Raw genomic sequence first — 144,179 nt, forward strand, 5'->3', positions numbered from 1 at the left:
CTTGTATGACGATGTACTAAAACCAGGTGAGAGATTCTGGAAATATTGCAATTTTTACCCACATACTTTATCAAAGAGGATAAAGGAATGGCAAATAAGCACTAGAGAAGATGTTTAATACCATTAGCCATTAAGGAAATAGGAATTAAAGCTACTATGATATACCACTACACACTTACTGGGTATATTTTTTAAATATTGTCAATAACATGCATTGGCAAAGATGTGCAGCAAATGGATCTCTCTTACATTGCTGGTGAATATACAAAATGGTACAGCCACTTTGGAAGACAGGCAACTTCTTATAAAGTTAGACATATATTTAAAATAAGACTCAACAATCTGACTGCTGGATATTTATACTAGAGAATAAAAGCATACTTATATACAAACTTCTATATAAATGTCCATAGCATCTGTTTATCATAACCCAAAATTGGATGTATCTTAACTGTCCTTCAATAGGTGAATGGAGTTTTTAAAAAAAACTATAGTATATCCATACCATGGAATTCCACTCATCAATAAAAAGGCATGAACAAAGCATAGTAATTTGGATGGAGTTCAAGGGAATCAAACTAAGTAAAGAAATCTAACTTCAAAAGACTACATAATTTACAGTTCTATTTTTATGACTTTCTCAAAGTGATGAAATTATAGTGCTAGAGAATAGATCAGTGACATCCTGGTGTTAAAGTTGGTGGTGATGATGGGACAGTTTTGTACTCTGATTTTGCTGTTGGTTACATGAACCTACACACAATAAAGTTTCCCAGAACTATAATCACATCATACCCAACAAAACAAGTGTATGTAAAAACTGTGCAAATTCAAGTAATGCCTGTACTTGAGCTAAAAGTGTCTTGTTCCAATGTCAATTCCCTGCTTTTGGTAATGTACTGTGGTTATGTAAGATATCACTGGGAAAGCTTGGTGGAGGATTCTTTGTATTATTTTTGCACCTTCTTATAAGTTTGATACTATTTCCAAATAAAAATTATAAAATAGGATAGCCATTAAGTGTAGAAGAGGAAGAAGAATAAAAAAGTAGTACTTGCAGAATGTGTTCATAAATTGAGCAACGATCAAGTTAATATAGGCTGTTATATATTTAGGAAAGTATATCTGAACCTTGCGGTAACCACAAGCCTAAAGTTCTGTAATAGATATACAAAAAATTTAAAAAAGGAATCCATCAAATCACAAGGGTAAAAGAGAAGAAGAAGGGAACACAGAGGAACTCAAAAACAGCCAGAAAAGCAACTCATAAAATGGTAATGACATTATTCCTGGGAAAAATAAGAAGTATAAAAGCCTGCAAGATGAGGAAAACATGCGGCTTTTGTGAATTGCCAAAGAGTTTGATGTGGCCAGAGGTCAGTGTGCACAAAGTAAAATATAGATAATGAACAGAAAAGGTAGATTTGAGGATAGGTTCCAGGAAAATTGCAGTAAGATTATAGGATGAAAGGAAAGTGGTTACAGAAGTGAATAAACAAATGAGCTTGTCAGGTGATGGAAGTACTTCCTTTAAAGAGAAGGAAATACTAATATTTCCACCATCAGTTTAAAAATTAGGAATTGATTTCCAAGTAAACAGCAGATTATGAAGAGTGAGTGTATGTGTGTATGAAGGAAGAGTAGGGTTAAAGTATTTCAAATCCAAACAATTCCAGCAAAATTATTGATGTACAGAATTATATATGGTCTTCATAACAATTATTTCTAAGTGGTGCACATCTCACTAAATTTCTGCAAAATCTTGGACAAAGGAAATGACTTTATCTGACTTTATTCTCTGCAGAACTATTTGTGTCCTAGCCTGTAGCTGGTTCTAGCTTGTGTGTTTCTGGCCTGTAGTAGATTCACTAATGTATGTGTAGAAGGGAAGGGTATGGGCAGCAGTGGGGAATGGGATGTGAGATGTTGGAGTTATCTGCAATAGCTGCAGATAGCTATTGCAAACATCCTAATTCAATTGAATCAGCTGTACTTGAATAAATAACCAGATCAAGTCCAATACAGATGCTTTAGCAATAGAGTCATTTAATTCAAGATTTTCCACAAGGAAGAAATAACCAGAGAAACTATTGTATAATGAGCTTAATGTGGAGTTATTGCAATAAAAAGGAAGTGAAAAAAAACTATAAAGAAATACAGTCCCTGGTATTCAAGGCCTTTGGATGATGGTAAACATAATTGGCTGATGGATCCTGGTGTTACTTTGTTCTGACAATTCTTCCTTCCTCATAAAAAGAAGAGAACTAAAGTGAAGCATTCTATGAGAGACAGATTGGACTGTATTTAAAAAAGGAATCCAAGCATAACAATAAAGAAAGCCATCAAATCACAAGCAGTTACAATCACAAAAGGGGGCTATGGAAACAGTCTTCCACCAGTCCCATATTTATATGATTTTCTCTTAGGAAACAGAGGCAGGAGAGTTAAAAAATAAACAAAATAGACTGTGAGTGAAGAAGTAGGACATAGGTCTTCTTTAAATAGCCAAGGCCAAAATGTTTACCATCAAGTCAAATGAAAAATATGTACCTAAGATTTAATTCAAAGTTTAAAGAAGCAAACACAAAGGAAAACATTTATTAAAAATTTTTTTAAAGCATCTGCATTGTTTTACACATTTGTTGTAATTCTGATGCACAAATGTTGTAGGTGATTTTCTACTGCCTTGAATTAAAATTTCATTAATGTTCCAGATACATTTAATGGAAAGACTTTTCATCTTTCCTGAAAATAAAATCTGTCAAATCTCTCATTCTGTGACAAAACTATATGAATTTTTAAAAATCTCCAATTGTGTCTAGAAAGAGCTTAGACAAGCACATTTATCAATGTATTACATGGACTAGAGTGAACAAAGACACACACACACATTACTGACAGCAAGTCGGACACAGTTCTTTTAGTATATTTTAATTACTTCTAATGTGTTTGTTATACATGCTAAAGGGAGAGGCACTACGGTAAAACATGATTTTGTTGATTTCAGTTGTCAGTAATTGTATGTAATAATAGGTACAAATGGGAGACAACAGAAAAGGTCAGTTACAAGTGAGTTTGTTTCAAATGAGATTTATTTTATTGAGAGCCTTCAGATCTCTGGATAATTTTACTGCATCTCTGACACTGAATTCAGGGAAGTGTGAGGTAGTTCCTGGGTTGGACCTACACAGCTCAGCATTTCCCTAATGATCCCAAGCAACAACTGGCCAAAGATCACATAACCTTAGTGAAAGCATGAACCCTAAACTATTTTAAATGACTACTGAGATCATTTCTATTTATTTTTTTAAATGAAAGATTGTTTACTTACATGTAAATAAAATGAACTGCCTGCATTAGTTAAGTAAACAATATCACAGTATAAACTACTAATTATTAACATGGTATAGACTATTCCAGTTCATAAAAGTAATATAATGAAACAATATATTAGTGTTAAGCTATTTGAAATACTTTTCTGGAATAAATTATCAAACTCCTCTGTACTCTAGCATGCCAATATTGTTTTACAGTTTATACCCTGTTATTTATGGCTTTTTCTCTTGTTTCCCAGCAGCACAACTCTTCAGACACAGGTCTTTGCAGCAGTAGGATCTCACTGACAGTCTCTCTGAGATGAGCCCATTCAGAATAAGAAGGCAGTTCTCTGCCTCCATTCTACTCTCTTTTCTCAAACATATCTTTCCTCACTGCTCTTCTTTTTCATGATGCAAAGGTTCAGGCTCAGCAACCCATAACTGACAGGTCTGAAACACTATTTTCAACGTCTGGTTCATACCACAGGTGATCATATGTATATAACAGACTAAGTTGGAATGAAGTCAAAGTTCAACTTTGTTACAAATGACTTGCCTGTTGGTGTTTGGGAGAATGTCTGCATACAACTCATTCCTAGCTTTAATATCAAAATTTAATATCAAAGTGTGACTTTGGGCTCAAATATACAAACCCAACTTTATACTTCTGAGATATGTCAGGAAGAAGAGACTGTACATTATGAAGTGCTATGTAAATAAAAGAACAAAATTTAAATTTTAAAAGTTATAGGGAGAATTATATTAAGTACTCATATGTTTGCATTTTGTAGTAAATTTAACCAACAAACACTGGATTTACAAAGGCAAAGCGCTCACTGCTAGGCTATCTGTAGTTAGGAGAATTTTGAAGAAATACCATTTCTTCCATACAGATATTTATATTCTAGATTGGATAATAACATAATTCCAAACATAAAAGGATGCATTAAAAATATATATAACTGGTAAAACTTCACACTTTGAGGCCTCACTATCATCAGTCTCTCTGGTCCTGATCAATCAGCTATGACCAGGAGGGCAGATAAGAAAAACAGATGTGGCCACTGAGCAAAATCCTTTTAATATAGGCAACCATCACAAATCCTAATACAATGTCCTTTGTAATTGCAGCAGAACCTGAGTACAAAGTTTTATATAAATATGGTGTTCCTCACTTACTCATTAAACTACAGACAAAAATGTATGAGGCTAAAGAGAAACTTTAATGGAAAGCAGGTATTTCTGCAAAATGAGGCTTTGACAGAGGAAAACTAAAGGGGAAATGATGGTAACATTTCTCTGGTAGTTCTTTTCAGACTTAAAGACTTATTTTGCTTCCAAAAGTATTACGACTAGAATTATGTGTTCTACATGAGTCATTTAGGTTGAGATCGATGATGAAATCCACAAACCAGAGACAGGAAACATCATTAAAGAGAAATGGATTCAGGAAAAGAGGGTGGAAGTAGAAGAAAATGCTTCCATTCTAGAGCAGATCCAGATCACATGGTAAGATCTTTCAGGTCAATAATCAATGATTGGGAATTCTTGGGCTCCCAAAAGCTTCTATGTATACTAATGTTTTTGTTCGTATATTGGCCATTATCAGTTACAAAATACATTCAAAACATACCTTAAAAAAATACATAATTCTGATGAAAGAAATCAAAGAACTAAATAAGTGGAAACAGCTATATACCATATAATTCCAACTATATGGCATTCTGGAAAAGGCAAGACCATGGAAACAGTATAAAGATTATTGGTTGCTAGGGGGTTAGAGGAGATGGAGGGTTAAATAACAGGAGTGCAGAAGGATTGTAGGGCAGGAAACCACTCTCCATGACACTGTAATAGTGAATACATCACTATAAATTTGTCCACACCAACAGAACGTATATCAAGAGTGAACCCTAAAGTAACCTGTGAACTCTGGGTGATAATGATGTGTGTCAGTGTAGGTTCCTCAACTGTAACAAACATACTATTCTGGAGGGATATTGATAATGGGAGAGGTTATGCACTGTGAAGGGAGGGGGTGTATGGGCTATCTCTACCTGCTGCTCAATTGTGCTGTGAGTCTAAAATTGATCTGAAAAGTTAAGTCTACTATAGAAAAAACAATTTTTGTTAACTTAAGACATTCTGACACAAAACCATTCTATATAAATTTTATGAAGAATTTATTTTCTAGTTGAATTCTGTCTAACTTTGCCCCCTGGGTGGTATTTGGTCCCATTTCAACCATTTGGCCACCTTTCTAACAGCATTCCCTCTCCCAACCTGCTCCTCTCCTTACAGAAATTTTGTGATAACTAAATACGAAGCACACAGCCTACTTCTGGTGAAGCAGTTCCCAAAATAGTACACAGAAGTTTTAATGTTTATTCACATGCCAATATCTGTATTGTAACAAAATTTGGTTGTGGAAATATATTTTCATGAAATGAACATAAATGAGGATCAATTAAGTGATTGATAGGTGAAGAGAGGCAGAAATCCTTAAAACACATATATAAGTGATTGATAGTTCTTCATATATTCTAACACTGCCCCATCCTATGCCCTCAACCATCCAGATTCTCTGCTCCTTTAGGCTTATTATTTCTTTGTTGTTCCAAAAGCAGTTATTGAGCAAGCTACTAAATCATTACAATTGCACATGATTCCCCTGATGTAAAACTCCAATTTTGCATCCATTTTTATGAAGTGCTACAACTCAGTAACAGATTGTGTTAGAAAGGAGAAAAAAACATTCTCAGGCCTAAAATGTGAATCATGTTTTCAGTAAATTTGCAAGGAAACATAGTTATCACATTTCTGTTTGCTAAAATAATTTTGACTGATAGCTTTTCCCATATATTTGGTTATTTGTCCTTAGGATATACTGCTATGTTTGCCTTGCAGTTTCTTATTAATTTTTCACCATTATTCTCAACTATACTGCAATTCTTTTGACACATACAAACTCTATGATGTTCCTCTTCTCAATTGCTCATTTATTGAATTTGAATTAAAAGTCAGACACAGTGTTAAATGTTTTTGCATATGTGTCATTTTTTATTTTCAGTTTCCTAATTGTATTTATATGTTCTACTTGGTCTACTAAAACAAGTTTTCTCTCAGCTGTGATCAAATTCCCTCACATTGCAAATGGCAAACTAATCATCTGCCTAAAACAATCTGCCTTTTTTTCATCTTTATTCTCAAACACTAAAAGGAACTTTGAAGGCAAAAGTGATGAAACAAAACTTGTTAAATAATCAACTTCCACCAAGTATGCATACAGACACACACACACACACACACAGAAGATAGTGAATTAATGCTCATTACTGGGATTGACAAAATTCTTGTAGATTATCGTAAACCTTGGCAACTTTCATCTTTTAATATATTTTATTATTTCCCTGAAAATCAAAACCATATGTGAATTTTGAGAATTAACTCAAGCTCTTCAAGATATATCCTTTTAAATAATTCTGCTGAATATCACTTGCCAATATTTTATTTATGATTTTGTATTTCTCTATTTGTAAGCATACTCTATAATTATTTTATGATTTGTCAGGCTTTAAGTGACAATTATACTATATTTGTTAAAGAATTGAGGGACTTTGAATCATTTACTATTCTCTGGAGAGTTTAAATAAGAGATCATCTGATCCTCAAAAATTTGGACAACACTCTCTATCTAGATCTAGGGTATTTTGTGGATACTTTCCTGACGTGCTGGGTTGAATAGTATTCCCCAAGAGTTGATGTCCTTCCTGAACCTCAGAACACAACCTTACTTGGAAACAGGGTTATTGCAGATATAATTAGTTAACATGAGTTCATATTAGAGGGCAGGCTTTTAATTGAATATGAACTAGTGTCCTTATAAGAAGAAAAGAGATAGACACACACATACACACACACACACACACACACACACACACACACACACACACACACACACACACACACGAGAAGAGGAGGAGTCTCCCTCCAAGGCATCAGTGAGAGCATGGTGTGACCTACCAATATCTTGATTTCAGACTTCTAGCCTCCAGAGATGTAGAGAATAATTTTTGGTCATTTTAAGCCAACCATTTTGTGGTAATTTGTTATGGCAGCCTTAGGAAACTAATACACTTAGCAACATATATGTAATATCTTCTGTGGTTTTTGAGTACTTCCTGATCGTTTTTGTTTTATTCTATTTTTATTGGAATAAAGTGGATTCCTGATTCTTTTCTTTCATTAATTCATGTTTGGTCCTTTGTATTTTCTCAGAAAAAGTGTTAATGCTACCAATATTTTCCAGTTTATTAGCCAGGAATTGTAAAGAGCGGTCTTGTTTAATCAACTCTTCAACGGTGATAGTATAATGTACTCTTTCTTGTTTGTGTTTCCCCTTTTAATTAGTCTGCCAGATTTTGCCATTCTTCTCTGCAGGAAAACAGAAAGATGAACATTTGTATTTATTTATTGATCCCACTGTCAGTCTATTTTTGAAATATTAGTTTCAGTTTTTATCTTTCTTAATGCTTTTTTTCCCATTTTCTAGCTTCTTCAGCAAAATTAGTTTGTTGCTTTCATGCCTGTGTTATAATAAAAACACCTACAGTTATGAATTTTCATTGAGACTACTCAGCAGCTGACTTCCCTTCAAATTAGGGACAGAATAATCAGATAAAGCCAGTCTTCTGCCTTCCAAAGGAGTTGTCTGCCTGGGTTTCTTGGAGACTTCTTATTAAGTAGGGTCTCAGGTTTGCAGGTTTCTGGCAGTAATCCTTTGTCATTACTTAGGAGTCCGTTGATGTAGTGGTAAGGTGTGGAGAAAGGGGAAGCATTCCAGAGCCCTAGGATTAGCTCTCGGCCTTTTGTAAGTCTGTGTTCCTAGACTGGGACCTTTGCAAGTATTTCTCAGCTTCTTCTCCCTGCTCAATCTTAGGTAATACAGGAAGGCTAGAGGGGGGCTAGTTTTTGATATCTCCCCTTTAGTAAAAAGTCTAAGTCAACCCTAGTAAAATTTGGTTAGGCTCTGGTTACTTCAAGGTAACCCCTTGAAGGCAGGCCTAGTTAAGAACAGAAAGGTCTGGACACATTTCAAAATGGTTACTTTTCCCCTTCCCCTGCCAAAAACAGGAGAGACTTTTACTCTCATCTTCACAGTGTGAGTTCAGTCACAGTGAGAGTCTTAGTTTTATCTGGAGGTAAAATTCACTAGTAATTAATTACAATGACAAATTACTAAGAATGAAAATTACAGGGTACTATGAAACATATAATAAGGGAAACTGAGATAATCTGTGGGATCAGGGAAAGTTTTCCTAAGGAAAAAACTGAAGTGAAAGAACAGAGGAAAATATTTCAAGCAGAAGCAAGTGTAATCTTTGCTGGGCAGCTGCGTCTGGGGGAGCCTCTCCCGGCGCACTAGGTGAAGCACTGGGAGAAACCTCAGCCTGGGCGGACGAGGGGCTCTTGACTCTGAGTGAGAAATAATTCTCAAACAGGTCAGATGAGTGTAGGTAAGGAAGGAATTCATTAAAGCAAGAGCAGCAGGTAATGGCGGCTGCCTTGCAGGTAGCAGAGAACAGGAATGTGCAGAGGGAAAGTTCTTGGCCTAAGGCAGATTCCCTTGCCAACTCATGAAGCCAAGGTCACCTGGCATCCTGTGTCTGCTTGGATGGACACAGCACGGGGACTAGCTCCTACCACTCCAGGATTTAAGGGGAGCCATGGAGCACAGGATGGAGTGAGATTATGTTCTGAGAACTTCCCAAAAGCAAAGAAAGGAGATTTTCAGATAGGCTACTAAGAGCAGATTGCACAGCAGGAGTTCCGTCCAGATCACCCAGGCGATGGAAACATGCAGGCCCAAATCTGTGCTCTTAGTAGCCCCTTCCTACTTATTAGGAGTAAACAGAGACAGAGTGAAGACCTGGAAATAAAATGAAATAGCAAAGAGACAAACTGCAATAATTTGAGAAATGAGAAAGCTTTATTTGAAAGTATGCTTTTAAAGAAAGGAAAGTATGGGCATCCTCAGAAAGGAGGTACACTGAAAGCTTGGGGATTCTGTCTTTTAAGACTTTCAAGAATGGGGCAAAGGGCAGGGGGTGGGTTGTTGGGTGTAAGCTTGACATGGTCTCAAGATGCTCATCTCTGGCAAGACACCATGTCTCCTCTCCTCTATTATCAGTCCTCCAGCTGATTCTGCTAAATAAACCCAAACACCAGGGATTTATTTATACTGTTCTTCTCCAAGATAGTGGTTACCCTCAAGCAGTGGGGACACATCAGTTAGACTGCCTACCCTGCCTTAGGATAGGCTGTTGGGTTATTATCTGATTACCAGAGAATATGTTAGGAATCTTACTTCTCAACTCTGTTTTTGAAATGGAATCTTAGCCTTAAGACGGGGTCCCTCCTATTCATACTGTACTGTTTATATCTCAGCATTTTTCATCATAGGCAGGAAAAGTTAATCACGATGCTTGTCCCGTGTCCCTGCCCTACCTCACAATTGTTCTGAACTAGGAAGGCACATGGAACATATGAGTAAATGAAAGAAAAATCAGGGTGACTAGATTACAGAAAGAGAGAGGAGAGGGGCTTAAGATGAAGCTGTGAAGGTAAGTAGGCTGAAAGCTTTGATAATTATTCCAAAAACAATGAGAAGCAACTTTAGGATTAGTAGAGTCAAAGTCTAGATAGACTTTTGGGCTGAAAATGAAGAAGGAATAATAGATATTTTCTTACATTGCTCCTTTTAGTTGCTCTTCTCTCCTGAAGTGGAGAGATAAGCAAATGCTGAGTTTGTTCCTTCACCCTTCACTTTTCTTGGCTCTGCTACCCTGCTCTGCCTCTATCATATCTTGCCAGCTGCAAGGGAGGAGAGAAAAGGACCATGAAGGGGGCAATTTACTAATCTCTGCAACACTTGTATCAATCACAAAAAGTCCCCAATCGGTAATTCTAGTTAATCTTTCATTTTGGTTTTGAATCTATTCCAAGGTTTCCAATCTGGGAAATCTGACTTCAAGGAGTCCTTGAACCAGTAGAAATTATGTGCAACGTTTTGTGTGTGCATACCCCTGTATATTTGGGGAAAGGTAAAGGCCCACAGCTTTATCAAGTTACTGAAGGGTTCTCAAAATTCCAAATTGGGGATGGGGGAGAGGTATTAAGTTTTTCCATGAAGTGAGAATTTGTGACCAATGTCTTGATAATGGAAAATCTTAACAATGAAAAAAGGTAAAAGTTAAGTATCAATTAATGAAAAAGGGAGAGACACAAGATAATTTAACATAAAAGACTTTGTTTAATACTCCGTTTATAGTCAAGGCCAGATATGGTCCCATCCTCTATACCTTCTTCATGCTAGAAGATTGAATAAAATGAATAGTTATAGTCATGATCTTAAATATTGCAAAATTATTAAATTACATTTGTATTATTGCAAAAATATTATACTATGCCAGTACAGTTTTAGGTTACTTTAAATTTCAATTTTTAGAAAACAGCCCATGAACTATTTAAATAGAGTAAACTTCTGGATTGCCTTTTCCCTGAAGGTAATACTTTGCCTACTCACCTGGCAGATTCAGTAAGGGGGGGTGGGTACAAAAAATCAGGAATACCTTGTTTATTTTCCAAAAGCCCCCTGATTCTGGCTGGTCATTTCCTTCTAAATATGAGTCCTCATCTCTCCTGGTCTGTGCACTGGAGTCTCATTGTCATCTGCACCTCAAGAATCCCAAGGTCTCTCTCTCAATCCCTTCCGCCTTCCGTTCCTCTGCACAACCCCCTCGGCACGCACACACACACACACACACATGCAAGCACACATGCACGCACAACCTCTGTAAATGCATTGTGTCCCCACTAATGCAGGACTGTCAGACCCTGAAAATCCCGCGGCAGGGTAGCAGCTCCTCTTCCTTTGTGCTCTCAGCGCTGCCCGTTCTCGGGTTTCCAAGCAAGACTGCAGGTCGGATTGGCTGCGCTACGAAGAGGAGCAGAGGCTACACCAAATCACGAATCTAGGATTTTCATTTTTTTTGGTCTCCTCCCTTAGAATCCTGGCAACAGGTTTGTGTAGTTGCTCTGAGGAACCCTTGCCTGGGGTTGCCACGGAGATAGGACGCAACTAACATACAGAAATGGCTTAGCAGACCTTAACAAAGCAACTGCCCTGTGTTGCTTCCTTCTGTATTTGCATGTCCCCTTCAGCCAGAACTTTGTTTTTTCTTGACTCCTTCCATGGAAGAGTTGACCTCTTTGAATCAAGAAAAAGAAACCCAAGAACCAGGGGAAGCAGGGCAGCCACGGGAAGAAATGACAGCAGCTTCTTCCCAAGATCCTGAGCCTGGGTTATCTGAGCCCCCAGAATCCCAGACGGGTCCAGAGACTGAATCCCAGCCCAATAGCAGCCCTCCTCGGAGTCCCCAGACTAAAGCCAGCATGCCACTGGGCGACCTCACAAGACCAGGTGCATCATCTCCGGCTTTCCCTCCCCAGGAGGCCTCTTCTACTCCTTCTTCCCTGGCTCTTGCCAGACAGGACCTTGCAGCATCATGGCAGTCAGGCAAGACCACTAGTGTGATTTCTGAAGCTGGGACACCTTACGCTGACCACCTGGAACAATCACCTGATAAAGGAGAATCACCTCTTCATCAGACATGCCAATCAGAGGGAAATGCCTTTCAACAGTCTCAGAAAGCCAAACATCACGTTTTTGGAGCAAAGGATGTGAGCTATACCAACGCAAAACCAAAAGAGCTGGAATTTGATATTTTTCAGGAGGAAGATACAAACAGTAACTATGATCTGGATCAGACTGGGCCTAGGGCCTCTGAAATGGCCCCTGGCATGCTTGAGATTGCCATTCAGAATGCTAAGACTTACCTACTGAAGACCAGTAGCAAGTCCGGCTTAAATCTGTAAGTCTTGGAGGGAAAGAGAGAGAGAGAAAAGTTTGACAAGGAAAAGGGGTGTGAGTATCTCTGTGTGAGAGTGTGTTTCTGTGGATAAATGGAAATATATTTGAAAAGTATTAATAAGAAAGAGTTAGTGATTTAATAAATCTTTGTATCCAGGACTCAAAATAGGCCCTTCGTGGGGATTTTTCTAGCTTCTGTAAAGACTTCGGCACACAGAAATAAAACCTAGGAATTACATAATCTTGGGTTTGAAAGAGCCCATAGAGATAGTGAAATCTAAGCATCTCTCCAAGGTGCTTAGAAAAAGTAACTGTCTACCAGTGGTAGGGAACTCATGGCTCTACTCTCAGCATGCCTCTAACCTAGTGATTGTATGGTTGGTTTTGAGTTTCCCACTCAGCCCAGTACAGGGATGACCAACTATCTCAGTTATCTTGGTACTGTCCTGATTTGAGCACTGGAAGTTCTACATTCTGAGCAACCCCTCAGTCCTGGGCAAACCAGAAGAACTGGTCACTGTAATCTTAAGGTCTGATGAATCTTAAAAAATAGTATTTAATGTGAAAAATCCTTCACAAAAGCTGAAATTGACAATTTAAATACTAATTCTAAATTACAACTTTAAACTACCAGTTGATTAAGCTTCAAGGATGTGATTTGCTACTCAGTGGTAGACTCTACTTAAATTCTGGTATGAACTTTTGCCATAACACCCTAGGTAAAATAACAAGCATGAATGTATAAACTCTGTTAAAATTCCAAAAGAACTCATTATGAATTCTTGAGAGTTCACTAACAATTTAAAATTCAATTCAAAACATAAAAATGTGGAAATTTCCTTTAGTGAATTATTTTCCACTGGACCTTACTTAAATATCTAAATTTTATTTCCAAATGCTAAGTCTCTAAAGATAATAAGTGAGTATCTTCTATAACATTCACTATCATCTTCTAAGTACTTTAGATATACTGCAGTTAAACTGCTTAGCAAGTGATAATAACTTCAACTCCATCTCTTACATGCAGATCTTATTTGATGGCCATGAAAAGTATTTCTTTTGCTGTAATTAAAACAATTTTTGTTAAAATATAGGATCTGATATTGGTTTTTAATCGTTGAATAAAAAGCCCACAGAAAAGAATTACTTCCTCTTTTTCTGCCATTCTATTAAGATAAATTAGTCCTCCCAAACTGAAAAAGCTGTAATTATGAATTAAAATCTAATAAACATATCTCATAATTTGACACAAAGGTATTTTCAGGAGTGCACTTCTTAAAAAACATTGATAAAATATCTTGCCTGAAGAACTTTGAAAAAAGCACATGGTATTAAAACCTGAAAAATAAAATGAAAATTTGTACTTAAAGTCCTTGATTTGATGGCATACATGGCCCCTGTTGGAGCAAACCAAAGACTCCAGTTAAAACCCCAGGTACTGACTAGCAAGCAACAAACAATATCTTTAGTCTGGAGACTTCTCCATGACTTTCAGTACTGAGCTAATATTAAGGAAGCTCGACGAAGCTCTAACAAACTCCTAGTCATAACATTTCTGTTCATTTACAAGAACATCAGTATTTGGTAAAAGAATGATATATTCTTCATATATAATATTTTTAAATTGCCCTTCACATAAAATGTACATATTTTTCTTTGATGTTCCTAAGATCCATTTGATAAATGCAGATATTAAAGAAAAAATAATAGTAGCTATGATTAACAAAGGCAATTATGAGCATCTATTTGGTTTCACTATAACAAGGGAGGAGATGTTAAAACAACAACAAACAAAAACAAAAACCTAATCTGGGTCATGTGAAAACCTAATCAGTTGCTGAATGGGAAATATATAATGTACATGATCACACAGCTGCATATCAGTGATTGCAGAAAGGCCTACTCTAAACTGAAGAATGGTTAAAAAAATGACGAGTGGGTAAGGAAGACGATGAAGTAGGTTTTAAGTTATTTTTGAGATAAATGACATACATAGGACACACAAGCAAAGGATCTCAGGTAGAACTTAGCAAAGCAACCACATGAAAGTCATTTTTAGTAGATTTACCTCACTGGGGCAGAAGTTCCTATTGAACTAATGATCAAGAATGAAACTGTAGATACAGTGCTTATCTGACAGAGAACAATGTTCTACGAGCTTCCACATTGGACAGAAGTGTTTCTATTTCATCTAAGAGCACCTTGACAGGCATTTTTGGCTCTTAAAATACCATAAATTCACACTGTAAGTCTGGTATTTGAAAAAGCACACCCTAACAGTTATGTATAAAATGTAATGAATTAATGAAAGGTTAGAGACAATTTCCTTAATTCGGTTATGAAATAAAAAGCTAGTGTAACAGAGGAAAACTGGATTAAATCCCTGGGTTTAAAATTTAACACTAACATTAACTTGAATATGAATTAGGTACCCCCAAAACCTTGTAATAATTAACAGGTAACAGTTTCTTTTTGTTCTATTTTCTGAGTCTCAGGGTCAGAAATAATGCAGAAAGCTGACTTTGTAGAACCTAAGACATCCTGTTCCAGGATACTGAGGAGGAACCGATAAGAAAAAAAAGCAACTGAATCAGCACAAAAGTGTCTGCTCAGATCCTTGCAAATTCTACTTGTATGTCTGTGGTCAGGAACACAACAGCGTCTCTCCCATAATTTCCCCTTTAAAAGCCCTGCTTGTACTTCAAGGGGATGGTTCTTTAAGGCATGAGCCTGCCACTTCTTCATCTGCTAGCAGATTAATAAACCATTCCTTTCCTTATGTCAAAACTTTGTCATTAAGTTTTGTAATTTGATTTCGGTTAGGGCAGTGTTTTTAAGAGTAGAACAAAAATATTAGGGTGCATTCTCATTTTAATAAAGGTGAATGATATTTGATGATACTTTTCTTTCAGTTATGTTGGGCAGGGGCTGCTATAAGAAATGGTTTCTCATAGGTCTGAAAAACACTGAAGTAAATCACTGGCCTAGGAAATTGAAGAGCCAAAGGATTTAGCAATCAAGTTGGATTTGGTGAAGATAGGGGAAAGAGGATAGAAAAGTGTTAGGGTAAAAATATGAAAAGGTTAATCACTTAAATATATAACTAAGAGATTTCAGTCTCAAATAAAATATGAATGTGTACTTGATATAGAATATGTCTCTTAGTGTAATGTTTTTCTTAAATAACTCAAATGTTCATATCATACTGGAGGCATTTCCTAATGAAAATTTTAGGGCAGGTGCTTCCTGGTAGTGGTAGAAGTTACTTTATCACTTAAAATTTCTGAAGGCTGCAAGTTGCTGTAGTTTCATAAAAAAATCAACTAAGTCTACATGAAATGCTCCTTCAAATGCTTTCTACAATAGCATTACCTGGAATTTTCTCTTTTTGGGTAGATATGATCATCTTTCTAATATGCTGACCAAGATCTTAGATGAGCATCCTGAAAATGCTGTGGACATCATTGAAAATATTAGCCAAGATGTGAAGATGACACATTTTAGTAAAAAATTAGATACACTTCAAAATGAGAACGAGATGCTTCCAACATATGAAATAGCAGAGAAGCAAAAGGCTCTTTTTCTCCAGGGAAACTTGGAAGGAACTGACCAAGAACTGGAAGATGAAATAGTAAGTCACTGTTGTGGCTTGAGTAACTGGATCTTAGGGTTTCTTTGAGATGAATAGGGTATGGTTTTAAATTCTATCAACTGTCTTTTATAGCTTCCTAAATAGTATTTGCAACCTCATTCCACTCATCTCCTTATTCAGTTTTATTTTTTCACATTGTGTATTAGTATTTCAGTCTTGTGGAGTCGAGCTCCTTTTTCAATAGTACCCCTGTTTCCTATATGCCTGCATGCTTATAATTTATACTATTGAGTAATTCATACATCTACTGAGCTTCCATGTTCTGTTACCACTAGACTATTTAAAAATTTGCCTATGTATTTTCAAATCTGATGTTTGGAGTAAGATATTTTCAGAGAAGGGGCAGAGAATTCAATAAGGGAAAAGACAGGTACAGTAGGGATCTAGATAATAGGTATGGCTTGCCTCTGGAGCTTGGCAACCTTGGTGGGGATAGCCACCTGACACAGTGGGAACAGTGGGACTCAGAAGGATGTTAAGGAACTGACATCAGCTGTATTTTTTTTCTGAAAATATTTTATTCCAAACATTTGATTATATACCCACATACAATGAAGATGGGTCTGGGGGTAATCAGCATGTGGGAATCAAGCAGATAGGCAGACATTCTCATGGAAGAGTATCAAAGGTCAGAAGTCACCAAAGAAAGGTTAGACTCCAGGATAAAAATAGGACATTGGGCCATGTGTAAGCATATCATTACAAGGTAGGCATCTGTGTCCTAAAATTAGGGTGTGGGGTGAGAACACAAATAAGGTGTTTTAATCTTGCAACCTGAGGCCCTTGACTAAATTCCATAAATTCTTCCTAAGAGTAGGAATGGTTTTTAAAGCCAGGAAGAGCTGAATCATTAGATAAAGGTTAAAAGCTCTACCTCAAAGAATAGAAAGATGGAAGAACAGGAAGACAGGTAGGTCTTGAAGCAGTGAAATATGAAGTTTGGGACACATGTTTAGAGTAGTCATGTTTCTGTTCCTGTCTTGATCACAACAGAATTCCTGTTCTTAGTTTTCTGCATTCATTTATTCATTCACTCATTAATTCATAAACATTGTGACTATTTACTCCATACCAGATACTGAGATAGACTCATGTCAATGACTTCAAATTATGCACAGTGTAGTGAAAGAGGCAAAAAAAGACTATAAAGCTCTCTGTTAACTACAATAAGAGATAGCCTCATATGGTGGAAAACACAGGAACTTTGTAGTTAAATTGAAAAAAAAACAATCCTAGCTCAATTACTTACTTTGTGACTATGAGTGCCTAAACCTTTCCCAAGCCTCAGGGATCATCACATGGCAACAACTTACAGGGTAGAGGTACCGTATATAAAGGGTCTGGCACATGCCGAGAACCTAATGAATAGCAGCAATTATTATTATATTGTTTTGGCAAGTTATGAAACAGAACGGAGCAACTAGGCTATTGGGAATTGGGCAAGGCTTTGTAATGGAGATGGTATTCCATTTGGGGCATGAAGGATAAGTAAAAATTCACCAGATGAAGACTATAAGGAATAAAATCCTCAGCAAAAAGGAACAAGAAAAAGTTGGGAGGTGTTATTTAATATTTAGGGAAGTGAAGCACGGGCTGGAGGGAGGGAGTGATGGAAAGGAAATAAACAAGGTGCTTAGTGCCACACTGCTCTTTGCACATGAATAAGAAATTTCTTTCTTGCATACAATGGGAGGTCAACAGAAGCTTTTAATATAGAAGAGCATGGTCTGGCTTTTGATTTAGAAAGATAACTCTGGTAGTAATGTGGAGGAGAAAGAAGAAAGGTTAGAATAGAGGCAAGGAGGAGACCATTAGAATCATGTGATAGGAGGTGAAGTCATGGTAGAGACAAGTATGGTAGGAATGAGTTAAAGGGGAGGCGATAATACCAACACCTTTTCAGTTGGTGGAATCAATAGGACTCTAAGTAAGAAAGTCAAAAGAGTCAGAGCAAGCAAGGATGACTGACTTTTCTAGTTCAGGAAACTGAATGAATGATGTCATTGAGAAAGATAGGGTATACAGAAAAAAGAGAAGACTGACAGAAAAATGAATTCATTAACTTTAAGTATTTTAAACTTTTCACATATACAATTTCTGATAGCTGGTTAGAAATGCAAGTGTGAACATGGGAGAAAAGTCAGAGTAAAAGGGGTGGATTTTAAACAACCACATATCACTTGATGAGTGTGGGACAAGTCTTCCAAAACATAAAGTCCTGAGTGATTAGGTAACTGAAATTTTGAGGACAGCAATATTTATGAATCAGTTAAGAAAAAGGAACCAATTAGAGGCAAAGAAGAAATAGTTACAGAGGGCAGAGTGGAATCAAGAGTCAGTGGCATTTCCAATAGATGCCAAGGAGTCTCACAATCTGCCATCAAAACGATGAGGACTGAAAAAAAATCATTATTCTTATTTTGACATAAAGATTACACTGTAAATAAGAGATTATTTGTAACAGTAGCAATGTGCTCTCAATTCTCCAACTTAAAAGGTCTAAAATTGGTCTACTGCAAGTCATCCCTACCTCAGTTAATTTTCTACTTTCTAGAATCACCTTGAGACTTGCTTTTTCCTTTTTCTGTATTTCTCTTATAGAATTACTTCTGATTTCCTTATTTTAAATCCAAAATGATTTATTATAAGTAGGGACAAACATCTGACTAAATTGTTTTTAAATGTACTATGTACTTATTATCCTTTCATTTATACTGTATCTTACATACATATTACTCTCAAGTCTCATATTGGTATTTACCAAATATATTACAATATATAGATAATATTTAGAAAAAAATGTAATAATATAGATGAACATACATACAGGTTTTTTTCCCCTAAATATACATGTGCAGGTAGGCTATACTGTATTTTATTATTTCAGGATAGTAAAGGTGTCACTTAAGTATTTTTTATAAAAACAGGGTGTTGAATTTTTATTATTCATAGTGATTACTACATTATCTTTGCCTAAGGTACACACATATAACAAGATAACTATTATATTGATGAGTATATGATATAATACTAGAGCTACAGTTATAAGCCATAAAAGAAGAATTGAAATTCAGGAATTATCAGTTTGTCTTGAAAGAAATATCAAAAAAGTGATAAAGTAGAATATTAAGATGTTTAAAAAGGAAAAGGGAAGCAGGCAGTTCTCTTACACAGAAAATATTAACCATATTTCTATTCCCAGGCAGAAAATTCTCTTTCAAATGTAATGGAGTCAGCTTTTTATTTTGAACAAGCTGGAGTTGGTCTGGGTACAGATGAGACTTACCGCATATTTCTTGCCCTCAAACAGCTTACTGACACCCACCCAATCCAAAAATGCCATTTCTGGGGCAAAATCTTGGGTCTGGAAATGAATTATATTGTGGCTGAAGTAGAATTTCGTGAGGGAGATGAAGAGGACATGGAAGAGGAAGATATAACTGAAGAGAGGGACAATGGAGATAGTGAAGCTGATGAAGATGAAGATGAATTACCAAGGGCCTTTTACAAGGCCCCGCAGGCTATACCAAAAGAAGAAAGTAGAACTGGTACCAATAAATATGTCTATTTTGTTTGCAATGAACCAGGAAGACCATGGGTGAAGTTACCATCGGTTACACCTGCACAAATTGTTACTGCAAGAAAAATCAAGAAGTTTTTCACTGGGCGATTGGATACTCCCATCATAAGCTACCCACCTTTCCCAGGAAATGAGAGCAATTACTTACGAGCACAAATTGCCAGAATTTCAGCAGGGACCCAAGTCAGCCCTCTAGGATTCTATCAGTTTAATGAAGAGGAAGGAGAGGAGGAAGAAGAAGTAGAAGGCAGGCGAGATAACTTTGAAGAAAACCCGGATTTCGAAGGCATTCGAGTGATTGATCTAGTGGAATCCCTATCCAACTGGGTTCATCATGTACAACATATTCTCCCTCAGGTATGTGCTCTCCAATTCTCAATCTATCAGCCAGCTAGCAAGTGTTTATTAAATTCTCTCTACGATGTAAATATATAAACAAAGGCCTTCAGATTTTAGAGAAAGAGACTGTTACAAAAACCAAGTGAAAATACAGAGTGTTATATAACTGCCAAGTAGTATAGACCTGGAATCTTTATATTTTTATTTCCAAATGGATATAGAATAAATATTTCTATTGAGTATTTGAAAAATCATATAAGGATTTAGATTTATACATGTAATGAAATTATTTTTTATATATTAAATACAGATGACTAGATTTTGAGAATAGTTATTTTATTCTATTTCTATAATGGGGATTTTTGCCAAGAAAAAAATAAAAGGTTTTAACAAAAAACAAAACAAGCAGTGCTATATAGCAGTTATAGTACACCTATTCTGCCAGGTGCTCTGAATAGCATTTTATATGTATCATCTCATTTTAATTCTCACAACTGTATGAAAGACTAGTATTACACTTGTTTTAAAGATGAGGGAATTGTGGCAGAAAGTTTAGACAATGTGACAAAGGGAATATAGCTAATAAGCAACAGGGTCAGATGTTAACAGGCTGAATGGATCCAGAGTCCATCTTCTATTATGCTGCCTCATTTGCAGGTAGAAAATCTTCATTAGACTTTGATCCACATAAGAGAGTCATATACCTCTAGATAAGTTAATTAAATGAGAAATTACAACCCCAAACTTCCGTATCTATTATCACATTTAAATTTTTGTCAATAATAGTACTCTACCACTGTCATATATTTATTACAAATTAGTAAAATGCAGTATTACCTTTTTCACTAAGGTGCTGCCAATTTTAAAACATAAACTTTCTGTAACTTAAAGAAGTTGGCAAATTTCTAAAATAAATAGTACTATCTTTTGCTTGAAATAACTTAGATCAAAATAGTACTTGGTATGGTGAACAAATATTTATTGATTAAATTCCCACACAGTAGATCTTCATGCAGCTAAATGCTTCAATCCAAAAGAATATTCTAATATTTTAAGGTCCTCACTAGACTACTAAATCTTGCAATATCCAATCCTAGGGTCGCTGTAATTGGTTCAATCCCATACAAAAAAGTGAGGAGGAGGAGGAGGAAGATGAAGAAAAAGAAGAAAAAGAAGAACCTGACTACACAGAACAGGAAGTGGGGCCTCCTCTTTTGACACCAATTTCTGAAGATTTAGGTAATTCTACATACTATATACTATGTATATTATACATATGTACATATACTATGTATATAAATAACATATATCTAAATATACTATATACTACAGTATATTTTTATATATGCTATATGGTATATATATGGGAGCTGGAAACCTCTAAAAAATGGATAGGAATTAAGGTTTCATCCCCTTTCCCCTTTATGTGTTTTGGGATAGCAGGAGGTAAAGAATATAGCTGGCCACAACACCATCTTTTTTTGACGGGTTGGAGTGAGGCAGGGGTGCAACATAAGTCGACTGTAGCTCTTACTGGAAATGCTGACAGTTATCTTGTGCTCATTCTTGTCTTGAGTTCTGTAGACCATAAACACATCTCTATTACATAAATGGATACACACACACAAATATTAAAATTTCATTGTTCCACAATGTTCACAAAGTACCCACCTGACTTTGTTAGACTGTGTCTTTGTCAAATCTATGTTAACATTGATAAAAATAGCTTCTCTGTTACACAGTGGACTATTTGGGGTTTTTTTATTTCTCTTTGGTTTATTACAGAGTTCCAAAATACACCACCGTGGACAACACGGCTCTCCTCAAATCTCACTCCTCAATATGCTATTGCAGTCCTTAGATCCAACCTTTGGCCTGGAGCATACGCCTTTTCCAATGGCAAGTAAGTATCTGACAACTTACAAAGCCATTATTGTGATTATTTAAGTTCTGGAAATAGTAAGGTATCATTGGAATGTTAAGTTACATTACAGGGGTTTTTTTTCTTTTTTTTATTCTCCAAGGTGTAATACAAACCTGCATTCCTAAATCAGAGAAACCTGTAATCTGTTAGCTCTTCAAGGCAGCCAATCACAGTGACTTCGGGGGAAGAGTCCCCAGGCCAGGATGGGGTAGGGCAAAGGGTGTGGGGCACTCCACCCAAAGTGGAGGGTGACACCCTGGAGGTCTAGGCTATGAGCTAGATGCCAGGCTCGGCACTTCTATCTTCCCTGTGAGCTTTAACCGTAGCTCTGGGAAGGGAGATGCTCCATGTCAGAAATTAGGAAATTGGGTCTGGATGAAGTGAGAGCAGGAGACTGGCAGCAGATGATGAAGCCCTGACTCTATAGTGGGTAGGTAAAGTGCCACTTCTCAGGAGGAACTTTATCCTGTTGCCATGACACCATTTCCCAGAGTGAACCACTGCAATCTGTTGAGCTACTTTCTCACTGGCTTGTGTTTCTGGGGCTAAGCCTGGTGCCAGCAATGCTCAACAGGGAGGAGGGAGTTTACCACTGTTTTAACTTACTTGGCATGTCCAGTGTGTATACTGTTAAGACTTTTTCAAATAACATCTGTATTTCACCATAAAGCCTGAAATTTAGTATAATTCAAACTCTGCCCTTTTATTAGATTATCCAATTAATAAAAGTAAAATGTTTTTTTATGCTTGAGTATTTGATTTATTCATTTTCCAAATAGATTAATAGAGGTAATTCTAGGCCATATTTGGTTTAAACCTCACATGATTCTTATTGGACATACTGATAAAAAATGATTAAAAATATGTATTATTCAGGCTATCACTGTCAAAAGAATTAGGACCAAGAAGATACTGTCCTCTTATCCCTCACCCAGAACATACACTTCAGTTTGTCTTATCCTTCCATTTCTTACCTACTAACCCAATGTCAGAAACTCAGCTGAGGTGGAGAGAGCTGAGCTGCCAAATGTCAGAGTTGCTATTAAAGAAACAAGCCAATAATGAGAGCACTAAGCCTTTGATCACTCACTGTGAGGGTATAAGGAGAAAGCTGACTCCCCTGTCCCACTTTACCCCATGGAATGGCACACTAATGGAGGTTAGGTGGACAGTGCAGCTTTTGGGGTTTACCTCATGAGGAAGTCCCTGTGCATCAGACCCCTGTAGTTTTATGGACCTGGGGGCCACAGGGAATGAGAGGAGGGCTAGAAGTGGAGAAGTACGAAGTACTGAGTCAGAGTGGGGAGAACTATCACTAAGGTCCCTCTCTCCCCCATTAATCCCATAAGGAGGTCTCGGCAGAGGCACCTGAAGATCTCTGCTGAAGATAAGATTTAGGTAGATTAGGAATGAAATATATGAAGAGCATAACATGCCAGAGGAGCCAGAGTCCTTGTCCTCACCTCCCCTTAGAAACTGTACTTCACTGGCTCTAGGCCTAGTCTGGCATGGACAGGGCAGTTCTCCCGTGACGCCTTTGTGACAGCCTATGATCTGGCCTGAAATAACCCCAAATCCGAATCCTTTCCCAACCAAACATTTGCTGGGCTGGCAAATTTTTAATTCTAACTCTAAAGATCAACTTTTCTTGTTGAAAAATTATGTAATAGTCACCTACATCATTTTAACTTTATAGCAAGTTTGAAAATTTCTACATAGGCTGGGGTCATAAATATAGCCCAGAGAGCTATACACCCCCAGTTCTACCACCAGTTTACCAAGAATACCCCAGTGGAGCAGATGTTACAGAAATGGATGATCCTACTGTGGAAGAAGAACAGGCTTTCAAAGCTGCACAAGCAGCAGCTCTACTTCCAGCTGAGGAAAATGAAGTAATCGAGGAAGAGGAAGATGAGGATGATTATGACTGAGAATAAAATTAAGACTGATGTGAGACTAATACATAACTAAGGTGGGACCAATTTTACATGTTATATGTAATTTACATAATTATATGATCATGTGCAAACTATTCCTTGAAAATATCAAATTTGGAATTTCATATGTGTAGCTGATATGTGCTTATACAAAGATGCTTAATGGACTTTCCAGAGGCCAAATGACATGTTCTTACACCACAGTTCTGATGGCTACAATTCATGGAATATTTTGGTATTGTCAATTGGTACCACGACCAAAAATATTGCTAACCACCAAATTAAAGCATGTGCTCTTAACCAGTGTGTGATACTGTGTGCAAATACTATGCATATTTGTATGTTATTTTCACTTTTTGTTCTAGTTGCTGGGGGAGAGTTTATGACTCTACCACCTGCTCAGACTGTGGGAACACTTAAATTTTTAACTTACTACATCTTAAATAACTTTCCCAAAAACTTGTCATTCATCCTATAGAAATTGGTTTGACCTGATTGGATGAAAATTTGTAGACTGCTAGCTGGGATATCCAAAGACTTCAGACTGTTATTTTCTACCAGTGCTTCTCTAAAATTAGTTATTATTTTCTTTCAATAAATACGTATTTTTAAGTCCTCTATGTGCCAGGCACCCTGAGACTACCATTATAAACTAGACATTGTTTCTGAAATCTTAGAATTTACATTCAAAGTGGGGAATATTAAAAGGGTAATAGAAAACTAAAATAGATTGCAACTTAGCAGGTACTGTGATACAAACATTCCAAGGTACCATAGAACAGTGCTTCTCACTATGGAAAAGGACCAATTAAAAACAAATTCTAGTCTACCGCTATTATTTTTATAATATAAAGTAAAAATGTCACAGCAATTATAATTTCTGTATCTCATCACAGATAGGCAGTTTGCAGATCACTAATTTACACTTTGAGAAGCACTGCTATCAAACTCTTAGAAGGTGCATTTAACCCAGACTTGAGCAGTGCCAGAAGCACTTTTAGAAGGTGGAAAACTAAGTGGAGAAGGGTGCTAAGCACCACCTTCCATTCTGGCAAAGGACTTCAGGCTCAAAGTTGTGAAACTTTTGAGTGGTGAGAAATGAACCTGGTAGGGCTCAAATTGTGTGGAATGTCTAGAATTTATCCATGAGCAATGAAGAGGGCTAAACTAGGAAATCACAACTACTTTAGAATATTTTGGCTTCAGTGTGGAAGATGAACTGACAGAGGATCTAGGTTAAGGAGACTAGTTTGTAGGTTATCACATTACCTAGGTAAGAGAGAATGATGACATGAAAAGAGGAAAATTGCATGGCAGATATAAGTAAAACCTGGTTATGGTATGAATTACAGAATAACAGCAAGGATGGGATTTTATAATTGGCATTATTATTCATTCTCAGAGTACAACTTTAAGTATTTGATGTAGTAGCTAATGTTTATAAAACTTCAAATACGTTCTTTACATTTTTTCATGGACTAGATACTTGTTGCTTTTTGTTGTTGTCATTTAATATCCATTTTCTCACCTACTCTGATTTCCTTTTGCGAAACTGCCTCCATCCAATGGCATACAGTCTCATGATAATCAGATACACCCTTTATAGAATCTGAATTTTGAGCAGGGACATTCTACCTCGGCTCCTAACCTGACTGTCATGCTATAAATTAGACCATATTCCAGCCTCTTGAGTTGCCTTGGTTCCAGCATAGTTCTCTAGTTACCTGTAGATTCTGTGAATTTCTGATATTTCAGTGAGTTCCCTTCTGCTCAAATTGGCCAAAGGATTCTTGCTTGCAACCTTACATGACACATCTAACATGAATCTGACAGTTTCTTCCCTAAAGGACACATTAAACACAAGACTCTGAACTACGTAAATTATGTAAGAGAAAGTAAATGTTTAACAAAAGCAAATCCATCGCTAGTTATGCCTGTTAAATATTAAGGTTAGTCTATGAAGTAAGAAAGTAATTTCATTATACAGCTGACTCATGAACAATACTAGTGTACCAACCCCCTGCACAATCAAAACTCCACATATAACTTTTGACTACCCAAAAACATAATTACTAGTAGCCTTCTGTTGACTGGAAGTCACAAAGATAACATAAACAACACGTATTTTGTGTATTAAATACTGCAGTCATATAATAAATAAAGCTAGAGAAAAGAAAATGTTTTTTCAAATTGTCACAAATCTCCAAAAAATTTTCCAATATTTGTTGGAAAAAAAACTTTTTTTGTATAAATGGACTTGTGCAGTTTAAACCCATGTCATTAAAGGGTCAACTCTATGTTTTACAACAGAAAAAAACAGAATACTATAATGGTCAGAGCCTGGAAGTAAAACAGCCTAGGTTCATACACTGGATTATGATAATTTTCTTGGGCAAATTACTAATCTCCCAGAGCTTCAGCTTCCTGACAGAGCTAATAATAGTACTGTCTCATAGAACTATTCTGAAGATTAATTAATACATGAAAAATACTAATACCTAACAGAAGAACCCAGTAATACTACATATGACTATAATACAAAACCAGTTTCTGAAACATGAGTAAGACAGGAATTAACAAAACTCATTATGCAAATAAGGAATTTTATTGAAATAATTACTAAAAAATGAAGTACTAAAGATACAATTTAGAGATTTTAGGAATTAAATAATAAATTCAGTATTTAGAGAATTCACAAATTCATAAATTGTATTATGGAGTTTAATACCTGAATTTGGAAAATAAAGTAAGATTCCACAATAACTGAAATGCTTAATTCTTCAAGGAATCTTCTCGGCTGTAAAGACTTGAGATGCTTGTCTCCTGGCCTTGAAAAAGAATTTTTTAGAATTGTTAATTTTAAGCAACAAGTCAAATAATAAGAATATATATATTATATTCTAATATAAAAAAATAAAACCTGGCAATTTTTCCAAGACAATAAAAATTCCTTAAGGAAACATCAAACTTAGATAATTAAGACTAAACATTTTCAAAGCCAGGCCATAAAAAAATTAAAGTTTTCTTTACCAGATAAAGACAAAAAAGAAAGAAGTAAAAAGAAAACAGCACTTTGTTATGGAATGAGTTAAAAGTAAAAAAGGCTGGCTTAAAGTCAGAGAGAACAAGGAAAAACAGAGGAGAGAGAGAAAGAGACAGGGCTATGAACAGATAACCTGTAAGAAAATTATCTGCTCTATTACCACCTTATAAATGTCACTTTAAAAAACATTTAAACATCTGTGCTATTTTCTCAATTTGAGTTACAAACCAAGGCATATTATATCAAGCTAAGATAAAACAAAGTTAAATCAAGAGTACAAAAATTACACAGTGTAAAACAAAGAATGCAGTAATTTAACCACAGCATACCAAAATGTGAAAAGGATTGAAGGGAACATGGCTATTAACTAGATATGTATTTATTATTTAACTGAATTTCATTAGAAAGTGTTTTCTAAAATAAATCATTTCACTTAAGTGCTCCTACATCTAGAATAGTTTGGAAGTAGTAGAAATTCAAAACATACTTAGAGCAGAAATGTCTTATGATAATTATAAGACAGTTGCTAGGATGAAAAAAATTTCTTTGAAAACTAATCTCCTTTAAAAACAGCTGTATGATTAAAATGCAGTTAATTTAAGTGTAAATATGAAGAACAAAACATAAAATTCAGTTATAAATATATACATTTTGGAATACTTTCAAATACCAAATTTATTCTGAAATTCCTACAATTAAAACTGTTTTCACTAAGAAGGGAAAAGACATTTAAAAAAATGAATTATAATAAGAAACATGAAATAAAGCTGAACTTATTATTTTGCTCTTATTTAAACCTGCAGATTTCTGTCTGATGATACACAGATCAAGCAGTACATCAGTATTTGCTGAATTGCTATAATATACAATGCACCATAATTACTGTAAGAAGATATATTTTTTTAAAAGTCTTAAAAGTAACATGCAAAACCAATGTTATGTTAATATTGGTAAGATTTTTCATTTTTCAAAATATAACATCCTATCTTTTCAATAATAAATGTGAAACTGTTCATGCAAAAGCTTAGCAAACATGAAACTATGAAATTTTGTATCCTCACAGAAGCAACATAGGTCAGAGCTTTTAATGCAAATTGCCTGTTGGAATCTGGACTGTTACTTAGTAGTTGCGTGACTTGAGGAATAATACAACTTCTTTGAGCTTAGACATACTAATCTCTAAAATGGACTTATAATAGTGCCTACCTTTACAGAATGGATGTGTAGGTTAAATTAGTTAATATATACAAAATGCTTAGGATAGTACCTAAGACAAAGTAAGCATTATACAAGGTTTACTTTTATTAATATTACAATTGTAGTCATATATATTATACTCAGTATTATTCCTTCTTTATATGGCACTGTTTTACAGTCAGCCAAGTTCCAAGACACAGCTATTCTCCATGACTCCAAACAGAAAAAGGTCTTAGTTTCTAAAACCAGAAACAGCTAATTCATAGAGATTCCATGATAATATTTAACATCCTCCATATGCTCTCAAAAGTTATCTGTATATTGATAAACAAGCATCTTTGTATTTTATAATATTAAAATTAACCTCTAACTTTATCCAGCCAAATTGATGTTAGGGTGAAACAAACTAATGCCATTTTGGTATTTAAGTCATTGCAAAGAAACCTTTAATGTATTGCAATTAAATTGAAAAATCTCTCTTAAGCAGTTCTTGCCTTTATATACCAAGTTGTGAAGCTATAAAGATGACTCTACTTCTCTCATTGCAAACAATTTTTGTCCTTTCCCCCATGATCCTGTGATTCTCCATAAATGCTCTTCTTTGGTCCTTTCTCTAACTTTAGAAGGAAACAAATCAATGAGAAGTACTCTACTAGGGAATTTTTTTTCTTTCAGATTCTGGGCACTATGCCACCATACAGCTTCAGTTTATAACATGTGAAGGTTTTCAATTCCTAGAATTTTTTCTATAATATACCACTCATCACTCAACTGCAAGAGATGAAAAGCCAACTGTAACTGAAGTTATATTCTAAAACTGTACATAACTAGGACCCAGGTACATAAATGAGGACCTCAAGAATCATATTCAATAATAAGACAAATATGAGTTAAGTATCCTGGATTAAGTTACAGGTTTTCTTACCATATATGTTACCATTTTTCACCACTCACCTGACATTAAAAATTAAATTATATATTATAAGATTAAGTATTTTTATGAAGCTCTGAATAAAGTATTTGAAAGTCATTAGACACCATTTGAAATTTAAAGATGTCCAGTCCAGAAATTTAAATGCCATAAAAACAAAATATCTTTGTGATATAGAATGGCTGTAAAGAAATGCAAAAGGATATCACTGAATTTTTAACTAAAAAATTTTAACTCTGAAATTCACTTTGGTCAAGCTTCATATAATACATACTTACAACTTTCTCCTCTGAAGAAAGAACACCCTCTACTGCCACTATCTGGTATTGCTTATGTTTTAAATTTCCCACGAACTTTCGAAGTTGCTTGATACTGCTAGCCTCCATGTCTTGCTTTAATAGTTTCTGCATTTCTCGAGAAGGACATCCAGGATCAAATATTAGTAAACATAATGTTCGGTTTTTTCTCTCTTCAATTCCAACAACTGTTCGACTATGACCTAACAAAAATAAAATAACAGCTATAATGTGTGTGTGTGTGTGTGTGTGTGTGTGTGTGTGTGTGTCATATCTATAGCTATACAAATGTTATTACATATATATACCCACAATAAACCAATAAACTTTCTGTATATAGTGTTTGTGCACTGTGTTTAGAATATAAATAGTCATTCCCTCTGACATGTAAGTATCTGAATTCTCACTCACAAAACGCAATAGTTTTAGTTCTACTTCTTAACCCTTAGTTTTCTTTTTCAATTTTAGTTTCTAAAAGCTTCACATAAAAATTCTACATCTACTATGCCATATATTTTACTAATTTTTCTTTCCCTAATGCCTTGATCCTTCTTATTTAAATTATTTCAAATGAAAGGATTTGAAATTTATGTACCACAAAATAAAAATTCTTATGGTTCCAAAAGATAAACAAAAGTAAATTTTTATATAATAGAATTTCAGTGGAAGGCTTAACATTTATAGCTGGTATTCCTAAACAATGAAATTCATAACATTTACTTCTCCTTATTCCTGTCAATCCAAATCATCCATTCAATATAAGCATTCATTTGCCAAGCACTCTTCCAAGCAGTTAGTGATACAAACAAAACAAGCAAACAAAACAAACATTCCTGCCTTGATGGAGCTTATATTATAATAGGAAGAAGTACTCGATAAACAAGGTAAGTAAATGAAGTATATATTATGTTAGATAAAGAAAAATAAAGCAGGGACAAGAGACTGACAATGCCAGGGGTGGGGGATTAGGATAACAAGATGAAATTTTAAATAAGGTGGTCAGGGAAGACCTCACTGAAGTGACATATAGGTAAAGACCTGAAAAAAGTAGGGATGAACAATAAACAAAGTAAGAACCAGGCAGACATGAAGATGCCAGGGCTATCATACTTCATTACCCAGGAATATATTTTAATGACAATGTAGCTCTGAAAATCAGACAGACTAATGTCACAATTCTCCCCTCCTCCCCATTATCAGAATCTTAACCTATTCTAAAGCAAAAGTCAATTAGTTGCCTTATAAAGGTATTGTCTTATAAATTAATTACACTTACTATCTTTGACTTATACCAACCTTGGTGTTGAAGATAGATAGGAGGTTTAGAGGTACACACTACTTTTGGACTCCCTTCCATCTCTGAAGAGTAATAGTTCAATATCCATTCAAATAAGCGGGGGTGTGTACCCAAAGGACCAGTTGACTTATGAAAATCAACAATATGGCACCTATAAAAAGTTGACAAAATGGATTTAGAGATATTTTTAAAACTATTTTCACCAATGGAGTTATCAGATACAAAAATTTCTAAGTTTAGAATTTTATATCATTACTTTCCTAAAAAGAATATTAATACAAATTTTGTTATTTATCTCAAAAACTGTCATTTTATGAGGAAATAACTGTTTAAATAGGTCAGGGGGAATTATTGGTGAGATTGTGGGTATCTTGATATGGGTAGGTTATGATTACATGACTATATACACATGTCAAAATTCATTGAACTATATACTACAATTTGTGTATCTTACTGTATGTACCTCAATGAAAATCATTTTTTAAGATAAAAATACCTTCATAATAAGGTTGACTACTGATCTAAAGGTCATGAACATTTTCTGGCATATTAAAATCTCCATGAATAGTAAATCAGAAGTATACTTTATTTTTAAAAGTCATCTACATTTTAAAAGCTGAGATACAGATTTAGAAAAGTCTGTAACACAGTGATCAATTAGAAGCCAACTTCTAACTTTAATTTCTTAACAGCATTTGCATGTATCAAAAACATCCTGAATGTTCTTCCTGTCAGCTCTCACAAATTCCAACAACAGACAAGAAAAGAATACCTGTAAAGATCATAGAAAAACCCATATATACCCCCATGTTACATCTCTCTCCTATTTGACCATATGATTATAGTTATGGAGCAGATCTACAAGACAAATAATCCAGACTGGAGTAAAGAGGACAAGCGGCTTCAAGGAAGTGTCCAAGAATGAGTGCCTCAGATTATGTTATAGACGTAGTGTTTAGGAAAACTTGAGACCATTATGCAAATAGTTACAGGTAAAAGGAAAGGGATTTCATAACTCAAGGAAAATGTTAAAAAGCTTTCCAGAAAGGAAATAAAATCAGTGATGAATGGTATTTTCATAGTCATGATGTAAACTCTGACTTTAACTTAAAAACTGAGAGCTAACCATATTAAAAGGATTAAAAGTGAGAAAGTTAAGAGATAGAAGGAAATATATCCCCTTATATATTGCAACAATGTCTAAAACAATAAACCAAGAAAAAGACATGAAAACATATTATTCAGAAACAATGGAAGTGACAGCTCCCTCTGAGAAACAGAACCTGAGACCAGAGAGGAGCATGAGATAAGGAATGAGCTGCTAATTTTCATTACAAGCCTTTCAGTGCTATTTAAATTTTATTTTTTAACTAACTCTTTCATAAAAACACCACCAACAACAACAAAAGCCTCCCAGATGTGACAATAACAATAACTTGGATTTTCAGGTACATACTTTACCCTTAGGGAGGTCAGAAGTGTGTATACTTCACATGCTCCAATCCAGGCCTTTGTTCCCTGTAACCTGTTATTAAGTTGAGAGGCACCCTGAGGATCAAAGCCTTCCTTCCATGCATCTTCAATCATAGATTGAATTTTTGGAATGCAAGGTACTGACATACCTAAAATTATACAAGCAAATACGTTACATGAGAGTAACTAAATATCACTGAACAGTGTATCATATTTTCTACAGGAATATACAACAGTTTTTTTAGAGTTATTCCTGGCATCTATTGTATCCTCTTTCTCTCTCCAACAGGAATACAGGTTTTTAATGTAAATATCCACTAAAATACTTCCACATTAAAGCTATTAATTGTACCTACTATATATTAATTAACTGCATATCATATGTATTTATCAGATGACAAGTTCAAAGTATTGTATTTCACATACCTTTCAAGCAATCAACATAAGCATCATTTTGTAGTAACGACGAAAGCAGCATTTGGAAATTTCTGTAACCACAACCCCAACCTTTGTCACCATAAGATGAATGAAAGTGATCCACCACTGTAGAAAGCCACACATGCCTCACATCTGTGGTAGCATTCTGGTAATACCTATGAAGTGCTTCAATAATTCCTAAAGTTGAAAAGAGGGTTATGGGATTTAGAAGGATTAGTTATTATCTTTCTATAGCTGTCTCAAAACATTTTTAATACCTATCTCTCTCTCAAGTGCCATATCCAATTTCTACCAATTTCATCTTCTTTTTCTTTTTACTGATATACCCTCAGCTCTTGTGCTCCTTGTTATTACTATGCAAGTTTCCTACCACTAGCATACTGTCATTACACTGAATTAACACTGTTTCTATATTTCATCTGCAGGGCCATAAAAGTACACGGTTGAATGACTGTTCTTCTTGACTCTCTGCTTTATTATACACACTGCTGGACATCACCATCTCTGAAGCTCAATCCTAACAAATTTGCTCCTAATTTTAAAACTTCAGTAGTTTCCTATCACTTATAAAATAGTTTTAATGCAAGACATATGAAGCCCAAAGAAGCTAGCCTCTAACTTACCTTTATTTCAAACCACTCTTCTTACTATAATTTGCCTGTGGCCTAACTGAACATATTAAACATGATTTTCCCCAGGGAGTTTTCATTCCATTACCATATTTGCTAAGCATTTTTATATATCTAGTACTATGCTAATCACTGAGGATACAAAAGACCAGTATGACAATATTCCTTGAAATCTCACAGGCCTGGACTATATAGTAAGTGCTATAACATAGATAAACAAGGTGTTAGCACAGGGTACATCCGACTCTGTCCTTTTCCTCCTTGTAGTATACTCCTCTTGTTTTGAAATCCTACAGATACTCCAAGGATCAAATGCTCCTGTCTTTATAATCCTTTTCCTGATTCTAAAGCCATAAACAAAAGGCCTTTCTTTAAACACTCACTACATTTACTTGTTGTGCCTCCTAGATCCTAGCCATACCCTGTCAAGGAAGATGACTACAGTTGGGGGCACTTTACTTATTTTACAGACTCTGCAAAGCTTATGGGCAGGAATGTCTTATCTGGATAGCCTATAATTTCTCATATAGCAAATGGCACCAAAAAGACAATCACTAAATGCTTTTCACTTGAATGAAGCGTATCTATAGGAAAATGGGGTTTTGTCTTTAAGAAGTTAGTAAGAGTCAATAAATCAAAATGATTAAATGAATCAAGAGCTGCAGCTGTGCCTAGCACCACGAAGGATAGAAATACAGATCATTACAACTATTTCGAAGGAACTTAGAAAGATAAGACTTACAATCAAGAAAAAGAAAAATTAAAATGCTATATAACTGAGTACTAAATGTTGTAACATGGGATGGATAATCTAGAAATTCAGATAAAATAAATGTGGAATTCAGTATCATAAACTTTGATGAAGAAATCAAGACTTGAGAGAGACCTTTAAAAATGAGATGGGAAACACCCAAGAAAAACAGAGAAGAAAGTAATGTACATTCTAATATACTTTGGCATAGTTAGTAATGAGATTATAGTGCCTCACTGTCTAGGTGACAGTGTCCTAGCACCCACATCATGTAACTGCTTTAAGGAAAAATTTCCTCAAAAGAAAGCTTTTTATTCCTTAGTACCTAAATCTCTTTATATTTTCCAAGATGCATCTATCTTGTTAAATTATATTCTATTGTTAACATTATAACAAAAAGAGTCTTTAAGTCACACACTGCTTCAATTAACATTTGCAGAATTAATAAAAAATAAAAGTCTTTGCCACGAATCATTCACTTATAAATTTCAAAGCAGTATTTATTAAAAGGACATCGTGTATTATAGGGCAGTGTTCTTTAATCTTTTAGAGATAAATTTATTTTAAATTATATATACATACTGTATTCTGTAGTAACTCTGAAACATATGCACAAATAGAAATTGAAGGATGACATAAATTAACAACAAAAAGAGTTCTAATTATTTTCTTCCTGTATACCTTAATGAGTCACATTACACATCTGTTGGGATATACTATGCCACATAGAAAACTTTTTACATACAGACTCTTGAAAAAGTATAAACACAGATTTCATAAAGAAACCTATGGATATATGAAAATATATGACATATGGATACACATATATAGGGAAAGTACAGAGTCACTAAATGGTACCAAGATAAATAAGCAATAAGAACTTATAAGTATTGTTATTGTTACAAATAAGGGGAAAAATTAGATTCATAGTTTTCTCTTTCTCCCCCCCACCTCTCTCACACTCACACACACACACACACACACACACACACACACACACACACACATTTCAAGTGGACTAAAAGTCAAAATATAAGAAGCAAAAGCAAAATATAAATATTAAAAGAAAATATAAAGGAATATAAATATGTTCATGACCTCAAAAATAGGGGAGCTTCTTAAAGACACTTAGGATACAAATAAAGGAAAAGACTGAGAAATTTGATTATTATATTCAAATTTAAAACTGTCTAATCAAAGACACAGAAAATTTAAAGGCAAATTATAGACCTGAAGAAGATATTTGCATCTTGAATAATCAACAAAGAATTAGAGTTCTGAATACCTAAAGAACTCCCACAAACCAAGAAAAGAGAGAGAACCCAGTAGAATATGGACAAGGGAAAGCAACAGATTGTTTACTGAAGAAACTAACTCAGGAGTAACCAGGGAAATGCAAATTAAGGCCTGCATCATCTTATGCCCTATTTAATGGGAAAGATTAGAAAGTGGCACCGTACAAAGTGTGATTGAGAATACTGATGCAGTAGATTATGACCATTTTGGAAAACAATTCCGCAATAACCTTAACAAAGTTAAAGATGTATATGCCCTTTAACCTAGCATTTCCAGTTCTGGATGCAATACTAGAGAAACTCTTAAAGGAGACCTGTTTATAATCTGTAGGAGTAAAAAATAGAAACAACTAAATGTCTGTTAACATGCAAATAGGTAAATAAGTTGTTTATAATTCATATAAGGAAATACTGTAAGAATCAAAATATTCAAGCAAACCAAACTAGAGCATATGTATTGTATACCAATTTGAATACACAGGTGAACTTTCAACAACATGGGTTTGAACTGTGCAGATCCACTTATATGCAAACTTTTCAATTAATACTGTACAGTACTGTTAATGTACTTTCTCTTCCTTATGAACTTTCTCAGCAACATTTTCTTTAACAAAGTATACTGTAAGAATACAGTATATACTACATGTAACATACAAATTATGTGTTAATCGATTGTTTATGTTATTGGCAAGGCCTCTGGTCAGCAGTAGGCTATTAGTAGTTCAGTTTTTGGAGAGCCAAAAGTCATATGTGAATTTTCACCTGTGTTGGGGGATCAGCACCCCTAATGTCCACATTGTTCAAGGGTCAACTGTAGTTTAAATACATAAAATACTATGTACTGTTTATGGAAACCTACATATATGACAAAAGTAGTAAAACATATATAAGGTTGATAAATACCAAATTCAGGATAATGATTCCTACTGTGGAGGAGGAGCAATTAGAATCAGAAAGGTATATAAAAGGGGTTTAAAATACATATGAAAGGTTCTAAAGCTTTAAGATTCAAAAAAGTTGGGTTGTAGGAACAAAGCTATTTCCGTATAAATTTTTTTTACTATGCTGATGGATTAAAACATAATTTCAATAATATTAGGGAAAAAGCACAGTCTTTGCAGCATGGCAGACCTGACTGTGAATAACTGGCTATGCAGCTTTACCTTGGGAAAGTAATTTAACCTAAGTCACAACTGCCTCATCCAGAAAAATGGAACTACCTAAGAGAATGTTTGTTTAACAATAGTTAAATGATTCAATACATATAAAGGCCTTAGCGTCTAAAACTGTACTGAACAATATGGTAGCAACCATCTTCATGTAGCTATTGGGTACCTGAAATACAGCTGGTCCAAACTGAGATGCTCTGTGAAGTATAAAATACACATTAGATTTTGAAGAATGTACCAAGATTGCAAAGTAAGTCATTAATAGTTTTTAATATTGATTATACCTTGAAATATTATTATGAACATACTGGGCTTAATATATTAAGGTTAATTTCACCTGAATTAATCAAAATTAATTTCCTTCTTTTTCTAACGTGACTGCTAGGAATTTAAATTATGCATTTGGCTCACTTACATTGTTATTAGACAGCACTCATCTAGAACACAGGAAGAACTCAATTAAAACTTTCCTAAAGGTTCATTTTCAAGTACCAAGTAAATTAAAATAACATAAAAGTGAATTATTTACTGTAAAAATAGAAGTTCAGAAGTTTCAAAACAACCCATTTAAAAAAATTATTTGAAAACAGTGTCACCTAAAACTATGTAAACTATGAATTATGAAAAGTCATCAAAATCCAAGTAGTTCTAATTATAGCTTCAGTGATGTATGAAATATCAAAACCATGATTTTGATATTTAAATACTCACCAGAAGTTTTTGTCTTTCCATCATCAATACCAATAGCTAGTGATTCCATCATATCAGCCTTTCTTCTGTGAAATTCAGATGGATGCATTCTTCCTCTATTTACTTCTATCTCCATATTTTGTAGCTGCTGTTGTTTATACCCTCCAGAATTATCTAAACCATATTGTCTCTATTGAACATAAACATGAATGACTTAATTTTATATTCCTTAACTCAGTGAGGATGTAAACTTAACACAACTTTACTTGGAAACTTACTTTGAAATATTCTGGCTTATAGACTTCAATACAAATCAACTTTTAAGATTTTTTAAGAAAAATCACACAAAAATACCTTTGTTAATAATACCCTTTTTCTCTATAAAAACCACTGTGGCAAGAGACCTGCTTTCCTTGGAGTAGGGAATGTAGAGATTCCTACCTTCCCACTAAAAATACTGTGAATGGCAGATGAGTTCTGGACATCCTATTGATTTTTTCAAGAAAACTTGTTGGTACTTGTTATTTAGTTTCCAAGCTAGCCTACAAAGGCCTACTTAGTAAATGAACTATGTTTTTGCACACTGGACAGAATATCTCAACTCATATGTATAAGACAGCCTCTAGGGAAAAGGTTTCTGAGATCTAAACAATGAAATTGCAAAGTTACATAACAAAATCTCTTAAATGCTGGAAACTTTTTGTATGGATAATGTTCAAGATTACATAAAGCAAAGAAGACTTAGGAAAAAACTAACTTTTTCTCTTCTGAATCCTGGTGGGAAATATTTTGCAAATACGTAAATCACCAATGAGAAAGCCTAAATTAGATCATCCAAAGGGAGAATTAAATATTCTCATACATGGCTACCTAGAAAAAAAGTCTGAGAAAAAAGTCAGAAGCCAAATAAGTCAGAAAATCATGATATATACAATGCATATTAATATATTAAAGGCTTTGATGAGTCCTGAAGTATACAAACCTGTTAAATGGAACACTTTCAAACCTATTTGATCATAAACCCTTTCTATCATATATTATTACATTAGCACATAGAAGAAGGACATTTAAAAACTCTGAGCATTATTAGTATGGATGACAATATGGGCCACAATAAATTCGTATTGAAAAAGTAGAAAAACTTATTAAAAATTTAAATGCAGTAAAATATAACAGATGCTCCCAGTTTAGTTCAACAAATACCCACTTAAGATAGGTAAGTCTCAAATATCATCAAACAGTATTTTCCATTACAAATGGTTCTTTCTGAATTCCAGAATTGCAATCACTGAAATAACTTAAGACTCAGACAGAAGACATTAATTTTAAGTTTCGCTATTAAGTATCTATATAAGCACTCAAATTCTGAGTCTTGGTTTCCTAATTTGCCCAAACAATTTAACACAGATTTGAATCCAGGCTTTACCACATAATATTGCCAGATACTGAGCAAGTTAAGCTAATTACACACTCTTTGTCTCCATTTCTTCATCTGTTAAAAAATAAAAGTCTAAAATAACTTCTCATGGACTAGTAGTAAAGATTTTGAGATGTTATTTATCAAGTACTTGCCCCAGTACATGATCAGAATAAGTACTTATAAATGTTGACTACTTTGAACTATAAAATATATATGTAAAACAACATTTTGCATAATAACAAGAACAAAAATAATAGGCTAAAAGTCTTGACAGCATATTTGAGAAATAACCCTACCAAACTATTATAATTATTTTTAATCTTTGTACCTGAAGCTTCTGAAATTCTTCCACTTCTTGTCTTGATTCTTCAGATCTCCTCTTTCTGTCTTCTTCTTGTTGAAGCTGGTGAGCCAATTCTAGATCTCTAGAACACTGGACTCTATCCATGCCTATTAGATATTTTTAATGTGTAGAATAAAATAATTACTGAAATCATAGTTTACTTATATGTTAATTAAATGAGCATAGATATTGAGAAGTGACTATGGTTATCATGGGGGAGGGAGTGGGTGAAATAGGTGAAGGGGATAAAGAGGCACAAAATCTCAACAATAATATAAGTTAGTCACAGGAATGAAAGCAAAGCATAGAGAATATAGTCAATAGTTCTGTAACATCATTCTATATTGATATATAGCAACTACACTACTTGGGGTGAGTAGTCAATAATATATATCATTGTCAAATCACTATGTTGTATACTTGAAACCAATGCAATATTGTATATCAACTATACTACATTAAAAAATGGAATAAATGCTATGATTTTGCTATTTATTAATGACTCCTATGTCGTGGAAACACTTAAGTGCAAACCTAGCAGAACATTAAGGGCTTCTTTAAGAGTACAACCCCCATTTAAATCATTGATATTCACTGAACATTTATGTTTAGGCTGTGACAAGTATTTTTCATTAATTATCTAATTTGATCTTCCTAACAATCTTGGGAAATTAGGTATTATTATCTACTAAAGAAATCAGAACTTAAGAGAAATTAAATAACAACCTTTCATTGGTATTCCTTATTATCACAAATAAGGCAGACTGGTTTTTAAAAGAAATTTGTGTGAAGGGTGGGCCAATAACATTAAAATATATATTTGCAAAGTATTAGATCATAACTTAATTACAGGCTGACCCAAAACAAACAGCACAACTCTGCAACATCTTGCCCTATTTCCTCTCTATGCAGTGTCCAGCAGATCCATTAATGAGTGGCTCTGGCCAGCATCTTGTCTTCTTAACTTCCCAATTTGATGGTTTAACTATGTATTTGAAGATTATTGCTTTCCTTGCAAATCTCTCAGCCTCACATAGTCCTATTTGGTCCCCACTTCTGCTGTTGGAAATATGCAATAATTCACAATTGATTTTTACTTCTGAGGCCACCTACAGTGATTCACTCAGAACATATCTTTCTTTCATATCCATAGTAGGTTTACAGAATACTCTATGTAACCATACAAAGCCTATCATAAACAAAGAATTCTCAGACATTCAGCTCCAGAGGATTTTTCTTCCATAGCATTTACTATAGAACCACCAGACAGTGAGTGACCATTCCATGTTTGTTCCAGTAATTCTCATTGTGGGCTTAGGCTTAATGAGCAAGTACTTTGGTTCCTAGAAATCCCTGACTGGTATTAGGATTATTGATACTGGACACTAAAGACCCCTGCATTAACAGGAGGTATCAATGTACCTGAAGAAACTTAAATCCAGTAGAACGCAATTGGTTTCTCTTAGTGTCTATTTTGTATCTTGTTTCAGTGGGATGGTGAAACTCACATAGGCAATAATGATTACTTAATGCCATTATTAAAGAGATAGGGGACAGAGGAAAGGTTTTATAGAGTCACCTATAAAATTTGTAAGTGGTAATAAAAGAAGCTGGGCAAGCAGCTGGAAATGTACTTGAAAAATTTTTAAGTCACCCAGCTCACAGTCTTTTTTAAAATTGTATGTGCCATACGGCAGCCTCTTAGCACATCAATTTTTGCTGACCAGATATTAAATTCAGTTATTTGTAGCTGCTGAAAGAATGGCCTTAACTTACAAATCAAACAGATTTTTTAACTGCATAGTATTTCATAGTCTTCTATAAAATTATGCTTTGGTGCAAAACCCTGGATGCACACCCCTATTTTATCTGTTCATCAGAACAGTTTTACAACTTTTCTGTGCAACAACTTCTAAATAAAGATGAAGCTAGATTAGAATTCTTTAAAGGGTTTTAAGAGAGATTTATTTTTAACCAGTATGCTTTTCTCTATATTACTATTCTAACAATTAAATATGTGTCTAGAAAGCAGAAATTAAATCTAACATTCTTATTTTTAAACATACAAACAGATTGAGGGGAAGATGGCAGCGTGAGTAGTTCAGAGGAAATCTCCTCCCTAAAACATATATATTTATGAAAATACAATAAATACAACTATTCCTAAAAGAGACACCAGTGGATGCAGTACAACAGCCAGGATACATCTACATCTGTGAGAACTCAACATCACACGAAGGGGGTAAGATACAAGCCGTGGCCAGGCGGGACCCAAATGCCCCCCCACCCCAGAACCCAGCAGGAAGAAAGGAGTCAGAACAGGGAGGGAGTGAAAGCCCAGGACTGCTAAACAACCAGCTCTAGAAATCCGCACCCAGAGCGCAGACACAAGGTGCACAGGGTGCTGGATATTAGAGAAACAGAAAAGCAAAACCAGTGGGCAGGTCCCCGCAACCGGCGCTCCCAAGACAAAAGAAAAGCAAGTGCTTTCTGCAAGTCTTAAAGAGACAAGGACCCCATAGCTGGACAAAGTCATCCCGGCACACTCAGCCAGCAGCTGGAAATCCTGGGGACCCTTAGGCACCCTAAACCCCGGGGAGGCAGCGCAGCTCTGAAGCCCCTCACGGCACTAAACAGCCTGCCAGTCGTTCCTCCAAATGGTGCGGATCCCGACACACCAGCCCAGTAGAGGGAGAGTGGCAGTGCGTGCCGGGGGGCAGTGGCGCCGGAAGGGACTGGGAGCAGATCACGTGCACCAACGGCACCAGGGGGGACCAGGAGAGGCTGTGCGAGCCCACAGCGGCGGCGACCGAACATCCCAGGTGCAGCTTGCGTGCACCGGCGGCAGTGGAGCCAGAGGAGCCTGGTAGAGGCCTGCGTGGGAGAGCCCCGCACGCACCTGCAGCAAAGCCAGAGGGAGCAGGCGCGCTCCCAGCGGCCGACCGGAATCCCAACCCAATGCACAGCTGCCCGGGCCAGACCCAAAGGCCGCTGCTGGGACACAGCTGCCCAGCAGGTGCACCGCTATCACGGAGGAGCACACCTGGCATGCCTGCCACTCCCCGCAGGGCTCTGCGCTGCTCTGACAGAGACCCCGCCCACAGCAGCTTAGGGGACTAACCCGGTGGCTGTTCCAGGAGTGCGGGTAACTGATACAGGCAGCGGAGAAGGGCAAGGCATCCAGCAAGCAGGAAAGGACTTTCTTCTCCCAGCTGACATACCCGCAACCTGCCTACAGCCACCGCTATCACCATGAAAAGGCAAAAAAATTTAGCCCAGTCCCAGATAGTTCAGACAACACCTGAGAGAGGATCTGCAGAGACAGAACTAACCAGTCTCCCTGAAAAAGAATTCAAAATAAAAATCATAAACATGCTGACAGAGCTGCAGAGAAATATGCAAGAGCTAAGGGATGACGACCGGAGGGAGATTACAGACGTCCAGAGGGAGATTACAGAAGTGAAACAAACTCCAGAAGGATTTATAAACAGAATGGATAAGATGCAAGAGGCCACTGATAGACTAGAAACCAGAAAATAGAAACGCATAGAAGGTGACACAGAGAGAGATAAAAGGATCTCCAGGAATGAAACAATACTAAGAGAACTGGGTGATCAATCCAAAAGGACAATATCCGCATTATAGGGGTACCAGAAGAAGAAGAAAGAGAAAAAGGGATAGAAAGTGTCTTTGAAGAAATAATTGCTGAGAACTTCCCCAAACTGAGGGAGGGAATAGTTGCTCAGACTATGGAGGCACACAGAACTCCCAAGAGACAGGACCCAAAGAGGACCACACCAAGACACATAATAATAAAAATGGCAAAGATGAAGGACAAGGACAGAGTATTAAAGGCAGCCAGAGAGAGGAAAAAAGTCACCTACAAAGGAAAACCCATCAGGCTATCATCAGACTTCTCAACAGAAACCTTACAGGCTAGAAGAGAATGGCATGATATATTTAATGCAATGAAACAGAAGGGCTTGAACCAAGGATACTGTACCCAGCACGATTATCATTAAAATATGAAGGAGGGATTAAACAATTCCCAGACAAGCAAAAGTTGAGGGAATTTGGCTCCCACAAACGACTTCTACAGGGTGTTTTAGAGGGACTGCTCTAGATGGGAGCACTCCTAAAAGGAGCACAGAACAAAACACCCAACATATGAAGAATAGAGGAGGAGGAATAAGAAGGGAAAGAAATAATCATCAGACTGTGTTTATAATAGCCCAATAAGAGACTTAAGTTAGACAGTAAGGTAGTAAAGAAGCTACCCTTGAACCTTTGGTAACCACGAATCTAAAGCCTGCAATGGCAATAAGTACATATCTTTCAATAATCACCCTAAATGTAAATGGACTGAATGCACCAATCAAAACACACAGAGTAACAGAATGGATAAAAAAAGCAAGAATATGCTGCTTACAAGAGACTCACCTCAAACCCAAACACATGCAGAGATTAAAAGTCAAGGGATGGAGAAAGATATTTCATGCAAACAACAGAGAGAAAAAAGTAGGTGTTGCAATACTAGCTAGCATCAGACAAAACAGACTTCAAAACAAAGAAAGTAACAAGAGATAAAGATGGACATTACATAATGATAAAGGGCTCAGTCCAACAAGAGGATATAACCATTATAAGCATATATGCACCCAATACAGGACGACCAATATATGTGAAACAAAAACTAACAAAATTAAAGGAGGAAATAGAATGCAATGCATTCATTTTGGGAGACTTTAACACACCACTCACTCCAAAGGACAGATCCACCAGACAGAAAATAAGTAAGGACACACAGGCACTGAACAACAGAGTAGAACAGATGGACCTAATAGAAATCTATAGAACTCTACATCCAAAAGCAACAGGATACACATTCTTCTCAAGTGCACATGGAACATTCTCCAGAATAGAACACACACTAGGCCACAAAAAGAGCCTCAGTAAATTCCAGAAGATTGAAATCCTACCAACCAACTTTTCAGACCACAAAGGTATAAAACTAGAAATAAATTGTACAAAGAAAGCAAAAAGGCTCACAAACACATGAAGGCTTAACAACATGCTCCTAAATAATCAATGGATCAATGACCAAATTAAAATGGAGATCCAGCAATATATGGAAACATGACAACAACAACACAAAGCCCCAACTTCTGTGGGATGCAGCAAAAGCAGTCTTAAGAGGAAAGTATATAGCAATCCAGGCATATTTAATGAAGGAAGAACAATCCCAAATGAATAGTCTAATGTCACAATTATCAAAATAGGAAAAAGAAGAACAAATTAGGCCTAAGGTCAGCAGACGGAGGGACATAATAAAGATCAGAGAAGAAATAAATAAAATTGAGAAGAATAAAACAGAAAAAATCAATGAAACCAAGAGCTGGTTCTTCGAGAAAATAAACAAAATAGATAAGTCTCTAGCCAGACTTATTAAGAGAAAAAGAGAGTCAACACACATCAACAGAATCAGAAACGAGAAAGGAAAAATCACAGCGGACCCCATAGAAATACAAAGATTATTAGAGAATACTATGAAAACCTATATGCCAACAAGCTGGAAAACCTAGGAGAAATGGACAACTTCCTAGAAAAATACAACCTTCTAAGACTGACCCAGAAAGAAACAGAAAATCTACACAGACCAATTACCAGCAATGAAATTGAATCAGTAATCAAAAAACTACCCAAAAACAAAACCCCTGGGCCAGATGGATTTACCTCGGAATTCTATCAGACATACAGAGAAGACATAATACCCATTCCCCTTAAAGTTTTCCAAAAAATAGAAGAGGAGGGAATACTCCCACACTCATTCTATGAAGCCAACATCACCCTAATACAAAAACCAAACAAAAACCCCACCAAAAAAGAATACTACAGACCAATATCCCTGATGAACGTAGATGCAAAAATACTCAACAAAATATTAGCAAAACGAATTCAAAAATACATCAAGAGGATCATACACCATGACCAAGTGGGATTCATCCCAGGGTTGCAAGGATGGTACAATATTCGAAAATCCATCAACATCATCCACCACATCAACAAAAAGGACAAAAACCACATGATGATCTCCATAGATGCTGAAAAAGCATTCGACAAAATTCAACATCCATTCATGATAAAAACTCTCAACAAATGGGTATAGAGGGCAAGTACCTCAAGATAATAAAGGCCATATATTATAAACCCACAGCCAACATCATACTGAACAGCGAGAAGCTGAAAGCTTTACCTCTGCGATCAGGAACAAGACAGGGAAGCCCACTCTCCCCACTGTTATTCAACATAGTACTGGAGGTCCTAGCTACGGCAATTAGATAAAACAAAGAAATACAAGGAATCCAGATCAGTAAAGAAGTTAAACTGTTACTATTTCCAGATGACATGATATTGTACATAAAAAACCCTAAAGAATCCACTCTGAAACTACTAGAGCTAATATCGGAATTCAGCAAAGTTGCAGGATACAAAATTAACACACAGAAATCTGTGGCTTTCCTATACACTAACAATGAACTAATAGAAAGAGAAATCAGGAAAACGATTCCATTCACAATAGCATCAAAAAGAATAAAATACCTAGGAATAAACCTAACCAAGGAAGTGAAAGACCTATACCCTGAAAACTACAAGACACTCTTAAGAGAAATTAAAGAGGTCACTAACAAATGGAAACTCATCCCATGCTCCTGGATAGGAAGATTTAATATCATCAAAATGGCCATCCTGCCCAAAGCAATATACAGATTCGATGCAATCCTATCAAACTACCAACAGCATTCTTCAATGAACTGGAACAAATAGTTCAAAAATTCATATGGAAACATCAAAGACCCCGAATAGCTAAAGCAATCCTGACAAGGAAGAATAAAGTGGGGGAGGATCTCACTCCCCAACTTCAAGCTCTACTACAAAGCCACAGTAATCAAGACAATTTGGTACTGGCACAAGAACAGAGCCACAGACCCGTGGAACAGAACAGAGACTCCAAACATTAACCCAAACATATATGGTCAACTAGTATTCAATAAAGGGGCCATGGACATACTATGGGGAAATGACAGTCTCTTCAACAGATGGTGCTGGCAAAACTGGACAGCTACATGTAAGAGAATGAAACTCGATCATTGTCTAACCCCATAAACAAAAGTAAATTCGAAATGGATCAAAGACCTGAATGTAAGTCATGAAACCATAAAACTCTTAGAAAAAAACATAGGCAAAAATCTCATGGACATAAACATGAGTGACTTCTTCATGAACATATCTCCCCGGGCAAGGGAAACAAAGGCAAAAATGAACAAGTGGGACTAAAAAGCTTCTGTACAGCAAAGGATACCATCAATAGAACAAAAAGGTATCCTATAGTATGGGAGAATATATTCATAAATGACAGGTGTGATAAAGGATTGACATCCAAAATATATAAATAGCTCACACACCTCAACAAACAAAAAGCAAATAATCCAATTAAAAAATGGGCAGAGGAGCTGAATAGACAATTCTCTAAAGAAGAAATCCAGATGGCCAACAGGCACATGAAAAGATGCTCCACATCACTAATCATCAGAGAAATGCAAATTAAAACCACAATGAGATATCACCTCACACCAGTAAGGACTGCCATCATCGAAAAGACAAACAACAACAAATGTTGGCGAGGTTGTGGAGAAAGGGGAACCCTCCTACACTGCTGGTGGGAATGTAAATTAGTTCAACCATTGTGGAAAGCAGTATGGAGGTGCATCAAAATGCTCAAAATAGAAATGCCATTTTACCCAGGAATTCCACTTCTAGGAATTTACTCTAAGAATGCAGCACTCCAGTTTGAAAATGACAGATGCACCCCTATGTTTATCGCTGCACTATTTACAATAGCCAAGAAATGGAAGCAACCTAAATGTCCATAAGTAGATGAATGGATAAAGAAGATGTGGTACATATACACAAAGGAATATTACTCAGCCATAAGAAAAAAACAGATCCTACCATTCACAACAACATGGATGGAGCTAGAGGGTGTTATGCTCAGTGAAATAAGCCAGGCAGAGAAAGACAAGTACCAAATGATTTCACTCATATGTGGAGTATAAGAAAAAGGAAAACTGAAGGAACAAAACAGCAGCAGAATCACAGAACCCAAGAATGGACTAACAGTTACCAAAGGGAAAGGGACTGGGGAGGATGGGTGGGAAGGAAGGGATAAGGGCGGGGAAAAAGAAAGAGGGTATTACAATTGGCATGTATAGTGCATGGGGGGCACGTGGAGGGCTGTGCAACACAGAGAAGACAAGTAGTGATTTTACAGCATCTTACTACACAGATGGACAGTGACTGTGAAGGGGTATGTGGTGGGGACTTGGTGAAGGGGGGAGCCTAGTAAACATAATGTTCTTCATGTAATTGTGGATTAATGATATCAAAATAAAATAAAATAAAGAATAAACCACACAATGACTAAAAAAAAAAAAAAAAACACATACAAACATACCTTGTCCAAAGCTGCTTTCTTCCAAATGCAAGTCAACATGTTCCTGGAGAATATGGTAATTTGTACAGATGAGCCCACACATAGGGCAGTCATATAGTGGTTGATCACAGTCTATGTTAGAAATATAATTCCATTAGTTTTACTTTCAAAACTTAGATTTTTCACCCCAAGACAAAGATTGTCTACTAACCACTAACCTTATTAAATAAATTAAAGTTCTTGGTAGTTAGATTTAAAGCTATTTTTTTACTTATGGGGTCAGGATGAAAGACTGAGCAATAAGTACAAACCTCTTGCCACTTCAATAAAAGAAAATGTTAATAATACGCATTCAAATCTGTAGTCAAAACAAGGAAGATAAAAATGGTAAGTAGGGGCCAGTTTAGATATGGACTTCAGGAGTTAAAGATCAGCACCTTCCAAACTAAGTGGTGAGGTGCAGATTTCAAACATTTAGCAAAAAGTTGAGAATTACAATCATACTGTTCAGTTGGGTGCAGGAGGTAGAAAATCTGCATCCATCAACTAGCCCTGCAGGCACATCAGTGCAGCCTGCCTAGGGCAGAAGTGGTACCTCTGCAAGACCAAGTCCTGGCCAACACTGGTTACAAAGAAGGACCCAGATGTGCAGAATGAAAGCACTGAGCAATCTACACATACGTAAGGCCTGGTTTAGAGGCAGAGTAACTATGTTCAGAAAGTAGCCAAGACTGCTGTGCAGCTGCTTATTTTCCCAACAAACTGAATGTAACTGATCTCATTTTAGCTAAGTCAACCAACTTTCAAACTGTGAGCAAATCTGGTATGTTTGATCAGAGGTTGTAATCAAATTATTTAAATTAGTTGATATATCCAGTGGTGAAGAAAATGGAAACCAAGCTAATGGGTTATCTACTGCTGTCCTCTCTAAGGTGAAATTCACTTAAAAGAAATATTTCAACAAGATTTTCATGAAATCAGCCAGGACACAGACAAGTACTATCTTGGAGGTGAAGACACACTAAAGGCTCTAGGAATGAAAGCTGTAGAGGATTATTAATAGTTCGTGAAAATCTGGATATAATGAAATATGTTCTTCATTATCAAGCAAGAAAAGAAGAAAATTTTCTAACTTCAGGACAAAAGAAAAATCAAATTTCACAGACAGGACAGGAATATCAGCTAATTGAGAACATACCCTGGCTGGAATGGTTTGTTAACAACTATAAAAAATATAGTGCTACACTGAAAATTGGCACAGATAAATCATAAGAAGGATCCCAGTTTGTGAAAGGATTTGGCGGAATTAGAGGTATCTTTCAATACTAAGCACACTTCCAGGGAACGGAATACCAATAAGGAGACAATGAAGTCTTGGACCTTGAAGACTACTAGGTAATTGACATAGGTCCTGCAAAATGTGCCTCACCCTCCAACACCCAACCCAAGGAGTAAACGCATGGTAGAATCCAAAGAGAACCTGCCGTACATTGGACCATTTCCAGAATTTAATTCGTGAACATCAGGTAGTGAAAAGAAAACCCAAACAAAACCAGTTCCAACCCTACATTTTGGTTTGTCATGGTGTCAGCATCCCAGCCTACAACTAAGTCCCTAAATGCCACTTCGGAGTAATGTTAGAAAGTAACCTAGTTTTTACTTTTATTTGATGATAATGAAATTGATTGCTCTTATATTTTTATGGAATACAAATACAAGCGTTCTACAAAGCAAAAATACTCTGCTAAAGTAATATAAGTGACATCATAAAATAAAAAAAGAAAAATGCTAGGCATAAAAAAAGCCACTTGGGCTCATTAGCAGGTTAGACGTGGCTAAGGAAAGAATCTCTGGGCTTGAGCTGAAGGATGACAAGAGGAAATGTAAAGAGGAAAAAGACTAAAAAAAAATAGAAGAAGAAGAAAATATACAAAAACTGTGGGAAAGTTGTGACATACATGTAATGGGAATACTAGGAGAAAGAAGAAAGGAACAAAAGTAGTATTTGAAGCTATAATGACTGCAAATTTCCCCAAATTAATGTTTAGGAAGCTGAGAAAACACCAAATAGCATAAATGACAAAAAACTACAAAGAATGTCATATTCAAACTGTAGAAAATCAAAGATAAAAAATCTTGAAGGAAGAGGAAAAAAACACTTCATGTACAGGGGAGCAAAGATAAGAATTACATCCAACTTCTTGGGAACCATGTAAGCAGTAAGAGAAGGGAGTGAATATTTAAAGTTTCCAGAGGGCAAAAGCCCCCACCAACCTAGAATTCTGAATTCTGTAGTCTTCAAAAGTGAAGGTGAAAATAAAAAAAAATTTCAAACAAAAAAATGAGATTTGTTGCCAGTACACCTGCCTTGCAAGAAATATTTAAGGAAGTTCTTTGGAGAGAAGGAAAATGATATCGGTCAGAAACAAGAATTTAAAAATATACATGCAGATAGTCCCTCCTCCAGGTGGTGGAGCTTAATTCTCCTTCCTTAATAGGCCTAGTAACTTGCTTCTAACAAATATGAAAAGTGAAAGTTAGCAACTCTAGAGTGGAGAAAACTGGAAGGCACCATTTTAACCAAGTTATCAACCAGGTTATACAACCAGGTTATGGAAAGCAATTTATTCATAGTAAATATACAGAAAGACATAGGGAAGACATAAAGCAAGATCAACTTCAGTATCAGTGGGCCACGGCCAGTGGTTCCCTCCTAGCAGCTGATGCACACATCTCTCTTATTCCTTAATAAAGGATTTCATCCCCTTCCTGCAAGAGAGACAGACCAGTAAGGTTATGTAGGTGACTTAAGACACATTCGCTAAGGCAGAACAAAGGAGTACAAATTACTGTCTGAAACAGAAAGAAATTTCCACATGAGGGGAGCGTTCCAGGCCTATTCTTACACAGCCAAGTGAGAGTCAAAAGACTGCATGCATGAACTGTCTTTTCCAAGAGGGAGAAAATTAAATAATATAAAATACTCAATTAAAGCCATCAAAAGAAGAAAAAGAGACAACAACAAAAAGGAATGAAGAATAAGGGCAATAAATAGAAATAGTGACAGATATGATAGATACTAATCCAACTATAAGAATAATCACTTTAAACATGAGTAATCTAAATGCATCCATTAAAGATTTCAGAGTAGGTCAAAAAACAAGACCTGCCAATGAGCTATCTATAAGAAACCCACCTTAAATATAAGTACACATACAGATTAAAAGTACAAGTATGGAAAAAGATGTATGTACACACTAAGTTTTTAAAAAGCATGAGTAGCTAGCTATATTATTTCAGAAGGAGCAGAATTCAGAACAAGAAATGTTATCAGGGATAAAATGTAACATTATGTAATGTTAAAAAGTTCAATACTACAAGAAGACATAACAATCTTTAATGTGTTATGTGCCTAACCACAGGGTGTCAAAATACATGATACAAAAACTGACTGAATTACAAGGAGAAACAGTTAAGTCTGCTATTATACAGTTAGAAAATTTTTAACACTTCTTAGAAATGGAAAGATCCAGCAGGCAGAAAAAAGTGAGGATTTAGTTGAACTAACAGTGTCATCAATCAGCTGGATATAATCAACACCCTTACAGAACTACATCCAACAATAATGCACATTCTGCTCAAGTTTACATAAAACATTCACCAAAACAGACTAATTATATTTGAGGCCATTGAACCTTAAGAAATTAAAGGAATATAAATTAAACATCTGCTCTCAGACCACACAGAAATTAAACTAGAAATCAAACAGGAAGATGGCTGGAAAATCCCAAAACACTTAAGAGATCCACCACTAAATGACTAAATTAAATGCCTCGATTGAACATTAAAATGCCTAAATAACAATGCATCAAAGAAATCTCTGGGGAAATTAAAAAACATTTTGAACTAAATGAAAATTATAATACAACTTAAAATTTGTGAATTGCAGTGAAAGCACTGTTTAGAAATCTATAACACTGAATGCACGTATTAGGAGAAAAGAAAGATCAATCTGCTAAGCTTCCACTTCATGAAACTAGTAAAAGAACAAATTAAATTCAAGGTAAACAAAAGAATAGAAATAATAAAAATCAGAGCATAAATCAATGAAATTGAAAACAGAACATTAACAGAGAAAAACCAATGAAACCAAAACTGCTTCTATGAAAAGAACAATAAAATCAGTAAACCTTTAGCCAAGCTAAGAAAAAAAAGAGAACACAGATTGCTAATTATCAGAAATAAAAGAGGGGACATCCCTACACAGTCTATAGACATTAAAAGGAAATAAACAAACATTATGAACAATTATGCCCCAAAATTTGATAACCTAAATGAAATGGACCAATTCCTCAAAGACATAATCAGGCAAATTAAGACCAAAAAATGAAACACATAAGAATAAATCTACTTAAGAATAAATCTGACTATATACATGAGAAAAAATATAAAATTCTGATGAAAAAAATCAAAGAACTATAGAAATGGCTATTTCTTGTTCACTTACAAAGATATTGATAATGTGTCCCTTCTTTCCAACTTGATCTACAGATTTAAAGCACCCCCAGTAAAAATCTCCATCAAGTTTTCTGTATAGTAACAAACTGATTCTAAGGTTTATATGGAGAGGCAAAAAATTCAGAAGAGCCAATGCAATACTGAAGAAGAACTAAGTCTGAGGACTGATGCTATCTGACTTACAGACTTTTATTATAAAGCTACAGTATCAAAGACAACATGATACTGGAAAAAGAACAGATAAATAGATCAATGGAACAATAGAGAACCCAGAAATTGACCAACACAAATACAGTCAACCAATCTTGAACAAAGAAGGAAAGGCAGAACAATGGAGCAAAGATAGTCTTTTCAACAAATACTGCTAGAACATTTGGACATCAACATGCAAAGAAAATGAATCTAGACACAGATCTTACAACATTGACAAAAATTAACTGAGAAGTGAATTATAGACCTAAATGTAAAATACAAAACTATAAAATTCCTAGACAATAACATCAGAGAAAATTTAGATGACCTTGGGTATGGTGATGACATTTAAGACACAATACTAAAGGCATAATCAATGTATGAAAAAACTGACAAAGTAGACTTCATTAAAATAAAAACTGCTCTGCAAAAGACAATGTCAACAGAACAAGAAGACAACACAGAATGCGAGAAAATATTTGCAGAAGACATTTGATAAAAATGTGTTATCCAAAATACACAAAGAACTCTTAAAAATCAATAAGAAAACCACACTAGATTAAAAGTGGACCAATGACCTTCATAGACACTTCAACAAAGAAGACATACATACGGCGTAGGCATATGAGAAGATTTCATCTTACATCATTAGGGAGTTGCAAATTTTAAAAAAAAGATAACACTAGAAACATATTAGGGTGGCCAAAATCTGGAACACACACACTAAATGCTGCCAAGGATATGTAACAACAGGAACTCTCATTCATTGCTGGTGGGAATGCAAAATGGCACAGGTGCTTTGTAAGACTTCAGCAGTTCTTATAAAACTAAACACACTTTCCCATACAATCCAGTAACCACATTCCTTGGTATTTGCCCAAATGAACTGAAAACCTGTCCAAATAAAAACCTGCACATGGATGTTTATAACAGCCTTATTCATAACTGCCAAAACTTACAAACAACTAAGATGTCCTTCAGTAGATGAATGGATAAACTGTAGTGTATCCAGAAAATGGACTATTTTTGTGACTAAAAAGAAAAGAGCTATCAAGTTATGAAAAGACAAGGAAGAACCTTAAACACATATTACTGAGTAAAAGACAACAATTTGAAAAGTCAAATTTACTATATGATTCCAAGTATACGACATTCTGGAAAAGGCAAAACTATGAAGACAGTAAAAGGACCAGTGGCTGTCAGGGGTTGGGAACTGAGGGGCGAACAGGTGGAGCACAGAAGACTTTTAGGGCAGTGAAACTATTCTGTATTAACAACTACAGATTCTGCATTTGTCAAACCTACAAAATATACACCACCAAGAGTGAATCCCAATGTAAACTATGGACATTGAGTGATATGTCAATGTAGGTTCATCACCTGAAATGAATTTTCTACTTGGTATAGATGCTGATAGTGGAGGAGGTAGTAAATACAGCTGACAGTTGAACAACACCCAGGGAGTTAGGGGCACAGTCAAAAATCCATATATAACTTTTCATTCCCCAAAAACTTAACTACTTACAGCCTCCTATATATAAAATGGGTCAATTAACTTCAGATGCAACAGCCAGTAGAAGAGTAGAAAAGAAATTGTAAAGTTGTAGAGTCCAACAGAGAAAAAAAAGCAAACAGAGGAATTAGCTCTCTACCAGTCCCTGCCAGGATGGGCTGGGCCTGCAGATGGATCAGGCCCAGGATGGGACGGTGCACTTCAAAGGGGCAAAGGTTTCCCAGTTCCTTTCTCTGAGTTGCCCAACCCAGGCCTTGGCTCCACTGCTCCTCTCAGATCCTTTTTCCTCTGGTCCAGGTAACAGCCTGACTTTGAACTCCCCCTGGTTTCAACATCCCTTGTCATGGATTTGGGGAATCTTAGCTCTTTGTGATGGGGAGAGGTGAGAGGTTCTAGAGAGGGGCAGTCCCCACAGTCCTTTAACCCTGCAAAACCCAACCCCACACTCAGATGCCAAGTATCCTATAAGCAGCATTGAAGCTCCAGATCCATGACTTCTCCAGCACAGAGCCAGAGGCCCAAAACATGCAGCTACAGATTCAGGGTCACAGTGACCCTGGCCACACCATCCCGAGGCCAGGTGACAAGAAAGTGCAAATTTCCAGGTCCCAAGGCCTCCAGGGAAAGCTGACCTGCCTGAAATGGTCTCCAGAAGCAGAGAATCTGCACCCTGAACACAGACGCCAAATCCAAGCCCTGCACTGTGGTGGCTCTGTGATCGGCTCATTGCCATGCCAGACTTGGAGCAGCTTTGTGTTTGCGGGGCCTTCTCAGAGTACTTGGAAGGAAGCCCTAGTGGGGACATTTATCTGAATTTTCTCTGGTCATTTTGAGGACAGTTTCCCCAGGAAAAAGCATGGTGCATCTATGCCATCAGCTGGGAATTCTCTTTTCCCTTTCTTTACAGAAGAACGAACATTTCTTAATCTTCTATAAAGAAAAACACCAGTTGACTTCAGTTGAATATAAAATACAGACTTTAAAATACATTAGTAAAGACCTTTCCCCAATGCAGCTGATTTAGCTTAGTTGATTAGAGAGTGGTTGCTAACAACACCAAGGTTGTAGGTTTGATCCGGGTATGGCTAATGCATACAACATTTTCCTTTTCCATTTTAGCACACACAACACCCTTAGAATCTGCTGCCTTAAATCCAATTGTAGATATTATGTATTTATTGGGAAAAAAAATCCACATAAAAATGGACCTGCACAGTTCAAACTTAGTTGTTCAAGAGTCAACTGTATATGGGCACAGTGGGTACATAGGACTCTCTGTACTTCTGCTCAATTTTGCTGTGAACCTGAAACCGCTCTAAAAAGTGTTAATTTAAAAAAAATGAATCTAGACAGTCTTCTTACATCTTTTATAAAAATTAACTCATATGAATTATAGATTGAAATAAAATTCAAAACCTATAAAACTTCTAGAAAGTAACATATGAAAGCTGACCTTGGGTCTGAGATGAGTTTTTAGAGATAACACCAAAGGCACAATACACAAAAGAAGAAATCAAATAAGATGCAATTCATTAAAAGTAAAAACTTCTGCTCTGTGAATGGCAAGTCTGGAAAATGAAAAGATGAGCCCCAGATGGAGAAAATATATGCAAAACACATACCTGATAAAGAACTTATACCTAAGTTATTTATTCAAATTATTCTCCAAACTCAACAGTAACAAAAAGATGCCTAAATTCTACATGTACAACAAAAGAACTTCAAAACACATGAAACAAAACCTGATAGAGATGAAAGAAAAAATAATTTATAATTTGGAACCTCACCAATCCCCTTCCATAACTGGTAGAACTGCTAGACAGAAATTGCAAGGTTATAGAAGATCTGAATGAAACAAAACAATCTAACAGACAAATATGGAACACTCGACCATAGCAGAATACACGTTTTTTCCAAGCATCCATTGAACATGTACCATGCTAGACCATACACCATATCTTGGGCCATAAAACAAGTTTCAACAAATTAAAAAAAAACTGAAATCATACAGTGTGTTCTCTGATCATAACAGAATCAAACTAGAACTCAATAACAGGAAATTATAGAGTCCAGATGCCATTGGGTTGGTGGTAAGTAAAATATGCCCTCTGGAAACTGGACTCTTTCTCCTTAAAAAAGGTTCTAAACCTACTCTTAATGTAACTGAAACATTTAATATTAGCATCAAAATTCTTTTCCATTATTACATTTTTATACTGCAAAAATGGAAAATGAACAATGTTATACATATAAACTGAATTTAAAAACACATTTGTTATATCTTCCTATATTGACAGATAGTATCTGCACTAGTTGGAGTGAGAATTTAATAATATGGGTAACTGTTGAACCACTGTGTTCAATATCTAAAACCAATGTAAGATTGTATATTTATACCTCAATATCAAAAAAAAAACTTAGAAAAACCCACATTTGTTGTAATCTGATTTACAAACCAAAACCAACTTTTACAACACAACATATTAAACTGAGACTACTGTTATTTATATAAAATGAACTCTTTACCTTCTGATGGAGTGTCTAAAATATTGGCATGCTTAGTTTTCACATGAGTTTCCATTTCTTGACTACAGTCTTCTATTTTTCCACAGAATGGACATTCAGGAGGACTATACATTGTTTCATAAACTGATGCTTTTATTTTGGATAGGTCGCACTGTTTTTTCTCACATTTCAGGAATTTTGTAGATACAGTTAAGTTCTCTGAATAAAGGGCTTTATGTTTTAAAATACTATCCTTAGGCGGACTTTGGGCTGAAATTTTTGGATGATTAGTCGCACCAGCTGAATGAATACTGGAATTAACTTCCATTCTACACTGTGGGGTGTTGTCCTTCCTGTTATTTGACATTGCATACTGTATTGAGTTGATCTTCTCAAAGTTTCTTTCTAGTTTATTTTGCTCAAAGTGAGCAGTTTCAATATGGTAACACATTTCATCATAGTTCACACTTGACAACTTGCAAAATGGACATATAACTTCATTTTCCATGTGAACAATTAGGTGAGCCTTCATGTCTGGTTCTGAGGTTACTGTTTCACCACAAATATCACAGGAAAGCATGATACATTCGGGTAGCTAGAAAAGAACATAACACAGTTTATGTTTGAAAGTGAGAGGAACATGGTGTGGGGGGATCATGGGGAAGACAGTGTAGCACAGAAAAGGCAAACAGTGACTCTGTGGCATCTTACTATACTGATGGGCAGTGACTGCAATGGGGTATGGGGGGGCATGAAAATATGGGTGAATGCAGTAACCACATTTTTTTTTCATGTGAAACCTTCATGAGTGTATATCAATGATACTTTAATAAAAAAAAAGAAAGTGAGAGAAGAAAAAGGAAGTATATTTTATAAAATGACTTGAACAAATATATTTGTTATTTTAAACCAGATTTAGATGAAGAACCTTTCAATGTACTTACTGCACTGAGTGGGTGGGCAGAAAAGGGTTAGTCAAGATGTGAACCCATTCACGCTCTGGAGGCTGTACTCTCAATCCAAAGAATAAGAGCAGAGTGAAAACAGTACAAAAGAGCAGATTCCAGGGTCAAGAGAGCTGGATAGCGTCAATTTTCATATTTTAGGTAAGACATCTCACCTCTTTGAGGTTCAGTCTATAATGAGTTGTGCTAAATCAGCAGTCACTTTTGGTTTCATACTTTAGTAGTGGCTACCAACAAAAAGGTAATTTTGCTAATAAATTATTTTTAAAGAGCAATCACAGCCACAATCTTCCTACTACAGACCGTCGTTCAGCTAAGAACTATTTTTTTTAAAAAAAGGAAAAGGGAAATAAGTAAACTGTTCCTAGCATTTAAATAAATTTAGCTGTATAAGAACTCTATACGTTGTCCTTATTTCTCTCACTTCCCTTTAGAGAAGTGAAAATATTCTCTGATTTTAGAAGGAAAACCTCCAACCCCAAGTGGACAAAGGGTCACACGCAGACAGCTTTTTCTTTCCCCGATGCTGGGACACGGTTAAACACACAAGGTTACGCTCAGACTCCCGGACACTTTGACAGGAACAGATGGGTAGGAAATGTGAGGCCAGTACCAGAGGTGCCAGGGTGCGTACGCCCGTGAAGGGCCGGAGTGCTGCATGGCCGTCGGCCCACATGTCGCGCCAGCGCACCGAACAAGTGGGGACACCAACGGGGTCAAGGCTTTGGGTCTGGGGAATGAAGACTAGGACCCTCAGTTTCTAACCTCTCGGAGAGCCGCGGCGGCAACAAGCCTCTAACCTTGGCTTCCTCTTCGGGTCCCGCCGTTGACGCTAGCTGATTTGCCGACAGAGGAGCGCGCGTGCGGCGTTGATTACCTTTCCCAGCCTGAAGAAGTGAGGCAGGCCCTGTGTATGTCGAGACTCACGGTTAACCACGAAAAGCACCAGCGATTCCACAGAGCTCCAGCCTCCAGCCTCACATTCAAAAAAGACCTTTCCCTCCGTCCCCACGGAAGGGAAGGACTCCCAGCATGCCCTGCTCCAGATGCGTTTGGGTCGTAGCGCATTCTGGGAGTCGTAGTCTTTCAGATATCCTTTCCTCGGGGTTCCTACCTCTAGTTTACTAGGAGACACTCTAGGCTCTACGGACTTTTTGAATTCTCTGGACTAAGGCATTACATAAGTCCACAATAACCCCTTTTAACAAGGGGTTTTTATGCTGTTTGGGTGATACATATAATGATGCTAACTATGTTCCACAGATGGATGGAAGATAACTAAGGTTTGTGCCTCAAGGCTACAAGATCACACCATACCTTGTTTTTATGATTCAGACCTTATTTCATTCAACAAATATTTAATGAGTGTCTATTAGAAAGGCATGGCGCTTGGAACTGGGGCTGCAGCAGTAATCAAAACACAAAAAAATCCAGGCCACATTTAAATCTTACGTTCTTGTGAGTCTGAGAGAAAATGAGCAAGTAAATAAACTGTTAGCCTTAAAAATAAAATTGTTAGTTATTTTATCAGCAAAAACAAGTTTATTTAGGAATAGCAGGGAATTGCAATTCAGGACATGCCAGTTATGGTAGCAAACATCTTCCAGTGCAACAAACAAAGGGAGAGGTACAGCTTTTTTATGGAGAAGATGGAAGTTGGAAAGAAGTTGGGAGTTTTGAACCTGAAAGCCCCCTGGGAAAAAGCAAGTCTTCAGGGGTTTTCATTGGCTGTGTTGCAGAGGTAGTCAACTTCTTGTAGAAGATGTAATGTATATCTTTCCCTCCTGGGCCTGTTAGTAATGATTCCATCTTACTGAGAATTCTTCTGTTGGGGTCTGTAATTGATAATTCTTACTGTGATTGACATGAAAATCAGTAGGGCTCTCCCTTCTAGTCTCCCAGTCCACTTTAATGAGGTTTCCCTTTATTATTTTTCACAAAACTGATATGATAAGTGCTATAAAGGAAAAAAAACTGAGTTGTTTATAGAGAGGACTATTGTAGTTAGAAAAAGTCTCTCTGAGGAGGTTAATGTGCTGTTGAACAAACCTTGCACCAACAAAGAAAAGTACTCCAAGTAGAGAAAATAATAAAAAAACGTCTCTAAGGCTGGAGCAAAAAGAACATAATGTTGTAGAAGGAAGAATGGTTATATTATGAGGTCAAAGATGTAGACAGGAGCCAAATCGTATAGAACCTTGTAGAAAACTATAGAAATAATTAAATAGAAGAGTGGCATGATCTGAAGATGCACAGTATATTGGGAGTTGAGTGGTTAAACATGGCAGATTGAATACATACCTTTATACTCCCTGCCTCTCAAAATCTACTAAAATAACAATAAAAATAATAAACACTAATAAGATTTTAACAAAATCTGAAAGCTAGAAAAGGATGGATAAGTAGTAACTAAGAAGAGAAGTCAATAAAAAAACAAGTCAGTTCATACATCAGAACTCTGGAAATGTTCAGAAATTTAAGACCAGGTACATTTGAAAAAGATTTTAAATTTGGGCATGAAAAGAGGAACATTTTGCTGAAAGTCTGAATGAGGAATAGTTAGAGCCCTACCTCCAGATTTCCCCCACAGCCAGGTCACGCAGTGACTCAGCTTTCCCTCCAAGAAAGAAGGCTACAGATTTATTGAAGAAAATGAACCAGAAAGGCTATGAAGTGAGAAATATACAGCTAAGGGTCGGAGCCAAGGTGTTGGACGGAAAATGGGGAATATGTGAAAGCTAAACATTGAATTAAGAAGTCCCCTAAGCAATTTTCTCCCATCACATTCTGATGTCTGATTTGTGCCTCCAAGTCAGGAGGTGGAAAAATTCCCCAGGGAAAACCATTGGTTCAAGATAAAAGATCTACAGATAATGATTTTTAGAAAGTTCTCCAATAAAACAGTCAAGATCCCATTTCACCATTCTGTAAGGAAGCCAAAAATTATCTGTAAAGAAGACACACTGATACCCAAGCTTCTAATTGGTTTCTTTAGTGTCTCTTAAATATGAATAGAAACTCAAGGATCACCAGGCATTGGAGTAGAGCCTATGGCAGGAAAGATGAAAACCAAAATGATAAAAAAGGAAAAAAAATAAACTATGAAGAAACAGAGACAACCAATGAAGTAGAAAAAAAAATACTTCAAGGACATTACTTGGACTGAAAATGGGGAATAAGTGAAAGCTAAAACAAAGTTAATACCTTCAGAAAGACAAAACATATTTAATGCCTGAAATCAAAAATAGGTAATAGCTCTTGGGATTAAAAAATATAATTAAAATATGCATATTTATCAATAGAGAGCTTGAAGATAACCCAAGAAATTTCTCAGAAAAGAGAACAAAGTGTGCGAGATGAAAAACAGCTGCTCTTCAATGCAGAAATCATGTGTTATCTTGTATATTTTGTGCCTAGCATTTCATCTGGCAAACAGTCTGTTTTCAATAGTTTGTTGAATTCCAGAGTGGATTACAAGGCTATTACTTGTGTTATAATAATTCAGAGTATTTTATCTGGGGTTACTCTTTTCACATATGGGTGACTGCCTTTTTGTCCAAAATCCATAGATGTTACAGAATCCAACTTTTAAATAAATGGCAAATTGAAAAGCTTGAAACAAGTGAGCAGAGCATATAAAACGTGAATGAAGCTGAAGAGGAAAGGGCCTCAGTAAAAGTTCCATGAGCTTGAAATTTTTATGGGTTGTGCTCCAATATCTATAAAACAGTGCCTGGCACAAATTAGGCCCTCCATCACTACGCTGTAGAATGAATAAATGAATAATAAACAAACGGACAAACGAACGAATGAATGAAAGCTCACACAGAGGGCTAGGGCTGCTGGACGCATGCGTGTCACAGCGGACCGCCCCACTAAAATCTCAGAATAGGTGCAGGCGCCGGCTCCTCTTTCGGTGGGTGGAGCTGGGGCGTATGTTTCTCTCTGCCCGCCTGCTGGTTGGTGAGGCGCTGCCGCCACCGCTTGCAAGGGCTTCTGGGAGCTGAGCTTCGGAGTCTCGGGGAAGGGGTGCCGGTGGCCGCCATCTTGAGCTGCGAACCTCATCGCTGTGTTCTTAACGCTAGGGGTGGAGTGGTGACCCCAGCTGTTACCCGCAGCCGGGGACTAGAAAGTCAGGGTATGAGATGGTGCCACATTAATAGGTAGTGAGAGTGACACAGGTCAGGTTGGGCGAGCTTCGGGTTTGATCCCCGTGGGAGCTACCAATTCCTGGGACTGCTGTTTTTATTTACCCCTTTCCTTGCGAGACGTTCAGGTCCTGACCACGCCAGGGCTTTTCTCGGGTTCCCCTGAGGGAGACAGCGGGGACCGGGGCGTGGCAGCCGGACCTCCCTGACAGACGCGAAAGCGCGGAGTCCAGCCCCTCTGATCGGCAGTCGGGTCCTGCGAAGAAGCTTCTGGCAGCCCAGATCATACTCCCGCCGTTTCTCAGTAGTTCCTCGTACGGTACATGGTCTTGTCAAACGCTGTCACGCACTCTTGAGACTAAGCGTGTGTGCGCGTGTCGGGCAGCGTATTAGCGGTTCCACAGTGTCCAGAATGAGGCAGGTTTGATCCTGGGGGCCTGCATGATTGAACCTCTACCGCCGCCAGCTATCCTCTTCCACCTGGAGGCAGGTGCCTCGAAGGGCTCATCAGTCCTGACGCGCGGGTAAGCGTGGGTTAGAGTAAGCGTGGGTTAGAGTAAGCGTGGGTTAGAGGCTTCTCTAATAATCTATCAGTTCCATCCCAAAATGAAAATCTAGTAGCATTTGCTCGGTAATGCATAAGCGGTGAAACTGGATAGCCTCAAAAGAATATGACATTGGTATTTACTCTTGGGTTTTTAAAAGACATTAAAAAAAATGCTGAGATGATGTCTCTTAATTGTAACAGTCTATACATATTTTGTAGGAAAATGACTGTTGATAAACAAGAAACAGCTCTGTTCATTAGATCTTTTAAGTACAGCTTTTTTGGTTGTAAGGGCTCTAGTTGGCACACTTTACTTTTGTACCAATCTTGTAATTTTACTAATAGGCACGCTAACCCATAGTGTGGCAAAGGATGAGAGGAGACATAATAGGAGTTTCTTGGTGGTGTTGGAGCTGTTCTGTATCTTGCTTTTAATGGTTATATGCCTGTGCACATGTCAAATTCATTGAACTGTATACCAAATGAGAGATTTCTTTTTTACTGTATGTAAATTAAAAACTAATCAATTCCTTTTTTTTCATCTCAAAAAAAGCAGGCAAGCAAACAAACCACCATATTGGTTCTACATCTGTATTCTCTGTTTTGGTTTATTTTGACATCATACTGAAATAGTTTAAGCTAAAAACCATGAAGTCAACCTCAACTCCCGTTTCTTGCTTAGTACGTACTTTTTATATTCATTTGGTCTCTAGTTCTTATGAGTCAGTTTCCAAAATGTTTCTGTAGTCAACCTAATCTTATATATTTCTAGTGCAGCTACTAATTTAATTCAGGTCTTCATGTCTTCAAGTTTTGAAACAGCGGTCTCTTAAATTTCTTTAATCCTTTTCCTCAGGTAAGTACAAATTCCCAGCCAGACTGCAGGAACCCTGTGTGTTCTTACCCACCTTTCAAGCTTTATATTCTGCCCCTTTTCCCATGTTCCCTTGTTCAAGCACACTCAGTGTCTTACTGCTCCATGTTTATGCCACGCTTCTTGAAGAACTCCGCCTTTGCATATATTCCCTCTGCTTGAAATGCTTGTTCCTTCTCTTTTTTCCTTTTCATCTATTTCCCTGGCAAATTCCTGCTCAGCCTTTAAGACGGGATAACTAAAGACTTTCAGAGTTCCCTAAGGCACAGTTAATTGCTATGTCTTCTGTGCTCTTGCATGTGTTTTAGCAGACTTCATTATTTACAATATAATACCAGTTCATTAGTCTGTCTCTTCTATGTAGGGATGGCAACCTCTCATTTTGTATTTACTTCATAAATGCTTGTTGATTATAACATTGTCTCCGGTTGAGTGTGTCCTCAGAATTTATCAGAATAACATTCTAGATAACCGCTAATTATCTCTCATAGTAAGCTCAAGTTGAAACCCTGCTTTGGACTTCTTTTTTTTTTTAATATGTAAATCCAGGATCAGTTGTAATATCAGTAATTTAGTATTCGTTTCAGATAATATCAAAATATTAATATACAATATCAATGTAATGCTATGAAATTGTTTATAATTCTTTTTCTAAAAGTAATACCTGGATATATTTCATACAAAATTTCATATTTGTAAATATACAATATTTGAAATATATGGTAAAATGTTTATTAGATGTTAATGTTTTCAAATATATTTGTAATAAAACTATTTAAAAATATAGTATGCAAATATTTCAATATTTAAAAATAACTAATTATACCATGGTACTGAAAATTGGTATTCAAGTCATGACTCTAGCTGTTACCCATATGTCCTTAGTCCTTAAAGCAGTGCCTTAAGTAAATGAAAGAAGCTAAATCCCAATAAATATTTGAGGTATGCTTATTGAAGCCTAATACCATAGTCAACTGAAAATAAAACACTTCATTATTGGCTATTTCTTGGTCTTGCCAAATTCTGCAATTTAATAGTTTTTTTGCCCATCTATTTCATGATTGTTTCCTGGCTGACAGTGATTTTTAAGTTGCATCCCACTCCAGAAAGGTTAAAAATACCAGGAATGGGAGTGCATCTTAGAATCAGTGAAATTAGGGTAATTACTTTGTCTGTGTTTAGACCAAAATCTGTTATTTGTTACATAGTTTAGTCTTGAAATATTGGTTATTTTGCTCCAATTTTGATATGAGAGTGAGGGAATACATTTTTGTACATTTTTTTCAGAATGGGTTTTGTTGGCCTATTTAATCAGTGAGCCTGAATTTAGTTTCCCTAGAGTAAACATCTCATGTTTTCAGAATTGTCATTATCTGTTTTCTTCTTTCCTAACCTAAAGATGCCATGGTTAGTCCAGGGAAAGATAACTATAGAATGAAAATGAAAAGTTGTAAGAATAAAGCCCTAAATCTCCAAGGGATGCATAGACAAAAAGAAGAAATACAGCTTCAAAAACAGAAAAGGGAAGAACAGGTAGGTATTTTAAATATTTAATTGTTTTACATGAAAACATCATTTATACATATTTCAGAAGTATTATTATTGCTAACTTTTAGATCATTTTAAATGAAAAATGTTTTAAGAAATTAAATATAGAGTTATTATAATATTAACAAATTCAGGAATCAAAATCCTTTGCTATTTTTAACCAGTAACAGGAATGACTTTTCTGTTTTATTGACAAGCTTTATATGTTAATCATATTTCTGTCTCCTTGCTAAGAATTTTTTACTCTTGAGCCTATTTAGATCACTTCTATTTGTCATTGTAAAATTTGCTCCCCAAAATACACTAATTATAATCATTTGTTATTTGTGGTTTTCATAGCTCTTGCCCCTAAGTTAATTGTAGTCATTTTCCTATATTACTCATACTGTAACTCTGTAAAGTCTCATCACCCAGATCTCTTAATCCTCTGTTTGAACTGTCTATACATGACATAAGGAGCAAAAAAATCATTTCAGAGAGTGCATTTCGACATTTTTCATACCAATATATACTTAAACTTAGAAGTATTTATAAATGATTAGAGGGTGTGGTCCTCACATAAATTAAAACTGATATGTGAGAAGGACTAGCAATGAAGAAAGTTGAGAAAGGCCTATATGATTATGATTTGTCATCTCTGTATAGTACCTAGTGCAATCCCTACTATTTTAGGTACTCAAAAAAAGTATGTTGAATGATTAATTAGAAAGGGAACTGTGTACAGATTGAAGAAGAATAGTATTTATTTAGCTATCGAAGATATACCATATTGTTTTTCTGAATTTTGATTTAGGAGGTACACTTATAAATCTCCCTCAGTGACCTCACCATGTCTCTTACCTCCTCATTTTCTCATTATTTTTATCCACTCTGGAATTTATAAGCATAGAGCCATCTTTCCTGACAGTTCTCTATTCCTTTAATCTGATGTATTAAGTCTTAATACACCACATTATCACTCTCATGTAACAAATTTCTTAAGATTTCTTTGGAAAATTTCTTAGATATCTCATAATCTACTATGAGCATATTTCTTTTTCAGACGCTCTAACATGTAAATGTGTATTGTACTTAAGGAATGGGCTATTGATAAAAGACTTAAAATTAAGAATGACCCAAATCAGTCTGCAGGATAAGAACTAACCTAGTCCAGAAAGTTTAACTTCTCATAGATAATTTAGGTCTTAATGGTGTAATGATTGGGAGATACTAAAATTTTTACAACTTTAAACAATAAAGTTATTTGTTTTGTTAACTTAAATGAAAAACATAATTTTATGGGAACTCAGTGTTTTGTGGATAGTTCAGTGTATGAATTGATCTCTCTTTATTACAGTTGTTAAAATGCAGAAATGTCCAGAGGTGATTAATCTATGCTGGAAAGTCCTACCTAGGATCCAGATATCAGTTCCACTGTACCATTCCAGAGGTAGGCATTACAAAAATGTTTTGAATTATACTTATTTCAGAGATAGGCTACAGCAAATATTATTTGTGCAAAATATATAAATGATAAATTAATTTTCTGTGTTTTAGGAAGAAGTTATTACCACAGATATGGTTCAGATAATTTTTTAATAATGCTAATCTACAACTAGGTTAACAGCAGCACAAAAATTTAGAAAGCTACTTTCTAAAGATGAGTTATTTTTAGTATGCTTGTTTAATATTACGAGAATCTGTAGTAGTTTTATTAGATACCTTTTAAGGAACTTTTCTTTGCCAGTTGGTCTTAATTTTTCTTTAAGATATATTTTTTAATGACATCTATTTTTTAAACATTGTATTATAAAAGTGATACATGTTAGTTTTAGAATATTTACAAATACAAAAGAATTTAAAGAAGTAAATATAAACTGCCAAGAAACAGATGCAAATTTTTTTATTCTTATAGAAATACTTTTCAGACATGATTTTTTTAAATGGCAGCCTACCATCCAGTATAAATGTAAAATAGTGAATCAGATGTTTAGTTCTTTTCCCAGTTTTTGGTGGGAATTCAAAAACAAGCTATATAAATACTGTATAACCTAAAATTTCCTTAGTATAAATTCATAAAAGTGAAATCATAGGTTAAAGGGAATAAAGAGTATAAATAAATTTATACTCCCATCTTCAGTTTATACAAGTATTCATTTCATTATATTCTTACCAATGTAATTACCTTTAAATAGAAAAAAATGTTATATAATAGTCCATTGTTTGACATTTTTTGAATACATCAGTTAAATAATTTTATTATTCATCTTTGTAATTCATAATTTGCCTATCATAATTCATATTGCATTTATAAAAACTGCTTATAAATAAAAATTTAATCCTTAGTCTGTCTTGTGTTTCATATATAGAATTTATAGAATTTATAGGGTAGTATATTATACTGAGTGATATATTTGAACTAAAAAGTTTTTTGAAAATGCCGTTGTCTAGCTGCCTTATCTTAGAATTTAGTAACATTAGGAAAAGAAATCTTGTGTTCAGGTCATTTTGGATTGTAAGTCTTTTACATTTGCTTTCTTATTGTAGTTCTTGTTCATAAATACATTAAACTTTGGTTTTCCATTCCTTATCTTCAAAGAGAAAGGGTTAGCAATATTAGAAATAGGAATCCTTGCACCATCAAGAATGACTTCCTCTTCCTTCCCGTGTTCCACAGTTTCTGTTTTTGTAATTGGGATTATTTTTTAAATCAGATTAATATCTTAAAATTCTTTTTACATTATCATATTCTCTTTCAAGATTTCTTTTTGACATAAGCATTATATTGTAACCAATTAATAAAGTTCATATAGCTTTAGTTCTGTTTAAGAATGTTAGTTTTCTGCTAGTGTTTTTATACCACAACTTCCCTGTTACTGAATTATTTTCATAAGATTTTATCCTCATTTGCCCTAATTTCTCAAAGTATTCTGTTTCTTTTAAACTAGTATTTTTTTTTTACAGTGTGAGTGATTTTCTGTTTCTTTGTAGTGAGATTATGCTTGCCCAGGGTGGGCATATAACAGGTTAAAGATGTTTTCTCTTACTGATTGATGTGTGTTCCTGCCAAAACTGTCAGGTTTAGAAAAATATTAGATTTACTGTAATTTTACTTGATACATAACTGTAGGAAACATGGGAAAACAGCTTGAACTAGAAATCGAACTATAACTAGAACTTCTCTGATTTAAGTCATGGTAGTGATCTTCTGCTAGAATCTCTTCCTTCCTTCCCTCTCATGTCCACTCTTGCAGATGTAAATCACAAGTTGTGCTTTTCTTTAATCCCAGTTTTGAAATATATCCAAAGTTTTTTTGTTGTAGGTGACTTATGCTTGCTTTTCAGTGCTAAAGCAGATATTTCTCCATTTTACTTACGTTTACATTGTCATATTGACTAAAAGTCTCCTCTTTAATAATTCATCATCTTTATAAGATAATACAGGCTATTATTCTACCAATTAATATAATAGCAATGTAAAGTTAATAGTCATGATACCTGTTAGATTAGCTGATGATCCAAGTACACTTGTATTGCTTTCTTTTAAAGTAATTCCTCAGGAAGAGATCATATTTGGATTCTTAAATTATGTATATATCATATCTATATATTTATCTACATGTCTGGATGTAGCTGACACTCTATACCCACTTCTCACCATCCTCTAACCATAAAACTCTGCTTACTGTTTTAAAATAATAATTCTATAAAAACAAAGATACCTGGTGAGCGGGTGCCTGGGACCGGCGCCTGAGGACAAAGAATATCCCACGTTTTTCCCTGCGGGACCGGTGGGCGGGTGCCTGAGACCGGCACCTGAGAACGGAGGAAATCGCGCGTTTTCCCCCTTTTTTTTTCTCTTTTTGGCGAGCGCTTTTTGGAAGCCTTAAAGGGACAGGGACCCCGGTGCTAGGGAGGCAGGGCGGCGGGACTGGTGAGCAGGTGCCTGGGACCGGCGCCTGAGGACAAAGAATATCCCGCGTTTTTCCCTGCGGGACCGGTGGGCGGGTGCCTGACACCGGCACCTGAGGATGGAGGAAATCGCGCGTTTTCCCCCTTTTTTTCTCTTTTTGGCGAGCACTTTTTGGAAGCCTTAAAGGGACAGGGACCCTGGTGCTAGGGAGGCAGGGCGGCGGGACTGGTGAGCAGGTGCCTGGGACCGGCGCCTGAGGACAAAGAATATCCCGCGTTTTTCCCTGAGGGACCATTGGGCGGGTGCCTGAGACCGACACCTAAGGACGGAGGAAATCACGCGTTTTTCCCCTTTTTTTTTTTTCTCTTTTTGGCAAGCGCTTTTTGGAAGCCTTAAAGGGACAGGGACCCCGATGCTAGGGAGGCAGGGCAGCGGGACTGGTGAGCGGGTGCCTGGGACCGGTGCCTGAGGACAAAGAATATCGCGCGTTTTTCCCTGCGGGACCGGTGGGCAGGTGCTTTTTGGTAGCCTTGAAGGGACAGGGACCCCGGTGCTAGGGAGACAGGGCAGCAGGACCAGTGAGTGGGTGCCCGCACCGGCGCCTGAGAACAAAAAAAAAAATAAATCGCATGTTTTTTCCTTTTTTTTTTTTTTTTTTCTGTTCCCTCTCTCATTGTTGCTGTTGCTGTTTGGTTTGGAGAGTGCTTTTTAGAAGTCTTAAAGGGGCAGGACAGTTCACTTAGACCAGAGGCAGGGAATCTGGGGATCTCTGGGCACTCTAACCCCCTGGACAGCAGGGAGCACAGAGGCCCCTTACGGAGATAAATAGCCTCCCGGCCACTCCCCCTCCAACGGGGCTCCACCATTTTGGAGGACCAGCCCCAGCCAGGCCACGCACACAGCAACAGCGGAGATAAACCCCATAGCAACCGGGGAGGAATCAGAAGCCCAACCTGCACACAGCTGTCCAGCACAAGCCACTAGAGGTCGCTATTCTCCCAGGAGAGGAAGGCCACAAAACAACAAGAAGGGAAGCTCTTCCAGCGGTCACTTGTACCAGCTCTGAAAACTATCTCTATCACCATGAAAAGGCAAAACTACAGGCAGACAAAGATCACAAATACAAAACCTGAGAAGGAGACAGATCTAACCAGTCCTCCTGAAAAAGAATTCAAATAAAAATCATGAACATGCTGACAGAGATGCAGAGAAAAATGCAAGACCAATGGGATGAGATACACAGAAAAATGCAAGAGCAACGGGATGAAGTCCAGAGGGAGATCACAGATGTCAGGAAGGAGATCACAGAAGTGAAACAATCCCTGGAAGGATTTATAAGCAGAATGAATAAGATGCAAGAGGCCATTGAAGGAATAGAAGCCACAGAACAGGAACGTATAGAAGCTGACATAGAGAGAGATAAAAGGATCTCCAGGAATGAAACAACACTAAGAGAACTATGTGACCAGGCCAAAAGGAATAATATTCGTATTATAGGGATACCAGAAGAAGAAGAAAGAGGAAAAGGGATAGAAAGTCTCTTTGAAGAAATAATTGCTGAAAACTTCCCCAAACTGGGGGAGGAAATAATCGAACCGACCATGGAATTACACAGAACCCCCAACAGAAAGGATCCAAGGAGGACAACACCAAGACACATAGTAATTAAAATGACAAGGATCAAGGACAAGGAAAGAGTTTTAAAGGCAGCTAGTGAGAAAAAGGTCACCTATAAAGGAAAACCCATCCGGCTAACATCAGACTTCTTGACAGAAACCCTACAGGCCAGAAGAGAATGCCATGATATACTTAATGCAATGAAACAGAAGGGCCTTGAACCAAGGATACTGTATCCAGCACGACTATCATTTAAATATGATGGCGGGATTAAACAATTCTCAGACAAGCAAAAGCTGAGGGAATTTCCTTCCCACAAACCACCTCTACAGGGCATCCTACAGGGACTGCTCTAGAAGGGAGCACTCCTAAAAAGAGCACAGAACAAAACACACAACATATGAAGAATGGAGGAGGAGGAATAAAAAGGGAGAGAACAAAAGAATCTCCATACAGTATATATAACAGCTCCATAGCGAGCTAAGTTAGGCAGTAAGATACTAAAAAAGCTAACCTTGAACCTTTGGTAACCATGAACCTAAAGCCTGCAATGGCAATAAGTAGATATCTCTCAATAGTCACACTAAATGTAAACGGACTGAATGCACCAATCAAAAGACACAGAGTAATAGAATGGATAAAAAAGCAAGACCCATCTATATGCTGCTTACAAGAAACTCACCTTAAACCCAAAGACAAGCACAGACTAAAAGTCAAGGGATGGAAAAACATTTCAGGCAAACAACAGTGAGAAGAAAGCAGGGGTTGCAGTACTAATATCAGACAAAATAGACTTCAAAACAAAGAAAGTAACAAGAGATAAAGAAGGACACTACATAATGATAAAGGACTCAGTCCAACAAGAGGATATAACCATTCTAAATATATACTCACCCAATATAGGAGCACCAGCATATGTGAAACAAATACTAACAGAACTAAAAAGGGAAATAGACTGCAATGCATTCATTTTACGAGACTTCAACACACCACTCACCCCAAAGGATAGATCCACCAGGCAGAAAATAAGTAAGGACACACAGGCACTGAACAACACACTAGAACAGGTGGACCTAATAGACATCTATAGAACTCTACATCCAAAAACAACAGGATATACATTCTTCTCAAGTGCACATGGAACATTCTCCAGAATAGACCACAAAAAGGGCCTCAATAAATTCCAAAAGATTGAAATTCTACCAACCAATTTTTCAGACCACAAAGGTATAAAAGTAGAAATAAATTCTACAAAGAAAACAAAAAGGCTCACAAACACATGGAGGCATAACAACATGCTACTAAATAATCAATGGATCAATGAACAAATCAAAATAGAGATCAAGGAATATATAGAAACAAATGACAACAACAACACTAAGCCCCAACTTCTCTGGGACGCAGTGAAAGCAGTCTTAAGAGGAAAGTATATAGCAATCCAGGCACACTTGAAGAAGGAAGAACAATCCCAAATGAATAGTCTAACATCACAATTATCAAAACTGGAAAAAGAAGAAATGAGGCCTAAAGTCAGCAGAAGGAGGGATATAATAAAGATCAGAGAAGAAATAAACAAAATTGAGAAGAACAAAACAATAGCAAAAATCAATGAAACCAAGAGCTGGTTCTTTGAGAAAATAAACAAAATAGATAAGCCTCTAGCCAAACTTATTAAGAGAAAAAGAGAATCAACAGAAATCAACATAATCAGAAATGAGAATGAAAAAATCACAACAGACTCCACAGAAATACAAAGAATTATTAAAGACTACTATGAAAACCTATATGCCAACAAGCTGGAAAACCTAGAAGAAATGGACAACTTCCTGGAAAAATACATCCTCCCAAGACTGACCAAGTAAGAAACACAAAAGTTAAACAAACCAATTATGAGCAATGAAATTGAAACAGTAATCAAAAAACTACCCAAGAACAAAACCCCAGGGCCGGACGGATTTACCTCGGAATTTTATCAGACACACAGAGAAGACATAATATCCATTCTCCTTAAAGTGTTCCACAAAATAGAAGAAGAGGGAATACTCCCAAACTCATTCTATGAAGCCAACATCACCCTAATACCAAAACCAGTCAAAGACCCCACCAAAAAAGAAAATTACAGACCAATATCCCTGATGAATGTAGATGCAAAAATACTCAATAAAATATTAACAAACAGAATTCAACAGTATATCAAAAGGATCATACACCATGACCAAGTGGGGTTCATCCCAGGGATGCAAGGATGGTACAACATTCGAAAATCCATCAACATCATCCACCACATCAACAAAAAGAAAGACAAAAACCACATGATCATCTCCATAGATGCTGAAAAAGCATTTGACAAAATTCAACATCCATTCATGATAAAAACTCTCAGCAAAATGGGAATAGAGGGCACGTACCTCAACATAATAAAGGCCATATATGATAAACCCACAGCCAGCATTATACTGAACAGCGAGAAGCTGAAAGCATTTCCTCTGAGATCGGGAAAAAAACAGGGATGCCCACTCTCCCCACTGTTATTTAACATAGTACTGGAGGTCCTAGCCACGGCAATCAGACAAAACAAAGAAATACAAGGAATCCAGATTGGGAAAGAAGAAGTTAAACTGTCACTATTTGCAGATGATATGATACTGTACATAAAGAACCCTAAAGACTCCACTCCAAAACTACTAGAACTGATATCGGAATACAGCAAATTTGCAGGATACAAAATTAACACACAGAAATCTGTAGCTTTCCTATACACTAACAATGAATCAATAGAAAGAGAAATCAGGAAAACAATTCCATTCACCATTGCATCAAAAAGAATAAAATACCTAGGAATAAACCTAACCAAAGAAGTGAAAGACTTATACTCTGAAAACTACAAGTCACTCTTAAGAGAAATTAAAGGGGACACTAATAAATGGAATCTCATCCCATGCTCATGGCTAGGAAGAATTAATATCGTCAAAATGGCCATCCTGCCCAAAGCAATGTACAGATTTGATGCAATCCCTCTCAAATTACCAGCAACATTCTTCAATGAATTGGAACAAATAATTCAAATATTCATATGGAAACACCAATGACCCCGAATAGCCAAAGCAATCCTGAAAAAGAATAAAGTAGGGGGAATCTCACTCCCCAACTTCAAGCTCTACTACAAAGCCATAGTAATCAAGACAATTTGGTACTGGCACAAGAACAGAGCCACAGACCAGTGGAACACATTAGAGACTCCAGAAATTAACCCAAACATATATGGTCAATTAATATTTGATAAAGTAGCCATGGACATACAATGGCAAAATGACAGTCTCTTCAACAGATGGTGCTGGCAAAACTGGACAGCTACATGTAGGAGAATGAAACTGGACCATTGTCTAACCCCATATACAAAGGTAAACTCAAAATGGATCAAAGACCTGAATGTAAGGCATGAAACCATTAAACTCGTGGAAAAAAACATAGGCAAAAATGTCTTAGACATAAACATGAGTGACCTCTTCTTGAACATATCTCCCCGGGCAAGGAAAACAACAGCAAAAATGAGCAAGTGGGATTATATTAAGCTGAAAAGCTTCTGTACAGCAAAAGACACCATCAGTAGAACAAAAAGGAACCCTACAGTATGGGAGAATATATTTGATAATGACAGATCCGATAAAGGCTTGACATCCAGAATATATAAAGAGCTCACACGCCTCAACAAACAAAAAACAAATAACCCAATGAAAAAATGGGCAGAGGAACTGAACAGACAGTTCGCTCAAAAAGAAATACAGATGGCCAACAGACACATGAAAAGATGCTCCACATCGCTAATTATCAGAGAAATGCAAATTAAAACTACAATGAGGTATCACCTCACACCAGTAAGGATAGCTGCCATCCAAAAGACAAACAACAACAAATGTTGGCGAGGCTGTGGAGAAAGGGGAACCCTCCTGCACTGCTGGTGGGAATGTAAATTCAACCATTGTGGAAATCAGTATTGAGGTTCATCAAAATGCTCAAAACAGACCTACCATTTGACCCAGGAATTCCACTCCTAGGAATTTACCCTAAGAAGGCAGCAATCAAGTTTGAGAAAGACAGATGCACCCCTATGTTTATCGCAGCACTATTTACAATAGCCAAGAATTGGAAGCAACCTAAATGTCCATCAGTAGATGAATGGATAAAGAAGATGTGGTACATATACACAATGGAATACTACTCAGCCATAAGAAGTGGAAAAATCCAACCATTTGCAGCAACATGGATGGAGCTGGAGAGTATTATGCTCAGTGAAATAAGCCAAGTGGAGAAAGAGAAATACCAAATGATTTCACTCATCTGAGGAGTATAGGAACAAAGGAAAAACTGAAGGAACAAAACAGCAGCGGAATTACAGAACCCAAAATTGGACTGACAGGTACCAAAGGGAAAGGAACCTGGGAGGATGGGTGGGCAGGGAGGGATAAGGGGGGGATGAAGAATGGGGGTATTAAGATTAGCATGCATGGGGGGGAGGGAGAAAGGGGAGGGTGGGCTGCACAACACAGGGAGGACAAGTAGGGACTCTACAACATTTTGCTAAGCTGATGGACAGTAACCGTAATGTGGTTGTTAGGGGGGACCTGATATAGGGGAGAGCATAGTAAACATAGTATTCTTCATGTAAGTGTAGATTATAAATTTAAAAAAAAATGAAAGAAAAGAGGGATTACTCCTTGATAGGATAAATCTATTGGTAAATCAAAGATCAACGCATGTTTTAAATATCCTTAATGTTGATCACTTAAAGGGTGTCAGATGATCAGCTATGGAGGTACTCTTTTCTGATAATATTCCTTTCTCTTAAAAAAAAAAAAAATGCAGTTACTGTGTGCTGACCTCCAATGAGTTCTGCACAGTGGTATAGAGGGCATGTCAAAGTGTGGGCAAAGGGTCTGTTTGCTTCTATGCAGAAGATCAATGCCTAGCTTGGATACCCAGAAAATGAACTAAGATACGATATGAGGAGGATCTTCCGGCATCAGCACTCTCTGGAGGACTTGTGCCGGCGGATGATCATCAAAAAGCCTCCACAGGGTTCCGGATGATCCTGCGGTTGTGGCTGCATCCAGCCCACCGTCTCCTGGACTTGCCATTGGAATGAGGAGGGAGATGTCTAGGCTGGCATGTGCCTACAGTGAGACAACGAATTTGACCGGATCTGTACTGTTGGAACTCAACCAGGAGTTGGGACGGGTGCAAGTTGTAGCACTCCAAAATCTCATGACTATAGACTATCTACGGTTAAAAGAACATATGGGATGTGAACAGATCCCAGAAATGGGTTGCTTTAATTTGTCTGATTTCTCTCACACTGTTCAAGTACAGTTGGACAATATCCATCACATCATAGACAAATTTTCACAAATGCCTAGGGTGCTTAAATGGTTTTCTTGGCTTCACTGGAGATGGATGGTAATTATAGATTTGTTTTGTTTATGTCACCGTATTCCTATTAATATGTGTGTGCAAATTAGTGTTTAAAACCTATACATACTTAAGGTACTCTACAAGAAGATATGTCAAAGAAATAATCAATCCTCCCATGTTTCCTTCCATATGCTACATCTATAGCTTTTCTTCTTCCTTCCTAATTACAACCCTTAAATAGAATTCGTCCCTCATATCGAATTTACCGAGTATCATAATTTCTCCAGGTGGTAAAGATACCTCGAGACAAGTGCTCGGCATAGAAGCCACAGGGCATAAATCCGCAAAGAAGTAAAAAGCTAACCTTTTCAAACAATATGGCTTCTCTCTCACTTACCAACTTTACATTTCCCTGTATGGCCCCGGAAGATGACTGGTTAGCCAGAGACGGGTAAGATTCCTCAAGGGAGGAACAACCTAAGACAGGCACAGTCGCAGGGGGGCCATCAGGTGAGAATTTGGGGATCAACAGAGGTGAGGCTCAGAACCTCACCCCCCCTGCTTTGAGAGAAATCTTCTGCGTCCGTGGATGTCTTGCTGTCCTTGTCTAGCTGGATTAATACTTAGTCCATAGGCACACACCTGATCATCTACATTTGCCCTCTTACAGCACTAAACTATGTTTTCTACCTTTATCTTGCATCTACCTACCACTTCAGCATTTTATTAAAAATAAAAATAATAATAATAATAAAGGGAGAAATGTGGGATCAACATATAAATCAAGTACAAAAATCAAACGAATATTCATATTTGACCTGATTGTTTATAGTTCATAATGCGTGATCAAAACCGAAAGTTTCTGTGATGAATGCCCTTGTACTGTTCACCATGTAAGAATTTATTCACTATGTAAGAATTTGTTCACCATGTAAGAACTTGTTCGTTATGCTTCAGAAGATTGGAGACTGATGACAATTAGGCTTGAGATGGATTAATGATTGTACATTGAGCATTGACCCCCCCTATACTGAATTTTATTGTTGTTAACAACCAATTGATCAATAAATATGAGAGATGCCCTCTCAAAAAAAAAAAAAAACAAAGATACATAATAGTTCTTAATATGATAAAATTTAAATGTTGCTAAAGCAGGAAATCTTTAATACATAAATATATAGTATGTTTAGTATGTCAGATTTTTATATTTGACTTTGAAATGTTCAAAGATCAAGTTATAAGAAATTTTTCTTTAAAAATTAGAATTTACCTGAAATGACTTAACTATTGGTTTCTTTTTCAAATACTTCAGGTTTTTTTTTTTTAAGAAATTACCCTAGTAATGGGGTATATGGTGGGGACTTGATAATGGGGGGAATCTAGTAACCACAGTGTTGCTCATGTAATTGTATATTAATGATACCAAAATAAAAAAAGAAATTACCCTATAATGTAAGGTTCTTTACAGAAATGACATAAAATTATTTGAAAGATAGGTCTCTTTATCCATCTTGGTTATCATTCCTTAAGAGGACTTTTATTTAGGCTAAATGCCAGTGGCAAGTAGTAAAAAGGAAAACCTAATTGAGAAGATGGTTGAAAAGAAAATTTATTATCATTTCTGTGCCATTCTCTCCAAGCTGAGGAATTGAATAGGAAGAATCAATTTTTAAACACTAGTTTGCAAAAGATGTTTTATTCTTTTAGAGAGAGTAGTTTTCTGTGGATAGAAGTGATCTCTCAGCATAGTCATTCAACTAACATTTAGTACCTAGTATGTTCAGGCCACTGAACCACTCGCTATAATCTCATTTACTTTGGCATTATCCAAAGCTAATGTTTCATAGTATTTGAGAACTTAGCTGAGCTATAAAAGAAAATATGATTTGAATACCAGAGTTATTTTTGAAGTTCATGTTGTTAAAAGCATCTCCTAAATTTTCAATTTGAGATTTTTTGGGGGCTGATTATATGGTTTGTAGACTGAGCACTTTGTTTCTTTTTACCTTTGTTCTTTGTCTCTAGGTCGTTTTTATTATTTGTTAATATCTCAAATGAAATAGTAAGCGTTCGTTTAATTCCTTTATATGTCCTATGGAGCTTTTAATCATTACTAAAACTAAATTAAAAAATTAAACTTTAATGAAGAACAAACAGTACCCAGCTATGTAATGCTAGTTATAAACGTAATTTCAGAAAAGGAGTAGGCTTAGAAAGTTTGAAAATTTGAAAGTTTCATTTAAAATTTGAGAAAGCTAGTTAAAAGGAAGTTATGTCAAGTAAGCTACCTGATACTCTCACTTTAGTTGGACAAAAGGAAAAAAGTTACTAGCTTATAAAAAATTATGAATTGTCAGTTCATGTTGAAAGTCACATTTAGTTAATGCTTAAGTGTAAAATTCCTCTTAATGTATGTTTTTATCAATTCTGTTTGAATAAGTTTTGTTTTATTCTAACTCATTTATCAATAAATGTTAAACTTTTACTATTATAGAGTTTATATACTAACACAGCTTTGTTTTAATTTAATTTATAATATAGCAAATTTGGACAGGAAGAGATTTATACTTTCTCATAATAAACCACATTAATACAGATAAAAAAGAACAGCATACAGTGCCCCTTGGCCAACTATGGTCCTCAGGTCAAATTTGGCCTGATTTATGTTTTAGTGAATTAAGTTGTTTTGGAACAGTCACACCCATTTGTTTGCTTAATGTCTGGTTGCTTTCATGCCACATCAGCAGAGTTAAGTATCTGTGACAGAGAAAAGCCTGCAAAGCCTAAAATATTTACTGAAAAAGTTTGTCAACTCCTGCTATAGAAAATCAGTGTACTATTTTATTTCTAAATGAGCTATGGTTTTAGATTCTTTATAGAAAAACTTATAGATTTTTTTGTGTGTGGTAAAATAGGGATAAAATAAAATTTACCATTTTAATCATTTTAAAATATACAATTCAGTAGCATTAAGTATAGTTGCTGTGTTTTGCAACCATCACGACTAGTTCCAGAACTTATCACCCCAAACAGAAACCCCAATACCCATTAGGCCATTACATCTCATTTCCCTATTGCCCAGCCCTTGGAAACCAGTAATTTGCTTTCTGTCCCTATGGATTTCTCTTTTCTGGGACATTTCATTTAAATGGAATCATATAATATGTAACCTTCTCTGTCTAGCTTCTTTCACTTAGCATATTATTCAAGGTTCAGCCATATTGTAGCATGCATCTCCACTTCTGTCTTTTCATTGCTGAATAATGCTCCATGGTTAGTTCATTAATTCATTATTTGATGGTCATTTGGGTTTTTTCCACCTTTTAAGTACTGTAAATACTATTCCTATGAACACTCTTGTTCAAGTTTTTGTTTTGAATAAGTTTTCAATTCTTTTTAGGTATATACCTATGAGTGGAATTGCTGGGTCACATGGTGACTCTATCTTTATCTTTTTAGGAACCATCAAACTGTTTTCTGTAGCAGCTGCACCATTTTACATTCCCACCAGCAATCTAGGAGGGTTTCAGTTTCTCTACATTCTAACCAATACTTGTTAATATCTGTTATTTTGATTTCAGACATCCTAGTGAGTGTTAGGTGGTATCTCCTTTTACTTTGATTTGCATTTCCTAATGACATTAGACATCTTTTTATATTTGTTGGCCATTTATATATCTTTGGAGAAATGTCTATTAAGTCTCTTGCATATTTTTAAATTCAGTTGTTTGTCTTTTTGTTGTTGAGATGTAAGTTCTTAGTATATTTTGGACAGATTCTTATAAAATATGTGATTTACATACTTTTGCATTCTCTATGTGTCTTCACTCTCTTGATAGTGTCTGCTGATTTGCCAAAAATTGTTAATTTAATGAAATACAATTTATATTTTTCTTTTGTTCCTTGTGCTTTTGGTGTCATATGTAAGAAATCATTGCCAAATCTGAGGTCATGAATATTCACCCTTATGTTTTCTTCCTAGTTTTAAGAGTTTTAAAGTTAGAGTTCTTATAGTCTTATCACTTTAGCTCTCATGTTAGCATTTTTTATCCATTTTGAGTTAATTTTCTTATGTGAGGTACATATGGACATCTACTTATACCAGCATGATTTTTTGAAATGACTGTTCTTTCCCAATTGAATCATCTTGACACTTCTATTGGAAGTAGTTGACCATACATGTGTGGTTTATTTCTAGATTCTCAGTTCTGTTCCATTGATCTAAACATAGATCCTTATACTAGTACTATAGTGTTTTGATTACATAGCTTTGTAATAAGTTTTGAAATCAAGAGGTATGAGTTCTTTAATTTCCTTTTCTTTCTTTCTTCAAGGTTTTAGCTATTCAGGGCTCCTTGCAATTCCATATGAATTTTAGGATTAACTTACCCATTTCTGCAAAAAGACGGTTGGCATTTTGATAGAGGTTGCATTGAAACTGTAGATCACTTTGGGGAGTATTGCTGTCTTAGTATTAAGCCTTCCATCCATGAACATGACATATCTTTTAATATAGGTCTTCATTAATTTTTTCAACAATATTTTTTAGTTTGCAGTATACCTCGTTGTACCTCCTTGGCTAAATGTGTCCTATTTTAGATAAAATTGTTCCTGGATTTCTTTTTTGACTTTTTCATTGGTAGTGTATAGAAATAAAATTGATTTTCATGTGTTGATCTTGTATCCTGCACCTTTTTTGAATTCACTTATTAGTACTAATTTTTTTTGTGGATATTTTTGCATTTTAATATATAAGGTCATGTCATCTGTGAATAATGATAGTTTCACTTTTTGCTTTCTAATTTGGATGCCTTTTATTTCTTCTACCTAATTGATCTAGCTAGAGTTTCTGGTACAATGCTGCATAAAAGTAGCAGAAACAGGTGTCTTGTTTCTGTTTATGGGGTAAAACCTTCCACTTCACTTCACCATTGACATGTTAGCTGTGGGTCTTACATAAATGCTCCTTACTATGTTCAAGTATTTCCTTATATTCCTAGTTTGATAAGTGTTTTTATCATGAAAGTGTGTTGCATTCTGTTAAATGCTTTTTATACATCACGACATAATCACATGTTTTTTCCCATTCATCCTATTAGTGTGATATCTTATTTGTATACTGAACCATTTTTGCATCCTGGGATAAATCCTATTAGTTCATGGTAAATAATCCTTTTATATGCTACTGGATTCAGTTTCCTGGAATTTTTCTGAAGATATTTGCATGTGCATTCATTAGTAATATTTATCTGTATTTGTGATGTCTGTGGCTTAGGATATCAGGGTAATGCTGGCTCATAAAAAAAGGTAGGAAATGTTCTCTTCTATTTCCTAGAAGATTTTGAAAAGGATTTAATTCTTCTTTAATGTTTGGTAGACTTGACCAATGAAGCCATCTCATGCGGAGCTTTTTTTGTTGGATTGTTTTTGATTACTGATTCAATAGCTTTACTTGTTAGAGGTCTATTTAGATTTTGTATTTCTTCTTGAATCAGGTAGTTTATGTGTCTCTAAAAAATTCTTCATTTCTTCTGGGTCATCCAGTTTGTTGACTTACAACTGTTCATATAGTATTCTCTTGTAATTACTTTTATTTCTAAAAGATCAGTTGTCATATCCCCACTTTTACTTCTAATTTGACTCATCCTTTATCAGTCTAGGTAAAGGTGTGTTAATTTGTTAATTTTTTTCAAAGAATCAACTTGTGATTTAGTTCATTTTCTGTAGTGTTTTTCTATTCTCTGTTTCATTTATCTTTGCTCTTTATTATTTCCTTTTAGTTTTGAATTTAGTTTGCTCTAATTTTTATGGTTTCTTAAGATAGAGGTTTAAGTTACTGATTTGTGATCTTTCTTATGTAGCTGTTTAGAACTATAAGTTTTCCTCTGAGCATTGCTTCCACTGCATCCCACAAGTTTTAGTACGTTATGTTTCATTATTTCAAAGTAATTTCCTTATATTTTTTCAACACCTTGGTTGTTTGAGTATGTTAATTAACTTCCACACACTTGTGAATTCTCCAGTTTTCTATTAGTGATTTTTAGTTTAATTCCACTGAAGTCAGAGAAGATATTTTGTGTGATTTCAGTCTTTTAGAATATATCAGATTTGCTTTGTGCTCTAACATAGTATGTATTGTGGAAAATGTTCCATGTGCACTTGGGAAGAATATCCTGCTGTTATCAAGTGAGTGTTGTATAGTGTCTTTTCTATTTAGCTGATTTATAGTGTTGCTGAAAACCTCTTTTTTACTGTTCTTCTGTTTAGGTGTTCTATCTATTATTTAAAACAGTGTATTGATTTATGTACAACTGTCTGTCTACAACTCTATATAATGTCTACTTCTCCCTTCAATTGTGTCAGTTTTTGCTTGTATATTTTGCTGTACTTTTACAAGTTTATAAGTGTTGTGTCTTCATGATGGATTGACTTTTCAATCAATATATAATGGTCTTTGTCTCTTAAAACAATTTTTAACTTAAAACCTGTTTGTCTGATATTAGTACAGCTATTCTTCTGGGCTGTTACTTGCATGGAATAGTTTTTTATAATCCTTTTACTTTCAACCTATTATGCCTTTCAATCTAAAGCCTTTCATTATGGATGCTTGTGGATTATTGTTCATTTTTAATGCATTGGGCCAGTAACTGTCTTGTAGCTTGAGAGTTTAATCCATTTACACTAATATAAATACTAAAGAAGGACTTCTGCCATTTTGTTGTTTTCTATGTCTTCATTTTTTGTTACTCAATTCCTTCCTCTTGTCTTCTTTTGTGGTTAATTGACTTATTTTTGTAATATGCCATATGGGTTTTCTTCTCATTTACTTTTCTGTATGTGTTTTAGTTTTCTTAATAGTTAACCTAGGAAGTACAAGTAACATCTTAAACTTACAAAAAAATTTGTTAGATTAATACTAATTTAGCCTCACATATACAAAAATTCTGCTTCTGTGCATCTCTGCCCTACCCCATTTTCAGTTTTTTTATAATTGTCACAAATGTCATTATACTTCGTAGATTTATAATTATCGCTTTATGTGTTTGCCTTATAAATCACGTAGAAAAAAAGAAATTGCAAACCAAAAGTACAATAATACTGGTTTTTTTATATTCACCTATGTAGTTATTCTTAACAGTATTGTTTATTTCTTGATATGGTTTTGAGTTATTGTTTATTGTCCTTTCATTTCAGCCTGAAGGGCTCCTTTAGTTCAGTCTTGTAAAGCAGGTCTTCTGGTGGTGAATTTCCTCAGCTTTTGTTGTTCTGGAAATCTTTTACTTTCTCCTTCATTTTTTTGAAGGATTGTTTTGCTGGAATTTTTTTCCTACAGCACCTAAGCTATATCCTCTTTGCTTTCTGTCCTCTGGTTTTTGATAAGAAACCAGCTGATGATCCCAATGAGAGAATTCCCAGTTAGGCAAAACAAAGGGAAGCCCCTTGAATCAGTCTTTCAGGGAGCACTCAGGTCAAAACAGACAAAGAATTCCTTGGAAGCAAAGTTTCCTTAACTCTTCTGTAACCAGGAACTCATAATGTGAACTCTAGCTTTTGTCTTCAAGGCTGCTGCCAGATTAGGGAGGGAGTTGGGTCAGGGGTAAGTTATACTTCCAGGGATAAGCTCTCCTATCACATTTCAGTGCTTTCCCAGTTAAAAGTTTTCTTGGTTACTGTAAACTTTGGACTATCTTTGATAGTTCTGATAAGTTGATTCTGAAGAGTTTGCAAGTATTTTTGTTTTCCAGGGGAGGGAAAGGCCCCAGACTTCCCTTCTCCACCATTTTTGCTGATGTCATACCCAAATATGGACTTTTTAAACCTAGATTCTTTATATTTCTAACAGGCTGTAGATTCAGAATACTAAGACAGTCTATTAGAAACAGCATCTCTGTTCAACAACTGATGTTCATTCAGTTTATAAGTCCGGGGAAAGGAAATCCCAGGGCAAAATACCTCTAAAAACCAAAATCAGTCAAAGGGATAAAGTTTAAAAACCTATATATTGCTCAGAAACTGCAGTCCCAGGCCGTCTTTCTTCTCTGCTCCAGCAGCCACCACACCAGCCCTCCCCCTCACCTCTGAGGTACAGATAAGCCCTCTGTTGCCCAGGTAATCACCCACTGATATAGAGATGAATTTCTCCACCCCCGAGGAAAGATGCAAATGCACTAAAGCCATATTTCTTTCTACCTCTGAACGCCTATTGATATGCAGATATACTAAAGCCAGCCGAGATATTCTGGAAATGTCTCAATTTTACCCACAATCCACCCGTCCAGAAATCTCGCCTTACAATTTACTCGAGCCCCTTCTTCAGACCAATCTGGTAACATGCAATAGCAACAGCAATAAAATCTTGATAATCCTCAAGCCACAGGATTCAGCCTATGCAGATTAAGTAAATGTACTTTACAGCACAGTCTCTCACTAAGCACAAAACACATTTCTACACTTGTTTACTCATTCCTATCATGCTAGATTGCTCACAAACTTTTACCAAACATTAGACAAAGTCAAGCCTCTCTTTAAACATTATTTTCTTAACAACAGCAACACAATCATAATTCTCAAGCCAGAGGATTCAGCTAGGTTCCTTCACAGCAAAATCTCTCACTAAGCACAAAAATACGTTTCTACACTTGTTTACTCATTCCTAACAATCATGCTAGATTGCTCACAAAACTTTTACCAAATATTAGACAAAGTCAAGCCTCTCTTTAAACATTATTTTCTTAACAACAGCAACACAATTATAATTCTCAAGCCAGAGGATTTGGCTAGGTTCAAAGTCCCATGCAGATTAAGTCCAAAGCTCGTCCATTCCAGCCATCACGCGGCAACTGCAGCCAGGGGGCGCATCCAGGACACAAAGACCGTAGAAGCAAATAACCGTGATTGTTGGAGGCCAATTTGCTGTTATAACAGGAATACACAGAAGGCCAGCTTCTAGGCCTTTTCCCCAAGGTGCCGGTAGAGCCAGCCATCACCGATCCATGTGTTGAAATGTCCAGGGCCACGTCCATTTTACTCTCCTAATTGCTGCACCCATCCTTGCAACACATGTCCAATAAAGTGGGTACCTCGATCTCTCTCAGTAAGTGGCAACCGACCATAGGCTGCAGAGAGACCATCTAGGCCCCTTTTGGTGGTTTGCTGATCTGCACAACATGCAGGGCACTCGTTCCGGGCTTGGCTGACTTCTTCAAAGGTGAAAGACAAGCCACACTGATGGGCCCACATTGTCTTTTGAGGTGTCTGTGTCATGCCATTCCATGGCCTTTGGGTCCAGTCTTATACCTACCCCGCAATGGAATAGGAGGTTATTAACTTGGTCGGAGCTGTTCCAGTGATGGGCTCTGTAGCCAGCAAGGCGTGGAACACAGCAGCCAGTTGCTTCAAGGTGACCTGGACCTCAGCTCCTTTCAATGGTTATGGCCAGGCTCCAGCCAGCAGCAAGAGCAACAGCAGTGGCAGAAGCAGTAGCTTTAGGCTCGGGCCACGGGCCGGGGTCAATGTGGCCAGCAGCGGTGGTGGCACCTCCATGACGACATGAGTGTAGACACATGTCCCTCAGCACAAGCGCCACTTCTCCCCATCATTTCTAGGGGCGGCCCTCCCAAAGGTTGCACCCATTATGACAGGTTCCGCATTCACAGGAACCCTGCTGATTTACGCCAACTGTAAGGCTGGGGAAAGGAAGTCCTGGGGCAAAATACCTCTAAAAACCAAAACCAGGTAAGAGCTGTTGCTCTTGCTGCCGGCTGGAGCCTGGCCACAACCATTGAAAGGAGCTGAGGTCCGGGTCACCTTGAAGCAACTGGCTTCTGTGTACCATGCCTTGCTGGCTACAGAGTCCATCACCGGAACAAACCCATTTATTGCTCACAAACTGCAGTCCCAGGCCATCTTCTCTGCCCCAGCAGCCACCACACCAGCCCTCCCCTTCACCTCTCAGGTACAGATAAGCCCTCTGCCCAGGTAATCACCTATTGATATGGAGATGAACTTCTCCACCCCTGAGGAAAGATGCAAATGCACTAAAGCCATACTTCTTTCCACCTCTGAACGCCTATTGATATGCAGATATACTAAAACCAGGTGAGATATTCTGGAAATGTTTCAATTTTACCCACAAGTTTGACCCTAAATTCCTTGCCTCCCAAATTTGTATAATGTATTCTTTTCATGGTTAAAAATATTAATACTCTTTTTAAAGTATATAGAAATAAGTTTCCCATGGTACCCTTTATTATGAACATGTTTTATATCTTGTAAGAATCCTGTTGAAAATATTTATGTTATGATAGAGACTAGCTAAAGAGGAAAATAAATATAAAGTGACAGTTCCTTTTTTCTTTTTCTTGGCAGGTTATTAACAAATTCAAATGGACTTACTGTAAGATAAATTCCAACCAAAATAAGTAGGTGAAGAGAGGCACCAAAGGGCCAGGCAGTTTATTTGAGCGCAATTCCCAGGTGAGGTTTCCCGGTCTGGCTATCACAGGCCAGGGAAGTCACGCCCAGGAGGGGAGGCAGGGAGTTTTTAAGAGAACAGGGAAGGGAGGGGTAAGTGGGCCATGCTAGGGGTATGTGGGGAATTTTTTATTGGCTCAGGGTTAGGTGATGGACAGCCAGAGGTCTCCTCCTTCTGGATGGAGGGGGTCTGCATCCGGGGTTTGTCAGCACATCATGGGACTGGAATACACGAAGAGCTGTTTGTTCCTTTCTCATACGGCACAGAGCTGCTTGGTGCTGTCTCTGCTCTGCCTGCATTGTCCTTGCCCTTCTCCCTCTAGTGCCTCCAGCCTTACATTCCAGCCTTTTGGTCATAATGGGCGATGACTCAATCTGGCTAGTTCTGGCTGACAAGAGGTGTTGTGGTGGGGGGTACAGTTTAAGGCTGGTTGACGGCTGGAAGAGGCTCAGTCAGGAGGGGCGAGTACTAGTGCAGCAACAGTTGATTGACCTTTATGTGTGATATTTCTGCCATGCGCTGTTGAAGGAACTTGAAAACACATGAGGCAATTAAGAGTAAACCACAAACTATTATGAAGGGGCCCAGCAGAGGCATTAGCCAGGCCATCAAGGGGGACTGAAGCCACCCATAAGAGCTGCCTTCAGGTACTCATGTTTTGTGGAGGTCTTTTTGTAGTTCTTGTAGTTTTTTTGTTCTACAACCCCAGACTCATTGATATAGTAGCAGCATTCTTCCTGCAAGAAAATACAGTTCCACCCTTTTCTGCAGTAAGCATATCTAGAGCCTGCCTATTTTGAAGGGTGACTTGGGCAAGGGAAGTAAGATGCCGCTGGAGGGAAATAAGAGAGGTTGAGGTTTCTCCCAGGGTCAGGCTCACTCTCTCATCTAATGCTGCCAGTTGACTTGCGAGACTTTGAGAACTGACTAGGCTGTGGCCTAACACTCCTGCCCCTGTGGCAGCCACGGCTACTGCAGTGACCCAACTTACTCCTACTAGTACGGGTAGGAAGACAGCCCTCTTTTGCCTAGCTTCTGGATACATAGACCATCCATCTATCGCCTGCTTTACCTCAGGTTTGTTGTATAATGTCAATTGGGGAACTAGCATCACTGAAAAGCAGGGCTCTACTGTGGTGCTGCTGATACACTGGGTAAGGGTATTGTTGCACCAGAAAAACCCACCCTCTTGAAGGGAGATTGGAGTGTCTACAGTTACCCGTTGTCAGCATTGGCTTCCCATTGACAATTCTGAGATGGTGGAACACTGGGTCAGGTAGCAGGTGAGTGGGGACGATAGTTCCTCGTGCCGTTTTCTGGTGGCCCTGGTCTTATGTCGAGCGTCGGGCTTAAGGATTATTTTCCACATCATTACCTCACATAAAGGGAGGCCGCAGTCTTTTTAGAGTTTACTGGTTGAGCCTGGACAAAACTAACGGGAACTGCCGCCACCAGGGGGCATTGGAGGGAGGCACAGAGGAAACAAACACATTGCTGAGGATATGTGAAGCATTAAGAAATAGCACTGTTTCTCCAATGACTCCGACTCAGGAAACAGGTGCTCCTGCTGGTCGTAAGGAGTTGGGGTAGGGGTCCAACTGAATATTCTGTTTTAGTGCCTGTTCTGTTTGTAGAATATTACTTGATATCTGTGCCTGGGTGTTTAGAACCTCTGTGAGAGTGGGATTTACAGTGGTCCATTCTCTCTTAATATATACTGTGCCCTGTGGGGAGGCTTGGTAACTATCGTATAGCTTGCCTTGTACTCCTTTTTCCCAGCATGGATCCCATGGGTCACTAATGGTAATGTATAGCTTATCTTGTATTCTGAAGAACATGTTGTCAGAGACTCCTCTTGCTGTTTTTTCTACCGCATGAACTCTACATGTATCTAATTCAGTATGATATCCCCCATACATGTAGGACTAGGAAATACATGTATGAGAGATCTGGTCATACGGAATGCACAGCGTAGGGTTTGAGAAAGTGTTTAAGATGTCTGTGTGTACCGGTATCTGAATCAGTGCCTGACAACCTACACGTGGGCAACTTTGGGTGCCTACTTCTCGATTGATTCCCCAAAGAGTTAGTTGGAGCTTAAACTTCCATGCAGAATAACTCTGCCTTGGAACTACTGTGCTATTTATCTGGCTGGTTGTACTTGACACGACTAACCCACAGCATAAGAGGACCCACCTCCCAAGACACCCAATCATCGTGTCTGGGTGCCCGTTTGAGCCTAGAAAAGTGATATCAAGAGGAATGCCCGTGTAGTTTAACTGCTGAGGGCATAGTGAGGATTACTGTATAAGGCCCTATCCAGTGGGGTTGGAGAGATTGTGGCTGGAGTTCTCTTAGGAGTACCTCGTCTCCTGGCTGAATGATCACTACTTCTCTTGGGTTGTTGGATGACATAGGTTGGGGTAGGAGCTGGTCTGCGTGTTCCCTAAGAAGGTTTCTCAACAGTGTAAGGAAGGTAGGAGGCCAAAAGAGGAGAGGTAGTGGGCAGGCCTGCATTTAGTAAGAAGGGCCTGCCATACATCAGCTCAAATGCGCTTAGTCCAGCTGGTCCCCAGGGGGCAGCACACAGCCAAGCAAGAGCGATGGGAGAAGATCGGGCCACGAGAGCTTTACCTCTAGAAACAGCTTAGTTAGTTGATCTTTTAGGAGACTGTTAGCCCTTTCGACCTTACCCGACGATTGGGGGTGATAGGGTATATGGAGGTTCCAGGTGATGTTGAGAACCTCGGCTGTTAGCTGCGTGACCCGAGAGACGAAAGCAGGCCTGTTGTCCGACTGTAGCGAGGCAGGCAGTACAAAGCAGGGGATGATATGCACTACCAATGTTTGTGCCACTACTGGAGCTGTTTCCTGGCTGGTAGGGAAAGCTTCAATCCACTCTGAAAAGGTGTCAACCAGAACTAGTAAATACTGGAGCTTTTTATGCTTAGGCATGTGGGTGAAATCGACCTGCCAGTCCTGTTCGGGGATTGTTCCTCTCATCTGGTGGAGGGCTATCCGAGTCTTCAGAGCACCTTGAGACGAGACGCGATGACAAGTAGTGCAGGTCTGGTGCACCTGATCTATTGCCTTGCGGAGATCATAAGGAGCAAATATGGGGGAGAGAAACCGGTGCATGACCTCCGGCCCAATGTGTAGAAACTGATGAATTTTGGATATCTCTGCCTTGGGCTTGGGGGAAGGCAATTTATCCCCGAGGTATATCCATCCCTGGTCTCCCAACATCCCCCCCTTGATGTAGAAGCAGTCACCATTCATCATCGGGGTATTGGGGTAGTAGAGAGGAGGAAAGAAACAGCACAGAGGGTTGGCTAGACCCTGATGTTAACTGTCAGGCCATGGTGTCTGCCAATGCATTACCTCTGATTACTGGATCGTTTCCAGTCTGATGTCCCTTACAGTGCACGATGGCCACCTCTTTGGGGTCCTGTAGGGCCTGTAGCAGGCAGCTGATAGCCCTGCCATTGGTGATTGGGGTTCCCTTGGTGGTAAGGAAGCCTCTTTGCTTCCAAATCGCAGCATGAGTGTGTGTAATTAGGAAGGTATATTTAGAGTCAGTATAAATTGTGGCCCTCTTCCCAGCTGTCAGCTGTAATGCCCGGGTAAGAGCCACTAATTTGGCTTTCTGGGAGGTGGTCCCAGATGAGAGTAGATTTGCTTCGGTCACTTGTGACAGTCACCACTGCATAGGCCGCCCTTCACACCCCATCACTCCCCTTCACCGAGCTTCCATCTATGAAAAAGGTCAAGTTACAGTTTTCGAGGGACACAAGAGCTACCTACTCTGTCTCTAAATTCTTGTAGGCCCTCTCTAGGTTTTCTAAGAGCTTCTACAATCTCTACACAGGAATGAGTGGGCTGATCCACCTGATCGCTGACAGGAAGCAAGGAGGCTAGGTTAAGGGGTGGAGAGACTTGTAGGGTTACCTGTGGATGTTCAATAAACAAGGTGGAATTCCTGTACCCTTGAAGGACTCAAGGAGGCCAGGGATTTATGACTCAAAAGATCTTGTAACCGGTGTGGGGAATACACAGTAATGGGCTGTTGGAGAGTTAATTTCAGGGCTTATCGGTCCAGATTTCCCGCAGTTGCCAGGGCTCGGAGGCAAGGCTGCCACCCTATGATGGTGGTATGCAACTGTTTGGAGAGAAAGGCAATGGGACAGCACCCCGGCCCCACTAGCTGTACCAGCACTCCGTTGGCCACCCCTGCCCTCTCTGCTGTATATAGGGTAAAGGGCTTAGTTAAGTTGGGGAGCATTAATGGGGGGGGATGAGAGCAACTTATCCCACAACTGATTGAAAGCAGAAGCTACCTCAGTGGGTGAAGTTAGCAGCCCAGTAGGAGTCTCTGTGGCAGCCGCCTAGAGCAGTCTGGCCAGAATGGCAAAGTTAGGCACCCAGTGTCTGAAAAACCCCACCAATCCTAGAAAGGATAGTATCTCGGCTCCTGAAGTAGGTGGCAGAAGAGCTTTAACCGCAGCCACTCAGTCTGCCATTAGGGCTTTAGTGGTGGGTGTTAGAGTTAGCCCGATATATGTAACCTGGGGTAGAGACAGCTGTGCTTTAGCAGGGGATACCCTATGTCCCATGTATGCCAGGAAATTAAGAAGGATGTGGTGTCCAGAACTGAGGCTTCTTTTGAGGGGCTGCAAAGTAAAAGATCATCCACATATTGGAGGAGAGTACTCTTGCCCGTTGAATGTTTCGACAGTTCCTCCACCAGGGCCTGTCCAAAAAGATGGGGACTATCTCTAAAACCTTGAGGTAGAACTGTCCAGGTCAATAGTCTAGATTGACAGGTGTCAGGATCTTCCCATGTAAAGGCAAATAGCGGCTGCGAGTCTGAGTGGAGAGGTATAGTGAAAAAGGCATCTTTAAGGTCCAGTACAGTAAAATGAGAGGTACCGGAAGGGACTCGAGACAGAAGAATATATGAATTAGGCACCACTGGGTGTAAGGGAATAACAGTCTCGTTAATTATTCAGAGGTCCTGAACAAGGCAATACACTCCAGAAGGCTTTTTTACCGACAAGATGGGAGTATTGCATGGAGAGTTAGCTGGCACTAAAAGCCCCTGTGAGAGCAGACAATTAACAATAGGCTGTAGTCCCCTTCGGTGAGCCTGTGAAATAAGAAATTGAGGCCAAGAAGGGAAGTGGGATGGGTCCTTAAGGTGTATTAAAACCGGGGTGTGGTGGGTTGCCACCACAGGGGTGGAGATGTTCCACATGACCGGATTGACAGCAGTCCAAGGAGTTGGGAGACTCAGGTCACTGTCGTCCAATCCTCCTTCACTGACTAAAGCAATGAGGGAACCTAAGCATTCAAAAGGTGGGAGGGAAATAGAGGCTCCTAATTTATAGAGCAAATCTTGTCCTAACAGAGGGGTAGGACAGGAAGGCATGACCAGAAAGGAATGGGTAAACGGGATGCCTTGGAAAGTGCAGGCCACCGGGCCCGTCTCTAAAGGCTTGGAGAGGGTTCCCATGACCCCAACTATGGAGACCTTGGCAGGGTTTAAAGGCCCTTTAAAGGAGGGGAGAACAGAGTAGGTAGCCCCTGTGTCCACCAAGAAGGAGATGGGCTTATCTGCTAGCCACAGCTTGGCCCTGGGCTCGGCGAGAGTGATTGGGGTGTCCGAGTCCAGGCATCTTCAATCTTTGAGGATGCCCAGCAGGTCTGAAGGGTAGTCCTTCAAGGGTGTCTGCCCCCTGTGGGGCTCTGCTGCTGGAGGAGAGCAACCCCCTAGTGGATAGTCTACTTTCCATTGACCTCACTTACCGCAGCTGGGGCATGGTCTGGTCGGTCTGCATGGTTGGTTGGGGCACTTCTGTGCCCAGTGCCCTTCTTTGCCACCAAAACCAAGGGCCCAGAGGTTCGAGTTGATCTTCATGGACACCCCCAACTATCTCCACGAGCTGGCCGCAGAGCAGCTGTTATGGCACGAGTCTGTTCTGCCATTTGGGCAGCTGACCTCCTCTCGCTCTCATCCTCTTGGGCATGAAAAACTTTAAATGCCATATCTACCAGGTCTCCTAGAGGGGTCTGGGGACCATCCTCAGCCTTTTTAAGCTTGCGCCTGATATCGGGAGCTGACTGAATTGTAAAATGCATGGCCAGGAGAGAGGAACCTAATGCTGAGTGAGGCCAGGTCAATCCTAGTAAAATCCCCTAGGGTTTCCTTGAGGTGCTTGAAGAATTCTGATGGGTTTTCATCAAGTTTCTGGGTAATTTCTCTAAGCTTATCATAATTGATAGCCTTTTGGGCAGTTGAATTCATACCTGCCAATAAGTAGTGAACCATGCGATCCCAGCATGCTTCACCCTTGGGAGAATTATAATCCCACAGGGGTTCTTGTAGAGGAATAGCTTCTCTGCCCATAGGTTCCCATTCATCTGTGGCATGGGCCTCATTGGCACAGTGCTGTGCTGCCGCTGTGACACAGTCATATTCCTCTGGGGTTAGAGTGGATTGGAGGACTACATGTACATTGTGCCAAGTGAGCTTGTAAGCTCAAGTGAGATATTTTAACTGTTTAGCGAACATTAAGGGGTTGGAGGAAAAGGACCCCAATCACTGTTCTACTTGGGACAAGTCTGCCAGGGAAAAGGGAACATGAACCTGCACTACCCCTTCAGCTCCAGCCACCTCCCTCAGAGGAGCCATCACATGAGCTTACAACTGCTGTGACTTAGAGCAGGTTACAGGAGGGCTAGACCATTTGGGCACCAGCCATGGTGAGTTAGACAGTGGCAGGTTTGAAGGAGGGGATGGAGGAGGCGACCTTGGTAGTGGGGGATACAACCTGGGAATCGATGCAGAACTTGAAGGCAGAGGACTAGGATGTGGGGGAGTTTTATCTGTTTTATCCAAAGTGGAGTCAGCACCTGTGGAGCAAGATGGCGATGTGACTGGAAGAGAAGGGGAACAAGGTGGAGGAGAAACCAGAAGAGAAGGGGAACAAGATGGAGGAGAGACCGGAAGAGAAGGGGAACAAGATGGAGGAGAGACCGGAAGAGAAGGGGAATAAGATGGAGGAGAGACCAGAAGAGAACTGGAACAAGGTGGAGAATATGAACATTGAGGAAGGGAGCTGGCCCCCACGGTGGGCCTAGAGGACCGAGAAGGTGGTAGCCGAGACCTTCTGCCGAGTCCGTCAGAGAAGAGCCTCCCAGTAATAGGAGGGGTAGAGATCGGCAGTCCTTGGCGGAGGCCTGGGCTAACAAAACTTGGGAAGGAGAACACTTAACACACAAATCTGGGTGGGTGCACAGAGTCCAAAAAGCCTGCACATGTGGGATTTCACCCCACTTTCTGCTCTGGTGGCAATAATTAGTTAAGTCGGTGAAGAGACCAAAATCGAAAGTTCCCTCAGGGGGCCAGTGAGATTGGTTGTCCAAGGGATACTGAGGCCCAGCCTGAAAGCAAAGGAAGACTAGCTTCCATTTGCGACCTTCCCGGGACAAATATAGAATAGCCAGATTAGAAATGAGACACCGCAATGGGGTCTGAGCCTCCTCTTTTGAGGGCTGGTTCCCCATGTCTGCATGACTCCCCAACTAATCCTGCTGAGAGGAGAGCCCAGTGTCCCAAGCGCGCCAAGTCAGGAGAGACATCCTGGGAGCGCGGGTGAGGGACATCTCCCACACCGCAGGGCCAGGGGCAGGTATCCTGGATGCCCAGGTATCCTGGATACCCCAACTTGGGCGTAGCTACGATTTTGGATGGACCAGGTGAAATGGAGTTAGGAAGGGAAACAGACCGGGGGAAACTGAGGGACTCATCGGAAAATAGTCCACGCAGCGGAGAGCAGACTGAGGTCCTAGGTCGGGGAAGGAGGGGGCAGGGCCGCCAGTGGCTGGTCGGGGCCCCATGCTCACGGTCCTTCCTGGGTTTTGGCACCAAATGTAAGATAAATTCCAACTGAAATAAGCAGGCGAAGAGAGGCAACTAAGGGCCAGGCAGTTTATTTGAGCACAATTCCCAGGCGAAGTTTCCCGGTCTGGCTATCACAGGCCGGAGAAGTCGCGCCCAGGAGGGGAGGCGGGGAGTTTTTAAGAGAACAGGGAAGGGAGGGGTAAGTGGGCCATGCTAGGGGTATGTGGGGAATTTTTTATTGGCTCAGGGTCGGGTGATGGACAGCCAGAGGTCTCCTCCTTCTGGATGGAGGGGGTCTGCATCTGGGGTTTATCGGCACATCATGGGACTGGAATCCAGGAAGAGCTGTTCGTTCCTTCCCCATATGGCACAGAGCTACTTGGTGCTGTCTCTGCTCTGCCTGCATTGTCCTCGCCCTTCTCCCTCTAGTGCCTCCAGCCTTACACTTACAACAACCAAAAATGCTGTTTGGGCCTTCTCAAATTTATGTAGAGGAAAAAACCCTCCTCCAGACTCTATTTTAAGTCTCCTTATCATATATTTTTAAAGATTGAGGGGAATATATTCTTTCCTTAGTAAGAGAATTGTTTTCTTTATTGACTAGAGAATATCTGCACATATACAAAATCAAGAGATACGCAGTGAGAAGTTTCCCTTCTATTGGTAACTCCACTGCATGAATGACTCTCCTTGGAGGCAACCACTGTCATTGGATGTTTATGTATCTTAGTGTTTTAGTTATCTTCTTTTCTTCTTTTCATTTATTGAAACTTTCAAAAGATTAATGTTTTTCATCCAGATCTACTATTAGTTGTAGAATTGCAGAAGTAACTCATTCAGAGTGACTTGTGCTTTCCCATTGTACTTTTTATGTTAGAACATCTTATTCCCCATCTACTAATATTCTGCTGCCAAAAGAATAGATTATTAATAAATTCTCAATCTAATTCTATTGTCTTACCAGTAAGATGTTAGAAAGAAAAAAGGTGGGTAAATTTCGGGGATATCCTTCTACTGCTTTTGAACAGTATCTTTGTGAATCCAAGGGTAAGAATGACTACAATACTAAGAGAAACTCAAAATCTGGTAAAGATATAATGGTAAAGTTTCTGGGGGCAAAAAAATAAATGGCGAATTCAAAAACATATGTATGAGTTGGTATGCCTTCTGATTAATACTTACCATTCCAGTTTTCAGAGTTTATGATTTAGCCACATTTCATCTGAAATGCAATCATGACTTTAAAACCTGTACCATAATTTGTTGATCTTTTACCAGACCCGGAGCATGTTATGGGTTCAAACTTAGTTCATAAAATTCTTTCACAACCTTACATGGCTATTCTGTTCTATGTTTATTGATAAGTACATGAGATGACTACAAAACTGGCTTTAAAGCATTGAAAAGTATGCTAAAAATAAGAGGGAAAACAATTATTTCAACTAGAAATTTTTATTAATAGATATGTATCTTAAAGAAAAGACTTTGAGTAAGCTATACTTCACAGCTCTTCAAGGAAACAAGTTATGAAATAATATTTAGCAGATTATTTTTTAAAGGATTTTGTATTTTTCAGTTTAATATTAGAAGGAGAAGGAATGAGTATTTGGACTAGGTATAATACAAAGGAAAGAATATTTATGAGGTGAACTAGTATCCTTCAAATGGTCTTTTCTAAAAAAAGTGTTATTTATGAAAACTGATAATTTGGCGACAATTGTTACATAACTGGAAGGTAAGAAAATGTTCATATTTTGTCTGAGGAGATAATAAGGTCAATGCCTCTGATGATGGTGAGTCCTTTACCTGTTATTTATATATTTAGATTTGCATATGTAGAATTGGCTTGCTAATTGTAGTCATGATTTTAACAGTCAGTCATGTTAATTTTTCTATTTTGCCTCCTAAAATGGTACACAATACCTGTGTATTTGAGTTTTTACTAAGTGGACTTTGGTTTATACATTGCTTTCCAAATTTCTTACTTACAATACATTCCTTTTGAGAGTTTGATTTCTTTGTTTTAAAATTGAAGGCAAGGCATGCATCCATATGTATGTATATTGAAGTGATAATAGTTATAGAGATAAAATTAAGAGGCATGTTTGATTTTTTCCTGCTTACTAAGTATTGGACTCTTTTTTTACATTTTGAAATCTTTCTGTCCTAATTATCTACTACAAGTGTTTAAGAGTTCTTTAGCCATAAGTAAGCAGTAAAGTGTTTTTTTTATTTTATAACAAATACTTTATAGAAATAAATAATTTTTAAAAGATTTTCTTATAGGTGATACTACCTTTGAAATTTATGTAGTATGTTTTCTATGAAGACTCTGCATGTTTGAAAAGATACTGATATTTATAAGAACTATAATTTATAAAACCGATCATCTAAACCACCTTTTTCCGAGCTTTTTTAAAAGTTATTATGTTTATGAAACATTTCGTGAAACATTAAGGACTTTTAAGAAGTTACATGGATCTTGAGAAGTCATGTAGTTATCTGAATTTCAGACCAATCCACATTTTTAGTATTGGCTGGTAGACATTGTGTAACAGCTGGCAGGAAAAGAGTTTATCAGTTAGGAGATTCTCCTTCTACCTCTACTTCCTTCCTTCCCTTCCGTCCAGACTCTTAGCTTGTGACCTGCTTTTTATTTCACTGAGAAAATTGAAGCACTCAGAAGAGAACATCCATAGATCACCATCACATTTGCCATCCTATCACCATCTTACTTTTTATACTGTGCTTGTCATTGTTTGTTATTTTTCCCTTGCTCCATTGTAACATTAATTCATCTGCTTATATACTAATAGCTTTCTGTCTTCCCTATTCATGGTCATCATTCTGCAATTCTCTTCTCTCCAATATTCCTTTTTTTCTCTCCTCATCATTCTCTTTACTATAAAAATAGGCTGTTATTTCTCCCATGTTAAATCTTTACTTGGTCTCAGGGGGACCTTAGTTTTCCTGTTAAGTACTACCCCATTTCTTTGCTCCCTGTTACAGCAGACTTCCTCATTTATCTATTCTTATTTTATCTACTTTTCTCTCCTTGCATTTGTTCTTGGATCCAATCTAGTCACTATGTCCCCTCAGTCACTGCATTAAACTGCTTTCATCAAAGGCACAAATGTCTCCACATTGTGAATCCAGGGGTCAGTGTTTAGACTTCATCTTACATGACTTGCTAAGAACAGAGGTTATTTCTCAGTCTTCATGTTACCCAATCTATTGTCTGCATATGACAAAATTGACAGTTCCTCCTCCTCCTATATACAGCCATTCTCTGTGGAGAGAAACTCAGGGATAATCTAGGTTGCTCATTTAAAAAAAAAAAAAAAGTAAGGCCCAACTGTTAATGCAGACAGCTGTTGTGGAGGGCTCCTAGCTGATCACAAGCCACACTGGTCACAACTCTGGAAAGGAGCAGAGGTACAGTATACCTTAATAGGGAAAGAGTTGGCTGCCATGTACCATACCTTGCTGGCTACAAAGCCCATCACCGGAATGGCCCCAATAAAGGTAATAACCACCTATCCCATTGTGGGATGGGTACAAGACTGGACTGGAAAGCTGCGGAGTGGCATGGCACAGGCACCTACACTGGTCAGGTGGGGTGCATATCTACAGCATAGCACCCTCTCTACTAGCCCTTTGAGTGAAGAACTCCAACGCTTGTTGGGGCCAATGACATATACCAGTGAAGGGCAGGAAGAATTTGCTTTAGAGCCATTAGTAGCACAGAGCCCTTATCAGGAGGGAAGAGCCCCTATACCTGAAGATGCATGGTACACAGATGGCTCCAGCCACGGACAGCTCCTGAAAGTGGAGGGCTATAGTTTTCCATCCTAAGACTGAGACAATATGGATGGAAGATGGTGAGGGGAAGAGCAGTCAATGGACAGAGTAGCAGGCAATGTGGCTTGTGATCAGCCAGGAGCTGGTTGTGCACACTGACAGTTGGGCTGTCCAATGAGGCTTGACTCTGTGGCTACAAACATGGTACCATGCCAGCTGGTTGGTTGGTCACCAACCCTTTGGGGTTCAGGAATTGTGGCAAGACTTACGGGCCTCTGGTCAGGCTAAAACAGTTATAGCATATCATGTCACAGGTCATTTGCCACTGGCATCCCCAGGAAATGATGAATCAGATGAATTGGGCCAGGTATGTCGGCCAGAAGGAAAGCCTGCCTCTGATGTGGCCAAAGGTTGTATCATTTGTTGCATGCCGGGTAGAAGACAATGTGAGCTATAGCACATTGGTGAGGCCTGCCTTTGACCTTTGAAGAAGTCGGCAGAGCCCATCAAGAGTGCACCATATACTCTTAAAGGGATTTACACCAAGTCCCACAGCAACATGGGACAATAGCTAAAAGGCCAATACCCCTCATCTGGTGGCAGACTATATTGGGTCCTTGCCCATGTCGGAAGGGTACCAATATGTCATGACTTGTGTGGGCACAGCTACTGGACTTCTGGTTGCTTTTCCTGTGCATTGTGCAGACCAGCGGACAACCAAAAGAGGCTTGGAGCATCTCTTTACAGCCTACAGCTGAGCACAGTAATTTGAGAGTGATCAAGGCACCCACTTCACTGGACATGCACTATAAGAATGGGTGCAATGATTCTGGATAAAATGGAAGTTCCTATGGCCAGGATCCTCACCTGACCCTAAATTACTTGATGATGTAATTGGCCTGCTGCTAGGCTAATGCTTCCACACCCATTGGCAATGAGCTGTTGTTAAATGACTCACTATATAAAGAGCTCTGCACTGTGCTCTGGGCAGAGGCAGAGATGGAGGTGGATTTTGAACTTGCAGACTGCTGGATGCAGACGTGATCCTAGTGCTTGACCTACTACCATGAGAATAAAGCCAGGCTGAAACCCGAAGGCAAGACAGTTGGTGTAGTTTGCATGATCACAGCAATACTGATCATGGCAATAAAAAGAGCCAACATTTAAGTATTTACTATATATGCCAGGCACTGTTCTAAGATGACACGTGCATTCTTACTAATTTAATAGTACCACATTATTATTGTTTTGTAAGTGAAGAGATTGGGCTTTAAAATGTTAAGTACTCTGACAATGATCACATATCTAGTAAGTAGCATTTGAATCTAGGTCTGTCTGAGACAGGAAGGATCATAAAGCTTACCTAATTCAGCCTCTGGTTCACGTATTTGGAAACTGAGTCTCAAAAAGAAGTATCAGCCTCTGGTTCACGTATTTGGAAACTGAGTCTCAAGAAGTAAAGTGACTTGCTAAACTCACAACTAATTAGTTGTACTATTAATGCTAAAGGGATTAAAAATCTCTATTTTCATATGTTTGTGTGTTTTTTTTTATTTTAAGATTTAGGATTTCAAAACATTAAAATTTATTAGTCCATTTAAAAATCCCTCAGATTTCTTTTTATTTTCTACACCTTTGCTTCTCAGATGATTATTAGATTTATTTCCAATAATGTACATGTAATAAGTGAGGTTCATTTAAGTTGGATCATTCTATTATCATTATATTAACCTCTTAACTGAAACATTTTTATTTCAGTTTTGATATGCCTTTTTTGGGTGTGTGTTTGTCTATGGTCTAGCCATAGACAGGATCCCAAATACATACTTCCTTACTTAAAAGAACTTCAAGTTACCACATATCTTATTCAGTATAAGAGTAATAGGAATCATGTTCAGTTTCATGTTTACATATTTGATCATAATTGTAAAACAATAAATCATTTTCTCTGGTATTTTTACAGCATTATATCTTTGTTTTAAAATGAGTTTCTGTATTTTCCTAAAGAGACTTGGTTTTACATAGAGAAAAGTTTTAAATACTGACTCCTTCCCTTCGGGTTTTACCTTGCTTTAATGTCCTGTCATGATTCTTGTTTAGCAGTGACCCAGCTGTATTATATGTGTGTGGTTGCTTTCTCTCTCTCTGGTGGACCCAATGATAAAAATCAGATAGGCATGACCCAGGAATTCCACTCCTAGGAATTTACTGTAAGAATGCAGAAGCCCAGTTTCAAAAAGATATATGTACCCCTATGTTTATCACAGCACTATTTACAATAGCCAAGAAATGGAAGCAACCTAAGTGTCCATCAGTAAATGAATGGATGAAGAAGATGTGGTACATATACACAATGGAGTATTATTCAGCCATAAGAAGAAGAAAAATCCTACCATTTGCAACAACATGGATGGAACTAGAGGGGATTATGCTCAGTGAAATAAGCCAGGCAGAGAAAGACAAGTACCAAATGATTTCACTCATCTGTGGAGCATAACAACAAAGCAAAAACAAGCAACACAACAGCAGCAGACTCACAGAATCAAGAATGAACTAACAGTTACCAAAGGGAAAGGGACTGGGGACGGTGGGTAGGAAGGGAGGGAGGGATAAGGGTAATAAGGGGCATTATGATTAGCACACTTAATGAAGGGGGGGGTGCACAGGAAAGCAGTATACCTAAGAGAAGACAAGTAGTGACTCTATAGCATCTTACTATGCTGATGAACAGTGACTATAATGCGGTATGTGGTGGGGACTTGATAATGGGGGGAATCTAGTAACCACAATGTTGCTCATGTAATTGTATATTAATGATACAAAATAAAAGGGACACCCTCCAAAAAAAAAAAACCAAATAGGCATTGATTTTGGAGTCAGTCAAAGACTGGTAGAACTTTTGATGTAACTATAATACATGCTTAATAACTATGATTATGTGTTAAATTTAGCGATTAGAATAATGGCCTCATACATCTCAAGAGTCACTATATTCATGAAGTATTGAAAAGCTGCCAAACCCACTTTGCAGAATAGTTCTAATATTGAAAAGTTGACCCTTAAATTTATCTTATATCCTCTACTTGGGACTAATTTTGTTAATAAATTTCATTAGTTGTAATCTCTGAATGAAAGGGAGTTAATTCAACAAGTATTTATAGAATGCCTGTTACCTTCTAGAGTATTATACAAAATAATGATGTATAGAATAGTTTCTGCTCTCTCAGAACCAGTAACCTAGTTAATTGTTCATTATAATAACGTCCATGTAGTTAAAATCATTAAGTATTTCATTGTATTAAGAATAATATATTTCTTTTGCTGGGCAATTAATATTATCTTCTTTTAAAAGACAGATTTTCTTTTCAAAGAAGTTAAAAACTTATAAGAAAACTTGCTTTAAAAAGATACTGTAATTTTTTCATCCTTTTCTTTAAAAATTGTATTATCTTCCTTCTTTTGTCCAAAACTGGTAGGTAGGCCCAAACAAGTTAAGTGGCATAAAGAAGAGAGGTCCAATAAGGGATTTGGCCCCAACATGAGGGACATTCGTGCAAGGAGGGTAGGCAGGCAGGTCTAATGGGGGATTCATGGCCCATGCTTGAGAATGACACCCACTCAAGATGGGTGGAATGGGGCTTGGAGCCAACACACTATGAAATAGCAGCTTAACTGGATCAAAAAATTGCTCATGTGTAGGGAGATTATGATAGTTGAAGCCAGTTTCTTATTCTCAGAGAATGGAGATAAAATATGGAAATCAGGAAAGCCAGAAAAATCTTGGGGTATTAGGTTAGAATTGGAGGTACTGAAGTGAGCTCATAAAGAGAAGTAGAAATAACTGTATATGTAAATGTTTGTGTGTGTGTGTGTGTGTGTGTGTGTCCTCTTTAAGGTCCTGGGAGCAGTTGACACATTGTACTAAGAAGCTGAGCACAGTGAATGCCCAAATCTTGGTTTTTTAAACATTACTCTCCACTAACAAGAACCAGGGTTCTTAGAGAAATGGCTAATTGCAGGGCTTGGACTGAGAAAAAATAAGATGAACTCAGAAAATAATGCTACAAGAATAGAGGAATGTCAGAAGGATACAAAAGCCCAGTTAAAGGGACTCCTACTAGTCAAACCTGGGATGATTTGAGCTTTGAAATAAATGATAGCAATATATAGTAATTCATTGAATAAAATTGGAATCCATGAGTCCACACTAAAATAAATAGATGATAGAAAAGGTATATAGTTGGAATAATAGTATTAAAAAATCATCATTAGCACCAGTACTGATTATTAATAGTTCAGACAATAAGCACTGAGAATAAAAACTAGTAGTGAAAGTGAGTTTAGAAATGGGATTTTATATAGTATGCACAAAATATTAAATACAAAGGAGAAAACAGTAATGTTGAAGTAGAGAAATCTGGCAGACACCCCCATCTTAAGTGGCCAGAGTTCGGCATCAGAACAAAACAAATACTGTATGTTGTCCAATACTATGTAATAAAAAGACTGTAGCATTTGTGATATCCCAGCCAGAAGTATATAACTTGGGTATTAATCATGAGGGAACATTGGACAAAACCAAATAATTGGCTTGTAGTCATCAAAAATGTCAAGATCAAGAAAATCAAGGAAAAAGCAACTGTTCTGAATTGAAAGATACTGGAGAGTCATGACAACTGGATGCAATATGTGATCTGGTTTAGATTCTTTGTTACAGAGATTTTACTGGGATGATTAGTGAAACTTGAGCAGGATCTCTGGGTAAAGAGTATTATGGGAATATTGTTACTATTTTTGCAAAACTTCTGTAAATGTTAAATTCCTATAGTAAGTTCATGTTTTTTTACTTTTAGGCACTGTCATTATAAAGTTGTATCATCTGCATTAAGAGCAGTTGTAATATTATGACTGATGGTGATATCCAAACACAGGTGAGTTCAGACTTCATTATGATAAATTGCTAACATAATGGACTTTAAGAAGTTTATCATGTTTCATACCACTTGATTACATAATTAATCAAGACTTTATTACTCTAATTACACAGGCATCTGTAATGTGACTGTAAGCATATTCTTGATAATGTCATCAGCCTCAAATATTTATCTGTGAAAGCACTATCCTAGACCTATATTGATGTAAACAAGTATAAGATAGGAGTTTGGCTCTTGAGGGATTTACAGGTCAGTTTAGGAGAAAATATAAAAACAAAGCAAATTTACCCAAGTAAATGCTTGCTGAGAGCTGATTGGTCAGTAAATGCTATAAAAGCTTAAGAAAGAGGTCAGTGTGCTGAAAATCTTTGTGGGTTCCATAAAGGAGTTGGAACCTAAAGCTAGATCCTAAAAATGGAGAACTTAAGCAAACTAGAAGAGATTGATGTGACAATAGATACAGACATGTGAGGTATGTTGAAGAGGCATTAAACTTGACTAGAAAATGTTAGTGTGATTGTGATTGATTATAAATAGGTTAGAAATCGTGTTGAAAATGGGAGGACTTTTTATAGTAGATTGAAGAGTGGAAGGAAAGATAGCAAGGGAACATCCCCTGGATTACCACCTGTGTGTTTGCACATGCACACATTATCTGTCTGTCTTTCTCTGTCTCTTGGAGGATGGTAAGATACCAAAAAAGGTGTGATGTCAAAATTGACTTCAGATGAGGTAGTCTTTCTTGAAGATAAGAACTCAAATTCTGTAACATAATAGATTCTTATTTGCCACCAGAAGGTAAATTTTTTATTCTAATCTATATATTTTATTTCAGTTTTAATCTTTTAAAATCCCATTTAGATATTTAGTTATTAAACAGTTGATCCTAGTTGATAGTTACTAATTTAAAATAGCTCTTTAAATAAAAATGCTCTTCTAAACACACTGCTACCAGCTGAACTGCTTCATAAATTATTCAAGTAACTTAATGTAAATCATTGTATTTTGAAAATAACATAATTAATTTTGCCATGGAACAAAGAATGGAAAGGGACAAGGCAGAATATACTCCTTTACAAAAGAATAGTGGAACAGTAAAAATTTTAAACAAATAGACATTGTCTACATTGAAGTTCCTTAACAATTACAGAACTGTATATACTGATTTTTTTTTTCATCCATTCATTTGGCAATGGATCCAACTAGAGGTTGGATCCTGACCAGTCACTAAATCTCTCTTCAAATAGTTACATCATTTGAAGTCTTGAGTGTATTTGTAAACTTGAAAGACATATCTCTGAGTTTCCTGCTTTGTTGCATTTTAGTGGGTTGAATACAGAGCACTTTACACCAACATTAGCAAGTTTTGGCAAAGTGGGAGTGAGGGAAAACAGCAAGTACCTGTTTTACTTTGAGAGGTATTTCTTTTTTCTTAATTTGTTTTCAGAATGGTTTTAGTATTTCTGAATAATTCATTAGCATATTTTTATATAGTTTTTTTTGCTATAAAGTTTTGTTTCCATTTCTAACTTTTGTTTTAGGTAAGTTTGAATTGCTCTGCATTACCCCTGTCTCTTACACTTCTCAGTAGCCCAAACGAATCAGTCAGAAGAGAACCCTGCTGGACTGTTTCTAACATTACCGCTGGAAATAGAGCTCAGAGTCAAGTAAATACCCTTCAGAAATGAGAAAACAGAAAGATCTCAGAAGTCAGTGTGGACATAAATCAGCATTTTATCAGTGATTTTTTTTTTAGTGAGTTACTAAAGAAAATTCTTAAAAGACTCTTGAGAAGAATTTTAAAGAATATGGCCTTTGAATATTTACTTACAGTACTCTAGTGAGGAATAGCAATTACATATATATAATTGCCCAGTACAGTGCCTGAAAAATATGATTATTAGTCTTTAAAAGAGATCAATTTCATTAGTTTTAAAGTAGGCAATAATCCTCCTCTGAAAGCTTTTAAATAATGATTTATTAGGGTCCTGTCCAACTCCTTGAATAAATGATTGATTATCCATTTTGATCAACCATCTGCCTTGTGCTCTCTTATTTTTAAAATGTATATTCCTTTAATATATTCTCCAGTCTTAAAAGGAAAGTATGTGAAAATTTGTTGAAAGACTAGAAATAAAATATTTCCAAAGGTATTTCCAAAAAGGCTGATATTTTAAAGCCATTGGATTTCAAGATTTCTCTATTTACTAATAGTTTTTAAATAATATTTCCACTGATTATGCTATATCATTTTTCTTCCTCAGGCTGCTACAGATGCAAATATTTTTCCTCTTTTGACTGAGATTCTGCAGAAAGCAGAGTTTCACACAATAAAAAAATCAGCTTTGGCTGTAACTTACGTGGTATACAGAGACACTCCAGAACACATAAGGTGTGATACATATTTTTTAATTGCTTTTTAAATATAAATGAAACAAAATTTGAAATAATACATACTTTTTATTAGCTGATGAAACTAGAATATTATTTTTAAGTCAGTTTAATAAGCATATCTAATGTGAAATGATAGTGTTTATTGTATCACTTATTCATTCATAGTGGTTTATTTTTTTCATTTAAAGTATGATTAGCATCATTGTCCTTGGCAGACTATTTATGAAAATCAGGATTTTTAAAAATCTGAAAAAGAATGATTGACATTAATTTGCAAAATATGCTACCATGCCATGGGCACTAAATACTCTTTAGACCATTAAAACCACATTCATGGAATTTTATTATATAGATGGCTCATCAATTTGAATATCCACTCATTTAAAATAAAATTTGAGTAGACTTGCATGTGTATAGTAATGTTCTTCAAAATGGTTGTTAGGCCTTACCTGTGGATGGTATCTTTTATTCTTCTATACTAGTTTTTCTGTTTTTTTCTTTATGATAGCTTTTTGACTCCAGGCCTTTTATTGTTTATTTACTTATTTATTTCACTAACAACATAAATAATAGGTACATGGGCTTTGAAGTTAGCCTGCTTTCAGATTGCACTCCCTCAGTGAAAATTGTGTTACCTTGACAAAATTATTCAACCTCTCCAATCCTTAGTTTCTTCATTTTCTAAATGGACTCAATAATGGATAATACCTGTTGGTAGTGTCTTGACAATTGCAATTCATACATTTAAAGTGCTTAGTGGTTTCTAAACATTACATACTCTACTAAGATTGTCTGCTATTATCATTATTTGTAATCATTATTTTTTTACCATTACTGATTCCTAAGTCTCTTTTCCCCCATGGCAAAGCCACTTTGCACTTATATAAAAACCTGGCTCCCTCTAAAATCTTACTGTTGTGCAGATTCCTCCATGAAACTCAGAACTTTTTTGGTTTCTTGAAGTGACTGGGAAGTATTTTCAAATGAGTGTTTGATACACTTCTCAATTTATAAAATAAGTTAGACTATGATGCTATTGTACCAGCCACTTAGAAGATACCTTTCAGTTTTACTATTATCTTGGTCTGTCAGATTCATATCTCTATATATTGATAATATCTGTCTCTGCGTTTTATTTTCCACTATGTCTCCTTGCTTTAGTCAATATTTCCATTTTATTTTTGTCATGAATACAAGCAGTAATAAGATCTTTCCTTTATTTTAACTAATTTTTTAAAATGCTGATGTTATTTTTATTTGCTTTGGGTCCCAAAGCTTATTTGTTCACCTGCAAATAGTTGTGTTTTTTCAAATTATTTTCTTCATGTGTTTACTCCATATATTATTGCTTAAATTTATTAGTATGAGTCAAATATCCAAACTGAGATCATTATATTTCTGACCATTTTCACTATTTCATTAATTCTGCATATATGGGAAGATGTCTTGATCTCAGACTAGTGTCAGCATGCACACCAGTAATATTTGTTGAATATCTAATGTCTACCAGTTCTTGACAGCCTGCTAAGACATTTCAGTTATTGAGCAAGAGCAGTGTATCAGCTACTTTCATGCTTTTTCTCTCCTTTACCTTCATAACTGTTTGAGATAGTTATTCATGTAATAAGTTGGTCAATTATAGTACAGTAGTACATGGCAAGTAAGTGCTCCAGGGAAAGTGTATACTTTAAAAAAAAAAGGTATGGAAACTTTTATTGAATGACTACTGTGTTCTCACAGCAGCCCTCTGAGCTTGGTGCTATTATTGTCCCCATTTTAGAATGGGAAAGCTGAGGCACAGAGCACTTACCCAGTCATACAACTAATAAGGAATGGAATTGGGACATTGAGCCATGCATGCATTCTGGCTTCAGAACATGTGTTTTATTTCAATGGGTAATACAGACTTTTTGCCAAGTGAACAAAGCAGTTACTTTATATTATAGAGAATGGAAAAAGAACTAACAACAACTAGAAAAGGACAAAGCATTAAGAAATAAGTGGAGAAAATTTTGTGAACATTATTTATTAAAACTATTCACAACGTGGCCTGTTTTTCTCCTAGAAGCCTTCTATGCTTCTGAAACACAAGATATTTCAAAATACTATCTATGTGTTTGTGGGAATTTTCCTGAAGTTTGATTTAGGTGTCCTTTCTTCCTCTCCAGCTCTACCTAACTCCATACAATCCCCATGTGTGTGCACAGTCTCACCTTTAAAAAGAAAAAGAAAAACATTTTTGTAATATTTGCAATACCATTTATTGCTAATTATGCTAAATTATAAGAGTAAAGATAATTTTCAGGTTCCTACTATGTAAGTGAAAATTTAAATGTTTTTAATGTTTGAGTTTGTATAGGAATAATTGTTTATATAACATTTCACTGAAGAATCTTTTCATGTCATCAATATAAATAATATGTAAGTCTTTTCTGTGGCATCTTACTGCACTGATGGACAGTGACTGCAATGGGGTATGGGGGGAACTCGATAATATGGGTGAATGTAGTAACCACATTGTTTTTCATGTGAAACCTTCATAAGAATGTATATCAATAATATATTAATTAAAAATTGTAAAAACAAATACAATATAAGTCTTTTTTAAAAATTTTTAACCACTTTTCTCATTTTAATTATTCTGAAGGTATTTGGTAGCCTTAGGTTGCATTGAACTACTTTGTAACCTGTTGACTGCTATGAATTCAAAAATAGTCCCAAGTTGCTTTAAATGGACTAGAAAATATTTTACATCTTGGAGAACAAAAATTTAAGCAGAATGGAAAAAGCATTAATCCATACTGTGCTGTCATTGAAGAAGTATGGTAAGCGGTTAAAAATTTATGATTACAGTTAATTATTTTTTTAAATTGATAGAATTGACATGTAACATTAGATTGGTTTCAGGTGTACACCATGATTTAATATTTGTATATACTGCAAAATGATCACAGTAAGTCTAGTTAACCTCCGTCACCATACATAGTTACAAAAATGCTTTTCTTGTGATGAGATTTTTTAAGGTTTCTCTTAGCAAATATACAAATAAACTTTCAAATGTACAATGCATTATTAACTAGAGTCCCCCATGCTGTACATTACATCCCTGTCATATTTATTTAAAACTAAAAGTTCATACCTTTTGACCTGCTTTTCTCATTTCACCTACCTCTGGCAACCATCAGTCTATACTCATGTTTGTTTTTTGGGTTTTTGTTTTTTTTTAATTTTTTTATTTTTATACTTGATTTATTTGTGGATCCCACATTTCTCCCTTTATTATTATTATTATTTTTATTTTTAATAAAATACTGAAGTGGTAGGTAGATGCAAGATAAAGGTAGAAAACATAGTTTAGTGCTGTAAGAGGGCAAATGCAGATGATCAGGTGTGTGCCTATGGACTAAGTATTAATCCAAGCTAGACAAGGGCAGCAAAACATCCACGGATGCAGAAGATTTCTCTCAAAATGGAGGGTGAGGTTCTGAGCCTCACCTCTGTTGATCCCCAAATTCTCACCTGATGGCCCCCCTGTGACTCTGCCTGTCTTAGGTTGTTCCTCCCTTGAGGAATCTTACCTGTCTCTGGCTAACCAGTCATCTTCCGGGGCCATACAGGGAAATGTAAAGTTGGTAAGTGAGAGAGAAGCCATATTGTTTGAAAAGGTTAACTTTTTACTTCTTTGCAGATTTATGCCCTGTGGTTTCTATGCCCAGCACTTGTCTCGAGGTATCTTTACCACCTGGAGGAATTATGATACTCGGTAAATTCGATATGAGGCACGAATTCTATTTAAGGGTTGTAATTAGGAAGGAAGAAGAAAAGCTATAGAGGTAGCATATGGAAGAAAACATGGGAGGATTGATTATTTCTTTGAAATATCCTCTTGTAGAGTACCTTAAGCATGTATAGGTTTTAAACTACTAACTAACTTGCGCTCACATATTAACATAATAGGAATACGGTGACATAAACAAAGCAAATCTATAATTACCATCCATCGCCAGTGAAGCCAAGAAAACCATTTAGGCACCCTAGGCATTTGTGAAAATTTGTCTATGATATGATGGATATTGTCCAACTGTACTTGAACAGTGTGAGAGAAATCAGACAAATTCAAGCAACCCATTTCTGGGATCTGTTCACATCCCATATGTTCTTTTAACCGTAGATAGTCTATAGTCATAAGATTTTGAAGTGCTACAACTTGCACCTCTCCCAACTCCTGGTTGAGTTCCAACACTACAGATCCGGTCAAATTCGTTGTCTCACTGTATGCACATGCCAGCCTAGATATCTCCCTCCTCATTCCAATGGCAAGTCCAGGAAACGGTGGGGTGGATGCAGCCACAACTGCAGCATTGCCCGGATCCCTGTGGAGGCTTTTTGATGATCATCCCCCGGCACAAGTCCTCCAGAGAATGCTGATGCCGGAAGCTTCTCCTCATATCGTATCTTAGTTCATTTTCTGGGTAGCCAAGCTAGGCCTTGATCTTCTCTTAGTCCATTTTTGGGTTCTGTAATTCCACTGCTGTTTTGTTCCTTCAGTTTTTCCTTTGTTCTTATACTCCTCAAATGAGTGAAATCATTTGGTATTTCTCTTTCTCCACTTGGCTTATTTCACTGAGCATAATACTCTCCAGCTCCATCCATGTTGCTGCAAATGGTTGGATTTTTCCACTTCTTATGGCTGAGTAGTATTCCATTGTGTATATGTACCACATCTTCTTTATCCATTCATCTACCCATGGACATTTAGGTTGCTTCCAATTCTTGGCTATTGTAAATAGTGCTACGATAAACATAGGGGTGCATCTGTCTTTCTCAAACTTGATTGCTGCGTTCTTAGGGTAAATTCCTAGGAGTGGAATTCCTGGGTCAAATGGTAGGTCTGTTTTGAGCATTTTGATGAACCTTAATACTGCTTTCCACAATGGTTGAACTAATTTACATTCCCACCAGCAGTGTAGGAGGGTTCCACTTTCTCCACAGCCTTGCCAACATTTGTTGTTGTTTGTCTTTTGGATGGCAGCTATCCTTACTGGTGTGAGGTGATACCTCATTGTAGTTTTAATTTGCATTTCTCTGATAATCAGCGATGTGGAGCATCTTTTCATGTATCTGTTGGCCATCTGTATTTCTTTTTTAGAGAACTGTCTGTTCAGTTCCTCTGCCCATTTTTTCATTGGGTTATTTGTTTTTTGTTTGTTGAGGCGTGTGAGCTCTTTATATATTCTGTACGTCAAGCCTTTATCGGATCTGTCATTTTCAAATATATTCTCCCATACTGTAGGGTTCCTTTTTGTTCTATTGATGGTGTCTTTCGCTGTACAGAAGCTTTTCAGCTTAATGTAGTCCCACTTGCTCATTTTTGCTGTTGTTTTCCTTGCCCGGGGAGATATGTTCAAGAAGAGGTCACTCATGTTTATGTCTAAGAGGTTTTTGCCTATGTTTTTTTCCAAGAGTTTAATGGTTTCATGACTTACATTCAGGTCTTTGATCCATTTTGAGTTTACCTTTTTATATGGGGTTAGACAATGATCCAGTTTCATTCTCCTACATGTAGCTGTCCAGTTTTGCCAGCACCATCTGTTGAAGAGACTGTCATTTTGCCATTGTATGTCCATGGCTACTTTATCAAATATTAATTGACCATATATGTTTGGGTTAATTTCTGGAGTCTCTAATCTGTTCCACTGGTCTGTGGCTCTGTTCTTGTGCCAGTACCAAATTGTCTTGATTACTATGGCTTTGTAGTAGAGCTTGAAGTTGGGGAGTGAGATCCCCCCTACTTTATTCTTCTTTTTCAGGATTACTTTGGCTATTCGGTGTCTTTGGGGTTTCCATATGAATTTTTGAATTATTTGTTCCAATTCATTGAAGAATGCTGCTGGTAGTTTGATAGGGATTGCATCGAATCTGTATATTGCTTTGGGCACGTTGGCCATTTTGATGATATTAATTCTTCCTAGCCATGAGCATGGGATGAGTTTCCATTTATTAGTGTCCCCTTTAATTTCTCTTAAGAGTGACTTGTAGTTTTCATAGTATAAGTCTTTCACTTCTTTGGTTAGGTTTATTCCTAGGTATTTTATTCTTTTTGATGCAATGGTGAATGGAATTGTTTTCCTGATTTCTCTTTCTATTGATTCATTGTTAGTGTATAGGAAAGCTACAAATTTCTGTGTGTTAATTTTGTATCCTGCAACTTTGCTGTATTCCGATATCAGTTCTAGTAGTTTTGGAGTGGAGTCTTTAGGGTTTTTTATGTACAGTATCATATCATCTGCAAATAGTGACAGTTTAACTTCTTCTTTACTAATCTGGATTCCTTGTATTTCTTTGTTTTGTCTGATTGCCGTGGCTAGGACCTCCAGTACTATGTTAAATAACAGTAGGGAGAGTGGGCATCCCTGTTTTTTTCCCGATCTCAGAGGAAATGCTTTCAGTTTCTCACTGTTCAGTATAATGCTGGCTGTGGGTTTATCATATATGGCCTTTATTATAGTGAGGTACTTGCCCTCTATTCCCATTTTGCTGAGAGTTTTTATCATGAATGGATGTTGAATTTTGTCAAATGGTTTTTCAGCATCTATGGAGATGATCATGTGGTTTTTGTCTTTCTTTTCGTTGATGTGGTGGATGATGTTGATGGATTTTCGAATGTTTTACCATCCTTGCATCCCTGGGATGAATCCCACTTGGTCATGGTGTATGATCCTTTCGATATACTGTTGAATTCTGTTTGCTAGTATTTTATTGAGTATTTTTGCATCTACATTCATCAGGGATATTGGTCTGTAATTTTCTTTTTTGGTGGGGTCTTTGCCTGGTTTTGGTATTAGGGTGATGTTGGCTTCATAAGATGAGTTTGGGAGTATTCCCTCTTCTTCTATTTTGTGGAACACTTTAAGGAGAATGGTTATTATGTCTTCTCTGTGTGTCTGATAAATTTCCGAGGTAAATCTGTCCGGCCCTGGGGTTTTGTTCTTGGGTAGTTTTTTGATTACCGTTTCAATTTCTTTGCTCGTAATTGGTTTGTTTAACTTTTCTGTTTCTTTCTTGGTCAGTCTTGGGAGGTTGTATTTTTCTAGGAAGTTGTCCATTTCTTCTAGGTTTTCCAGCTTGTTGGCATATAGGTTTTCATAGTAGTCTTTAATAATTCTTTGTATTTCTGTGGAGTCTGTCGTGATTTTTTCATTCTCATTTCTGATTATGTTGATTTCTGTTGATTCTCTTTTTCTCTTAATAAGTTTGGCTAGAGGCTTATCTATTTTGTTTATTTTCTCAAAGAACCAGCTCTTCGTTTCATTGATTTTTGCTATTGTTTTATTCTTCTCAATTTTGTTTATTTCTTCTCTGATCTTTATTATGTCCCTCCTTCTGCTGACTTTAGGCCTCATATGTTTTTCTTTTTCCAGTTTCGATAATTGTGATGTTAGACTATTCATTTCGGATTGTTCTTCCTTCTACAAGTGTGCCTGGATTGCTATATACTTTCCTCTTAAGACTGCTTTTGCTGCGTCCCACAGAAGTTGGGGCTTTGTGTTGTTGTTGTCATTTGTTTCTATATATTCCTTGATCTCTATTTTGATTTGTTCATTGATCCATTGATTATTTAGTAGCATGTTGTTATGCCTCCATGTGTTTGTGAGCCTTTTTGTTTTCTTTGTAGAATTTATTTCTACTTTTATACCTTTGTGGTCTGAAAAATTGGTTGGTAGAATTTCAATCTTTTGGAATTTACTGAGGCCCTTTTTGTGGTCTATTCTGGAGAATGTTCCATGTGCACTTGAGAAGAATGTATATCCTGTTGCTTTTGGATGTAGAGTTCTATAGATGTCTATTAGGTCCATCTGTTCTAGTGTGTTGTTCAGTGCCTGTGTGTCCTTACTTATTTTCTGCCTGGTGGATCTATCCTTTGGGGTGAGTGGTGTGTTGAAGTCTCGTAAAATGAATGCATTGCAGTCTATTTCCCTTTTTAGTTCTGTTAGTATTTGTTTCACATATGCTGGTGCTCCTATATTGGGTGAGTATATATTTAGAATGGTTATATCCTCTTGTTGGACTGAGCCCTTTATCATTATGTAGTGTCCTTCTTTATCTCTTGTTACTTTCTTTGTTTTGAAGTCTATTTTGTCTGATATTAGTACTGCAACCCCTGCTTTCTTCTCACTGTTGTTTGCCTGAAATATGTTTTTCCATCCCTTGACTTTTAGTCTGTGCTTGTCTTTGGGTTTAAGGTGAGTTTCTTGTAAGCAGCATATAGATGGGTCTTGCTTTTTTATCCATTCTATTACTCTGTGTCTTTTGATTGGTGCACTCAGTCCATTTACATTTAGGGTGACTATTGAGAGATACCTACTTATTGCCATTGCAGGCTTTAGGTTCATGGTTACCAAAGGTTCAAGGTTAGCTTCTTTAGTATCTTACTGCCTAACTTAGCTCGCTATTGAGCTGTTATATACACTGTATGGAGATTCTTTTGTTCTCTCCCTTCTTATTCCTCCTCCTCCATTCTTCATATGTTGTGTGTTTTGTTCTGTGCTCTTTTTAGGAGTGCTCCCATCTAGAGCAGTCCCTGTAGGATGCCCTGCAGAGGTGGTTTGTGGGAAGCAAATTCCCTCAGCTTTTGCTTGTCTGGGAATTGTTTAATCCCACCATCATATTTAAATGATAGTCATGCTGGATACAGTATCCTTGGTTCAAGGCCCTTCTGTTTCATTGCATTAAATATATAATGCCATTCTCTTCTGGCCTGTAGGGTTTCTGTTGAGAAGTCTGATGTTAGCCTGATTGGTTTTCCTTTATAGGTGACCTTTTTCCCTCTAGCTGCCTTTAAAACTCTTTCCTTGTCCTTGATCCTTGCCATTTCAATTATTATGTGTCTTGGTGTTGTCCTCCTTGGATCCTTTCTGTTGGGGGTTCTGTGTAATTCCGTAGTCTGTTCGATTATTTCCTCCCCCAGTTTGGGGAAGTTTTCAGCAATTATTTCTTTAAAGAGACTTTCTATCCCTTTTCCTCTTTCTTCTTCTTCTGGTACTCCTATAATACAAATATTACTCCTTTTGGATTGGTCACATGGTTCTCTTAGTGTTGTTTCATTCCTGGAGATCCTTTTAACTCTATGTCAGCTTCTATACGTTCCTGTTCTGTGGCTTCTATTCCTTCAATGGCCTCTTGCATCTTATCCATTCTACTTATAAATCCTTCCAGGGATTGTTTCACTTCTGTGATCTCCTTCCTGACATCTGTGATCTCCCTCCAGACTTCATCCCATTGCTCTTGCATTTTTCTCTGCATCTCATCCCATTGCTATTGCATTTTTCTCTGCATCTCTGTCAGCATGTTCATGATTTTTATTTTGATTTCTTTTTCAGGAGAACTGGTTAGGTCTGTCTCCTTCTCAGGTGTTGTCTCTGTGATCTTTGTCTGCCTGTAGTTTTGCCTTTTCATGGAGATAGAGATAGTACGAGTTGGTACGAGTGACCACTGGAAGAGCTTCCCTTCTTGTTGGTTTGTGGCCTTCCTCTCCCCCTTCGCAAAGCGCTGGGTTCTTGCATGTGTGGATGTGATCTGGATGTTGTCCTGTGTCCTCTGGTCTCTATTTTAGGAAGAGTTTTCTTTGTTATATTTTCATAGATCTATGTGTTTTTGGGAGGAGATTTCCACTGCTCTACTCACGCCGCCATCTTGGCTCCGCCTCTGCCTTTTTTGGGTTTTTTAAAATGGGTTCTATGTGAAGTGAGATGGTATAGTATTTGTCTTTGACTTTACTTCTTTTAGCATAATACCTTTGAGGGCCATCCAATATGTCACAAATGGCAAGATACATCCCTTTTTATGACTGAATAATATTCCATTCTCTATGTATATACATAAATATATATATATAGCACATTTTTCTTCTGCTGACATATTGTTGATTTACAGTCTTACATTGGTTTCAAATATACAACACAATGGTACAACTTACCCATATTTCTAAATCCTCACCCCCACTAGTGTGGTTACTGTCTTTCAACATAGAAAAATGTTACAGAAGCATTGATTGTATTTTCCATGTTATCCTACCATCCCCCTGACCAACTTATACTATGATTGAGAATTTTTTCACCACTTTATCTCCCTTACCCACCCCACCTACCTACCCCAAGCTCTCTCCCATGGTAACCAGTAGTCAGTTCTCAGATTTATATGAGTCTACTGCTGTTTTGTTCATTCTGTTTTGTTTTATATTCCACACATAAGTGAAATCATATGGTATTTGTCCTTCACCTGGATTATTTCACTGAGCATAATAATACCCTCTAGATCCATCCATGTTGTTTCAAAAAGCAGGATTTCTTTTTTATGGCTAAATAATATTCCATTGTGTATATGTACCACTTCTTTATCAATTCATCTGTTTATGGACACTTAGGTTGTTTTCATAAATAATGCAGCAAATAAGCATAGCAGTGCATATCTATTCAAATCAGTGATTTCATTTTCTTTGGGTAAATTCTTAGGAGTGGAATTACTGGGTCAAATGGTATTTTATTTTTAGTTTATTTGAGGAACCTCCTTATTGCTTCCCACAGCAGTTGTACCAATTTACATTTCCACCAATAGTGTAGGAAGGTTCCTATTTCTCTACATCCTCACCAACACTTGTTATTTCTTTTGTATAGTGGCCATTCTAACTAGTGTGAGATCATATCTCATTGTGGTTTTGATTTGCATTTCTCTGATGATTAGCAATGTGGAGCATGTTTTCATATGTCTGGCTATCTGTATCTCTTCTTTGAAAAAATGTCTGTTCAGGTCCTCCACACAGTTTTTAATTTTAATTGGATTATTTGTTTTTTAGGTGTTGAGTAAGTTCTTCATATGTTCTTCAAATATTTTGGATGTTAACCTCTTATCAGATAAGTTGTTTATGAATATTTTCTGCCTTTGCTTTTTTGTCCATTGCCTTTTTGTTCTACTGATGGTGCCCTTTACTATACAGAGCTTTTTAGTTTGACGTAGGCCCACTTGTACATTTTTTTGTTTCCCTTGCCTGAGAAGTTGTGTCCAGGATAAAATTGCTCATGTTCATTTATGTTCACGAGATTTTTGCCTGTTTTCTTCTAAGAGTTTTACAGTTTCATGACTTATATTCAGGTCTTTGATCCATTTCAAGTTTACTTTTGTGTATGGAGTCAGACAGTGATCTAGTTTCATTCTCTTGCATGGAGCTGTCCAGTTTTCCCAACACCAGTTATTGAAGAGGCTGTCTTTTCCTCATTGTGTATTCATGGCTCCTTTATCAGATATTCATTGACTATATATGCATGGGTTTATATCTGGGCTCTCTCTTTTCCATTGATCTGTGGGTCTGTTCTTGTGCCAGTAGCATAGTGTTTTGATTATCGTAGCTTTGTAGTATAGCTTGAAGTCAGGAAGTGTAATTCCCCCAGACTTTGTTCTTCCTTCTCAGGATTGCTTTGGCTCTTTGGGGTCTTCTGTGGTTCTATGTGAATTTTAGAACTATTTGTTCTAGTTCATTGGAAAATGCTGGTATATCACATTTTCTTTTCCCATTTACCCATTGATGGGCATTTAGGTTGCTTCCATGTCTTGGCTATTGTAAATAATGCTGCAGTGAACATGGGGGTGCATATATCTTTTTGAGTTACTGTTTTTTATTTTCTTCAGATAAATACCCAGAGGCAGAAAAGCTGAGTCATATGGTAATTCTGTTTTTAATATTTTGAGGAATCTCTATAGTGTTTTCCATAGTGGCTGAATCAGTTTATATTCCTACCAATAATGAACAAAGTTTCCCTTTTCCCCACACCGTCACCAACACTTGTTATCTCTTACGTTTTTAATAATAGCCATTCCAACAGGTGTGAAGTTATATCTCTTTATGGTTTTGATTTGTATTTCCCTGATGATTAGTGATATTAAACACCATTTCAAGTATCTGTTGGACATCTGTATGTCTCCTTTGGAAAATGTCTATTGAGATCCTCTGCCCACTTTTTTTTTTTTTTTTTGAGAGAGCATCTCTCATATTTATTGATCATATGGTTGTTAACAACAATAAAATTCTGTATAGGGGACTCAATGCACAATCATTAATCAACCCCAAGCCTAATTCTCGACAGTCTCCAATCTTCTGAAGCATAATGAACAAGTTCTTACATGGTGAACAAGTTCTTAGATAGTGAATAACTTCTTACATGGTAAACAGTGCAAGGGCAGTCATCACAGAAACTTTCGGTTTTGATCACACATCATGAACTATAAACAATCAGGTAAAATATGATTATTCGTTTGATTTTTATACTTGATTTATATGTGAATCCCACATTTCTCCCTTATTATTATTATTATTATTATTATTATTTTTAATAAAATGCTGAAGTCCTCTGCCCACTTTTTAATCTGATTGTTTGATTTTTTTGCTATTGAGTTATATGAGTCCTTTATACATTTTGGATATCAACCCCTCATCAGAGAAATTATTTGCAAATATTTTCTCCCATTCTGCAGATTGCATTTTCATTTTGTTGTTGGTTTCTTTGCTGTGCAGAAACTGTGTAGTTTGATACAGTACCACTTATTTATTTTTTGCCTTTGTTGCCTTTGCTTTTGGTGTTAAATCTAAAAAATCATCCCCACGACCAATGTCAAGGAGCTTACTGCCTATGTTTTCTAGGTGTTCTATAGTTTCAGCTGGTACATTCATACTATTGATTGGTTATTTTGACTTAAATATCTTTTGAAACTTGAGTAACAATTTTGTTTATGTATATATGCTTTGTGTAATAGGTCTGGATAAAATTAAATTTCTGCAAAGCCATGAAAGTCAGGAAATTTACCAAAAGGCTTTTGATCTGATTGAACATTGCTTTGGTGTAAAAGAAGACCCCAGCATTGTCCCTCAGGTGAATGAAACCAAACAACAGTTGATATGTCAGCAATAGGAAGCACCAGTGGAAGTTTCAACTTTAACTTGGCTGGGGGGAAAATTAATGGCTAAAAAGTTTAGCATCTCTTCTTTGTTGCAGGGTATGTAGGAATGTTTTGTATGTTTTTATGTAGAACAGAAAAGAAACAAGTTGATGCACTTTTAAAAAGCAAAACAAAAGTTTTCATTCAGATGTAACCTTTCATTGTAGTTTTCTTTATATTTTGGTGTGCCTGTATTTGTCTTTATTGTATTATCTATTTTTTGTACCTATTTGTGAATAATACATTATTAAATTATTCAATAATTTAAGCTTTAAAAGGAGGACTTCGGTAAAATGTTACACAAGAGTTCTGGACTTTTTCTAGCATTCTTAAAAACTGCACATTAGCAGTACAGCTATTGATAATTGCATTTTGGCAGTATGCATGGCAGAGGCTGACATGCCCAGTCTCTACTTAATCTACCTCTATTTTGAAGCAAAAACAAAACCAAAAACTGTCAGAAGCATGAAATAATGTAAAAGCTAAATTAGAATATGAAAATATCTATTATCTTAAATTATAAGTGTGCTGTAGGTTATGCGTTGTAAAACAAAACAAAAATTTACAACAGAAATCCTGTAAACTTTATCTATAAAACAAAAGAAATATTGTACAGATCATTAAAATGCAGCAGTTGTGAAAAGAGTAGCTGTTCATGTTGTATACATTAAAATAATCACACATTTGAATATTAGTGTTTTTAACATAAAAATGCTATTATATCAGTATATTTTGTATTTTGACCAAGTATGCTACTATTTCTTAAATAATGTTTTATCATTTTTTCACTCTTCATCTTAAAAGCATCATGATGAGGATGCCATCATGAGGCTGGTGCCTGACAGCAAAAATAACACTGTAATTCTTTCTCTGATTTTTGAGGGCAATAATTGAAAAGTTTCTCTTTCTTATAATGAATTTAGGTACTTGAATGGCAAAATTATCCTGAAGAAATCACCTTGTTATATGTTAAATTTTATTAAATGCACTTAATGTTTGGACACCAATGGCTGATACTAATGAAAATTTCCAAGGATTCTTTAATATGGTTGAAATCTGTAATGGGATTTTTTTTTTTTTTTATAATACTCAGAGGGTCATACTGCTGCTTGTTATGAATCAGTTTGTATTTGTATCAGTTTGATCAATATAATGTATGTATTTTATGTAATAACAGAAACCTCTTCCAACTTTTTATATAAGTTTCAAACCTATATATATTTATTTATAGGTTACATATACATGTGTTGTCTGTGTGTTACTCTCACAGTACTAGGTAGAGTTTTCTAAGCAGATATGGTACTGTTGAACTCAGTATTGCCATTTTATGCAGCCTATTTACATTTCCAATTATATATGTAATGTTCTTGTTTAAAAATTGGTTCACAAGTTTTTTAAGATGGGAACTAAAGCATTTTTTTTATATGATTAATAGTCTATTCTGTAAAGTAAAGGTTCATTTATGATAGCATGATGTTTCTGCAGGAAATCAGAGCATTGTTACAAGAAGATAATGTATGTAGAACTTTTAAATAGTATGATACTTTGTAAATTATATTCATGAAACTAAGCTTTTGGCAAGACTCTTAAAACCTACAGCTATAAAATACAGGTTTAAATGGTCCATAGTGCTGGCTACATCTGCTAAACCCCTTTTATATTGTTAAGTTGAGGATTGTTATCTATACCCTTTTTATTGTAGTGTTGTCAAAAAGTTTAGTATAAAAAGTTTTCTTTTGCATTGTGTATATTCAAAAGAACAGAGTAGTTATATTAAAGATTAACAATATGGTGAATTTATCAGATAAACATTTTTTGGTGCAGATGACTCTTAACTATCAGGTGACAGGGTATTCCACTCTTTCCATTCTACTGGACTTGATAATGCAGCATAATTCATAAATAACCAGCTGTGCCTTTTATTTTGAGGACTCTAAAGTCACATTAATAAATTTCTTAGCCAAGCCTTTCAAACAAAATAGTTTTCAGGGAAGGAAAAATAATGTGTATGTGTGTGCATATTTACATTTATTTAATTAAATTTGGTGGGTTTTTTCGGTCTGAATTTGTATTTTTACCAGTTAATCTATACAATTATGTTTGTTTTATATTTATAAGTCCTTGTGGTCTGGTTTTTGTTTTTGTTTTTTTACTGTACGTTTTATTTTGAAAGGTGTTTCTAGAACTTAATTTTTAGTGTTAATTTGTTCATCAGAACAAAAAAGAAAGAAAAAAGCAAAAAATCTTCTGGCACAGAAATTACATGTCATTTGGTAACTGTAAAACCTGTTGGAAACTAAAGGTTGATTCGTTGGATAAGGTACTAAAAGAAGCATTATCTCTGCCTTCATATTTTCTTAAGGAGCATTATGGAAAAAGTATAATACAAAGTCTTGGTAGATTTTTGTTTTAAATTCAGTCTACTGGCTGCTTTACGAAACTGTGAAATCAAAGTAATTGTTGCTAACCTTTATTCATTTTTGTCATAGCGTTACTGTTTTTTGAAATGTGACATATTAGTAGCCAGTATGATAGGGCTCTAAAAGGATAATGTGTCTTTAAATTCTGACGGGAGTGGGATGAGGGGATGATATTCTTGCCCAAGTAAAGAAACCAATATTCAAGCAGTGCGCAATATTATGAAATGTTGCTGCACTATATTAAAAATAATAAAATACTATTTTACCAATGCATTTATATAAATGTGTGTTTCATTTGTTCGTTCTTAGAGTTGTGTATCCCACAGAGCAAAACAGATGCCGTCATTGATTAAAAGTCTGTCCACTCTCTAAAACTAGTAAGATTTGTCATTGTAGCATATCCGATAAAGAGGTGTGTTGCTTTTATTTTAGAATTTACATATTCCACTGTAATGTCTAATTTATATTTGTATCTCAAGCCTTGGCAATTAGTGGACATGCATGTGTTTTAATTAAGATTATTTTCTTTCCTTTTCTGTTATTTTAATGTAATATGACACATTTATTTAAGGAGTAGAGTTTTAAAACTAATAAATAGGAATCAGAGGGAATGTCTGACTTTCTTAAATGTATTGGGATATCAGGTCACACAATAGCCAAGTGTAGGCACCCCCTGGCCTAGTGTTTCTGTTTTTGTCATTTTCTTCTACTGCCATGTTTTTTTGGCTTTGGCTGGTTTCGTTTCCTTCAGTATTTGAAACTATGATTACAGACTAGTAAAAGTAATTTTAGCATAGCTTGCTCCCAGTAAGGCAGCCTGCAGTTTTATTGGCAAATACTATTTGAAAAAGTCTGAAAATACAATTTATACATCAAACAATGTAAATATGCAGCAGAGTTGCCTTCCAAGGAATCCCTTAGTATACCCTTTAATGATGTTTGCTAAATTTTATATACATTCTTTAATTTTCTTTCCTTTAATACCTGAACAGTTGACTAACTAAGTTCAATGAGCACATGATTCTCCACTTCTGTCACATCAAATGACTTTTTATGTATGTTTCAGTAGTTGAAGTTTTAGGAGACATATACATTCATAGTGCTTTCACATTTAAATTTTTCATTCTGTTAGGAATTTAAAATTTCAAATAATTGTGCTGGCAAGCTCTGCTGTACAGCCCTATCAGAACTAAAATGTTGATTGGGGCAACCCACCGATAGGTAATTTGGAATGCTCAGTAGTTAATGCACAAACATTTTAATTTGGAAACAGTAGGCAGTTTAGGAAATTCAATGTCTAATGCTCAGAAGTGCCTGTTGTTTAAAAATAGAATGTTTTAAATCTGTTGAAAACTTTTCGAGGGATCCCTCTTGTTGCCTTTCAGTTATGGTTAACATGTTTTTTAAAGCCATTATCTAAACATGGCAAAATTTAATACACTTTTTAGAGTTTCAACATGACTCAATATTTTCTGAGCATGCCATATTTTAAATTGTTTTATTTAAAGTTTTCCAAATTGTTGCTATGGTATAGAAATGTAATTGATTTTATATATTAATCACATCTAACAACTTTGTAGATTAATTCCAATTTGTAGATGATGTGGGGTTTTCTTAGAATAGAACACTATTAACTGAATAATGGCATTCACTTCAAATCTTTATTTCTTTTTCTTGTCTTACTACATTATATAGGATCTCCTACAACATTGATTAGAAATACTAATAGCTTTAAGCTCCAAATGCACCCTTCATCAACCTACTTTGTGATATTGGTACTGTGGACCCTGTAAACACTTCTCTTTTACCAGGTGGCATGGTAAGCTTTGTCAGTAGAAGGCCTTAGAGGGACACTGATGAAAGAAGAAGAGATTCTCATTCTATTCTAGTGTGCTTTTCTTCCTTTTTGCTCCTGTGATGCTCAGTCACCGAAGAAGACTTACTGGGGCTCACCGCCGGTGTAGTTTCAGTGGTTCCCCTGCAGGGAACTTCATGGTAAGTTTCCGAGGCATCTCCAATCAGTTCCCAGCAAGTTCACTGGCACTTCCATGGGCATACTCCGTCATTACATTTTTTTTCATTGGTTGCTTTAAGAGTTAAAATAGCGTTTTGAAGTTCATCTACTTTGAAGCATATCACATATAAACTGCACTTTCTTTTTCAGCACTTGAAATGTGGCTAGTGCCATGGAGAAACAGCTTTTAATTTTAGTTTATTTTAAGTTAAAGTTAAAAATTCGTAACTTATTCAGTTATCAGAAAACCAAAGTATATTTGGAACAACTTGGATATAGGGATCTTTATTTTACCATACATTTTATGAAGCCTAAAATAGATCAAGTATTTCCTATCAAAAGTTAGCCTTTGAGTCAAGATATAAAATCCACATTTGGTTTCAAAGATTTCAAAAGCTTTACTTTTTAATATGGCTGTTAGAAAACTGTAAATTACATATGTGGCATTATTTTTCTATTTGGCAACTCTGGTATAAGAAACAATATGGTGTACTTCCATTTTCTCCCTCTCTGCCTTCGTGCTGCTGTTATCATATATTTTACTTCTAAGTTTGTTATAAACTCAATATATATTTTTAAATTTTGCCTTAAATAGTCAATTACTTTTAAAAGGTTTAAAAATTTTTAATTTTAGGTATTTACCTACATTGTTATCTTTTCTAGTGCTCTTCGATTCTTTGTATAGATCTAGATTTCTCTGGTATCATTTTCCTTCTGCATGAAGAACTTCAATACTTTTTTATTATAAGTTTGCTGATAATAAATTCTGTCAGCTTTTGTATGCCTGAATAAGTCTTTATTTCACCTTAATATTTTGAAAGTAATTATATGGGTGTAGATTTAATACACTTTGTTTTTATAAGGTACTGCTACACTGTCTTGTGGCTTGCGTTGTTTCTGACAAGAATTGTGCTATCATTCTTACCTTTGTGCCTTTGGATGAAATGTTAATTTTTTTCTTCATTGATTTTAAGCAGTTTGATTATGATGTACCTTGGTGTGCCTTTTCTCACGTTTCTTGTGTAGTTTGCTGCACTTTTTGGACTTGTGAGTTTATAGTTTCATCAAATTTGGAAACCTTTCAACCATAATTTTTCGAATATTTTTTCAATCTGATTCAATTTATATCAGGGCCACTCAAAATATAGCTTACTGACACTGTTCATTTTTTTTTCTCTGTTTCATTTTGGATAGTTTTCCTTGCTTTGCCTCAAGTTTACTAATATCTTCCACTGTGTAGTCTGCTCTTATTCCATTAGTGGATTTTTCTTAGTAGATCTTGGATATTTTACCTCTAGTACTATTTGGGTCTGCTCTACATCTTCCATATTCATGTCTTGCTCAAGCTTTTCACTACTGTTTTGAACACAATAAGTATAATTACAGATATTTTATTGCCTTTGTTTAATTCTAATTCTTATCTAATTCTAAATCTTGGTTTGTTTCTTTTTATTGAGTTTTCTCATTATGACTTGTATTTTCTATTTGCATGCTTTTAAGTGTCTGATAATTTTTTATTGGATAACAGGCATTATGAATTTTACTTTTTTAGCTACTAAAATAGAATATCCTATATGTATTTCTGGGCTTTGTTACAGGATACAAGTTACGTGGACAAAATCTGACCCTTTATAGGCTTACTTTTAAACTTTTTAAGGCAGGCACAGAACAGCCTATATTATTACTACTAAGGCAATACCATTATGAGTACTCTGCTACTCTCAAAAACAAGGGTTTCCACTTTAGCTGGTGGACTCAAACTATTCTTGGCCATGTATGAGCTCCAAGAATTGTTTCTCTTTGTTCTTTCAGATGGTTCTTTCCATGGCCTTGGGTAGTGGTCACATGTGGTCACTGATATTCAGCTGCAGATCTGAAGCTTTCTGTGCCTCTGTCACCTTGGTGCTCTACCCTGTCAAATCTGGTTGTCTTACCTTTCCTGGCTTTACATCTCTTCTTTCCTCAGCTCAGAAAGACTTCTAGGCTTCACCTCGGTTCCCCCTTTATGCCCTATAGCCTTTAAATTCTCTAGGCAGTAAAGTAAGCAATCATAGGGCCCAACTAATTTATTGCTTCTGTTTCACAAATTACTGTCCTTCATTCTCTGATGTCCAATATCTAGAAACTGTCATTTCATATTTTTGTCTGATTTTTTAGTTGTTTTGGTAGGAGAGTAAATCTTGTCCCTATTCCTCCATTTTGGCCTGAATGAAAGATGGCATACTAATTCATAATGTTCTTTTTAAAATCCCTCTTGTATATTATTTTCTTCCCTTTTATCATTTCTAGTGTTGTTTTCTTGTACCTTTATTCTTTTATATTGATGAATCTTCACAAATTCAGTTTTATTGATTCTGTTTTCTATGTTTGTGTTTCATTAGTTTCTGCTCTTATTTATGTAATTGCTGATCTTTTATTTCCTTTGGATTTATTCTATATTTCTTATCCTAATTTCTTAGGGCTGCTTAACACATTTATCATAAAACTTTTTTCTAAGAAAAGCATTTTTGAGGCTAACAATTTAATTAGAATTACTTCAGCTGTATTCCGTAAGTTTTGATATGTAGTTTTTTCTTATCATTCAGCTCTAAACACTTTTAAACTTCTGTTATGACCTATGAATCATTTAGAAGTATGTTTTTAAATCTTCAAACTTTTAACATCCTATGCCATTAATTTCTAAATTATGATGTGATTATATGTAGTTTCAAAGTTGGTAAAATGTGTTTTATGGCCTAGCATTTGCTGTTTTAGTGAAAAATTCCATGCATGCCAGAAAAGAATGTGTGTTATATTAACTGATTAACATCTTTTATATTTTTCCTGTCATTTTAACTTCCCAGTCTCTGATAGAGATGTATTAAAATTTCCCAAGATGATAGTGGGTTTGTCCATTTCTTCCATGTAGTTCTGGTAATTTTTTATGTATTTAAATGCTATATTATTTTGTGTATACAAATGTAGAACTAATAGAGAGCATTTTTCAGTTTCTAATGAGAATTTGTACATCTATGTGCTAAAAGAACAGAACGAGCTATGATATTTACATCTTCAGATTACATAATAAATAAATTTAAATAAAGCAAACTAGTTGAAACCCAGCTGAAAATATTTCCCCTTTGTGGTGGGAACAACAGATTTCCTACTAAAGTCTGGTAGCCTTATGCCAAGATGAAAAATATGATCAAATTGAAAGGTCAGGCACAGCTTTCCATCATGAAATCTGTACCAGTGCACCAGAGGATGGCCACCATCCAAGCACACAGTCAGTAGACAGAATGGAAAACTTCAAAATTTTGGGTCTAGGATTTACTGATCCTTAAAAAAAAAGTGGCAGAGAATAGGTCAGTTTATAAGATATAATTAAAAGGAAAACAGAATTAACAACAATCAAGGTAATTTTGCCCTAAACATCTTTGCCACAAGCATTTTTACTGCATAGGTAATTGGCCATAAGGCAATTTTGCTAGAAAAGATAAAATAACTGGTTGACAGTTTGTTTTCATTTTTCCCAATTGACAAAGTTACCATTTGTGGGGAAATTGGAGCACTATGGCCAGGATACTCATCTACAGTATTCTGACTCCCACTTGTACCCAGTGTACAGCACATTGCTGGCTCATGCTCATGCTCATGCCCACTGCACAGGTGCAATGCTGCCTCATGCTTATATAATACCCCAGCCCACTGTGCAGGTGCATACTGATGTCACTGTTAGCAGTAAGCCTGTATTGTCTATGCTGTTATAAAAGGACATCTGCCAGGTACTTTTGTGCAATGCAGATATGAATTCAGCACTAAACCAGCCACCTTAAGAATAAATCCTGGGACTAAAGATGGTGGCATGAGATGAGACAGAGGCTTCCTTCTAAAACCACATGTAAGATGAAAATACAAGTAATACAACTAATCCTGAGACAGCAACAGGGAAGAGAACTGTGACAGACTGCACGCACCTGGAGAAAAAGAACAGACCTCACAGAACAGGGTAAAGTACCAAAACTGTGGCCTGGCGGGACCCAAACCCTTCCTCCACACCAGCTCACTGGCGGGAGGAAGAGAAATGGAGCAAGGAGGGAGTGGAGGCCTGTGACTGCTGAATACCTAATTCCAGAGATCTGCTCTGGGAACACAAACCTACATTTCATGGTGCTTTCATGACACTCTCATGATTACTGGGTTGGAGAGCTAAGACAGGCAGAATTCCTGGAGAAACTAAGACTGCAGCCACTTGTGGAAAGCAGTGATCCATATCCAGCTGCTCTGGGACAAAAATATACCTGTGTGCTTGGCGAACTGGCTCAGGCAGTGGAGACAGGCACAGCAGCCGGGAAGCAGGAAACATCTCTTTCTGCCCCCCAGGCACCAACACCACTACCCTGCAAGCCCTGACATTGCTTCAGGGGCTGAGCAGCTCCAGAGAGTAGAGCTTCTGGACACTAGAGGGTGCCATACACAAATATGTAGACCTGGTACAGAGTGAAATTAATATAACCCCTGAGAAAGATGACATTGACCTCATGACTCTGCATGAAAGGGAGTTCAAAATAAAAATCATTAACATGCTAATGGAGGTACAGAAATATATTCAAGAACTCAGGAATAAATTCCGATCAGAGATCCAATTGTTGAGGAACACAATGGAGGGTATTAAAAGCAGATTGGATACGGTGGAGGAGACAATAAATGAAATAGAAACTAGAGAAGAGGCATACAAAGGAGCTGAGTCACAGAGAGAAAAAATGATCTCTAAGAACAAAAGAATATTGAGAACTGTGTGACCAATCCAAACAGAACAATATTCACATTATAGGGGTACCAGAAGAAGAAGAGAGAGAAAGGGATAGAAAGTGTCTTTGAAGAGGTAATGGCTGAAAACTTCCCCAGTCTGGGGAAGGAGATAGTCTCTCAGCCCATGGAGACCCAAAGATCTCCCCACACAAGGGGCCCAAGGAAGACAACACCAAGACATATAGTAATTAAAATGGCAAAGATCAAGGATAAGGACAGACTACTAAAAGCAGCTAGAGAGAGAAATAAGATCACATACAAAGGAAAGCCCATCAGGCTAACACCAGACTTCTCAGCAGAAACCTTACAGGCCAGAAGGGAGTGGCATGATGTATTTAATGCAATGAAGCACAAGGGCCTGGAACCAAGATCACTTTATCCAGCAAGATTATCATTTAAATTTGAAAGAGGGATTAAACAATTTCCAGATAAGCAAAAGCTGAGAGAATTTAATTCCCACAAACCATCTCTAAAGTCTGTTTTGGAGCGATGGCTATAGATGGAAGTGTTCCAAAGGTTTAATATCTGTCAACAGAGGTAATAAAATCACAGCAAAGAAAGTAGAACAGCTAATTACTAAGCAAATGCAAAATTAAATTAACTATCCACAAAGTCAATCAAAGGATAAGGAAAGAGTACAGAATATGATACCTAATATATAAAGAATGGAGGAGGAAGAAAATGGAGGAGAAAAAGAAAAGAACCCTTACCTTGTATTTTTAATAGCATATTAAATGAGTTAAGTTAGACTCTTAGATAGTAAGAAAGTTAACCTTGAACCTTTGGTAACCACAAATCTAAAATCTGCAATGGCAATAAGTACATACCTATTGATAATCACCCTAAATGTAAATGGACTGAATGCATCAATCAAAAGACATAGAGTCACTGAATGGATAAAAAAACAAGACCCATGTATATGCTGCCTACAAGAGACTCACTTTAAACCCAAAGACATACACAGACTAAAAGTGAAGGGATGGAAAAAGATACTTCTTGCAACTACTAGAAAAAAGCAGGAGTTGCAGTACTTGTATCAGACAAAATAGACTTCAAACAAAGCAAGTCACAAGAGACAAAGAAGGGCATTACATAATGATTAAGGGGTCAATCCAACAAGAAGATATAACCATTAGAAATATCTATGCTCCCAACATAGGAGCACCTACATACATGAAACAAATACTAACTGAATTAAAAGGGGAAAAAGAATGCAATGCATTCATTCTAGGAGGCTTCAACACTCCAGTCACTCTGAAGGAAAGATCAACCAGCAGAAGATAAGGAGACAGAGGCACTGAACAGCACAATAGAATTGATGGGCCTAACAGACATCTACAGAACTCTACACCCAAAACCAGCAGAATACACATTCTTCTCAAGTGCACATGGAACATTTTCAAGAATAGATCATATACTAGGCCACAATAAGAGCCTCAGTAAATTCAAAAAGATTGAAATTGTTCCAAACAGTTTCTCAGACCACAAAGGTATGAAACTAGAAATAAATTACACAAAGAAAATGAAAAATCCCACAAACACATGGAGGCTTCACAACATGCTCCTAAATAACCAATGGCTCAATCACCAAATAAAAACAGAGATCAAGCAATGTATGGAGGCAAATGACAACAACAATTCAACACTACAAAATCTGTGGGATGCAGCCCAGGCCATGGTAAGAGGAAAGTATATTGCAATACAGGCCTACCTCAGGAAAGAAGAACAATCCCATAAAAGCAGTCTAAACTTACAATTAATGAAACTAGAAAAAGAAGAACAAATGTGGCTCTAAGTCAGTAGAAGGAGGGACATAATAAAGATTAGAGCAGAAATAAAATCGAGAAGAATAAAACAATAGAAAGAATCAATGAAAGCAAGAGCTGATTCTTTGAGAAGATAAACAAAATAGATAAACCCCTAGCCAGAATTATCAAGAAAAAAAGAGAATCTAAAAAAAAAGAGAATCTACACACATAAACAAAACCAGAAATGAGAAAAGAAAAATCACTATGGACCCAACAGAAATACAAAGAATTATTAGAGAATACTATGAAAAATTATATACCAACAAACTGGATAACCTAGAAAAAATGGACAACTTTCTAGAAAAATACAACCTGCCAAGGCTGACCAAGGAAGAAACAGAAAATCTGAACAGACCAATTACCAACAATGAAATCGAACTGGTAATCAAAAACTCCCTAAGAACAAAACTCTTGGACCTGATGGCTTCACTGCTGAATTTTATCAAACATTAAGTGAAGACCTAATACCCATCCTCCCTAAAGTTTTCCAAAGAGTAGAAAAAGAGGGAATGCTTCCAAACTCATTCTATGAGACCCCACATCACTCTAATACCAAAACCAGGCAAAGACACCACAAAAAGAAAATTACAGAGCAATATCCCTGATGAACATAGATGCAAAAATACTCAACAAAATATTAGCAAACCAAATTCAAAACTACATCAAAAAGATCATCCACCATGATCAAGTAGGATTTATTCCAAGGATGCAAGGATGGTATGACATTCGAAAATACATCAACATCATCTACCACATCAACAAAAAGAAGGACAAAAACCACATGATCATCTCCATAGATGCTGAAAAAGCATTCGACAGAATTCAACATCCACTCATGATAAAAACTCTCAACAAAATGGGTATAGAGGGCAAGTACCTCAACATAATAAAGGCCATATATAACAAACCCACAGCCAACATTATACTTAACAGCAAGAAGCTGAAAGCTTTTCCTTTAAGATCGGGAACAAGACAAGGATGCCCAGTGTCCCCACTTCTATTCAACATACTACTGGAGGTCCAAGACATGGCAGTTAGACAACACAAAGAAATAAAAGGCATCCAGATTGGCAAGGAAGAAGTTAAACTGTCCCTGTTTTCAGATGACATGATATTGTACATAAAAAACCCTAAAGAATCCACTCCAAAACTACTAGATCTAATATCTTAATTCAGCAAAGTGGCAGAATACAAAATTAATACAAAGAAATCTGTAGCATTCCTGTACACTAACAATGAACTAGCAGAGAGAGAAATCAGGGCAAATCCATTCACAGTTGCATCAAAAAGAATAAAATACCTAGGAATAAACCTAACCAAGGAAGTGAAAGACCTATACCCTGAAAACTTCAAGTCACTCTTAAGAGAAATTAAAGAAGATACCAATAAATGGAAACTCATCCCGTGCTCATGGATAGGAAGAATTAATGTTGTCAAAATGGCCATTCTGCCTAAAGTAATCTATAGATTCAGTACAATTCCTATCAAAATGCCAACAGCATTCTTCAACAAACTAGAGAAAATCATTCTAAAATTCATATGGAACCACAAAAGACCTCGACTAGCCAAAGCAATTCTAAGAAGGAAGAATAAAGCTGGGGACATACACTCCCCAACTTCAAGCTCTATTACAAAGCCACAGTAATCAAGACAGTTTGGTACTGGCACAAGAAGAGACTCATAGACCAATGGAACAGACTAGAGAGCCCTGATATTAACCCAACCATATATGGTCAATTAATATACAGTAAAGGAGCCATGGATATACAATGGGGAAATGACAGCCTTTCAACCACTGGTGTTGGCAAAACTGGACAGCTACGTGTAAGAGAATGAAATGATTATTGTTTAACACCATAAACAAAAGTAAATGGATTAAAGACTTGAATGTAAGTCATGAAACCATAAAATTCTTAGAAGAGAACATAGGCAAACATCTCCTGAATATAAGCATGAGCAACTTCTTCCTGAATCCATCTCCTCAAGCAAGGGAAACAAAAGCAAAAATGAACTCATGGGACTACATCAAACTAAAAGTTTCTGTACAGCAAAGGACACCATCAACAGAACAAAAAGACATCCTACTGTATGGGAGAATATATTTGTAAATGACATATCTGACAAGGGGTTAACATCCAAAATATATAAAGAACTTACATGCCTCAACACCCAAAAAGCAAATAACCCAATTAACAAATGGACGGGGGATATGAAGAGACAGTTCTCCAAGGAAGAAATTCAGATGGTCAACAGACACATGAAAAGATGCTCCACATCACTAATCATTAGGGAAATGCAAATCAAAACCACAATGAGATATCACCTCACACCAGTAACGATGGCCAGCATCAAAAAGACTAAGAACAATAAATGCTGGTGAGGATGCAGAGAAAGGGGAACCCTCCTACACTGCTGGTGGGAATGTAAGCTAGTTCAACCACTGTGGAAAGCAATATGGAGGTTTGTCAAAAAACTACAAATAGAAATACCATTTGACCCTGTAATCCCACTCTTGGAATTTACCCAAAGACTACAACTTCTCAGTTTTAAAAAGACATATGCACCCCTATGTTTATCGCAGCTCTTTTTACAATAGCCAAGATATGGAAGCAACCTAAGTGCCCATCAGTAGATGAATGGATAAGGTAGAAGTGGTACATATAAACAATGGAATACTATTCGTCCATAAGAAAGAAACAAATCCTACCATTTGCAACAACTTGGATGGAGCTGTTGGACATTATGCTCAGTGAAATAAGCCAGGTGGAGAAAGACAAATGCCAAATGATTTCCCTCATTTGTGGAGTATAACAATGAAGCATAACTGAAGGAAGAAAATAGCAGCAGACTCACAGACTCCAAGGGACTAGTGGTTGGAGGGTGGGTATGGAGGGAGGGAGAAGGAGATTGAGGGGTATTATGTTTAGTACACATGGTGTGGGGGATCACGGGGAAAACAGCGTAGCACAGAGAAGGCACATAGTGGATCTGTGGCATCTTGCTGCACTGATGGACAGTGACTGCATTGGGGTATGGGTGGGGACTTGATAATATGGTTAAATCTAGTAACACATTGTTTTTTCATGTGAAACCTTTGTAAGAGTGTATGTCAGTCATACCTTAATTAAAAAAAAAGAATCCTGGTATGAACCCTGTATCTAATGTTCCATTGTCATTTTTTTGTCTCTCCAAATCTAGTGTTAACCTGCCAGGGCAGGAGCCATACAATTGGTGTAGTTGACAGGATTTGCCACAGACTGAAAATATAGAGCAAGCTGCCCCCGTGGGTGGGGAAGTACCTGGGTATCCCCCAACGTACGTGTGGTCCAAAGTGGCAACCCTTCCAGAGGCATGGGCACCTCCCCAGGACTGGGGGAAGGTGGTGGTTATGCCTAAGAAGTGGAGAAGGCCCTCTATAAAAGGGAATCCATGGAGAAGCAGAGTGCCTGCATGGTGGGAACTGTGTGTTGGCTATTCCTCACAGTAAGGCTGTAGATGAGTTCTTCCAGAAGTATGCACTCCTACGAGAAGTGCAAGAAGCAAGCAGGGGCACGTGAGGTATGAGGTGCTCTGGAGAAGTGGTTATTGGAGGTGGAGATGGCGGCGCTCCATGCAGCTACAGGAGAGCCACCATCATCCCTTGAAGTGGCAGAGGATATATTGGAGGAAGAGCAGGGTTTTAAGGTAATGCCTGAGTCACCAAACCCTCATCTATTTGAATCCCACCTGGTTGTAGTAAAAAAGATAAAGAGGCAACAACTGCAGGTCCCTCCTGGAAAGGTGCAGCCCCCTCATCAAGTTGTGGAGCACTCCATGTTCTACCCCTATGCACAGGCAGAACTGGTGGATTTGGGTTCCTGGATTCAGCAGAAATCCTTGGAGCCCATATCACCCAGGCTCCTGTGCCTTTGGAATGTAGGGGTAGATGGATCCTGTCTGGGACAGATGGGAACGCTGGCTTCCCTCTGCCTTACAGCATCAATTGCAGAATGCATACCAGACCCAAGATAACCACTCACTCCTTGAATGGTTGATGGCCGCCCTCTATACCACATGGCCCAACCAAGATGACTTACCATCTTCCCCCACTAAGTGACATCCATACACAGAGCTTCAATAGGTATTACAGGAGTTGGGCATGAAGAATGCCATCTGTAACCTGGTGACACATGACCATATAAAGAACCATTCACTGTAGGGATAAGGGACATGTTATAGCAAACAGCTACCTTGTCCCTCTTTGGGCTCCTAGTGGCCATTCTTGCCCTCTATGTGGGGCCAGTCAGGAATACAGTCACCTGTACTGTGGCAAATTTGGGGGAGGCTAAAGCAATTCGGGTGCAGAAGGGACTGTGGACCACTATGAGAGGAAGGGATTAAAGGGCCCAGGTCACAAGGTCACAGGACCCAGATGTGGGTTGATTTGATAGAGGCAAGAACAGGTAAAAAGAAATTGGATTGGAAATCAAATAAAATCACTGAAGCTATGGTAACAACTGAAGCCAGGGCAGTGATTCTGGCTGCTGGTGAAGGTGAGGGCCAAAGAACAGGAGCTGGTGACAAAGCCACAGTCTTGGTGGTACACCTGCAAGGCATCCTGTGAGGGAATGAGCCAGCCTCATCTGGACCCTCACAGGAAACTGACTGGGCAATACATTTTGACTAAAGGGAGGGCTGAGGTATCCACCTTATGGGACTAGGTGGGGACCAGAGGCCACATGTTAAATTATCAATTCATTGGTCCCTTGTGTATATATGCGTCCTGACTCTGGTGGACACAGGGACCAAATGCTCACGATTCATGGCAACTCTGAGTTTCCCAGGGACTCCACTGTAGTTGGCAGATATGGGGTCAAGATCATCAGAGTGAAACAAGCCCAAACCCCATTGGGTATAGGGTGTCTACCCACAAAGAAGTATATCATATACAAATCTCCCATCACATATATTCTGGGGATAGATATCCTGCGAGGCCTATGGTTATTGACCACTGCAGGTGAGTCTAGACTGAGAATACATATAGTGAAGGCAGTTTTGAGGGGACATGCCAAGCACCTGGCTGTAACTTTGCCCATACCTTGGCATGTGACAAATAACAAGCAATACAAGTTGCCGGAGGACATAAAGAAATTGAAGAAACCCTCCAGGAACTAGAGAGGGCAAGGTTTAATAAGGCCCACCCATTGCCTTTTTAATTCCCTGGTGCGGCCAGTAAAAAAGCCAGACAGCTCCTGATATGACCATGGATTACAAGGAACTGAATAAAGTAATACCCCCTTTGCATGTTGCTGTCTTTTCTCTATTGCCACCCTAATGGATACCCTCAGTCATGAACTAGGGATGTTCCACTATGTGGATCTTGCTAATGCCTTCTTCTCTATTGATATAGATGAAGTCAAGAACAGTTTGCTTCCCATGGGAAGGGTCACAATGGACCTTTGCCATCCTTACCTAAGGGTACCTTCACAGTCCCACCATCTATCACAGGCCTGTAGACCAGGACTTGACTCAATGGGAGAAACTGCAAATGGTACAGCTGTACCATTATATTGATGTCATGGTTACTTCTTGATTCTCTTGCAGACCTAGAAGGCACAGCACCTAGACTGCTGTATTACCTACAGGAGAAAAGATGGGCCACAAATAGCAACAAAGTCCAGGGACCTGGCTTATCAGTCAAATTCTTGGTGGTTGTTTGGTCAGGTAAGACTAAAGTTATAAAAGAAACAGTGATAGATAAAAGTCTAGGCCTTTCATACCCCTATGACTGGAACACTATTCTAGAATTTTTGGTTGTTTCAGGCTTTTGGAGTTATTTTTTCCTTCCCTTGGCACAAATTCTGAAGCCCTTATACTATTTGGTATGAAAGGGTGTCAGGTGGGACTGGGATGAGACATGTGACCCTGCGTTTGCCACAGCAAATAGGCAGTCAAGGCCATGCAGGCCTTGAGTGTGATAGACCCATCAAGGCCCTGTGAGCTGGACGTCCATGTGACTGAAGATGATTATGGCTGGGGCCTCTGGCAGCAGCTTGAACAAACTCACCAACTTACCAGATTCTGGTCACAACTCTGGAAAGGGGCAGAGGTATGGTACTCCTTAATAAAACAATTGACTGCTGTGTACAACTTGACGGCTACAGAGCCCATTACTGGAACAGCCCCAATAAAGGCAAGAACCACCTATCCCATTGTGTGGTGGATATGGGATTGGACCCAAAAACTGTGAAGTAGCATGGCACAGATGCCTACACTGGCCAAGTGGAGTCCATGCCTACAGCAGGGTAGCACCCTATCTACTAGCCCCTTGAATGGAGAACTCCAAAACCTTCTAGATCCAGTAACACATACCAGTGATAGGCAGGAGGAACTTGACTTAAGCCACTAGTAGCACAGATCCCTTATCAGGAGGGAAGAACCACTATTCCTGAAGAGGCCTTGTATGCAGATGGCTCCAGCATGGGCAGCACCCGAAATGGAAGACTAGCTTTCATTCCCAAGACTGAGAAAATATGGATGTAAGATGGTGAAGGGAAGAGCAGTCAATTGGCAGAGTTGCGAGCAGCATGGCTCATGATCACTCAGGAGCCCTCCCCTCTAGTTGTCTGCACTGATAACTGGGCCATTTACTGAGGCTTGACTCTTGGCTACCAACATGGTACCATGCCAACTGGATGGTTGGTCACCAACCCTTTTGGGGGCAAGAGTTGTGGCAAGACTTATGGGCCTCTGGTCAGACTAAAATGGTTACAATATATCATGTGACAGTCCATTTAGTGCTGGTATCCCCAGAAAATGATGAAGCAGACAAATTGTTACAGGTACATTTGCTAGAAGGGAAACTTGCCTCTGATGTGGCCCAGTGGTTATCTCGATGCTTGCTACATGCAGGACAAAAGACAATTTGGGCTGTAGTCCATCATAGGGCCTACCTCTAACCTTTGAAGAAGTTAGCAGAACCTGGCAGGAATATGTTGTGTGCTCTAAAAGGGACTTATGAGTCCCACAGCAACCCAGGATGGTAACAAGAGGACTGATACCCATCATCAGATGGCAGGTAGGCTATGTCATACCTCTGCCCATATCAGAAGGGTATCAATATACCCTGACTTGTGTTGACATAGCTACCAGACTTCTGGTCACATTTCCTGAGCATTGTGTGGACCAGCAAATGACCAAAAAGGGTCTAGAGCATCTTTCTGCAGCCTATGACTGACCACAGGTAATCGAAAGTAACCAAGATACCCACTTTACTGGACACACACTACAAGAATGGGTGCAACAATTAGGAATAAAGTGGAAATTCCATGTACCACATAATCCTACCAGTGCAGGCAGGATAGAGAGGTACAATGGTTTGTTGAAAGCTGGCATGAAGTCAGACACTGATAGTCTATGGGGGTCATCTGTCTACTTATGCAATGCTATGGCATTTGAATGAGAAGCCCTCGAAGGTGGCATTGAGCCCCATAGACATGCTAGCACACATTACTGCCTCCCCTAAACAACTACAAGTACAAACCAAGGAGAAACTGTTGAGGCCTGGGTTAGCCATCAAAATATCCTGCTGCCAGTGCCAACTACAATAAACCTTGAGACTCCATTCAGTGGGCATGGCCTTGGATGTTTTGACAACAGAACAGTGATGACTGGCCCTCCTGGCACCTCAGAGACAAGGCCCGAAGGCCAGCTTCTTGTATATTCTGGAGTAATGGCCAATTGGCCCTCATGGATCACAGTAGTGTATCTTAAACGGCTAAAAAGTAAGGGCATATTACTGGGGAGTTTTGTGTTATCTTTATGGCCAGTGCATGCACCTCCAATAGCACTATACATAGATGCTTGGGTAACCCCCACGGGGAAAGGGATAAAGATATGGTATACTAGACCCATATAGGGCCCCTTTCCTTCCACTGTCCTAACACAGGACCACTCCCTTGAATGCATCCTATCTGATGGACAAGACTTGCCTATGTTGGTGTCATTAAAACGTCTTATTGTCCCTCAGGTTAATTTCCTGTAACATCTTTGTGTATTGGGTGCACACTCTAGCAAAAACTGCCAACACGCCTGTCTTCTGGATGTGTATAGAGCTCCCTACCAGTTCTGGTACAGGCCTCCCATGTAAAGTGTGGATTGTGAACTTTTGTGAATAGGTCTGGTTTGAATACGATGACCAATTGAATGCCCCTATGTGGAATGACACAATAACTGTCATAAAGACCGGTACGAGAGCAGGTTAATGCCTCCCGGCATACAGTATTCTGTTTGGGAAGGTATGGGGTGGTTTACCAGCATGTCCATAGCCTTGAGTGAAAAGACCCTGAAGTGTATAGAGTGCCATAATGGCACCTGGGATACTGGTATACGTTGGGTGGATCCCTGAGCCCCTTTATGCCCAAATCCATGTAGCAATGGGGCACGATAATTGGAGTAAACAAAATCCAAACCATATAGCAGGAGCATTCCCTGCTCCCTGGATAGCTTTTGGGAATATGGGCAGTACGAATGGCCATATCTCCTGTGCAATTGGACAGGTCATTGTACCTGGGACAACTGTACATACCTGGAAGGTTTCTGTCTACCCACCACAGGTTTCCTCAAATTGGGACAGTTTCAAGTACAGGCAGAGTGAAGCACACTGCATGCATGGTAGTACTACCCTCTGGCCATATAGAGGGGATGACAATGGTAACAGAAGCAAAGGTCACTGCTTTATCACTGCATACAGCATGTCCTTTTAATGCCACCCATAAAGGTATTACCCTCCTTAATGGAGAAGGACAGCATAGGACAGTAGTCCTACAAAATCACATGGCTTTAGATACGTTCATTGCAGCTGAGGCAAGGTGTGTGCCATCCTACACACAGTGTGGTGTGTACATACTGGATGCATAACATAATGTAACTCTAGCTTTACAAGCCCTATAGCAGACAACTCAGCAGATCACAGCCTTATCATACAACCCTTCGATTGCATGGTAGAAGCTGATCTCCTCAGGCTGGAAGATGGCAATTGCCACCATAATTTCTGTAGCTTTCTTTATCCTAATATAGTGGTATAGCTTCTATTGCTGCTGTGGAATCTGGTTGCAATGTTCCAGCCTTCTCACACACAGACCACTGTGGAAGATTGTGCACATGTAGATTGTGAGGCAAGAATCCCTTAAGGGTGGGGTGTGGGGAAAATGGAGTCACCATTATCAAGATACTTGCCTGGATGCTGACCACACCTGTACCCACTGCACAGGCCCAAGGATGCTTACATAATACCCTGGCCCTCTGTGCAGGTGCATGCCGATGTCATTGTTGACAGTGAGCCAGTATCATCTGTGCTGTTACAAAAGGATGCCCACTAGGTATTCTTGCACAATGTAGATGTGATTTCAGCACTCAACCAGCTACCGCAAGAATAAACCCTGGTATGAACCCTCTAACACTCCATTGTCATTTTTCGGTCTCACTGAATCCAGTGTCAACCTGCCAGTAACCAACCACCTGCACTACACCATTTTTATGGTATATCTTAACTAGCCCTCATGATGGTTTATACTGTGGCGAGTACTCTGAAAGACAACTATATATATCAACTTCATAGAAAATATGGTGATAAAAGTTACTGGAAGTGTGAAATATGGCAGTGTAAGGCTAGACTGCCTTACTATACTATACTAGAAAATGATAAATATCAGTTAAAATGATAACACAGCTCAGTTATAAACTCATTACAGCATTAACATTTCGACATTTCCCATAGAACTTTGGAACATTTATCAATGAACATGTGACAACATGCCAAGAACAAACTGTAGAAGGCTTTCACAATGCAAAGCTCAGTTACAAATATACATCCTAGGATTTGGAAAATGATACCTCTCATAATGAAGAAATTAATAATTTTATTTTTTCATGTTATTGTTGGAACCTTTTGCCTCTTCTAGGCCTGTGACGGCTGCAGACTGGAGGTTTCCATCCTCCCTCGTTACTTCCGCGTTCGTGGCGTAACTAGCTTCCCGCGCGCGCGCTCTTGGCTCTAACTCCGCCTCCCCACCTAACCCAAAACCTTCCTAAAGACCCTAGTGACAGATGAGATGATCAATTCCCATTGGTTTCTGTTACGTCCTTATCTTCCCGTATATAACTAAGCCTCTGATGGAATAAGGCTGAGTTTTGCTGCGCCCTTGAGGCTGACACATCTCCCGGCTTGGTGTGGTTTTGTTTTTCCCCGGATCTCAGAGGAGGGTGTCCAAGCCGCCGACACTTGCCCTCTCGCTCAGCCCCAGGGGATGACAGGCTGATCCTGCTTGTCCCCCCGCCTTCTTGTTGCTGAAGAGTAACAGTTATGTCCTCTTTAATGTCTCTCTTGTATTTTTTGTTACCTCATACAGCAAAGTTGCCTTACGGACAAATTGTTATGCAGCAAAAATGTTTGTGGTGAAAATGCTTATGGCAAAGATGTTTATGGTGAAACTACCCAGAACTGGAGGCCATGGTGCTGGGTACCAAGAGAATGATATCTTTTAATGAACTGTATCTTTACCAGTATGTTGTGATCCTCTTTAGTACTTCATTTTCATATTCTTATTCTTACCCTTTTGGATGTGTGTCATAGCTTTACTAGCTTCTTTAGTTTCTGATACGACCAGATGTTCAAAGATAATCTTGTTTACTTCCTGTACCAGATCTGGAATTAGTCATTTCTCCAAGAAGCCCTGATTTCTGTTAATACGAAATGACATTTAGAAACCAAGATCTGCATGTTACAAGTGCACACTAGGACTGGGTTGACCATTATCTAGACCTTTTCAATGGACAGAGCTAGGAGAAACATTTTTAATTACTTAATTGCTATATCAATATGTATGATAGTTGTCTTAACAATACAAATATTACTGTTAATAATATACTTACTAAACAATGGCTTTGTTTTTGGTGGGGGAGGGGATTTTAAAGGTCAAGAATATCCCACTAGAGATATTTTTAAATTTCCTGAAATAGTTACTCTCCATGTGCCAACCTGATACAGATTTATCTATTTTAATTTTTAAGAGTTGATTGCCTTTAAAAAATAATTTTGTTTCTATAATTGTGTAACACACTTATATTGCTCTAAAGTATATATAACAAGACATATTCAGAAAGTTTACCTTCTGTGCCTGTTCCCTCCAACATATTTCTTCCCTTGTCCTATAAGTAACACTAAAAGGGTGTTTTAGTTTATCCTTTACTTTTTAATATAAAAAAACATTTACATATCTCCTCCTTTAATGGATAAACAATAGCATACTACATATTTTTTTTCCATTGTGCTTCTTTTCACTCAACTATAATCTATAGTTCATGCCATAGCAGAATAAGAGCTCTTTATTCCTAACTGTATCTGCATGGTGCTCCATTGGGTGAACATACCACATCTATTCAATGAATCCCCTACTGACGGACATTTGTTTTTAGTAACATTGTAAACAGTGTGGCAAAATCATTATACATTTGTGGCTCAATAAATACACATGTACTTTTGCCAGATGCTGTCAAATTTCCCTCCATTGGGGTCATACTGTCTTTCATTCTTAACAGCAAAATATGTGAGTACCTGCCTTCTCACAACCTTGGCAACATAGTATGTTGTTTAGGTCACTTTGCAAGCAGCTTTATTGTACTAATTTATATACTTTAAAATTCACCCATTTTAAGCGTACAGGTTTAGTTTTCCTAACTTTCTCAGGTGTGCAGTTTATGCTTTACTACAATCTAATGTTAAAACACTTTCATCACCTCAATAAATTCTGTTGTGAGCTCTTTTAACAAAATGTTTGGTATAGTTATTTGGAGGATTGGGTTAACACAGATGGCATGAATTCTGGCCCCAAATACATGTGATAACAAACTTATGGTTCGGTGTTCAAGGACTTTCTCCTACTTTTCATTTAGATCTAAAGATAATAAGTAGGTAAGTTTCTCTCCTTTCTCCTCTTCTCTGAGGCACTGTGATAGTTGGGTTTTATTTGTCAATTTGGCTAGGCAATACTACCCAGTTATTCAATTAAACACTAATCTAAATGTTACTATAAAGCTATTGTGTAGACAGGGTTAACATCTACAGTTAGTTGACTTGCAGTAAAGGAGATATCCTTGAAAATCTGGGTGGCCTGCAACCAATTAATTGAAAGACGTGCAGCACTAAATTGAGGTTTCCCTGAAGAATAAAATTCTGCCTTTGTACTGTAGCTTTAGCTCCTGCCAGAGGAATCTTTTACTGGTTCTATCTCTCTGGCAGAACACGGACTGCTACAGGCACCCCACCAACATCACCATCATATTCCCGTTTGATCATCTGACATGTTTTCTGGGATTCTGGCTTCATGTGAATCTCCAACCTCTCAGGCCTCATGTTTTTGTCTATTCTGTCTACGTGGCAAAGAGCAGCATAAGATAGACTTAAATCTCTGGATTTTTACTTACTTATTATCTAAAGCAAAAATCTTGGTTCTTTTCCCAACAATTCAGCCAAGTGTTTTAAAAGATGCTTTAAAAAATATTTTAACCAAAATTTTTACTTCAATACTAGAGGACTTCTCTGGACATCTAGTCTTCCACTAACCAGAAATGGAAATCATCATATTCACCCTTATATTTTCTTTTGAGTTTTACTATAGTATTTAGGATATCCCAGGAGTCATAGGCAAGTTGTACAAAAGATTTTCAAAGAAGTACACAAAAAAGATATTTTAAAGATCTTTAAATCTGCTTTCCAGATCTTTGAACTCTACCCTTCCCTAAAATTGATCTACCTTTTCCAAGAACAGGCTCTTCTTACCCCTCCTCATAATCAACTTTGTACTGCTGTGCTAAAAAAAATAAGTATTTCTCACCCATTCTGAATCTCACTCATACTTTGCTCTATGGGTGCAAAAACCTGGGTCACAAATGGCTAAGTTAAGAATGGATAGCTCTTGAGGGAGAGTCCCACATGGACAAAACAACTCCTGTGCAAAATGCTAAAGTGGCCCACGTGTTGGTGCCTCCAGGGGATGGCCCATCGCAATGCTTCGTGCCTTTTCTGTCTGTCTCAGAGTTGAATTCAGAAATGAGATTATCATCACAGGAATGTGTATTAACATTTTCATTTTCAAATCAAAGTAAGACTTTTTCTAACAGAAAATGAGTTCGGTTTGGTTTATTACTTTGATAAAGAGGACTAGTTTTGTCCTTAAAATTACAAAGCAGATATACTCCATAAATTGAATGAGCTATGTAGCTTCATGGTGATGAGGGAAAATATGTTAAAGTATACTTAATGTACAATAAACTGGAAATTATATCATTTCAACTACTTGTGCTTATGATTAAAAAACTATAGATGCCAAAAATGTGTGGAGGAGATAACATAATTTTAAAAGTCGTTTTAGGTCTCAAAGACCATTGACACATCCATTTTTCCCTTTCTAATGTTTTTGTCTTTTTAAGTTGTTTTTATAATTGTTGTTTTAGTACTTTTATCTTTTTAGAATAATTAATAGTTCTTAGGTTATAAAATTTTCAAGTGTGTTTTACCTAGTTACTGCAAACCATGGAAAGGATGCCCAAAGGTACTATTCAATTATCAAATGCAGTAGAACTTTGGTTAAAAATTAGATTTTAAAGAGTCCTTCCTTAGTGGTTTAGTTCAATAACATTTAAATGACATGCACAGAGTACTCATTTTGGCACTATTTCTAATGGCTAAAAACTGGACCAAATATCCATATAAATTGTGGCATACTTATACAATGGAATATTATAATAATAAATATGAATGAATTCATACTACATAATTTGTGGATCAATCTCAAAATATAATGTTGAATATCAGAATCCACACTCAAAAGTACATATTGTGTAATTCCATTTATATGAAGTTCAAAAACAAGAAAACTATCTATGGTGATAAAACTGGCACAGTGTAGGGTAATGACTGAGACAGGGCAGGAAGGAGGCTTCTTACGTGCTGTTGATATTCTACATCTTGATCTGGGCAGTGCTTAGGCAGGTGTGTTCACTGTATAAAAATGCATCAAGATGTATAAACTTACGTTCACTTTTCTAAATGTCTGTTAGACTTCAAGAGAAGTTTACTAAAAAGTAAAAATAAAAAGACTTTGTGCTTCTTTCCACCAAAATAAAATAATGGCAAATATTTTGCCAAATAGTCTATTCTACCTATCTTTTATTTTTGCCGATAATAGAGATGATATTCTGATTAACACTCTCTCACTCAGAATGTCACTTAGCCTTAGCCTGTGCAGCCAGTGCGGCTTCCTCACGCCACTTAGCTTTCTTTGCTAGGTTCCAACTTGTTAAGGATTCATGTCGTTCTGCAGCCTGGAAAAGAAAAAACAGGGAAGAAAAGCAAAGTGATTCCCTGGAAAGAATCTGGTTTTAGATAGACATAATAGGAGAGACTCTTTGAGAAAGAAAAAAGTAACTTAAAACATCTGTCACAAATAGTATCCAAGAAAAGTGATCCTTATAGAACAGAAAAAAATTACTTAAGTTGCTAGACTTGGAGTCAACAGGACAGCTGATATTAGAAATCTGCCCCTACCTTCTCTTGGCACACATAAAACATATTTGTTCGATAAAAAGTAAAAAAGAAAAAAAAATCAAATACTTAAGTTCAAAATCAAGAAAGGAAAATCCTTGGGTACCAGAGATGGTAAGAACTCCAAAGGCATGAATTGGTGGGGGATGAAAAGGACTAAAGTCAGGAAGGAAGAAAATGGCTTCAGTCAGGGGATATTAGGAAAAAAATATTGCCTTAACAGCTATAGACTGGGAGTTTAATCTCTGCAACAGGTAATTCCAGGATTTGGATCTGGAGTTGGAAATATCAGGAAAAATTATGCAATGATGAAGTGAAATGACTAAAACAACTCTCACTAGCCCGAGGAACTGGCAAGGAGATTAGGCATTTATCTTGGCAGAAAATCATCTGTGAAAAGGAAAGATAATCAGCATGATAATTATGAGGTAAGAACTCTAGGAAATAGATCTGAGGAAATAATCTAAATGTAGTACAGAGATAAAGATACAAAAAATAGAGAAGTTAAGAGACATGGAGAATAGAATTTAAAGTTCCAACACACATTCATAATAGGTGGAAAGAATAGATAGAATGGGGGAAGGAGCTATATTCAGAATTATAATAGCTTAGATTTTTTTGGAAGCAAGGAAAGTCAGAGACCCTCAGACTGAAGAGCAAATACAATTTTAATAGATATTGATGGACATCTAATATGTATCCCACACTTAAAACATAACCAAAATAAAGGACCTGATATATTTTGCATATCATGCCCACCAGTTCTTTCCGCAGCCTTACACATCTCAACACATGGCAGCAGCATCCACCTAGTTCCTCAAGTCAAAAATTCGGGCTTTTGGTTTCTTTCTTCCATTTTTTCCCCTCTTCCCAGATTGAATTTACCACAACCTTCTATACTTTCTACCTCCCCAAATGTATCTTAAATTATTAACCTTTCTCTACTTCTATCTGCCACAGTCTTAAAGTACATCATTAATTGATCAAAATAAAAGGTGAACTGGAGAGAGGCAAAAGGGACAGCAGTGAGATCATTCAGAAGATATGGCAAAAAACTAGGCAACAGATAATTGGTTATCTCAGATCATAATGATATTAGAAGACATGGTGAGGAGTAATCCATTTGTGGATATATTTTAAAGTGGAGCCAACAGGACTGCTGATGTATATGACTTATTTATGAGCAGCTGGGAAGATGAT

At 37.3% G+C, this 144,179-nt stretch overlaps 4 protein-coding genes, 1 long non-coding RNA gene and 1 pseudogene across 18 annotated transcripts in view; 3 read left to right on the forward strand and 3 right to left on the reverse strand.

The window, feature by feature from the left end:
* Positions 1-6,269: 6,269 nt before the first annotated feature.
* LOC118967449 (uncharacterized) lies at positions 6,270-11,278 on the reverse strand. 2 transcript variants are annotated; one of them, XR_005054484.2, is made up of 3 exons: positions 11,169-11,278; positions 10,068-10,190; positions 6,270-7,751 (listed from the first exon to the last, which is right to left on the reverse strand). It is a non-coding gene; the product is annotated as an uncharacterized lncRNA (long non-coding RNA). The 2 variants fall into 2 exon arrangements; XR_012124171.1 differs by having other exon boundaries at positions 10,949-11,204.
* A 126-nt stretch (positions 11,279-11,404) lies between these two features.
* Positions 11,405-25,522, forward strand: RSPH4A (radial spoke head component 4A). 2 transcript variants are annotated; one of them, XM_017674599.3, is made up of 6 exons: positions 11,409-12,250; positions 15,646-15,880; positions 19,104-19,838; positions 20,918-21,059; positions 21,606-21,723; positions 23,441-25,522. In XM_017674599.3, the coding sequence occupies exons 1-6, from the start codon at positions 11,571-11,573 to the stop codon at positions 23,673-23,675; spliced, it is 2,145 nt and encodes a 714-aa protein (XP_017530088.1). In that variant the 5' UTR covers positions 11,409-11,570; the 3' UTR covers positions 23,676-25,522. The 2 variants fall into 2 exon arrangements, with proteins under 2 accessions (XP_036849058.1, XP_017530088.1); XM_036993163.2 differs by lacking the exon at positions 20,918-21,059 and having other exon boundaries at positions 11,405-12,250; positions 21,606-23,565.
* ZUP1 (zinc finger containing ubiquitin peptidase 1) lies at positions 21,264-57,869 on the reverse strand. Of its 7 annotated transcripts, XR_012124170.1 has the most exons (11): positions 57,638-57,868; positions 55,894-56,467; positions 47,166-47,276; positions 38,639-38,760; positions 36,912-37,080; positions 32,345-32,533; positions 31,902-32,067; positions 30,445-30,596; positions 29,131-29,351; positions 26,410-26,509; positions 21,264-21,398 (listed from the first exon to the last, which is right to left on the reverse strand). XR_012124170.1 is itself a non-coding variant. In XM_073219443.1 (10 exons), exons 2-9 carry the CDS (start codon positions 56,450-56,452, stop codon positions 26,454-26,456), a joined length of 1,524 nt encoding a protein of 507 aa, XP_073075544.1. In that variant the 5' UTR covers positions 56,453-56,467; positions 57,638-57,869; the 3' UTR covers positions 21,266-21,398; positions 26,410-26,453. The 7 variants fall into 7 exon arrangements, 6 of the variants coding, with proteins under 6 accessions (XP_073075544.1, XP_073075540.1, XP_073075541.1 ...); XM_073219443.1 differs by lacking the exon at positions 29,131-29,351 and having other exon boundaries at positions 21,266-21,398; positions 57,638-57,869; XM_073219439.1 differs by lacking the exon at positions 21,264-21,398 and having other exon boundaries at positions 26,268-26,509.
* On the forward strand, positions 47,529-49,869 carry LOC140845765 (eukaryotic peptide chain release factor subunit 1 pseudogene; annotated as a pseudogene).
* Positions 57,870-60,004: 2,135 nt separating the features above from the next.
* KPNA5 (karyopherin subunit alpha 5) lies at positions 60,005-120,055 on the forward strand. 6 transcript variants are annotated; one of them, XR_012124172.1, is made up of 9 exons: positions 60,005-61,509; positions 62,086-62,213; positions 63,806-63,939; positions 65,291-65,383; positions 85,241-85,348; positions 101,904-101,981; positions 104,249-104,376; positions 107,026-107,203; positions 117,183-120,055. XR_012124172.1 is itself a non-coding variant. In XM_073219444.1 (9 exons), exons 7-9 carry the CDS (start codon positions 107,158-107,160, stop codon positions 117,335-117,337), a joined length of 276 nt encoding a protein of 91 aa, XP_073075545.1. In that variant the 5' UTR covers positions 60,060-61,509; positions 63,806-63,939; positions 65,291-65,383; positions 85,241-85,348; positions 101,904-101,981; positions 104,249-104,376; positions 107,026-107,157; the 3' UTR covers positions 117,338-120,055. The 6 variants fall into 6 exon arrangements, 1 of the variants encoding a protein (XP_073075545.1); XR_012124173.1 differs by having other exon boundaries at positions 62,089-62,213; XM_073219444.1 differs by lacking the exon at positions 62,086-62,213 and adding an exon at positions 108,067-108,141 and having other exon boundaries at positions 60,060-61,509.
* A 21,431-nt stretch (positions 120,056-141,486) lies between these two features.
* Positions 141,487-144,179, reverse strand: part of FAM162B (family with sequence similarity 162 member B) — a 12,039-nt gene continuing 9,346 nt past the window's right edge. Inside the window, exon 5 of the mRNA XM_036995009.2 lies at positions 141,487-142,759. Coding sequence (XP_036850904.2) covers positions 142,661-142,759 — 99 coding nt within the window. The 3' untranslated portion in view covers positions 141,487-142,660. The remainder of the gene's footprint in view (positions 142,760-144,179) is intronic.

The sequence above is a fragment of the Manis javanica genome, chromosome 13 (assembly GCF_040802235.1).
Source record: "Manis javanica isolate MJ-LG chromosome 13, MJ_LKY, whole genome shotgun sequence".
NCBI classification, from domain to species: domain Eukaryota; kingdom Metazoa; phylum Chordata; class Mammalia; order Pholidota; family Manidae; genus Manis; species Manis javanica.

Coding starts and splice junctions, on each gene's coding strand:
- ZUP1 (XM_073219439.1), bottom strand. CDS start 56,452: ATGCTTTCCTGTGATATTTGTGGTGAAACAGTAACCTCAGAACCAGAC. Junction 32,534..36,911: donor TGGAAAGACAAAAACTTCTG/GTGAGTATTTAA, acceptor TTTCAACTTTAG/GAATTATTGAAGCACTTCAT. Junction 30,597..31,901: donor CTGACCTCCCTAAGGGTAAA/GTATGTACCTGA, acceptor AACTTTTTATAG/GTGCCATATTGTTGATTTTC.
- KPNA5 (XM_073219444.1), top strand. CDS start 107,158: ATGGAAAAAGCATTAATCCATACTGTGCTGTCATTGAAGAAGTATG. Junction 107,204..108,066: donor GCTGTCATTGAAGAAGTATG/GTAAGCGGTTAA, acceptor ACTTCTTTGCAG/ATTTATGCCCTGTGGTTTCT. Junction 108,142..117,182: donor TGGAGGAATTATGATACTCG/GTAAATTCGATA, acceptor TTTGTGTAATAG/GTCTGGATAAAATTAAATTT.
- RSPH4A (XM_017674599.3), top strand. CDS start 11,571: ATGGAAGAGTTGACCTCTTTGAATCAAGAAAAAGAAACCCAAGAACCA. Junction 15,881..19,103: donor AAGAACTGGAAGATGAAATA/GTAAGTCACTGT, acceptor TTCTATTCCCAG/GCAGAAAATTCTCTTTCAAA. Junction 21,060..21,605: donor ACCAATTTCTGAAGATTTAG/GTAATTCTACAT, acceptor GGTTTATTACAG/AGTTCCAAAATACACCACCG.